Consider the following 144179-nt stretch of genomic DNA (forward strand, 5'->3'; position numbering starts at 1 on the left):
GGGTCAACATTTTGCAGGTTGCCAGAGAACTTGTTGCTACAATTGGATAATTGTGCAGGGGAAAACAAAAATCAATACTTATTTGCCTATTTGTCAATGCTTGTTGCAAGGGGTGTTTTCAAAACCATCCAGCTAGGATTTTTAATGGTTGGGCATACACATGAGGACATAGACGCCATGTTTAGTAGGTTTTCAGAGAAGTTGAGAGTTACACAAACCTATACTTTGCCACATTTGATGGATACATTACGAAACAACTCATCTTCATCTCCAGCTCCATTTTTTCTCACAAAGATCCCCGATTTCCAGCAATATTGTGATGGCTATCTTTGTGATGGACATTCCAAACCGCTTCAGTTCAGGTTCTTTATGCAGGATGAGACACCAATGATGCAATATAAGGGACATGTAGGTGTATCAAGTTGGACTGGAAGTATTCACCTTTGGAAAACAGACACAGAAGGCAAGCCAATGTTACCACACGGAGATCCACCTCTAGTACCGATGGCGGAGTATGTCAAGGCCCACGAAGAAGTCATTTTGGGGCTAAAGAACTATATAAAATTTTGGAAAAATTTAGCGAATGGTTCAAGTATTCCGCGATATTATAGACCCGTGATAGATTATTGGAGTAAGGTAATTGAAGAGATTGGAAAAGCAATCATATCAGAGGGAGTCTTGTGTGAAATGTTTTGGCCAAAAACTCAAGAATATTCTCACCTACAAAGCACTACAATGAATTTGCAACAAGGAGCATAAAGATTCCTAGGCCTTGAAGAGTTGAATGATCATTTTTATGGGCCTCAACCAGATAGGCCAAGGGAAGAGTTTGACCCTATGTCTGATGTGCACCAAGGTGACTTTCTTATGCTTGTTCCGAGTGACACAGAAATCTATCCAGTGTGGCTTGCAATGGCTTTATTTGACATTGATAATGAGCCTACATCACCAAACTATAGAAAACTCTTGATTCAATATTGGGCACCTTGCGCGAGAAAAAGTGGGATGACAGATACTCAAGCTTACAGTAATTGTTGGAAGGGTTATTGGGCTGTCAACTATAAGGACCCACAAGTGTGGGAAACTGTAGATGCAATTGTTTGGTCCTGGAGACCCAACAAAGAAGGACCATTTTCTAGAATAAAGATTCCAGAAAGGCATGCTCTAAAAGCCAAAGAAGGCCTCACTCGTGCACATCAACCACACTTGGATCAAAGTTTAGATATGGTATCAAATGTGGAGTAGAATTATGTGGAACTTCTATTGTGACTATACTAGTCAATTTTGTAAACAAAATCTTTTTTGTATCTTCCTTTGTTTTATGTAATTCGTAGTTTTTATTCAAATCCATGTGTTGTACATCCTCTTGACTTTTGGTGTTTATCAACACCACAATCCTATGAGATTTTCACTTTATTTACTAAACAGACACCTCAATTTTTCCCACTTTAAGTCGAAAATTCTCAAATTACATGAATTTAGTCGATTTGGAGATTCCCGTAATGTGAAATTTTTACCAAAATACCTAATATGGTCTTATTTCAACCTACTCCAATTTGGCATCAAACAAATAGTAAGTATTTGGTTTCTTTTAATGGCTTATCTCACGTGCACAGATTCATCAATTTAGGCAGTGTGTAAATGCTCATCGTGGTGTAGATTCATAGATTTAGGCAACACCAGTTACCCGTGCAGATCATCTGATTTAGGAAACATGAGTGCAGATTTGCTGATTTAGGTAGTACACCAACAAGGTGCATATTCACTATTCTAAACATAATTAAGTGCAGATTCGCCAGTTTAGGTAGCAAAAGTGTAGATTGGTCGATTTAGGCAACACGAAACTAAATGCAAATTCATCAGTTTAGGTAGCATTACTACAGATTTGTCAATTTAGGCAGCAGGTTGAAAGGGGGAGAAGGGAAAACACACACACACCTCTCTATAGCTCAAGAGGATTCACAACACCTCGATCCTCCTCTTGGAAAAACCACAACGAGTAACCAAAATCCACTACAATCACTCGTCTACACACACCCAAGCACACAATCACATGCTGAGGACATCCTTAGTGTTGGCTAGTGCTATGTCTCCAGATCAGCATGGATTTATTAAAGATAGATCAATCTACAACAACATCTTGGCGGCCATGATTGGTATGGAATATGCTAGGTTTAAGAAACAGGAATGTGTCCTTCTCCAATTGGACCTTGAAAAGGCTTATAATAGGTTAACCTGGTCTTTTGTGCAAGAAATTCTACAAACTTTGGGGTTTGGTCCACGAATATGTCAAGCTATTAATACTCTTGGGCGAAGAGAGCTCTTCTGAACTCCTTTTCAACTCAAGAATTTTTGGTGGCTTTGAGGTCAAGAGATCCATTCGTCAAGGTTGTCCCTTAGCTCCTCTTTGGTTTTCCGCATGCACTCATCCGCTTATTGCGATGTTGGAAGATGCAACAGCAAGAGGGAAGATTCAAGGGTTGCAAATCCAGGATGACAAACAGCTGATTGTCAAAATGTTCGCAGCGGATGACTTTCTACTCTTCCTACAAGAGGATGATAACAATGTTAGGCTAGCCTTGGACGTTGTACAGGTGTTTGCCACAGTGTCATGGTCTCAATGCAACATAGAGAAATCAAGGCTTGTTTCTTTGATGGAAGATGACAACTTTGATGTTGCTAATTGGGCTAGAGAAGTTGTGAAGAGAGGAAACATTTTTCGACACCTTGGGATACGAGTTGGTGAAGGAATTACTTACAAGACTGCCTTTGACTAGGTCTAGGAAAAAATAACAAAGAAAATGAAGCAGTGGGAATTCATCCTGATTCCTTTCCACTGTAGAGCTACGGTAATTAATACATTTTTCATCCCATATTTAACATACTCATCGCCACTCCTACAATTATCCCAAAAAAACTAGAGGTCTTTTTTTAAAACCAATAAAGGAATTATTATGGAGGAATAAGCTGACTAATGGTAGACCCTGGCAATGGGGTAAATGGACGGCTATTGCCAAACCGAAATCTCAAGGTGGACTGGACATAATTGACCAGTTACTCATGACTTAGCTCTGTGCTAAATTCTTATGCACCCTTGCCAATTATGGTGAGAGTTGGGCTATTATGGCAAGGGAAATTTGAATGGAAGCCCGCATGAAATCCAAAGGTGTCTTATGGTCCAGCCTTAGCCTCCAAAACAGACTTCTTCCCCGCTTTGGAGTGAAGGCTCAAGGAGGTGGCTTTACTCGAAAGTTTATTGAAAAATGTTGTAAAGCTTCCGTGGCACTCAAGTGGAAAGAGGAAATGAAACCTAGAAAGGGATGGCTATGTATTGGTCTCCATGGGGCCCAATTGTTTAAGATTTGAGCCTTGATAACCATTGTCTAGAAATTGCCAGGAATTTGAGTAATAAGGGCCTTGGCTCCTTGGATGCTCTATGGAATGAACAAAAAAGAGGATTGGCAAACCTTAGCACATCTAAAGATCTGTTGTAACCTAACACTCTAGGAGGAAGTCCTCGTCGGAAGGCTTTTAGAAAAAGCTTCAATCCTAATCCTTCCTCCCTGGCTTAACACTGTTGGATTGGAAAGAGTGGAAGTGGCTAGGAGAAAGATTGTTTAACTCGCCCAAGACTAAGACTATCTACAAAAATCTATGTTTTGCAAAGGAGTGGATTGATCACCTCAACACGATTTGGCTCTCCACTACTCTTTGCAATCGACAGTCTCTAAACCACGGGTGTGGCTGCTTGAGAGCTAATTTTCAAAGGTAAAGAAGAGTAGCAACTAAGGTTTTTGAGGGTACAAAAGCATAAAGTAGCACATACATAAATTTAGTTAGCATTGCTAACAATAATAAAGAGAGTAAAATGAGTATTAACAACATAAATCTTGCACATAAAGTTGCTACTGATGATGCCCCAATGTTTGTGAACTATCTTCTTACTAGGTTGCAACAAGCTATGGGCAACCCTGCCTTGCAAGTCAAAGTTACCCAACAACTTTGTGCTTATGGGATTTCCCTACCTCTCCAAGAAGAGAGAGAGCTTTGGAAGCCTCTTGTTGAGACTTCCAAAAGAAGAGACTCTCCGATAAGAGAAGAGGAGGAATCCAATGAACAAGAAAAAAGTGAATCTTTGAACTCTCTAAAGATGTGGCTCCACGAAGACGGCGGTCTCAATGATCCCCAACTCCTCCCAAGAGGAAAAGATCATCCTATAGTCATTCTCCTCGTCACTCCAAAAGGGAAGAGAGGAAACAAATGAAGAAAAAGGCGAGAAAGAGGTCACCCTCTTCTCCTTTTTCATCAACTTCCTCCTCTTTCGATGAAAGCAGCGGCTATTCTCCTAGAGAATACAAGAGGAGAGGACATCACAAATCCTATCCTCCTTGGAAAAGGTCCCACAAGCTTAAGAAGTTCAAAGAGGGAGGAAAGAGCATCTTGTTTCTCACCTATGATGGCACCTTTCGTGCTACTAACAAAGCATTGGCCTTCATCTAGAAATTTGATGTGGCCTTTAGAGATGAGGGCTTCATTGAATCCTCCAAGCTACGACATGTAGCTATAATACAAAGCCTTTTGGAGGGAAGACCGGCTCCACATGAACCCGGTCCTCAACTGTTGTCAAGTTCTCTAATTCTCTGTCTTGCAAAGTATTGGTCATGCCAAGCTAATTTAAGTATAATGGTTATGTTGCTACCTCTAATCAAGTTCTCTCTCTATTTTCTCGAAGTATTCTCATAAAAATGCTCACTACAGTTCTCTAAATTCTGCTAATCTCAATGTTCATAGTCCAATTCCATTACAAGCTTCCCCCTAGCTTATACTTTTATTTTTTGACCTCAATTGGTCCATTGACGGGACTGCAATCTTTGCGTAGTCCTTCACATATTGTCGGTAGAACCCCAACATAACAAGAAAATCCTATAGTTCCTCGAGATTCTTGGCGTTGGCCACCTGAGAATAGCTTCCACTTTCTCAGGTTCCCAATGTTCTAGAGGATTAACTATCTCTCTTGGGCTCATTGCCACTAGTGCTAGCTTTAAGCTTTGGACATTCAGCCTTGGTGTGCCCAACCTCATTGCAACTAAAGAAGCGATTTTCCTTTTGCACTTTAACATACCTCTCTTTTTTCTAGATTTTGGACTCTCTCTTCTTTTTGAATAATCGTAGTTTTTTATACCAACAATGACCTTGACTCTGATGGTCCGTCCTCTCCCCTTGATTATCACTACTTTAATTTTAAACTTTAACCCCTTTTTCTATTTATCAACGGCCCTACCTGCACCATCTCGTACACCACGACGTTTGATGACATCATAAATTTGTGCATATTTGATTGCCTCGGATAAGTCTTTTGATCGAAGAGGCTCAACGTACTCAAGATAATAATTCATGAGGCCTCTCTTGAAGCCCCAAAGCATCCGATCCCTTTCAACTTCAGTACTATCTCTCTATAGTGCAAGATGTACTAAGTTAGGGACTTGTTCTCCATCAAGCACTTGTCTCATAACTCTCAGTTTCTCTCTTCTTCATTGCCTGGCAAGAATTCCTTTCGAAACATCATTTCAAACTCCACCCAAGTGGTATGATGAGTAGTCAAACTCATCCGCCACTTGTATGCCTTGCCAATCAAAAAGAAGCTAGCCTCTATGGCTGCACATGACTAGGCTACTTTTGCAGTGCATGAATCTCCAACCACTTCACCTAAGAACATATTCATTGTTTCCGCTTTATTTCCTCACCTCCAAAGCTAGGAAACTAAAAATATTTGAGTAGGGAGAAGGTTATCTCTATAGACAGTCTCGTAGGCACATTGACCCTGGACTCCCCTGATTAATGGTGAGGCTATGCTCACTCGCATCATCGCGAGAGCTCTCCTACTAAGAGGAAGAGAAGAGCCTACCAAAGCCATTGTCAACACATCTAGCCATAAGCAGATGCTTTGTAACATCATGACTATGGCAGGTTGGACCTTCTCTAAGGTGGACAATTTTGCGTTAAAATATTTAAACATCCCATTGGAGAGCTCCATCTCTATCAAGACATTGGCAGGGTTTGCTAGGTCATACCTCGTCATCCAAGAGGTCCTCATCATCCCCCTCAGTGATGTCGCCATCCATAATGGCTGGGTTTCCAAGCCCTGGTTCAATAAAAACCATGGAAATGTGCTCGTATAGCATGCAGGCACAGCCTATTACCGATAGAGTTTAGCATGGTTTTTTGCATGGAAACTTTTATCTCATATGTCTAGAAGGTTTTTTGAGTTAATCGATATAGCATTGTCTTTTGTATTGTGTCTCGGTCTCTCTCTCTCTCTCTCTCTCTCTCTCTCTCTCTCTCTCTCTCTCTCTCTCTCCACGCCTAGAGCCTGCCATGGCAGCTCCTCGCCATCACCTACCCTAATAATTGCACCCAACTTGTGGTATCAGAGCTTTGGATTGAAGGCTTGTACTCGACAATTATCGCCGGAGCAGTCGCTTGTAGAGGAGAGAAGAGGGTCATCGACTTGTGAAAATTTGAGCAAAACCAAAATCAACATAGTCTCCTTGGCATGAGATCAAAATTTTGACACATGGTGATGTGCTAATACGCCCACTACAAGCAAATTTTTCATCGACGATGTTGGCCTGCAGCGTCTGCAACAAGTTCTCCATCAGATTTGATTTATTATTACACCCACTAAAGCTTTTGACCCTCTTTCAAACAAGAGGTGATTCTCACTCATGCGGTGTGCTACGGTAGAAAGAGAGTGGCAATCGATGTTTGATTGTTTGGAAAACTTGATTGAAGATGGAAATTCCAAGAACTTTTTTGTTCCTTTTTAGGAAATTGAGCTCTACATAAAATTAAGACATGTTCCCTCCATGGCACTTATATTGGATCAAAGGGTGTATGCAAGATAGAGCGTACCACCTTCCCACAGTCCACACCCAAGCGTGACCTCCGCAATGCGACCAACTTGTTGAGTTAACCTCGTGGCCAAAGCAGGAACTTGTGACACGTGGCATACTGCTAGAGCTCGATGAGTTACTCGTAAGAGGTTCCACGTAACTCGTCGAGTGACGAGGTCATGCCACAAAGGTGACAGGTTATTTCCACGTACATGCGCACGCAGCATTGCCACGTAACTCATTGAGTAATGTGGCAATGCCAACATAGGCACACCAGATAACTTGGCGAGTTACATGGCAAAGCCTACTAGATTTTCACATAGGTAGGCCACATAACTCGACGAGTTGTACGTGGTTGCCATCTTGGAAGAACTCTCGATAATGACATGGCATACATGTCAGATATCCATGTAGCTCAGCGAGTTACGTGGACACGTCCCTGATCGTTTGCATGCCACGCAACTCGACGAGTTATGTGGAACTCGGTGATACTTGCAGAGATGATTTTACATGGACCCACATCCGTGCATGGACTTTTTCGACGAGAATTTTATTAAGCGTCTAACTCAGAGAATGTCTGGATCAAATCTTTGTCACTGCTTGTCTCTATTGAGACTCTTTTTCCCTCTCTTCTCTCTCTCCTCATATAATGTGTATAAGAGTCCCTCCACCACATGATAAATATCATATCATTTTTTGTAAAATCATATACAAATTCATATCCAAAATTGCATCTATTTCCAACCTTCGGGGCCGTTGCCCCAAAACTCCCGCGCCTAGGGGGGACTAAATAGCCATCGCCGCCCCCCCTTGGATCCCCCTGGCGACACACACACACAGAGAGAGAGAGAGAGAGAGAGAGAGAGAGAGAGAGAGAGAGAGAGAGAGAGAGAGAGAGAGAGAGAGAATGTGAGATAAAGTAAGATTTTTCTTTTTAAATTTTAGTTCATGAAAAATCTAGTTGTCCATATAGACAATGAGCTAGTTATCTAAGTAGACACCAATTTGTTGACCATATATGTGACAGTAAAGATGATGATATAGAAAATAATCTAAAAGACCATATAGATAAAAATCTAGTTATAACCATACAAAGAACCATTTAAACGGGCTTGAATCGTATAAGCAACCATATAGAGGATCATACCACCAACCATATAGATGACCATATGTATGTCATAAAATCTAATATTTAATCAATATAAATGATTTTATCATATTAAACCAATCATTTAATGTGGGAGAATAAACGAGAACAAGGGTTAGAATATAGACATGTGCTGATGGATCTATCTCAACACGGGGCCAAAGTTAAAGGGGTCCAAATGAGAGATGGTATGTCAAAGAGCAATGCTAGCTAATGGAGCTTAAAGACCTTGGGGTTAGATTCATTAAACACCTCCAAAGGTTAGTGTTAAAAGTCCTTAGACCCTAAGCAAGCTAGGGTTGTGCTTGAGGTGGGAACCCGGTCCAAGATTGAGGTGCTTGTCGTGCTTGTTGACTAAGGTTCTTAATGTGCTTGATGACTAAGGTGCTAAGGTGCTCCATGACTAAGGTGCTTAAGGGGTTCAAGGTGTTCCCAAAAGTCAACAAGATCCCTACTCAAGGGGGGGCAAGCCCTCATTGTAGGAGCTAGAGAGAGAACACACACACCCTCACACAAGCCAAGCCTTGCCTAATGAAGCAACAAGGACACGTGTCAAGTTCCTCTCCATGTTGCCCTCATAAGGTGCCTAAAACCTATTGGTTGACCTCTCAAGGGGTCCAATGATAATTTAGCTAATTTAATTAATTGTTTATGCATTTATCAAATCCTCTCTCTCAAAGGGGAAAGGGGGACACTTGTCCCAAGGCTAGCATGGTTGCTTGATATGCACTCTGCATGTGTTTGGCTAGTCTTGAAGGGGTTCAATGAGCTTCGACCATGAGCTAGAAGAGGGGGTTGACCCAAGAAAGGAGGGGGCCTTCTTGCAAGGTATACTCTCCCACACACACACACACACACACACACACACACATACACATTGTGTGAAGTGCAAAATGCAAGAACTACATCTCCTTCTCCAAGCTTGTTGAGAAGTTGAGAGCCTACACCAACACTCTTGGCTATGGAATGCAAATCCAACCAAGAGCCATGCTCCAATGCTTAAGCTCGTCATCTTCTTCATCATTATTATGCTATTACGCTATGATATGCAATAAAAGTGGTGATAAGTGAGGAAATATCTCTTTCTTGTATGTTACTTCTTCTTCCTCTTCCCTACCCTCATTCCCCGCTAGCTCTCTCCACCTTTGAAGGTGTTTGAGGCCTTGGGACTGAGGCCACGGATGGTTAATTCTTTAACAAGATTATGTTATGTTCGTGATTGTATGAAGCTTTCCATCTTCATTGCATCACCTGGGTCACAAGGAACACAAAGATTGTGTTGTACCAAGTCTCTCTTGATGGGAGAATCTATAATACAAAAGACTATTGGAGGGGAGACTGGCTCCACATAAATCCGGTCCTCCATTGTTGTTAAGTTCTCTAACTCTCTCTCTTGCAAAAGTATTATTCATGCCAGGTTAATTACATATATGGTTATGCCATTGTAGAAGAAAAGTGTAGGCGTGAAAGTGGTGATGAAGGGCCTTCAAAAAGAGCTACAAGAAGTGGAGGGAGGAATGAGGAAGCACCTTTTCGAGCACCACCAACATGGGAAGCACCATCACCAAAAGTGACCATGGAGGAATCTACAACAGAAAAGAAGAAGGAGCCAACAAAAGGTAAGCCAAAAGGATCAGCTTACAAGCTACAATCTGATATTGAGCTTGCTACAGACTTGAAGAAAGTTCTAGAGGAGAGGATTTTGTATAGCAAGGTTGATTTTACTTTAGTGGAGGTGCTTGGCATAGCCAAACGTGAATTCCATGAAGAAATTATCGGCATCATCAAGAGAAAGAAGAAAACGCTTGGAGAGTCTATTCGCCCACAAGTTGAAGGCGATACTGTGAAGACACAAGGAGTATAGGGGCATGCTAAAGAAGGTGATGAAGCTATAGTGGGATGCTACTAATCTTCTTGGAATGTAAGGCAAGTGAAAATTGATGATGAGGGGGAATAATCTCAAAGTATTCCTAGGAGCCATTATTCTAGAAGCCATTGGGTACGGGCTACTATAGAGACATTGTTCACGGTAGGTGAGCTTGAAGAACCATTTTTTGCCTTAATTGACCATGTTTCTGAAATTTAAAAAATGTCAAAAAGTATTTACAACAAATGTAATTTCCAATGGACACAAAACATGGTTGGATGGTCAGACTGGCAAACAATTCATCAAGTTAATCGTATGCAACATGTCCAAGTGTAAAGGTGACAATAGCTGATGTAAAGGTCGAACAAAACTTCTTTATACAGGACACATCTTCATATCATCTTAACCTTGGACATCCCTACATTGTGGGAGTTCAAATGGAAACAAAGGTAATGGATGATGGTTCAGCTTATGCTAGGATACGAAGCAAAGACGGTAAACATGTTGTTCAATATCTCACAGCTTGTGTAAACCATGGAAGAAATCGTGACAACCTTAGAGATCATCCTCTACCAAAGGTGAGCAAAGAGTTTCATGACCATAGGGAAATGATGGGTTTTGGCCAAGTACCATTGTAAAGCGGGATTGTAGTGGTACAGAAAGAAAAAGGGTCTCGCCTGATCCAAACTTTCTCAATCGGCTCCTTGGTAACAAGGAACGGATCAATATGTTTCATGAAATTTACATGAGCAAGTTTCTTTTGTAGATACTATGGGTGAGCTTGATGCTATAAGGGAATCTAGTTTGTATCTCGAAAATGAAGTTGTGCAGTGTGCTCTATGGAAATGTATCAAGACATAGAAGCCGTTAAAGAAAACCAATGTTTTAAGCAAACAATTGGCCCAGAAGTCCATGTTGGAACTAAATACAAGAGTATAGCAAAGAAGGTGAAACCAATAGCATCACCCTTACCACCCAACAACAGGGAGAAGATTGAGCAGGCTTCTTTGCAACCAAGTTTGAGGAATCCTAAAAAGATTGGGCACACATTCACAAAGGAGTCTTTTCAAGAGTTGCAGATTGGTTGCAAGGAGTTTCTGACAAAGTGCTTTAAAGAAATGCTTTCGAGGCATGGTAAGGCTTTTGCATTTGAGCCACATGAGATGGGATTTGTTGATCCTTCTATTGTAGCTCCTATGGTAATTTTTACAATACCTCATGTGCCTTGTAATCTACAGCCTATTCTAGTTCCAAAGGTGCATTTGCCAAAGTTAGAAGAGCTATTGAATGAGAAGATCAAAATGGGGATTTTGGAGCCTTCTTATGCTCCATACTCAAACAGGTGGTTCACAGTTCCAAAGAAGAATGGTGCTCTACACTTCATCCAAGGTATGCAACCAGTGAACAAGGTGACAATTAGAAGGGTAGGTATAGGTCCAATTGTGGATGAGTTTGCAGAGGTGTTTGCAGGGAGCGCAATCTACTCAATGGGGGGTCTCTACTCAAGGTATGATCAATTTCAGCTTGCAATAGAAAGCAAAGACTTGACAACCATGAGGACACCTTTAGGTTTGGTAAGGATGTGTGCCTTGCCGCAACGAGCAACCAACTCGGTTGCACATATGATGAATGGGATGAATAAGGTCTTACATGACTTTATTCCTCAAATCACAATGCCTTTCATTGATGATTTGCCTATCAAAGGATGCGAAGAAGGTGGGAAAGATGAAGCTTTGAATATCAAGGGGTGTCGCAAGTTTGTGGAAAATCACATAAATGATTGTGATAAAACTCTATCTAGTTTAGAGGAAGTGAATCTTACTTTGTCAGGGAAAAAGTCTATGTTTGGTGTCAATGAAGTGCTTATTCTGGGGCACGTGTGTGGGCCATATGGTAGGAAACCTTGTCCAACAAAGGTAGATTCCATCCAAATAATGAAAGAAACATGCACTAGCATCACTGCGGTTATAAGGTTTTTGGGAGCATGTGTCTTTTATGCTATTTGGATTCCACATTATGGACATGTAGTTGATCCTCCTTATCGATTGCTTAGAAAGAAGCAAAAGTTTAAATGGACACAAGCACATGTAAAAGCCACGAAAAAGCTAAAGGAGTTTCTTGAGTCAGCATCAACTTTGAAAAAGGTAGACTATGAGTGTCCAATGCCAGTAATTGTGACAGTAGACACTAGTCCTACAAGAATTGGATGGGAAAATCCTCAAGATGACAAAGAAGGACACATGTCTGTGGTTAGATTTGGAGCAAAGGTACTAAGTGCTCGCCAAAGAAACTATCCACAGATAAAGAGAGAGTTATGGGATATGGTTATAGCTTTGAAAAATGGGTAAGAGTACCTAATTGGTGCATGTGTGGTTGTAGAAACAGATTGTCTACCACTTCTTGGGACGATTACAAGCTGCTCAATGTCAGACATTGTTATGTTGTGGTGGATTGCCTACATTCAGTCCTTAAATCCCGAGTTTAAGCACATTACAGGTAAAGACAATACAATGGAAGATATGCTATCAAGGGCAAGGTATAAAGATGAGTCACAAATGATTGATGAGGGAGATGATGCGGGCACAAAGTTCTATTCTATCTCTCGTGTCAAAGGTAACAATGTATGCATGACTAATCCACTTGAATTTTTCTTGAACTTGAAAGAGCTTTATGAAGGTGATTGACTTCTTATTGGAAGCTACTTGAGTACTCTAACAAAATAGGATGATTTATCTGAACAAGAATTCAGTAGGATACGTAGGAAAGCATAGGGGTACTTTTTGAGGGATGGTTACTTGTGGAAGAATCTTAAACAAAAGGGTGTTACACCCAAAGGGTTATATGTAAAAAAGAGACTCAAGTAAAGCTCATGCAAGAGTTTCATGAGAGTCTATGGGCTGGACACAGGGGTGTGTGGGCAACCTTCTCCAAGTTGAAAGAAAGATATTGGTGGAAGGGTATGTATAAAGATGTATCTCAATTTGTAGAGTCATGTGTAACTTGTCAAATGTATTCAAATGTCAGAAGTCGTGATGGATTGTACCCTACATATCCACTAGCCATGCACTATAAAATGGGGACATGTGATTGAGAGGTATTGCATGGGAAGAAGAAGCTCCAATTGATATGCAACGGGGGGAAGGATGGATTTTAGAAAGATCAAGGCACGTTTGACAATATGAGAGAAAATAGGGTGGGGAGGAGGGGTATCCGAAGCATAAATAGACGCCTCCCCCTACATCTCAAGATAGTGCATGCAGCTCAATGGCCACCTTAGACAGGTGGCAGTCCGTACCTCAAGGCACTCGAGAGTCGGCCTACAGTTCATGTCTGCTAGGTCACAAAATGCAGGGGCGGTTGATTGTTCATCGGTTCAAGTAGACGATTGAGAGAGAGGCTCAAGAGGGAGAGCAAACATGTGGGTATGGTTAAGTTCTCAAGGTTGGTTGTGGCCTCTACCTGCGAGCGGCCTCCATATGATACGTATCAAGCTGGTGGTTGTCGCTGCCAATCTCACTGCCATAGTTTTGACATTTGTGTTGTCGTCAACACAACTCTTTCTACTACTAATCGATGTAGTTCTTGTTTGCAGCTACAACGGTGGTAGCCCATTGTCGTGCTGTGACACGTACATAGTGGGAAAGAATGCTACAAGCTCTATCTTGCAACTTTTTAGATACATAAGTATATTTCCTATAATGTACATATATATATAAGTATAATAATAAGTTTTTTATCTCATCCTATTATTTATCTCAAGGGTAACATATTGTTAGTTTATTGTTAGAAAGTACTATGGGAAAAAACGTCAATAGCTCCATCGTATAACTTGGGGTAAAAAGCATTGGTTCTTTCTTTCTACTATCTCATTATCAGCTCACAACTAAGCTAGATCCTATATCTAGGGTAACTTTCAATATATATATATATATATATATATATATATATATATATATATATATATATATATATATATATATATATATATATATATATATATATGTTTTTCATATATTTTTTATATTTCTTCTTAATAGCTACTAGGAAGGAATCAAATTTTAGTGGGACACTATCTTGCATGATTTTCAAAGATACACTCATTTTAATGCATTATTAGGATGCTTATAAACCTTTGTCAAGGAGCAATGTCATGCTTTCATATTGCATGAGAAGTCCATTGGAATCAAGTGGAAGTTTAAGGTAAGGGGACAACAAGAAGACTTTTGCTACCAGAAAGATACCCTATTTTGGTGATTTTTTTACACAAAGTTCCATTCCGAATTGGAAAAAGTATATAAAATGGGAGTCTTAGCTCATGAGCTAAGTTTTTTGCTCTTATTATATTTTCTTTATTTGGAGCCACGGTTGAGGACTTATGAGCAAAATGGTGGACCCTAGGCTAGCCACATCATGTAGGGACAACTCATTTCAAACTTTGTCAGTTCCTGTTCACACTGGCTCTTCTCTTTCTTGTGTAACCCTTGGGGGTTCCCTTTACCTATAAAAGGGGACCTCTTCTTCATTGAAAACCATTCAAGAGGGAGTGAGAGGATTCATGCCAAATTAGACTTTAGCCCTACACTTGCCTTTGAGGAAGGCTAGCTAAACTTGAAAGCATCCTTGTAAACATCAATTCTAGTCGATCAAGGTCGAAGTCTTCTATCTCTTGCCATATTCATCAAACTGGAAAATACTTTCGAAGGGGTTGATAAGTAAGGTATTTTTTGCTTTGTTATTTTGTTGATTTTTTGTTTTACATCTCCAAGCCCAACCCATACCTCCATGTCTTCTACTATTTCTACATTTACTCCTATCTCCATCTCTCTTGTGTCCTAAATGGTTCTCTCTTGAAGGCATTCAAGCAACAACGCTCTATCAACAACCTTCTTGTGAAGAAATACTAGTTGTCATAAAATCTAATATCTAACCAACCTAGATGATTATCTCATATTAAAATGATCACTTAATGTGGGAGAATAAATGAGAACAAGGGTTAAGATACATATATAATTATAGATCTATTTCAACACAGGGCCAATGATAAATGGGTCCAAATGAGAGATGGTCTATCAAAGAGCAAGGTTAACCAATGGAGCAAAAGACCTTAGGGTTGGTTTCATTAAAGCCTCCAAAGGTAAGCGTCGAAAGCTTTAGGACATAGTCTTTAAATTTTAAACTTTAGTCAAGTAAAGTCCAAGCAGGCAACGGGGCAGCTTACTTAAGCAAGGGCTGTGCTTAAGCAGGGGGCCTGCCTGCTTACCAAGTTCAAATAACTTGCTACAAATAAGGGGGCGAACCCTACAAAGGAGGGATGTGTGTAGTAAGTATGCACCTCACCAAGGACCCATAATCTCATGAAATGAAAGGGGCCACATGTCAAGTGTAGAGGCACATTGCTCAAGCAGGCAAGGGTTGTGCTTAAGCTAGGGGGGTGCTAGCTTAGCCTCACAAAAGGGAAAGAAGAACACTTGTCAAGAGGCTACACACCTTGCCCCAAAGGGATCCAAGCTCTCATTGGCTAGAGGGCTACATGGCCCAATGAGCTTTAAGGAAAGCCTAGGGAAGGGGGTCGACCTAGCTCTCTCTCTCTCTCTCTCTCTCTCTCTCTCTCTCTCTCTCTCTCTCTCTCATTTGAACATGCATGAGCTCTCTCTCTCTCTCTCATTCTTTTCTTCACACACTCTTGTGAAGCAAGAACTCCATCTCCTTCTCCAAGCTTGAGAAGTTGAGTGCCTACTACCACAAGCTCTTGGCTATGGATGCAAATCCACACAAGAGAATGATTATGCTTGCTTATCAATCTCTATATTCTCCATTATCACTATGCTAAGCTATGCTACAAGAGATATGAGTGATTATGTGCAAGGGGTTATTGCTTTCTCGCAGAGCTACTTCTACTTCTCTCTTCTTCCTCACTCCCTGCCAGCTCTCCTCACCTTTCATGGTGTTTGAGGTCTTGGGATTGAGGCTGGGCATTCTTCAAGTTCATGCTAATCATGTTTATTGTTGCTACCATGCTAATGCTTGGTGAGTGAAGTTTACCATCTTCACTTCATCAATAAGATTTCAAGGAAACACAATAAGTTGTATTGTAAACAGGTCTTCCTTCATGGAAGAATCTATAGTACAAATGCCTATTGGAGGGGGGACGGCTCCAACTAATCCGGTCTTCTATTGGTGTCAATTTCTCTAAACTCTCACTCTCTTTTATAAGTATTGTTTGTGCCATGTTAATGAAGTAATGTGTTAGTGTTAATCTCTCCATCCAAGCACTTTCTTTCTCACTCTACATCTACACACAAAAGAATGCTCAAGGAAATGCCCAATATGTTATTCACTTTCCACTCCACCTCAAGTCAAAAAGCTAACTCCATTACATTGGTATCAGAGCATTTGGTTTCTCTTTTCTTGCTTAAGAAGAGAGGTACTTAAGTAGCTTATAATGGTTGATGTTGTTAATTATATTAGGGTAAGTGGAACTGTGATCTATTATCGGTTTTGTTGAGCCCACTATGTGCTGTATGGTGCACAACACCTCAGGAGCTTTGGACTTAATAATGGAGTCTTTTTAGACTTGCCTACGACTTTACCGTTATTGAGCCATAAGAAGTCCGAAAGGAGCTAGCCCTCGACAACTCTGCTATGTTAGACCTACTCCTCTACTTTGTATAATTAATCACTTCGAGCCGTGTGTTGGGGTATAAAGCCCAATGTGGTCGCCCAGGTAAGTGGGCGGGCCGCCGCGTATGTACACATATTCTTTTGTAAAAACCTAATAAGAACTCACTATGCTCTACACATTACAGTAGAGCGAGTTCACCATATCGTCGTGCTCTTCTTCTCGCACTCTCTCTCACGTCGCACTTCTGCTCGTACTCTTTCAACTGGTATCAGAGCTCAGATCGAGGCTCGGGGCAGCATTGCAGGAGGCTAGAGTCACCAGCTCAAATTGGAGTGAAATTCGACAGGCAAAGACACGGCCCCAAATCTCGTGGTTGTCAGAAATTCATTCTGAGGTTATCTCGGCCACCGTTCGGCTTCGACAAAGGTCTGCGCAGCCATTTTCGACTACGTGGTCTCAGCGGGTGCAGATCCGACTCTGCAAATTTGGGGTTTTCGGCCTACGACTGCAGGTGCTGAGGATATCGACACTCCCAGAGTGTTGATTTGTGGCTGTCTACACATTGAAGGACGGCTCACAGTTCTTGGAGGCGTGTCACATACGACACGGGCGCATCTACACACAGACTATAGGCGACATCCACTAGTTCATCAGGTAGCTTGTGTTTGCTGCTTGATATTCCAGATTTCATCCTGACATTGCAAGTACTTCCACATGGGATGTATTGTCAGAGATGATGTATGTCTGTTGAGGGTTTGCTGGCTGTGAGTCACGCAGCAAACAACCGCCGCAGCGGTTACAGCATACAGTGGGAAATTTGTGGATGTATGACTTTGTACTGTCAGATGTCTATGTACTGTCAGATTTACTGCATCCTTTGTTGAGGGTCGAGTGAGGTTTTATTGAGCTGGGGGATTCTCGAATGTTGAGATCCTTTCGGTGATACAGGTCTTGGAGCGATCCCTCGAGCACCCTTAGATAGGCAGCTAGGATGTATTGACTGTGAGTTAGACAGTTGGGATTGCATCTTTGCTTTACTGCCGTTGAGGCATTGTCGCAGTCTATGCTTACAGGATAGTGACAGGACAGTCAGAGACAGTACAGGTGCAGGACAGGTTTACCCACAGCTTACAGTGTCAGAGAGACAGTGTTTTTTGAGTTGTTTTTTGGTCTGTTTTTTAAGTACACCAAAGCCATTTTACAAAGGAGACTCTGCCAAAATTTATGCAGAATCTGAAGCTTTCTTGGTTCATTTGACAGGTTGATATTGGTTCAGAGGTCAGTTTACAGGGGAAACTCTGCCGAATTTTTCCCAGGAAAGTAAACTACTGTGAAGCGTAGCTATGGCTGGATCACAGGACACTGCTCTTTACAATATCAAGAAGCTGGATGGAACCAATTTCCCATTGTGGAAGAAGCAGATTTGGCACGTGTTGGTACAAAAGAAGCAGATAAAATCTATAAAGCTCAAGGGGATAAAACCAGAAGATATGGACGAAGATGAATGGAGCGAAATGGATGAATTGGCACTTTCTACCATTATGCTAACTTTGGCAGAAAGCGTTTACTTCAATGTAGCAGACGAGATGTCGGCTTATCAAGCATGGTTAAAGCTTAGTGATCTTTATGAGAAGCAGAGTGCAGCTTCACAGGTATACTGGCTTAAGAAGCTTGTTGACTTGAAGATGAAAGAAGGGACACCTATGTCCAATCATCTGAATGAATTCAACACAATCTATAGTCAGTTGTCAGCTCAAGGTGTCAAGTTTGATGAACCTGTTAGAGCTATGTTCCTGTTGATCACATTGCCGGAAAGTTGGGACACTTTTCGCACAGCTTTGAGTAATTCTGCACCTCCAGATGGTTTGAACATAGCAGGTGTAGAAGGAAGTCTGCTTAATGAAGAAACCAATAGAAAGACAATGGACAAAGGCAAAGGAACAGCCTTAGTTGTCAGGGAAAGGACCAAAGAAAAGTACAAAGGTGGAAAGAGGAATCAGTCTCGTAGCAAGTCCCGCAGTGCTAAAGGCAAGAGTGACATAGAATGCTACCATTGTGGCAAGAAGGGTCACATGAAAAGAGACTGCAGAGAATGGAAAGCAGAAAAAGGCAAAGAGAAAGCTGAAGACCATGGTGAGAAGAACAAGTCCTCAGTGAAGATTCAAGAAATAAATGTGACAAACACTGTTACAGAGGATGACAGTCTAGTGTCAGGAGACATCTACTTCTTGAAGAATACAATGGACTCAGCTCTTCTTACAGCATCTGATGGAAATGCACTGAGTGACTGGATTATAGACTCAGGGGCATCACTTCATGTGTCTCCAAACAAGGAGTGGTTTACCTCTTATGTGACCACTAAAGATCATGTTCGGCTAGGCAATGGTCAGACATGTGAGATCTTAGGTGTTGGAGATGTTCAATTGAAGTTTCAGAATGGCTCTTCTTTCACGTTGAAGAATGTGAGACATGTTCCCGCAATTACAAAGAGCTTGATCAGCACAGGTTTACTTGATGATGCTGGCTACGTCACCACTTTTGGACAGAACATGTGGAAGATTGTTAACCCTCACGGCACACGGACACCCTATGATCTATAAACGTTGTATTATGTAGAGTCAGGTACCGGGCTTGTCGGACCAATAGGAAAGGTAGAGTGATCGCTGATGACAGGCGCACTTTAACTTGGACATTCAAGGGATTAGTTGGTTAAGCATGGGCGCCCAAGTGTGAATGGGGTGAGCTCCTATAAAAGCCAACTAAACCTAATTTTTACTCATTCTCTCATTTGTGCAATAGAAGAGTGCTCTTGCTCCATCTCCATCTTCTTCTTCTTCTTCACCTCCTTGTGTGTGTGTGTGTGTGTGAGAGAGAGAGAGAGAGAGAGGGAGAGTGTGTGTGCAATCGAGCATTACGAAGGCACGATGGCGGCGAGGCGGTTGAGCGCGCCACGACTGCAGCTTCTTCTTCATCGCGGCGAGGAATCAACACGAAGGCGAGCGTAGAGCGGTGAGTGACACACCCTTTGTTCTCTTGAGCTTGCTAGTTTAGGCTTGTTGTGTGCTTGGAGCCGTTTGTGGCTCGCACACGGTGTATTGGCAAGTCCCTTGCTTCGACAGTGCGGCAAGGAGCGCACATTTTTGGCGCCGTTGCCGAGGATATGCCCTACACTAAGCTCGGTTAGCACTTTACGCTTCCTTGTGGTGCAACTTCTATCATAGGAAAGGCAGGGAAGGAGTGTGTGGAGATTTCTGTTTTTTGCGTTTTCTGCATTTTCTGTCAAGTTTCAATTTCTGCTATTGTCTGTGCTTTTTCAATTTTCTGCATTTCTGCATTTTCAATTTCGGCGTTTTCAATTTCTGCAATTTTTTGCGTTTCCTGTGTTAAATTTTCTGTCAAGTTCCAATTTTCTGCAATTTCTGCATTTTCTGTGCTTTTTCAATTTTCTGCAATTTCTGCAATTTCTGCATTTCAATTTCTGCAATTTCTGCGTTTTCTGCATTTCAATTTCTGCAATTTTTGTGCGTTTTCAATTTTTTGCAATTTCTGCGTTTTCTGCATTATTTTAAAAAAAATATTTATTTTTTTGAAAAAAAATCTGAAAAAAAAATTAAAAAAATTTTCGAAAAATAAAAACGCGAGTGAGCGGGCGGTGAAATTTTTCGAAAATAAAAAACGTGACTCTTAAAACGGACGGGTTGGTTTGTATAAAAGATAGATCGGGATCATTAGCCCAAGCCCAAGCCCAGGCCCAGGCCTCAGTCCTCAGTCTTATGATATATACTAGACTCACTCTTATATATATACCCTACTCCCTCAAGAGAGAATGAAAGGATGTGGGACAAGTCCTCCACTCTCCTCCTTTCTCTTCCCATTTGCACCCTTAGACTTTCTAGTTTGGGCCTAGTTCCCTACTGGAAATTGACAGTTTTAGGGATTCCGAGGGCATAGAGTGACCAAACGGAGGGCTGTAAAGCACGGCACGACCCTCTGACCGATACGCTCGTTTCGAGCTATCACACGGCCCATTCCACGACACGCTCTAAAAAATCTAGCAAAAAAACAAACAAAAAACACGCTAAAAACTAGTCACAAGGCCTCCTAGAGCAGCTTTTTGACACCTTAGGGTATCAAAAGCACATGCACTTACACTCTGGGCGGGTGCTAGAACACGAGCATATTGAGAGTGCCTCTGTTCATACGGACACCCATTACCCATCCACGATAAGCTCTAGACCCTCAGCGGGGACACAAGGTAGCACCACCCAAGACCCTAAAATAGCCGCTAGTGATTCCTCCTCCGACTCAGAAATCATGGAAGCATACCCTACCCAAAACACTGAGAGAGAAGGCCATGCACCTCCCGAAGCTCCACAGCCTAGTACTAGTATGTTTAGCCGTTTCATGGAAACATTAGGTAGAGCTACTCGCTCGGAACCTGGTGCAAATGAAGCACACGAAGGGGGTGGGGAAGTGGACTCTCCTTTCACATCGCACGTGGACCCCACACCCCCAAAGAGTGTCCATGTGGATATCCTGCCAACTTCTTACCAAGAAGGCCCTGTTGAGCTGCCTCCTTCAGAAGTTCCCTCTAGAGTACTGTTGGTGACAAGTAAAACCACGGGGAGCAACATTGCTTCTACCTCACAAGAAACTGTTAACACGTCGACTCTAGAAGGATTGTTCATTAATGACCATTGGACATACGACCTCCACACTGAGGTGTTGACTGATCTACACTCTGGCCACGCCTACCATGTAGGATGGATAGAGATTGTACAATCCACCTCTAGTGCCACGAGCATCGAAGATCAACAGAAAATGATCTGTAATGTTATCCATGGCATTATTCAATCAGAAAGGCAAAACCGAGGGGTAAATATACTCTCAACTGGCCCCATGAGATTTCTGGATACGAGCAAGGCTCAACAGCCTACTCTATCACAAATGGAGACTCCTCTAATGAGCCCCATGGACCCATCTTACGTCATTTCACCTGGGGTCTCTATGCAATCTGAGCCTCCGAGCGAAAACTTTAGCTTCCCTAACTTGGCTCAACCCTCTATTAAGGAAAACACAGTGCTCACTCCAGGGATAAGCCTGACAGAGAATGTACCGATGACATCTACGATTAGCGCAGTGCCACTACCTAGTGTCGTAGTACCTAATATGGGGCCTCGACCATATGTGCCTCTAGCCCCTTATGCACACATGGCCCCCACACCTCCAATTGTACCACTTGCTTATGCTCCTCGAGTGCCGCTCCCTAGCTCTTATCCGAGTGGACCTATGCCCGGTTATGTTCCATATCCTGCATCATCCACACATATGCCAAGACCGGCACCCGTCCCTCTCCCACATATGATTCCAAGAGTACCTCCACCGGCCCTGCCTCCTCACATAGGTGACTTGGCAGTGTTTGCTCAAACCATAGGTCGATCTATCGCGGAAAATATGCGTCATGCATCTGATAGAGAGCCTAGAAGTAAGGCAGTACAAATTGCCAAACTCACGCAAAAATTCAACGGGGACGAAGATGCTAGAAAACACATTGAAGTGTTTGAACAAGTATGTGATTCCTTAGGGGAACGCAACGAACTACATAAGTGCAATGCCTTAAGCTTGACATTAAGTGGGAAGGCTGGAGATTGGTATAGAACCCTAAGGGTGGACAAGAAAACAATCTACCCTACCCTTCGAAGGTTGTTTCTAAAGGAGTACATACGAGAAGGTGTGCTTTGGGGTATAGCATCTCAGCTACAGAAGGCCGAACGTAAGGAAGGAGAGTCAGTAAGGGACTTCATTAGTCATCTAAAGCACTTAAACTCTCGCTGCCCTGTAAATGAGCACTTCAACAATAACCAACTGCTTGATCGATTCATTCGAGGGTTGAGGAATGAAGGAATCTATAATGGACTAGTGATTAGAGGTATCACAACCTGGGAAGATGTCACTGCCAATGCAATCCAACTAGAGGACAACTTGATGATAGCAGGCATGAGGGTGTCTACTGACACGAGATCCACTAGCTCACAAGCCATTGAGTATGAACCCATGACTGCAAAGCCCATTGCCAATGAGCCAAAGGTATTTGAGACATTCTTGACAGACCTCACCAAGGCAATCCAAGAGTCTCTTAAGGATAATCGACCCCCTCAAAATAGTCACATGTATCCAAGAAGGGAGCAACAATGGTGTTCCATTTGCTTAGGTCCACATAGCACTAGTGAGTGCCCTACGTTTAGAGTAAAATTTAATGGAACTTGCAACGCATGTGGTAGGTATGGTCACCAAGCTAAGGATTGTTTAATGATCAAACGTATGATGGCAAATAGACCACCTGTAGCCTGGACGGATGCACCTCGAGCTCCTGTATTGATGCCTGCTCCACCTGTTGAGCAACTACCGCAACACATGGTCCCTAGATCTCAAAATGTTGTACAAGCTACACCGTTACCACCTCCTGTGCTAGGACCGCAGCCCCCGCATCCAAGAGTCGCCCCTATGAACCAAGTGGGTTGCGAGCCATCAAATGCTTATCCAGATAGCTGTGAGGAGGAAATAGACACTAGTATTGCCTACGGACTTGATACATTGGAAGAATGTCCTATATACTACATGGAAGATTGTTGGGGACAAGTCAAGCCGGTTTATCAAGCTGCTGCTCTCGCATCCAGAGGTCAAAATATCAACACCCAGGCTAGGAGGCCACCTCTTCAATGCTACGAGTGTGGTGGACCACATCGAGCAGCGGAGTGCCCTATTAGGCTGCAAAAGAATGCTGCACAGATGCAAATGAATCAAGGGAGCACGTCTGCAATGCCAATACTCACATGTAATCGTTGTGGCATAGATCACTTGATTGCCCAATGCCCCTATAACCCAAATGCGCCTAAAATCACACCCCTGAATTTGGTCGAAATTGCTAGTGTGACATCGCCAATACCACCCGTCGCACCCGCTTATGCGATTACACGGTCCATGCTTCAAGGGCCAGGCCATATCCTCGAAGAGAGAGATACCGCGTCAGTTATCCAAGCAAAGAAAAAGAAGACACGAAGGAAGAAGTCGCAGAATACGGAAAATTCAAAGCCAAGTTCCAAAACAAACATAGGAACAGGAGATGACCCCGTGTATATGAATGACCTCGAGGATGATTCAGATTCAGTCGAGACAATGGAGACTAGAACCAATACCACAAAGGGAAAGACCGACAAAGAAAACCGTAACATGGAACCAAATGAAAACCGAATAAGAGAAAATCATAAAGAGCCTCTGAAAACACCACAAGTGTTTCCAAATCCAATCCAAGACCCCCAAGATAAACCGCAGGGGCAAAAAGGGAAAAATCGTAAAAAGAAGATTGGGACGTACCCAAACCCAGTAGACGAGATTAAGCAGGTGAAACATCTAAGAGGTTTAGTGGAGGAGACTCAAAGGAAACTAGAACCAGAACCCATGCATGTCAAAATTCATGACATAGTGTTTCCCACGCAAGTTCATCCACCCCACATGAACCATAGACCGTTAGCCATATCTAGTATCATCCAAGAAGGGAGTGAGGACGGGACATCAGAAAGTGAGCATACACCCTTCTTGTTGGAAAGGATGTTTAAAGAAGGAATACCTGATCCCATTGAGGAATATCAGATTCCATCCTCACCAATTCCTAGTCAAGGACCTACACCCTGCAAAACGCCAATGAATGTTGCCAAACTAGTGGACTTCATGTCTTCTGAGGTCCGAACCACGATCATAGCAAAGCTGTATGGAGATCCTGAGTTATTCCTTGCACTTCGAGCATTCCTTAACGGAGAGCTACGAACGGGATTACCGCAGTTTACGCAACCAAATAGGCCTGACTCGATTATGATTGATGCGGAAAATCATGTGCAATCACTTGACTTAGATGGACACGAGTCTGTGATCGAGGTACCCATTAACGAATTAGGGCAGTATTTTGAAGGCGACGAGTCTAATGCGACCCTACCCATCACTACCAAGGGATTAACTATAAAGGGAATTCTTGATGGTGGTGCGGGAGTTAGCATCGTTACAAAAGATTGTTGGGAATCCATGGGAAAACCCCGCCTCCGTGTTACTAACATTGTGGTAAAGATGGCAAATGGTACCATAGCCAAACCTATGGGGATGCTCAAGGATCTTAAGATCAAAGTTCTAGGACACAAGGTACGACATACGTTCATTGTAATGGATTTCTCTAAACACCTTATGTCATATGAAATGATTTTAGGACGACCATTCATGAGGGAAGCACAAATGGTTCATGATTGGTCTAAAAATCATGTCTATTTGCAATTCCAAGACTCTGTCCTTAGAGTGGATTTGGTGACTGGTAAGGTACACCCCTTAGGGAGTAAAACCATTATTGATCATCGCTCTGACACCACAGTTCACTCGGCCCCACTACAATATTGTTACACTTGTAAGAAGGATACAGACATTGGCCAAGATTCTCCTTACATGGATGTGTTACCGGGTATGACGGAATCAGACAATGTTGATTGGGTCCACCTAGCATCAACCATAGACACTTGGGGAAATAGGGGGACGACCTGGGTAACACCTGAGGGGGATGAAATGCATGTACCCTTAAATATGCTACAAGCAATGCATATCGCTTCCGACAAGACTCATCCTAAGGTAGCGAAGAAAACATACAAGTGGGTCCCTAAAGCTTCTTTAGTGACCATAGCTAGTGCTAAAAAACAGAAGCCTTGTAAGAAACGTACCACTCGCTCCAAGAAAAGTAAGAAAATGTTGCGATGGCTACTATCAAGGAAATGATCAAATCTGGGTGCCAAAACGTAGATTGTGCTCTTACCTATCACCTGACCCATGTGAGCCCAATCCCATAGCTCCAAAACAAATTGAAAATCGTGGAAAGAAAAAAATCACAGAATGCTACACACCCGCTCCCAAGCTAGTTTGGGTACCAAAGAAAGAACGATTTGTTCCACCTAGCTCAGGAAGGGGGGAGTCCCATGAAGATTCTAGCTCATCATGTAATACATCCATAGACGTAAAAGCTTCTACACAGCCTCCATCTATAGTAGTGGACCTCCATGAAGCTACAAAAGAATCCACACCTCCCAGTGTTCAAGAATCACCTGATGAACCACTTCAAGTTCGATCCTCGGAGAGTACCTTACCACCCTTGCAACTTGACGAGGCACCTAGGGTAATAGAAAACTACTGGCAAAAATCCTCACCTATTACCAACTGGAACAATTGGTTTCAAAGGGTGACAAGCTCATTTCAAACGGTATGATCTACCCAAGGAAGGGGGGAGTGTTTGCTGACAGTCATCATTCATTTGTTTCCCTCTCAACCTTTTTCCCTGACCTCTTAATCTCCGATCTTAGGGAATGTACATATAAAGCTTTATACTCACAAAAAAACAAAAAAAAAAGGAGCAAGAGCAATTAGCAAACGAGTATGCACATTAAAAGTCAAAACATTGACTCAGACCTACACATGTCACATCTGGTACAGTGAAACAGAAACCTATGCCATAAAACACCTTTGATCCTCATCACTTGAGTGATGGAGGGTAGGTAAGATTAGTACGTTAGGAGTGTTTCTGTTTTAGAGTTGAGTGATTAGCAAAGTTCTCTTTTCCCACTGATGTGCCTCCTAGAGGTATTGTTTTTGTTTCATAGTGTGTACAGGAGCGTGTTGCTATTGATAGGATTTGGACCTTCATGGAACCTTTCTCTCGTTCACACTTCAAATCAAGCGCGACCACCAACACAAACAGGTGTTTCTTGTCCATTAGCATTGCCCTTATCTTTTTGCATCTATGATTGTCTGCTTTGATTGTGATTGGTAGCATAATATTCAGCGCATTGGCTTAGTATCAAACATTTAATTCAATGTAATGTTTTGTCATAATCAGCCGTTTAGGTGTAAAAATCAAGCAGTCCGACTAAGCTAGTTTGACCAAGCTAGATATTAGAAATCTTCTCTTAATACCATGGGGAATGCCTTCCTAATAAGCAATGGTTACTTAGGTTCTTAATCCGATTTAGGCAGCATTGTATGAAATGTACTAGGGCTTTCTAGTGGGCTTAACCCTATTGACCTTTAGCTTAAGTATTATAAAGGGAGTTTACTAATGTGATGAGCCTGGGGAGGGTAACAGTGTTATATGACCCCCCAAAGTTACAAAATTAAATGTTGAAAATGAACAAACAAAAAATCAAAGTGCCACAATGTAAAATCTTACACTGGAAGAGAAATCTCAGCTTGAATTGGTACTTCACTCACATGTATTGCCTATGGTACTAGAGCCCTAGAGGTTCCCAGCGTGGGCGCTTTTCCTTGAAAAGCAAAAAACCCAAGGCATACAAAATAAGCACACACATCATAATTGAATCAATGTGAAAAGACTTTGGGGGGTCAAAGAAAAAGTAATCAGTCAGGCGATGATTTCATGAGAAATTCCTTTTATGGTAGCTTAACTACAAGGTTTTCTAGATATAGCCTCTAGTCAGCCCTCGAACATCAATACTTGGCTCTCGCGATTAAACAACTTAATTGACCACTGAAAATTAAGAAGCTTACCCATGGTATTAATATTCGATCTCTAGTGCCTTTCGACCGTCAAATTAGCGACCCCAGACTTGTTTTATTTTCTACCTTTACATCTGTTTATGCATTTGATTACATTGCAATTTAATGTTCATTGCTAACAAATTGTTTGAAATTCTTTGACCGATCAATTTTTCTACCTAAAACTGCATATGCTTTTTAAGAGAATGCAATTACTGTGGCAATGTTGTTTGATTTTGCAGTGACTGAAGAAGGCTAAGGACATTCATCTCAAATGCTCTTCCACCTCGACGAACCAGCTTCAACTCAATAGCTTCAGAGGACGGAATCTACATCAGGAAGGGGGGCATGTTAACCCTCACTCCACACGGACACCCTATGATCTATAAACGTTGTATTATGTAGAGTCAGGTACCGGGCTTGTCGGACCAATAGGAAAGGTAGAGTGATCGCCGATGACAGGCGCACTTTAACTTGGACATTCAAGGGATTAGTTGGTTAAGCATGGGCGCCCAAGTGTAAATGGGGTGAGCTCCTATAAAAGCCAACTAAACCTAATTTTTACTCATTCTCTCATTTGTGCAATAGAAGAGTGCTCTTGCTCCATCTCCATCTTCTTCTTCTTCTTCACCTCCTTGTGTGTGTGTGTGTGAGAGAGAGAGAGAGGGAGGGAGAGTGTGTGTGCAATCGAGCATTACGAAGGCACGACGACGGCGAGGCAGTTGAGCACGGCATGACTGCAGCTTCTTCTTCATCGCGGCAAGGAATCCACCACGAAGGCGAGCGTAGAGCGGTGAGTGACACACCCTTTGTTCTCTTGAGCTTGCTAGTTTAGGCTTGTTGTGTGCTTGGAGCTGTTTGTGGCTCGCACACGGTGTATTGGCAAGTCCCTTGCTTCGACAGTGCGGCAAGGAGCGCACAAAGATATCCAAGGGTTCTATGACAGTAGCACATGGACTAAAGTCTGGAGGACTTTACATGATTTATGTATCAAATGTCTCTAAAAATGTAATCAATGTAACCGAGCAGCCGAACGTTTCTTTGTGGCATAGCCGATTAGGACATATGTCCAAGAAGGAAATGGAAATCTTGTCTCGTTCTGGTTATTTTCCTGGCTTTTCATTTAATGATTTTGAATTATGTGAACATTGTCTGTATGGTAAGCAAACACAGCAGCCACATAAGCATAGAAGCAGTAGAAGAGATACACAGTTGGCACTTGTTCATAGTGATTTGTGTGGACCTATGCCTAACCTATCTCTAGGGGGAGCTTCTTACTTTATGACATTTATAGATGATTACTCGAGGAAAGTATGGGTTTACTTTCTCAAGCACAAGGATGAAGCGTTTAGTGTTTTCAAAACGTTTGTGACACTTGTGGAGAATCAGAGTGGCAAGAAGCTTAAATGCTTACGCACTGACAATGGTGGAGAGTATGTTTCAAAGGCCTTTCAGGACTTTTGTGAGTCAAAAGGTATAAAACGTGAACTTACTGCTCCTTACAATCCTCCTCAAAATGGTGTTGCTAAGAGGATGAATAGGACCATACAAGAGAAGGTCAGAAGTATGTTGTCTAATGCACAGCTGCCAAATGGGTTTTGGGCTGAAGCTGTATCAACAGCTGTTCATCTTGTAAATAGATCTCCTAGCAAGGTTTTGCAGAAGGATTCAGTTCCAGAGATGGTATGGTCAGGCAAAATGCCCTCATACAAGCATCTCAAACTCTTTGGTTGTGAGGCATATACTCACGTTCCAAAGGAATTTAGGAACAAACTTGAGCCAAAGAGTAGAAAGTGCATCTTTCTAGGCTTTGGTAATTCTGGTGAGATGGGGTACAGACTTTGGGATCCCGAATCCAGAAAGGTTGTACGTAGCAATGATGTTCACTTTAATGAATCCAAATATCATTCTAAACCAGAGAGGGTTGAGGAGATTAGAAGAGTTGTCTTCCAAGAAGATGGACTTGCACGTGCAAGACAAAATGTCAGGGCTCAAGAGGAGCAAGGACAGGATAGAGTGGAACCACAGGTTGTGGCTGAGCCTGAGCCACCTATTGTGCGTAGATCTGGACGTGTCATGCGACCTCCTGATAGGTTTGTTCCATCTATGAACTATGTCATGTTGACTGATTGCAATGAGCCTTCATGTTACAATGAAGCAGTGCAAATGAAGGACTTCGGGAATTGGCAATTGTCCATGCAGTCAGAGATGACAACTCTGCATAAAAACAAGACATGGAAGCTAGTTAAATTACCACAGGGAAAAAAGGCTCTACCTTGTAAATGGGTTTACAGGTATAGGATCACCGCTCATGATAGTCAGCCAAAGTACAAAGCAAGGCTTGTTGCCAAGGGCTTTAAGCAAGAACAAGGCATTGACTTTGATGAAGTCTTCTCTCCGGTGGTCAAGATGACTACATTGAGATGCTTTCTTGCATTGGTTGCCATATTATATTTGGTGTTGCACCAAATGGATGTCAAGACAACGTTCTTGCATGGTGATTTAGATGTGGAAATTTACATGCAGCAGCCAGAAGGGTTTGTTGAGAAAGGCAAGGAAGATTGGGTATGCCAGTTGTTAAAGAGTCTTTATGGCTTAAAACAATCACCGAGGGCATGGTACCATAAATTCCACAAGTTTATGCTTTCTCAAGGCTACAAACGTAGTGAGTTCGATCATTGTCTATATACAAAGAAGGCTAAGGATGGTAGTTGGCTGATCCTTATTTTGTATGTGGATGACATGTTGATTGCTGGCAAGCACTTGGAAGAAATTTCAGCTTTGAAGTCAAAGATGGCAAAATCGTTTGACATGAAAGACATGGGTGAGGCAAGTCATATACTTGGTATGCGCATTGAGAGAGACAGATCAAAGAAGTTGATTTGGTTATCTCAAACAGAGTATATTGACAAGGTTTTGCAACGTTTCAATATGGAGAAGGGAAAGGCACTGAGTGTTCCATTGCCACCATATGTGAAACTTAGCAAACAAGATTGTCCTGTGTCTGAGGAAGAACAGGCTGAAATGGATAAGATTCCATATGCGTCTGCAGTGGGTAGTTTGATGTATCCAATGATTGCTACTCACCCAGACATTGCATTTGCAGTGGGAGTAGTAAGTCGATACATGTCAAACCCAGGCAAGAAACATTGGGAGGCAGTGAAAGGAATATTGAGATACCTGAAAGCTACAAAGAGTATGCGTATATGCTATGGGAGTCAGGAGCTAAGTGTAAAGGGTTTTACAGACTCAGATTATGCAGGTGACTTAGACAACCGAAGGTCTACGTCAGGGTATGTCTTTACATTGGCTGGTGGAGCAGTATCATGGCGTTCTAGATTACAAGATTGTGTTACTCAGTCTACTACAGAGGCTGAATATGTTGCAGCATCAGAGGCATGCAAAGAATCAATTTGGCTTAATCGACTAGTAACAGATTTGGGAATCAAAGAAGAGATGCCTGTGTTATATTGTGATAGTCAAAGTGCTATACAATTGGCTCGCAATCCAGTTTATCACTCAAAGACAAAGCATGTGGATGTGAAGTATCATTTCATCAGGGAAATGCTCGAGGATAAGCAACTTCAGCTTGTCAAAGTTCACACCACAGAAAATCCTGCTGATCTACTTACAAAAGGACTTCCCTCAGAGAGCTTTGCGCATTTTCGTAAGCAGTTAGGTGTAGGGTAGTACATCACTTCTCTACATCTCTTGTATATTAGCTTGTAAAGTAGCTTCTCTCACACTTAAAGTACCACATTGGACTTTAAGTGGGAGGTTGTTGGGGTATAAAGCCCAATGTGGTCGCCCAGGTAAGTGGGCGGGCCGCCGGGTATGTACACATTTTCTTTTGTAAAAACCTAATAAGAACTCACTATGCTCTACACATTACAGTAGAGCGAGTTCACCATATCGTCGTGCTCTTCTTCTCGCACTCTCTCTCGCGTCGCACTTCTGCTCGTACTCTTTCACCGTGGGTGGAGATACTTAAGAGCCGATTTTCAAAGGCTAGGAGGAGTGGAAACTAAGGTTTTGAATTGCCAAAGCATACACTAAGTACATACATAAATTTTATTAACATGGCTGACAATAATCAAGAGAGTAGATGAACTTGATAGCTTTGATTTTGCACATGAAGGTGCTAATGATGATGCTCCCATGTTTGTGAATTATCTCATCACTAGGTCGCAGCAAGCTATGGGCAACCCTGCTTTGTAAGCCGAAGTTACTCAACAACTTCATGCTTATGGAATTTCCCTTCCTCTCCGAGAGGAGAGAGAGCTTAGGAGGCCTATTGGGGAGACCCCCAAACGAAGTCTCTCTTCCATACGAGAGGAGGAATCCAAAGAGCAAGAAAGCAATGAAAATTTAAGTTTTTTTGAAGATGTGGTGCCGCGAAGACAGCGAGCGGTCTAGACGATCGCCTACTCCTCCCAAGAGGAAAAGATCAACACATAGTCCTTCTCCTCGTCACTCTGAAAGGGAAGAGAGGAAACAAAGGAAGAAAAGGGCTAGGAAGAGGCACCCTCTTCTCCTTCTTCTTCACCTTCCTCCTCTCGACGAAAGCTATGGCTATTCTCCTAGAGAATACAAGAGGGGAGGACATCGCAAATCATTGCCTGCATGGCGAAGGTCACAAAAGCTAAAGAAGTTCAAGGAGGGGGGAAAGAGTATCTCCTTTCTCACCTATGGCACATTTGGTGCTACCGACAAAGTGTTGGCCTTCATCCAGCAATTTGATGTGGCCTTTGGAGACGAGGGCTTTACGGAGTCCTCCAAGATACGCCATGTAGCTATGCACTTTCAAAAATCAGCTCATCAATGGTGGGCTAGTGTTCATGGCAACGGCAAAGCCACAAAGACATGGAAAACTCTACAAGTTTCCATCATAAAGCAATTCCTTGCAAGCGATGCAAAGGAAGAAGTGCTTACCGAATGGTGCAGTTTGAAGCTTCTCTCTCATGAGTCTATCCACAAGTATGTAGACCATTTTCGGGATTTACATCTCAAGGCTACTGTCTTTCAAAAGATAGACTTGCCGAGCAAAGACAGCAATTCTATGCGGAATTACCTGAAGAGATGGCCGAATACATCAACTCTCAATGGCCTGGTACTATTAGCAAAGTAATCCATCACACCATGGTTGCTTCACATATCAATTTCCATCAAGGGGCTGGACGTAATGTCAAATCCATGGACAACAAAGGCAAAAATGATGCAAAGGGGAAGACCAATGCTCAAAATTCTTCCCAAGGCACTTTCAACAACAACAACAACAACAACAATCGGTCCAAGGAGAAGGGAGTTTACAAAGGTAAAAACAAACTCTCTCCTGAAGAGCTTGAAGCTTTTCGTAAGGATCATAAGTGTTTCAAGTGTGGGGAGCAAGGACACGGCCATCGTTCTTGCCCCAAAAAGAATGCTTGCAATGAGACTCCTAGGGCTTCCACCATTGAAGCTCCAAAAGAGGACGCTCATTGCAAAGGATCATCACTTTTCTATGCTTGGGGAAAGGTAAGAGATATCTTCATCTTGTTTGACCCTGGCTCTACTCACAACTTCATATCAACGAAGTTGGCCACCAAGTTGGGCATTCAAGATTTCGAGATGGGAGATATGGTGATGGTTGATGCAGCTTTCAAGGGACAGCAAGCCTTCGTTACTCCCTTGATTGGGAAGTTGAGGCTTCATGTCCAAATCTATGTCAACAAAGAAGACTTCTTCATCTCTCCTCTCCAACATGAGGATGCTATCCTAGGGGCACCATGGCTTGATCGCATGGTTGCCAATATGAAGTTCCCTGAAAGGGGGAAAGAATATGTATATAGATGCTAGTTAGCATGGTCGCACTATTCCACTTGTAAATTCTCCTGCCTTTGATAAATCAATGAAGAGCTCAGTTTTTGCGCATATGATTTTTGTCAAAGAGTCTCTAAAAGATCCTAATGTTTCATCAAATGTAAATGGTAGGACTCAAGAAGAATTAGACTTGTCTAATTTTCTACAAGGATTCCAATATGTGTTTATCGATGATATCCCTATGGACTTACCTTCAAAACGAGGGGATGATGACCATCGTATTGAGCTCCTTCCAGGAAGCTCGCCGCCTAACAAGCCTCCTTATCGAGCCTCTCAAGCTTAACAAGAGGAGATCATGAGGCAATTACAAAAATTGATAGACAAAGGGATGGTGAGGCCTAGTTCCTCTCCCTTTTGTTCTCCAGTCCTTTTAGTGCAAAAGAAAGATGGGACATACCGTATGTGTGTGGACTATCGAGCACTAAACCATATCACTATCAAAATCAGATTTCCCATACCTCGGGTAGAAAATCTGTTTGATAAGCTACAAGGCTCTATCTGCTTCAGTAGGATTGACCTTAAGAGTGGCTATCATCAAACAAGGATAGTGAATGAAGATATCCTAAAGACCGTGTTTCACACAACGTTTGGTCTCTATGAATATTTAATCATGCCTTTTGGTTTGACTAATGCACCAGCTACATTCAATCGTCTAATGGAGACAATTTTAGACCTTACCGCAAATTCACTGGAGTGTTCTTTGATGATATCATTATCTACTCCAAGTCTTTGGAAGAACATAAGCAGCATCTCCAAGAGGTTTTTCAAGCATTGAGGGAGAATAAGCTTTTCTCAACCAAAAGAAAAGCGACTTTTTCCTTCAAGAGATTCAATACCTAGGTCATATTATCTCTCAAGATGGTATCCATATGGATCCATCAAAGTTAGAGGTAATAAAAGCATGGCTTAACCCAAAGAATCTACATGAGCTAAGAAGCTTTATTGGTATGTGCACATACTATAGATGTTTCATAGCAAAATTCTCTCAAATAGCAGGACCACTACATGACTTAACTGAGAAGAACATTAAGTATGTGTGGACTGCTAAAGAGCAAAATGCTTTTGATAAGCTCAAGGAGAAGCTTACCTCCCAACCAGTCCTCATGCTTCTGGATCTCTCAAATCCATTTGAGGTCCGATGTGATGCTTGTGGTGATTGCCTTGGAGCAGTTTTTCTTCAAGAAGGGCATGCCATAGCATATGAGAGCCGACAATTCAATATTGATGAACGAGTCTTGGGCATTTACTGGAAAGAGCTTTTAGTTGTTCTACATGCCCTAGACAAATGGAAGCACTACCTATTGGGGACTCCATTTATTCTACGAACCGACCACCAAAGTCTCAAGTATTTTATGACACAAACCAAGTTGTCTGACAAACAAATGAGGTGGGCAAATTTTCTTTCGCAATTTAATTTTCATATTGCTTACATTGCTGGTAAGCACAATCAAGTGGCTGATGCACTTTCACGACGACCAAAAGTTAATGCAGTGTCTATAGCTACTCACAATGACTTATCTTTTATGATAGACGAGTATGCTACTGACCTTGATTTTAGAGACAGAATGTCAACCCTTGCTCTGGGGAAGAAAGAGGAACCATTCACCTTGCAGGATGGTTATCTTCTCCACAGCAATAGGCTATGTGTTACCCATTCCCTTCGTAGAAAGTTATGTATGAATCCCATGCTCCTCCATATGCCGGGCATAGAGGTATTCAACCTACTCTTCAAGGAGTAGAAACGTATTTCTATTGGCCTACCATGAAAGTGGACATACAAGAGTATGTTTCAAAATGAGTAGTATGCCAAAAGACCAAATATGATAGAGGGAAGCAACCTGGATTACTCCAGCCATTGCCTATCCCAAATTCACCATGGGAGAGTATATCCATAAATTTCATCTTTGGATTACCCAAGTCTATCCATGGGAATACGGGAATATGGACAATAGTCGACAGGTTTAGCAAACAAGTACACTTTATTCTTGTCAAAAAGACTATTAAGGCACACCAAATGGCAACTCTCTTCATATCTCAGATTTCAAACACCATGGATTACCAACATCCATCGTGTCAGATAGAGATCCTAGAATGACTTGTAACTTTTGGAAAGGTCTCTTGAAAATCTAGGAACAAGATTGAATTTCTCTTCGGCCTATCACCCACAAACGGATGGCCGAAGTGAGATAGTCAATCTTACGATACTCGATCTACTCAAGACTTCTGTTACCGAAGTAGATCAACGCTCACAATTGAAAAAGTATTACCTGTTGTAGAGTATGCCTACAATAATAGTGTACATACTTCTATGGGAAAAGCACCTTTTGAGATTATTGAGGGAAGACCTAAAAGTCCCTTGCTACTGAAAGTACATGGGAAGATCTCCACCACCGATGAGTATAGCCGTGACCTACAAGAATCTTTTCAAAAGATTAAGGAGGCTATATCCATCTCTCAACAAAGGCAAAAAGCTGCTGCTGACAAGCACAGAAGGGCCTTAACGTTCAAAGAAAATAATTGGGTCTTACTCAAGTTTCCTAAGGCTCGATTAAGGCAAACGACGGGCAAAAATCCTACGGGCCATCAAAAGTATTATGCTAAACTAGCAAAAATATACTATAGTCCTTTCCAAATCTTAAAGGCCATTATTGAGACGGCCTATCAACTCAAGTTGCCCAACCATTGGCTCATACACAATGCTTTTCATGTGAGCCTACTCAAGCCCTACAAAGGAGAGCCACCAAGTGAACCAATTATTGAAGACTCTCCCGAAGTTGAAGACCAAGAAGAGGTGCTACAACGCGAAGCTATCCTTTGGCATGAAGACAAGGTACTACGCCATGGTAAGATTATCCGACGATATCTTATTAAATTCAAAAATTATTCTTTTGAAGATGCTAGATGGATGCAAGGAATACAACTTAAGGATAGTGTGAACCTTGTCAATGCTTACAATGCTACATTAGAATAAGCAAATGTACAAATTTCTTTAAAATGATCCATGTTTTTGTCTTATAAGACTAATTCTCTTTTTATTCTACACAAATTTAAATAGTATGCATGCTTAGAATCATGTTTGTGAGGACGACGTCTCTCAAACACCAAGTAGAATTTGTCACTCTACTTTGGGCGAATGAAATGGACTAAAGAACAGACATGCTTGCAGCAGCTATGTCTCCCAAGCACCGAATAGATTAGTCATCCATCTTGGAAAGATGTCGTAGGGTAAAAAGGGATCCTCTACCCGCTAAGTAAAATTGACTAATGACTATGACTTTATCTATTCTACCTCATAGTCGAGGATGACTATGATTTAAAGAGAGAGGTAATGTCATAAAATCTAATATCTAACCAACCCAAATGATTTTCTCATATTAAAATGATCACTTAATGTGGGAGAATAAATGGGAACAAGGGTTAAGATATAGATATGCTTATAGATCTATTTCAACACGGCGCCAATGGTAAAGGGGCCCAAATGAGAGATGGTCTATCAAAGAGAAAGGTTAACCAATGGAGCAAAAGACCTTAGGGTTGGCTTCATTAAAGCCTCCAAAGGTAAGTGTTGAAAGCCTTAGGACATAGTGTTTAAATTTTAAACTTTAGTCAAGTAAAGTCCAAGCAAGCAAGGAGGCAGCTTGCTTAAGCAGGGGCCTGCCTGCTTACCAAGTCCAAATAACTTGCTACAAAGAAGGGGGCGATCCCTACAAAGGAGGGATGTGCGTAGTAAGTATGCACCTCACCAAGGACCCATAATCTCATGAAAGGAAAGGGGCCACAAGTCAAGTGTAGAGGCACATTGCTCAAGCAGGCAAGGGCTGTGCTTAAGCAAGGGGGGTGCTAGCTTAGCCTCACAAAAGGGAAAGAAGAACACTTGTCAAGAGGCTACACACCTTGCCCCAAAGGGAGCCAAGCTCTCATTGGCTAGAGGGCTACATGGCCCAATGAGCTTCAAGGAAAGCTTAGGGAAGGGGGTTGACCTAGCTCTCTCTCTCTCTCTCTCTCTCTCTCTCTCTCTCTTCTCTTCACAAACTCTTGTGAAGCAAGAACTCCATCTCCTTCTCCAAGCTTGAGAAGTTGAGTGCACTCTCTTTTACAAGTATTGTTCATGCCATGTTAATGAAGTAATGTGTTAGTGTTACTCTCTCCATCCAAGCACTTTCTTTCTCACTCTACATCTACACACAAAGGAATGCTCAAGGAAATGCCCAATATGTTATTCACTTTTCGCTCCACCTCAAGTTAAAAGGCTAATTCCGCTACACTAGTGCACAACGTACATCTCTCCCCGCTACAAGTATATCTCTCCCCGAAGTATCCTTATTGCATACGGGCAAGAATAGGGCTTGGGAGAGAAACTTCTCTTCCCTTCACTTCTCTCATATCTACATTTTGCACATACTAGAGTTATCCTAGATGAATAATCACATGATGTGAATTTCTATTAACTCCACTCTCTGTGATCTATTACAATTAACATATGGATTAGCCATAAAATACATTTTCAACAACGTACAGCCTGTTTGTCCCAAAAAGGCTCAATGAAATACTTCTTTCACCAAATCCTATTATACTACCCCTTATATACTATAACTTTTCTTTTGACATAAGTGTAGTTATCTTGCTATGAACCAAGACAATTTGTACACACAATTAATCCCAATCACTAGACAAAACATATATGTTATGGTAAGCACAAAATTACAATTCCAAAGAACAATTTGTAGCTTGTTTGGTCGGCAAAGATTGAACGCCATTAATTCATCTATTCACCCTTTCATATTACCCATGATACGGTACAACCATAGCTTTGATGTTTTCATCTTTGTGTTGTTTTGATGTGCTCTTATGTGTGTGAGTGCAAGAGAGAAAGAGTGGAGATTATTTGATTGCACTTCCTTCCAAACCCAAGACTTTATGGCATCTATGGTATAACTCCTTCATATAGTTTTTGGAGAGCTCTCGCAAACTCTCACGGCCAAAAGCCCGGTGCTTTCCTGGCAAGACTGTAAACTTCTCGACACCGTGTTGTCATTTGGTCGCGTATGAGTCTATATGATCTACAATTTGCAAGTTTCCATTAAGAAGTTTGCATGTGCGCACCAATTGCCTTCTACTCACATTACTCCAAATTCTATCTTTTCCTCATCACTCTACACAAAACCTATAGGGATTGGATTGTTGGACGATACCCACAAACAACAACTTTTTCCAAACTCATGCCGAGGCATATTATATATTCTACTAGTCTACGATGGCAGTGTGCATTCTTGATCTCCAAGCCTGATGATTCTATTAGTCTCTAACGGCCCCTTGGTGCCTGTAGTATGCATTCTTGATCTCCAAGCCTGGTGATCCTTCGTCCCTTGAATATTATGTGTAGGTGGGGCCACTCGGTTTGCCGGACATGGGTGTCCTCATTCCTCCCATGAGAGAGAGAGAGAGAGAGAGAGAGAGAGAGAGAGAAAGAGAGGGATGTCAAGACCTACATCGATGCCTTCTAAGATTAATACTGCATCAGTAGTAACCCCGTCATCTAGTGCTAGACCTACCCCTACAGCCTCTTCACATGCGACAACACCAACTATTAAGGCCAATACTCCCATGAAAATGGCATCATCGCCCCCAAAGTAGCGCCTGCTCCCAAGTAGCATGGCTCTCCTTGTTCATCCCCTTCATCATCCAATTCAACTAAAAAAGGAAGGGAAGGCACAAAGATTCTCCTCTCGAGTTGTGGGAAGCCGATACGCCGACTCTCGAGTTGTGATGAGAAGCCAATACACAAACTCTCGAACTGCAGGAAGAAAGCTCTCGACTTGTGGGATAGAGCACTCATGGCCGGCATGGTTGCTGACGTGGCCCAAGCACTCTTAGGTCGGAAGTGGCTGAAAAGAGCTGGTGGAGGGGTTCTCAAAAGCGAGGGGAGGGGAAATTCTGTTAGATGGCATGCTTCTCCTTTCTCTTTTATATAGTATATGAGCTTGCACGACTCGTTACCATCGGTTTTGAATGGCCAATACGACACAACTTCTCAAGCTCACACATGAGCACACATAGAAATATTCACACTATATCTCTCTCATTTCACAATTCTCACTTTCAAGTGTCCTATGTATCTATGTATGTATATATATATATATATATGCATGTATACATATATGTATATGTAGATTGAAGGGTATGGAGGTATATATATATATATATATATATATATATATATATATATAGCAAAATGTGTGGCCTTTAAGACACATGTTTTGTGAGGGCCCTAACAACATATGTATTTATTCGCTCATCAACCATTGCTTGTGACCACTTCAATGCTTTGACAAAATCACATGTAGCTTGTGTCCATTCATCAATTCTAGCTTCGGTCCTTGCAGGTGAAACTTACACACTTCATTGCCATCGATGGGAATTCTCTCTCTCTCTCTCTCTCTCTCTCTATCTCTCTCTCTCTCTCTCTCTCTCTCTCTCTCTGCCCAAAATGAGCATCCATGAAGCTTTGAATCTCCCTCCCCCCTTAGCTATGAGCCCACAATTGTCAAGAACATGAGAGAAGGAAACAGGGTGAAATCTCTTCTGAGCCAGGCGGTTGAAGTAACCCATGGCAAGGAAGATAAACATGTACACCAGCAATCCCTTCAACATCAGCCTCCCTTCTCCTTCCAACTTATTCAATATTTCTACCTTGTAAGAAAGTGAAAAGATTCTTGATCCTAGGGTAGAAAAGGTAGAGATTTTAGCAAACAAAGCTAGCATCTTCTATAGTGCCACGTGCCTTCAAGGTGCAAGTCTACATGATTGCATTTGAAGAGAGAGAGAGATGCCCTCTCTCTCCATCTGTTGATAACAACTCTCTCTCTCCCCGACCCTAACCTTGTTGGACATATCCTACAATCAATTAAGTGCATGAGACAATGTTGCATCTGGAGAGACATCCTCACTTTGCATCTAATGAAAATAGCCCAGAACGTATGTAATTGCATTTGGAGAGACACCCTCGCTTCTTGGCTTTGCACAATCAGTGTGTTCCAAGAGACGACATCTAGACATAAAGCTCCTCAAGGACGTTTTGTGCTTTATGAAGTGCACCACATTTGGCATACATGTCGACCAAGGCAGCTCCAAGCACGAATTTTTCATTCAACAACCACTGACTAACAATATATTCGTGAAATTTTTTGCCCATATCATCATCTTGTGTAATACCACATGCCTTCAAGGTGGAAATGTACATGATTTCATTTGGAGAGATGCCCTCTCTTTGCATCTGTTGAAAACAGCTCTCTCTCTTCCTAGTCTAACCTTGTTGGACATAATCCTGCAATCAATGCACTCCTTGAGACAATGTTGCATCTAGAGAGACTTCCCCACTTTGAATCAATTGAAAATAGCCCATAGTGCATGTGATTGGATTGCATCTAGAGAGACACCCTTGCGCCACATCAGCTAAAAAATGGCCAGAGCCCCTTGGCCCTGCCCAAGTTGGGGTGGCATATGCAGTGCATTCCAAGAGATGACATCTTGGATAGGAAGCTCCTCAAGCACTTTTTGTGCTTTATGAAGTGCACCACATTTGGCATACATCTTGACCAAGGCAGTGCCAAGCACGATGTTTTCTTTCAACGACCCCTAACTAACAATGTCATTGTGACATTTTTTACCTATATCATCATCTTGTGTAATGCCACATGCCTTCAAGATGGGAGTGTATACGATTGCATTTGGAGAGATACCCTCTCTTTGCATTTGCTGAAAGAGTTCTCTTCCTAACCCTCACCCTATTGGACGAATACTGCAATCAATGCACTCCATGAGACAACATTCATTTCGGAGAGAGACCTTGAGAGACACTCTCGCTTTACATCCGCTGAAAATAGCCCATAGCTCCTTGACCCTGCCCAAGTTGGGCATATCCCGCAATCATTGCATTTTAAGAGATGAAAGCTAATATATGAATCTCCTTAAGCGCTTTTTGTGCTTTATGAAGTGCATCACATTTGGCATACATATCGACCAAGGCATCCAAGAGTGACAAACAATCTCCATTGCACTACCTGTGTAGCTACAAAAGGTGGGAGACAGGGGACGCTATTGGCATGGCATTGTTGCCACAAAGAGAGAGGAGAGAGGGAATGTTGCCAGCATGTGAATGTGCAAAGCACAATGAGCCCACCCCCCGTACATGGTGCATGCGAGACCCTCTCTGCTGCTCTAGAGCTCCTCAACTCTATCTCTCAATGACTCTCCCATTGAAAAATCACCAGTTCCATCCCCTCTCCACACACACACACCCTTGGTGCATCGCACATACCAGACATAAGTGCCATTCATCATGCACCTGACCACCACCATTAAGTGGGGCCTAGTTATTTCAGCCCTCTATGTAACTCCTAAAATGCACATACTGCAAAGGCCTTCCATATGTCTTGAAACATTCTTTCAGGCTTGAGGAACCGTTGCCAATCTCTTTGTGAAGTATCTGCTGTGAAGAACGCCCATATTGGTGGGACTAGGTTGAGGGCACCATTGGCCACCTTGTCAGACGGGTCGAGACTCAGCCCATGCCTTATTTGCATAATTACTTACTTGCAATGATGTATCGATGAACAACAGGATACCAATATACTAACATTGCCGATGAATGAGTTCAAATGGGGGTACCAATATGCTTGTTAAGCAAGTTTCTGGATTCATTTAACACAAATAGAACCAAAAAACTTTGTCCTTCCTCCTTGAAATCAGCTATAACCTTGCCTAGAAGGGGTGATGCATCATCTGTCCACTTCTCCCATGCGTCAGAGGGTTGTTTGTATTTAGGCGCTGCAGTCATTGGTAATTCATTGTATTTAGGAAGAAGTTCCATCATATTTTGTTGCACATGATCCCAAAACTACTTCGCATCTTCAAGGCATGTGGACAACATGGTAGAAAAATCTTGTTTTGTGAGCCCTTGTTCATATATCAACCTCTCTAGTCCTTCGAGGCATGCCACGAATTATGCCAAAATTGAAGGTTGTGCATTCCAATTGCCCTTGGCAGTGGCACTGGATATCCTAAAGCTTCTTTGATCAAAGGCTGGTTCCTAGAGAACGTGGGTAAATACCTCAGAAAACCCTTCACGCAAGGGGAAACGGTAAGTAGATGAGCCACACCTCAAGTCACCACAATCCACACACATTTATGCTCTTCCCCCATCCATTTGACTGGAAAATGCCTTTTGCTTGTGCATAAGACTCACATATGGCACATATGGATGAGAATACATTACAAAATGTGACAAAATTCTCCACATTCTGGAATTCATGTTGAAAGGCTCTTGCTGGGAAAGCAAAGTTCAAGGGATTACTCAATAACCCAAAGGGAAAGACAAACCTTCAGGCCTTGATTAATAGCTAGTCTGACCCTATAGATCGAGATGCACAACAACATCCCCACGTTGTAGTAGGCTCTTTAACCTAAGCTCTTGTCTCATCTATGTAGAGAGTGGAAAGACCAGAAACTGTTTTACCTAGGTTAAGATCGGGGAAATGTACATGAAAAGGCCCTGGTCCGAGATGTCTCCACGAAGTAGGTAGACCAAACCAAGTGAGCGTGCCCATTTTTCCAGAGGTGAGCACATCCGTGACCTCAAAGTCCAGGTCTGCAAGATCCATGAACCACTTATCAGAGAGATGCTTGACATGCTCCTCACCGCTCGCCTGCTTCTCTTCTTGGCTTGATACAATATTTTCTTCTAAGCACAGGCTTTTAGTCCAATCAAAAATGGAAAAACTCATCACTTTTGTCCCCCTCATTATGCTCGTCCTATTTATGCTTGACTTGCTTAGTGGATTAGCTAGGAGCCACATCCATGTATGCATCATGTCCAATTCTTGGTCTATTGTCTCGTATAACACCTATCTCATGTTTTATTTTTTCTGTCCTCCCAATGAAGGAGGGATGTTAAAATAAATGTAAGTAGGAGTACACTCAAGCTCACTTTACCTTAGGTATATGGATTTTTTCCCTCATCAACTATCTCCTAGATCAGTCTCGAACTACCTCCTCACCCATCAATTTTCTCCTAGATAAGTCCCAAACTACCTCCTCACCTCATCCCGATGTCTTTCTTGCAGGGCATCTATGAAGCAACCCGCTTCCATACCACTCTTTCTGAGGAAAGTTTGTCAAAGGAGCTCCCACAAATTGTCAAAGACCATGTTGTCCTTTCATTGATGCTGCCTTGATCTCTGATGAAGCCTCCACCTCGAATGATGTTATCCACGCTGAGCTTGCTGCCATGCATGAGTGTCACACATGGACCTTGTTTCCCCGACCTTCTCATTGGCTACAAGTGACTCTAAAAGGGCAAGTTGCAGCCCGATGGTTCAATGGAATGGTACAAAGCTTGACTTGTCACTCACCGCGTCACCGACACCTATTCGACTTTAATCGATATGTCATCTTTTTGCCTACTTGTGGATATTGTTGTGGCATTTGATCTCCCACTGGATCACTTTGACATCAAAATCACCTTTCTGCATGGAGACTTAGGGGGTGAAGTATACATGCATCAGTCCCCTTACTTCATTGATGACAATTACCTCCATCATGTGTGTCGTATGCTCAGTCCCATCAATGATTTCAATCAAAACCAACCAATTGGAAATGATATATCTCCATGCATAATCATCTCCAACCAATAATTGGATCCTCCTTTTTGTCGATCCCAAAATCTATGTCCTTCCTCATGCATTAGGTTTTGCCAAATTAGGTCTTCTTGTAGGTGATATGCTTGTGGTAGCTACCCATCTTGCAATTGTTGATGTTGTGCATGACATGCTTCCATCTGCTTTTCCATCAGGGACCTTTGAAATTCGTCTTGGGCATCCCGTGGCCCTAATGACCATACCGTCAAGCTCCCTTACTCTCATTATGTCAAGCATATTCTTGAGCAATTTGGCATGAACTTTGCAAATGGCCAACCCACCCCCCTTGCTGCCAATGCTAGACTTGCCCCAAAGTATTATCCCTACACTAAATCAACTACCTTGAGGATTTCAAATACCCCAAGCTTCTTGGTCATCTCAGCTATCTCATCGCATGTACATGCCCTGATCTTTGTGATGCATGATACATTCTCTATTGCGCACTGCAACTCCCTCGTCGCATTCCCTATGAAGCTATCCTTCACTGCCTTTGCTACCTCAGGCATACTATGCACTACTACCTAACTTAATAGATGGATCACTCATCTTTATAGGTCATGTTGATGCAGTTTGGTTTCTCAAAGCCATCTTCAGCATTCCGCCTCTGGCTATGTCTTCACAACCACTGGAGGAGCTATTGCTTGGACTACCAAGCACTAACTCACTATTGTACACTCTTCTACAGAGGTAGAGGATGTGGCTGCATCTCTTGCTTCTTACAAGATTCTTGGGATCTCCTAGCTAATCCGTGGGATGTGGCTCCCTATTCCAATTCCGCCTCCGACTATGTCTTCACGATCTCTAATGTGGCTCCCTATTCCAATTCTGCCTTAATCTATGTCTTCACGGTTGCTGGAGGAGCTATTGCTTGGACTACCGAGCGCTAACTCACTATTGCACACTCTTTTATTTTAGAGGCAGAGGATGTGGCGGCATCTCTTGCATCTTGCGAGATTTTTTGGATCTCCTAGCTAATCCATGGTATGTGGCTCCCTATTCCAATGCATATGGGCCCATCTCCCTCTACTACGAAAACCACTCAGCAAATACACTCGCTTCTACTCCTCAGCTCATACCAAGGATGCGACACCTCCATCTCCTCTCAAACCTTGAAGGAATTACTTGAGCATGGCTTTACTTAGCTAATCTAGACTCCTACAACTCATAAGTGGCCTGAGTGTCTCACTAAGCCTACTAATCAAGCCAAATTGTATGCAGAACTACCTCCTATATCTACTCCTAGATTTCTATATAAGTTCGATTTCCAACATCCAACACGCAAAAGCACACTGTTTTCAGAGATTCATCGAAGTTTAAAAATAAAACAATGACCAGCATCTTCTCATTGTATTACATGCAATCATGCAGTAAATATTTGTAAAGCGACACTTGTGCCGGGTGTTGAACCTCCATGGTAGGCTAGTTGAGGGCACATACCCAACTCATTAAAAAGCTCCATCAACCGCGTAAGAAGAATGGAAATATCCATAGTGGTTGCGGATTTCTTTCAACACTTTCAAAAAACTTTCTTTCACAAAAATGGCAAAGTTTGTGTGTGTGTGTGTGTGTGGGGCGGGGGGGGTGGAGAGAGAGAGAGAGAGAGAGAGAGAGAGAGAGAGAGAGAGAATACATGGTGCGTATCGAGCACACGTTCAACTGAGGGAGTAACGACGTAGCCGGTAGAAGATTTGAACACACATTCAAAACTTGCGAGTTCATGAATCTGAGTCTCCGCTATCTGTGTCAGGAGTTGTCCCAACTGTGCACACACACACAGACACACACACACAGGCTAAACAGTTGGCAGCTCAAGGTGCCGCTACTCTGCTCCGTTCGACCAACTAGGTGCATTGATGCTGCCTTGATCTCTAATGAAGCCTCCACCTCGAATGATGTTATCCACACTGAGCTTGCTAGCATGCATGAGTGTCACACATGGACCTTGTTTCCCCGACCTTCTCATTGGCTACAAGTGACTCTAAAAGGGCAAGTTGCAGCTCGATGGTTCAATGGAATGGTACAAAGCTTGACTTGTCACTCACCGCGTCACCGACACCTATTCGCCTTTAATCGATATGTCATCTTTTTACCTACTTGTGGATATTGCTGTGGCATTTGATCTCCCACTGGATCACTATGACATCAAAATCACCTTTTTTCATGGAGACTTAGGGGATGAAGTATACATGCATCAGTCCCCTTACTTCATTGATGACAATTACCTCCATTACGTGTGTCGTTTTCTCAGTCCCATCAATGATTTCAATCAAAACCAACCAATTGGAAATGATATATCTCCATTCATAATCATCTCCAACCAATGATTGGATCCTCCTTTTTGTCGATCCCAACATCTATGTCCTTCCTCATGCATTTGGTTTTGCCAAATTAGGTCTTCTTGTAGGTGATATGCTTGTGGTAGCTACCCATCTTGCAATTGTTGATGTTGTGCATGACATGCTTCCATCTGCTTTTCCATCAGGGACCTTTGAAATTCGTCTTGGGCATCTCATGGCCCTAATGACCATACCGTCAAGCTCCCTTACTCTCATTATGTCAAGCATATTCTTGAGCAATTTGGCATGAACTTTGCAAATGGCCAACCCACCCCCCTTGCTGCCAATGCTAGACTTGCCCCAAAGTATTATCCCTACACTAAATCAACTACCTTGAGGACTTCAAATACCCCAAGCTTCTTGGTCATCTCAGCTGTCTCATCGCATGTACATGCCCTGATCTTTGTGATGCATGACACATTCTCTATTGCGCACTGCAACTCCCTCGTCGCATTCCCTATGAAGCTATCCTTCACTGCCTTTGCTACCTCAAGCATACTATGCACTACTACCTAACTTAATAGATGGATCACTCATCTTTACAGGTCATGTTGATGCAGTTTGTTTTCTCAAAGCCATCTTTAGCATTCCGCCTCTGTCTATGTCTTCACAACCGCTGGAGGAGCTATTGCTTGGACTACCAAGCACTAACTCACTATTGTACACTCTTCTACAGAGGTAGAGGATGTGGCTGAATCTCTTGCTTCTTACAAGATTCTTGGGATCTCCTAGCTAATCCGTGGGATGTGGCTCCCTATTCCAATTCCACCTCCGGCTATGTCTTCACGATCTCTAATGTGGCTCCCTATTCCAATTCTGCCTTAATCTATGTCTTCACGGTTGCTGGAGGAGCTATTGCTTGGACTACCGAGCGCAAACTCACTATTGCACACTCTTTTATTTTAGAGGTAGAGGATGTGGCGGCATCTCTTGCATCTTGTGAGATTTTTTGGATCTCCTAGCTAATCCATGGTATGTGGCTCCCTATTCCAATGCATATGGGCCCATCTCCCTCTACTACAAAAACCACTCAGCAAATACGCTCGCTTCTACTCCTCAGCTCATACCAAGGATGCGACACCTCCATCTCCTCTCAAACCTTGAAGGAATTACTTGAGCATGGCTTTACTTAGCTAATCTAGACTCCTACAACTCATAAGTGGCCTGAGTGTCTCACTAAGCCTACTAATCAAGCCAAATTGTATGCATCATGTCAAATCCTTGGTCTATTGTCTCATATAACACTTATCTCAGGTTTTATTTTGTTGTCGCCTCCCACTAAAGGAGGGATGTTAAAATAAATGTAAGTAGGAGTACACTCAAGCTCAACTTTACCTTAGGTATTTGCTTTTTTCCCAATTATCTCCTAGATCATTCCCGAACTACCTCCCAGAACTCCCTCCTATATCTACTCCTAGATTTCTATATAAGTTCGATTTCCAACATCCAACACGCAAAAGCACACTGTCTTCGGAGATTCATCGAAGTTTAAAAATAAAACAATGACCAACATCTTCTCATTGTATTACATGCAATCATGCAGTAAATATTTGTAAAGCGACACTTGTGCCCGATGTTGACCCTCCATGGTAGGCTAGTTGAGAGCACATACCCAACTCATTAAAAAGCTCCATCAACCCCGTAAGAAGAATGGAAATATCCATAGTGGTTGCGGATTTCTTTCAACACTTTCAAAAAAACTTTCTTTCACAAAAATGGCAAAGTTCGTGTGTGTGTGTGTGTGTGTGTGTGTGAGAGAGAGAGAGAGAGAGAGAGAATACATGTTGCGTATCGAGCACACGTTCAACTGAGGGAGAAACGACGCATGCGGTAGAAGATTTGAACACGCATTCAAAACTTGCGAGTTCATGAATCTGAGGCTCCGCTATCTGTGTCAGGAGCTGTCCCAACTGTGCACACACACACACACACACAGAGAGAGAGAGAGAGAGAGAGAGAGAGAGAGAGAGAGAGAGGCTAAACACTTGGCAGCTGAAGGTGCCGCTACTCTGCTCCATTTGACCAAATAGGTGCTACGTCGACAGGTAGATGCAGGTGCCACTAGGTGCTCTGCTTCTTCCCACCTAGGTGCTCTCTATCCGATGAACAGAAGCTTGCCAGCAATAATGGACTCTCTCTCTCTCTCTCTCTCTCTCTCTCTCACACACACACACACTCGACTGCCCGTCAATAGGAATTGATCGCCATAGTTGGAATGGTCTCTCTCTCTTTCACACACAAACACATACACGGTTGCCCATCTCAACGGGAGCTGGTAGCCATAGCTGGAATGGAATCTCTCTCTCTCTCTCTCTCTCTCTCTCTCTCCCCCCACTCGGCTGACTGTTCGCCTTCCTCCAATCATTGCGGCACCCTCCTAACGTACTCCTGGTCTGGCCTGGTTGCTCATCACGTTGCTCCCCAACTCCTCCCACATGGAACGCCTGAAAAGGCTCTTCCATAATTTGGTACTATAGAAATATAGATAGATATAGATAGGCAATGCCAACAAACAACTGAGAATTTAATTTCTTACTTTTTTACTTGGTGAGCCAAAGGTCCTTTTTGGACTCTTTGAGCCCACAAGAGACCACGTGGCGCATCCCAAAAAAAGAAAAAACAACGCGATGAAAAGCAGCTATTTCAGGGTTGCGAAAATACTATGTAGGTCATCGGCGTATGAGCAATTCAATTCGTTGTCTAGATGCTCGACACAGCAGCGCCAAGAAAGCAGCAATATATTCTACGCAAGCAAACATATCTAGATGCAATCTCCTATGCTTGTATCTTGAAGGCATGTGGCATCATGCAAGATGCTGGAATGGGCAAAAGAATTCACGATGATAGTGTTAGTCAGGGACTGTTGGAAAAAAACTATGTACTTGGCACTGCCTTGGCATGTATGCAAAATGTGATACACTTGAGAAAGCGCAAAAAGTGCTTGAGGATCATATTGTTTGGAGTGATGTCTCTTGGAATGCATTGATTGCAGGATATGCACAACAGGAGCAGGGCTAGAAAGCTCTAGGTTGTGATCACCTATGCATGCATCTTGAAGGCATGTGGCTCTACCCAAGGTGCTGATATGGTTTCTTCCATGTTGTCTCTTGGAATGCTCTAATCACAGGATATGCCCAATAGTGGAAGGGCCAAAAAGCTCTGGGCTGTTTTCAACAGATGCAAAGAGAGGGAAACTCTCCAAATGCAATCATTTATGCTTCTATCTTGGAGGCATGTGGGATTATGCAAGATGCTGGAATGGGCAAAAGAATTCACGATGGCAGTTTTAGTCAGGGACTGTTGGAAAAAAACTACGTACTTGGCACTGCCTTGGCATGTATGCCAAATGTGGTGCACTTGAGAAAGTGCAAAAAGTGCTTGAGGAGATTACTGTTTGGAGCGACATCTCTTGGATTGCATTGATTTCAAGATATGCACAACAAGAGTAGGGCTAGAAAGCTCTAGGTTGTGAATTATCTATGCATGCATCTTGAAGCCATGTGGCTCTACCCAAGGTGCTGATATGGCTCTTCCATGTTTTCTCTTGCAATGCTCTCTGATCACGCGATATGCCCAACAGTGGAAGGGCCAGGAAGCTCTAGGCTGTTTTCAGCAGATGCAAAGAGAGGGCAGCTCTCCAAATGCAATCATCTACGCTTCTATTTTGGAGGCACGTGACATTATGCAAGAAGCTGATATGGGCAAAAGAATTCACGATGATATTGTTAGTGAGGGACCGTTGGAAAAAAACTACGTACTTGGCACTACCTTGGCATGTATGCCAAATGTGGTGCACTTGAGAAAGTGCTTGAGTAGCTTACTGTTCGGAGCGGCATTTCTTGGAATGCATTGATTGCAGGATATGCACAACAAGAGCAGGGCTAGAAAGCTCACCTATGCATGCATGTTGAAGGCATGTGGCTCTACCCAAGGTGCTAATATGGGCTCTTCCATGTCATCTCTTGGAATGCTCGGATCGTGGGATATGCCCAACAGTGGCAGGGCAAGAAGCTCTGGGCTGTTTTCAGCAGATGCAAAGAGAGGGCAGCTCTTTAAATGCAACCACCTACGCTTCTATCTTGAAGGCATGTGGCATTGAGCTCCCGATGCAATGACCTACATGTGCAGCTTGAAGGCATCAGGTATCCTGCAAGATGTTGGTATGGGCAAAGGAGTTTACAAGGGGCTGTGATTGACATAAAACGTCGTGCTTGGCACTCTCTTGGTTGACATGTAGGCCAAATGTGGTGTACTTAAAGACTGTGCTAAGCAGAAGGTTTTGTACCAAGGTTGTAGGGTTCATGTTGATATTCCGATAGTGGGTTACTTTAAAATAATGCATACTTAGGGAAAATGTTGGTCAATATGTATGTCAAATGCGGTGCACCTGTCAGTGTGCAACAAGTCAAAGAGTGCGCAACAAGTCTTTGACGAGCTTACTGTGTGGAATATCGTCTTGTGGAACGCACTGATTGCAGGATATGCCCAACAGAGACACAATCACCTATGCATGCATTTTGAGGATGCTTGTAGTGTTTTCAATCAACTCTCAGGTAAAGATGTTGTAATATGGGAATCATGATGACAGGCTATCTGGAGACTGGATTAAGCAAAGAAGTCTTAAACTTAATGCACGATTGACAAGATGGTGAAGTTGTTGAATTGAATCACATTATCATGATTTTTTCTTTCAAAGCATGGTCTATTCTAGTTGCACTGGATGAGGGGAGGTTGATCCACTGAACTGCATTGGAAACTGGTTGCAAGCTAGATGTGTATGTCGGAAGCGCATTAATCAACATGTATTCCAGATGTGGGAGCGTGCCTTGGAAGCAGAATGGGAAGGAGCACAGAGACTCAAATGGAGCGAGCTATATTGTGCTTGTACACCCGGTGTTAATGAGAGGGGATGGAAAGCCTCCACCATCAGAAAAACATGCCGAAAGCATTCAATGACATCATGAGGCAAAATATTGTCATACAAGCTCTGATCTGTAATGCCTTATTCAGAGGTAAAATTGCACCCATGATGTACATTTTCTATGGTCCGCGCGGAACAGGGAAAACCTCTGCACTCAGAATTTTGTAGCAACATTGTCAGTATGTATGTCAAGTGTGGTGTCTATCGGTGCGCAACAAGTCTTTGACGAGCTTACTGTGCGGGATGCTATCTTGTGGATTGCACTGATTGTAGGATATGTCCAACCAAGACAGGGCTAGGAAGCTATGGGCTATTTTCAGTAGATGTGTAGCGAGGGCCTATCTCTAGACACAATCACCTACACATGCATCTTAAAGCCATGTGCATTGTGGCTCCATGCAAGATGCTGATATGGACACAGAAATTCACAATGATATTTTTATTCTGAGGCTATTGAAAAGAGATGTCGTGCTCAACACTGCCTTGGTCGATGTGTATGACAAATGTGGTGCAGTGCTTGAGAAGCTTTGTGTTTGGAACAATGGCTCTTGGAATGCACTGCTATTGCAAAAAACTTATGTGATTTGCAACGCCTTGGTCGATATGTATGCCAAATGTGGTACATTTCGGAAAGCACAAAAAGTGCTTGAGGAGCTTTTTATCCGTAATGTCGCCTCTTGGAATAAATTGATTCCAGGATGCGTGTAACAAGAGCAGCCTAGAAAGGCTAGAAAGCTCAAAGCTATTTTCAGTGGATGCAAAGAGAGGGTCTCTCTCTAGATTCAAATCACATATGCGTGCATCTTGAAGGCATGTGGCTCTACGTAAGATGCTAATATGGGCATAAAAAGATCACGTTGATATTATTGGTTGTCGTGTTGTGATTGACAATGCCTTGGTTGGCTGTTTGCTAAACGTGGTGCACTTGAGAGAGAGAGAGAGAGAGAGAGAGAGAGAGAGAGAGAGAGAGAGAGAGAGAGAGAGCTACTAGTAGCGCCTACTTGATTACCGATGTAGAAGAGAGTGTTTGGCTGCTCCTATAATGTAATTGGAGTGCAGCTCTTTGTAACCTTCAAGCCTTGCCCTAAAGAGTGCAAGTTTGTGTGTGTTTTTGTGTGAGCCTAGATAATACGGTAGATTCAACCCACCCTGAGAGCAAGAACATCAAAAGTAATGCAGGTAGGCAAGCATGATAGTGAAAGTGAATGCAACAGTCGACATGTTGGCAGAAGTCACAGAAGGGACGACGATGGAAAAACACATACCAATGGCAAGGTGGTAGACATGAAGGGAAGGTTTCGGAGCCGAGCCGTCCAAGGTTGTACTTCGATGCATACAACCATTACCAACGGTACACTTATATTCTATATTTCCATTTTCCCTATGTGATCTCAAAAGTACTTCAAATAACAATTTCATCATATATGTATTTCTCTCTAATGTTTTTTGCAAAGGATTCTTGCTTCTCAATCTTTTGTGCGAGGACATGCTAACTCTACTACTTAGTACTACTTGGTTCTTGATCGTGTCACCAAGAAGCACTCAAGATTGAGCCAAGTGGCTTGAGATTGAGCCACTTGGTTCAATCTTGAGCATCGAATAAAAAAAATTATCCAATGGTGCAGAGCACCATCCTTACAGCGCTCCCCAATTAAAAAAAGCACCATTAGCCCAATTATTGTTGAAAAAAGGAAATACTGCTATCTTTCCCCTTTTGCAGGGTCTCGTCTCGTCTTCACAAGAGTTGTCATGGTGACTTACAAACTTTCATGGTGGAGCAAAGGCTCAACCGAACCCTATCTTTCTAAGTAGCTCTCGCAATTATGGGTTGTGAGGAGGCTGTCAAATTGAGTCTAGTGCACAGTTGTCTAGTGTGCAGTAGCGGTGTGCTGCCTTAAAGGAATATGACACTACCTTGGTTGACATGTATGTCTGAAATGTCGTCTCTTGAAATGCATTGATTCTGGGATATGCCCAACAAGGACATGGGCCACAAAACTTTGGCTCATTGGTTTTAGGATGCAATTTAGCACTACGTAGGAGTCCAATATGTCTATGATGTAGAACATAAATTTAGCTCTGCTTCTCTTTAAGTTTAATCTATATCCTACATCTTTTCTTTTTGTCTTAACGTGTGATTTGTGTCTGACAGGGAGGACATATATTCACAACACTAGACGTTTCAATTGCACAAGCGCGACTTCCACTCGACAACACTACAAGGTTCGTTATCTGTATCTAGCACCCCATGACTATGCGTTTGCTTGGCGCAACACATAAACGCTACGGGGCAGGGCACGGCTTCCGTTTTTTATAATTTTTGGAGAGACCACAATGCCAGCTCTCCACCATACTTTTGTATGGCACCTCTGCATGACATGCACTGTATACTTTGCAGTTTCAGTTTGTGACGTTTCATTGCAAGACGATATGTTTAACTATTCATATTGTTTTTTTGTAGCTTGACTCAAACATTGTCCGTCAGCTTGCACAATTGGATGACATTCGTACACGATTATCAAGTCCGTAGTGTAGTTTATTTTTTATAGTCTGCTTATGCTTTTTATATTTTTGAGTTCGTTAAAGTTCATTAAGTTTAATTTAGCCATATGTTTTCCTCACGAGCCTGTATCCTCAATTTCGATCATAGTATCTATATATTAAATAGACATGCATTTCTTTTCTCAGAGTTTGGTAATTCAACCTATAAATTGAAATAAAGGAAAATTGACTACGCTTGACTGAGAATAAGATGGGTGTCTCAAAGATGGTTACATGATTTATAGACTAAATGGTTCATATTACTAGGTTAAATGGTGCAATGTGCAAACAGCGAAGCAAACTGCGTTAAACAAAAATAGCGTGGATCCGGGGAAACGCAAACTGCATTAAAAAAAATAGCGCAAAAGCTCCATGGAGCCCTTTTTCAATGGCACCCTCCCACACAGCATGAAACAAGCTTGCAATCAAATGTCTTTCTTTCATCTTGGAACTTTGCACGCTGAGAGTGGTCGTGTGTGGTCATTAATGTGTCACACCGCAAGCCGTCAATCACAATTCTACCAGGAGTTCATTGCGAAATTTCTTTTGCTAGGTTCAAGAAGAGCGATACTTAACCATTGCACCCATTTCTTGTAGAAGCAGACTTGCTCCGATTCATGTGCTTACGATCATACCGATATTCTACTGCTCCAACGCTTCAATGCAAGAAGGAGGGCCACTGTTGTAACCCAAGTGGATGAAGTGCCGATAGTTGCTGGAGACAATCCACAGTGCTTCTTATGCGTATGTTGATCAGGTTACCTCATTGAAGGCCCGTGCAAATCAAAAGGATATCATCAAAAGCAAGTTACACATTGATATCATCAAAACGGGTTTGTTGGTATCAAATTCCCACCTTGGAAATACCTCGGTAAGTATGTATGTGAAGTGTGAGGAACTCGAGAAGGCATACCAATTAGTGTTGGATGAGCTTCCTATTCAAAATGTAGTCTCATGGAATGTAGAATATGCACAGCAAGGACATGGTGATGAAGCACTAAGCTCTTTTGACGAGCATAGTTTTTTTAGAGCGAGCCGACGAGCACTGGGATGAATAGTGAGCAATGAGCAGAGCTGGCAGCAGGGCAAGGAAATCTAACGCGAGTAAAGAATCTCAGGCTGCTTTAGAAAATAAGAGTTTTAAAGAAGTTTTTTGTGTGTCACTTGAAAAGATAACAAGGGTGAGTTCTCATGCCCAACATTGGACATGGTGACAATGCAGATGGGGCAGGAGAGGAGAGGCGTCCAGCTCACGAGTGGGGAGGCAGCTTGTCAGATCAGGAATCGGTTGAAGAAAGCTAGTGTGGGTGAGCTTTTGAGGTTTAGCGAGCATACAATTGGCTGCTTGGCGGCATGATCTAAACCATTGGACCCCAACCAATGTCAAACGACCAAGAATGACAATAAACAATGTGAAAAGCCTTATGTAATCTTAATATTATTGGACGGCCAAGAGTGACAAATATCGTGAAAAATCTCACATAATCTTAATATTAACAGACACGCAATTGTGATACTATTAGCACATTGACCTTTTGATCACCTACGATGACCTATATACAAAGGGCAAGAGATGGAAACTAACAACTAGTGAGAAACAGGAAAGGTTTGCTAGAAGCATGGCAATTATGATCACAAGATCGAAGCAAGAGTGATCGAGATGCAACCACGACTTCAATTCGACAATACTGCAAGGTCGATTATCTGCATCCAATTCCCCATGTCTATACGTTTGCTTGGCGCAACACATAAATGCTACGGGGCAGGGCACGGCTTCCATTTCTTATAATTTTTGGAGAGACCACAGTGCCAACTCTCCACCATACTTTTGTATGGCACTTTTGCATGAAGTGCACTGTATAATCTGCATTTTTACTTTTTCATGCTTCATTGCAAGACGAAATGTTTAACTATTTAAATTGGTTTTATGTAGCTTGACACAAACATTGTTCACTCGCTTGGGCAATTTGGACGATACCGGTACACGATTGTCAGGTCGGTAGTGCAATTTATTTTTTATAGTTTTTTGTTGCTTTTTGTATTTTTTGAGTTTGTCAATGCTTCCTTAAGTTTAGTTTAGCTACATATTTTTATCGCTGGTATATGTTCAATCTCTATCATCATATCTATATATCAAATAGATACACTCTTCTTTTCTCATAGTTGGGCAATTCAACTTATGTATTGCAGTACTCTTCAATGCGCGTTGTACATGTTTACTTTGTTCCTAGGTGGTTGATGTCAAACTACGTATGTACTTGTTTGCAATGCATTTTAGCCCAATGTTCTTCTCTACAAAACCATTCTTTAGCACGAGGATAACACTTTATCCCAACATTTTGCTCCTCGCACATGTTCTTCATGATTGACATCCAAGACGATACCTCTCTCTCTCTCTCTGAAATAAGGAAAAAATAAGTATGCTTGATTTACAGTATAATAGGTACCGATTAGAGACTAAATGGCCAATATTACTAATTTGAATGGCTACAAACAACTATCAAAGTAGATTAAGGAGAAGGGTTTAAGCAAAATCATTAAGATGTAACCCTTTGCTCGATTCAATCACCCCCTTTAGTAGCTCTTTGTTGTATAGTCGGCTCTATGGGACACAACTTGCTTCTTTCAAATGCTCATCAACTTAAACTGAGCTATTGTTATTGCCTATCAATTGGTTCTACTCATCCGCTCGTGTTCCACAACAAAAGTAGGGGCGATAACAATTACAACCAACTAAAGTGCGTAATCAAATGCGCTCCAAAATCTATCAAAGCACATACGACAAAGAGTAGTGCCTTGGTCTCGTTGCTCAAACAATTGTAGAGAAAGCCGTGAAATTGGACCATTTTACAGATAGATGTAGAGGTAACCAATCATCATACATGCAATTCTTTTTAAAAATTCACCAATGTACTTTGTACTTGTTTAGTTTAGTGGTAGATGCTTGATGTCAATCTGCGTATGTCCTTTAGTTTAGCCACATGTTTTCCTCACCATTTATGCTCAATCTCGATCATCGTATCTATATATCAAATAGACATGCATTTCATTTCTCACAGTTCGGCAATTCAACTTATATATCGAAATATTTAATGCACTCTATACATGTTTACTCTCTCTCTCTCATATTTTACGAGAAATAAAGGAAAAATGACTACGCTTGATTGAGAATAAGATGGGTGTCTCAAAGATGGGTCCATGGTCTAGAGACTAAATGGTCAATATTACTTGGCTTAATGGTGCAATCTGGAAACAACTACCAAAGTACATTAAAGAGTAGGTTAAGTTGCAACCCTTTTGATCGATTCAGTTACCCTCTTTAGTAACCCTTTGTTGTATCCGGAGTGCTATGGGATACAACTTACTTCTTCCCAATGCTCATCAAGTCCCAAGATGAGCAATTATTGGTGCCTATCAATTGGTTGTACTCATTTTTTCATATTCCACAACAAAATGCAAGGCGGAATCATGCAATCACAACCAACCAACCAAGTAACCAACTGTGCTCCACAATCTATCAGATTATGTACAACTCGATATCAGATTATCAGAGACTAAATGATCAATATTACAAGGTTGAATGGCAATCTGCAAACAACTACCAAAGTAGGTTAAGGTGCAAGACTTTTACTCGATTCAATTACCCTCTTTGGTAGTCCTCTGTTGTATAGGAAGCGCTATGGGACACAACTTGTTTCTTCCCAATGCTCATCAAGTCCCAAGCTGAGCTATTATTGGTGCCTATCAATGGTTTATACTCATCTTCTCGTGTTTCACAACAAAAGCCAAGGCAACAACAATCACAACCAACTAACAAAGCAACGAACTGCGCTCCAAAATCTATCACATACACAAAAAAGGCCCACAAAGCAAGACCAGTTCAGTTTTATGCCGCTAAACAAAAACGAAGTGACGACGACAACAAAATTGAAGTGAAGACGTTTATCCAGGCGAGGAATTGCCTGCTCAGTCCTGGGAGCCTTATATGGTAGCTCCGCCTCAAGTGTTACCGAAGCAGCGATCTAGGGTTTGCAGAGCAGAGGTAGAGGTTTCGCATTAATTGCTTTCTACTGTCAGAATGGTCCATTTCTGGTAATTTGACTTGCCTGTGAATAATTTCGTCACAGCATCTGAATCCTGTGTGTTTCCTAGCGCCGAGCTAGATTGGTTGTTCCGCCAGTGTAGGTGCAGATCTGAACTCTTGCTACGTATTAATGATGTCGCTGCTGCGTTTCTCTTGGCTTGTGTGTGTGTGCGCTTGTGTGGAATATCTTGAAGAGTATTGTATGGCTACCCTTGTTGCAAATAAGGAATCATCGGCCACCCTGCTCTTTGTACGGTTTTCTTATAACCACGTTGTGTGTATTTTGTGTGATCGAGGTGTCCATGTCAAGGGGTTGACAGAGGGTAGTTCCTTGCAGTTAAACCAGGCAGCGGGAGTTGCCAGCAGAAGACAAGCATGCGGGGTGCTCCGACCATGAAGCGGGCTACTCGTGGAGCTTGTCCTGCCACTTTTCCGCTGCCTTGCCTAGCAAATTTTCACAATGATATAATTATTTTCTGGAAATTGAAGGAAGGGGTTGGAATCTCTGAGCTTCTCCACAAAGGAATACACCTAGCCTCGACTTGCGGAACCAATAAATAGGTTTTACAATTATTGTCTTAGGGTTTTTAGTTCATTGTCCAGCTTCTTTTGGGAGCTCAAATCCTGAGGGTACAGGAGGCTTTTGTTATGGCCATTTGTTCCACTTGTCAACAGATCTCTGTGCCATTTATGATACCAGCCTTGTTAATGCAGAAGTTTCTTGATCTTCTGTGGGAGGAATAGAACTCTGTGGCACTTATGATACCAGCCTCTCATTTTTACGAAAGTTTCTTGATCTTCTGCACTTTTTTTGATGCAGATGGGATGCCTAGAGTTGTAGGTGTTCATGATGTCCATCATTAATGTTTGGATTTATCCTCACAACCTCGTCACATGTCCTCATAATACTTTTGAAGTTGTGTCAAGGTGCAGGCAGTCTGATTTAAATTAGTCTGGTACAATCTTGATTAAACCTGCGCCTACTTTGGGCACTGATGTCGTGCGTAGGGATTTTGTAGCCATGGCCGATGAAGGTGAAGATCTTTTTCTTCCTGCTTGTCCACGAGCAGTAAAGTCAACTTTGCATGTTGTTGGAGTGTAATGATTGTGTTTAACATGTCTGCTTCTTTCCCAAAGTCTAGTCTTTTCACTGTCTTGTCCTTACTGTGGACGACTTTAAAGTTGTGTTCTAGTTTTATCAAAGTAAGCTTCTCTCATTCGTTTCATCACTTTCTTTTGTCTGAGTCATTTCTGTTTATGAAAGAATTAGATGAATTTATTAGTGGTGCTTCTTTGTCTGCCATGAATTTGTGCTTTGAGCAACTGCTATGGCGCCCCTTTGTTGGTTTTGTAAGTTCAGACTTTCCTGACGTTATTATGGTAGATATGTCCCTGCATTGTGAAATTTCATGCAGTTTAAACATGCCCTATAATATGCCTCCGTGGTCAAGGAAATATTGTTGATTTACTGTACATTGAGGGTGTTTTTGGTGATTGGAATTTGGGTCTTGGTTTAGAGAAGTGAATTTTCAAATTGTAAATATGTCCTGAATTTTACAGGGGCATGGATTGATGGTGGACTCCATTTTCTGAGAGATGACTCTTAAGAAGCTTCTTGTTCTGGATGTGAACGGATTGTTGATAGACACATATTTTCACAAAGAACCACTTCCGGAAGAATCACCGGATGCTAGAGTTGGCAATTTTTATGGTGATTAGCTTGTAACATATCTCTGAATATTACATTTTTTCAAATCGTATGCCTTCAGCGACTGCATTTATGTGGTTTCCTTGCATTGGAGAGGATAGAAATATTAAATGCTGATACATTTTGGGATGCTCTTGTCAAGCAGTTTTTTGGTCGGCAATTTCTCTGGTTATATCAAGTGTTCATGATACACACATGTTATGCATGCATACAAAGGGCTGTTAAGTCTGACGTTACAGAGTGCAGCTGATTTGAAGCTTGTACTTCAGTTTTATCAGGCAATGACATCTCACTGATGGGATCTTTGTAATGCAGTTTATAAAAGACCTTTCTGTGAAGAATTTTTGCAATTCTGCTTGGAAAATTTTATTGTTGGCATATGGTCTTCAGCTCGGGAGTAAGCATCAATTTTGTAGAGATGTCCTCTTTTGGGTCCTTTTCTGCAGGAGTTACAAATTTTAGTTGGTACAAGTTGTCAAATTGTTGTCAACATGTTTTTGCAGGTATAATGTCAATAATCTGGTAGATTATGTCTTTGGGGATGCAAAGGAGAGGCTAGCTTTCTCTTGGGTACACACTTCTGAGATGCAGATTGCTTCAAACTTTTTGTTTATATAAGCTAGGCATTGTTTCTCATGGAGAAAACGGATTTCATCATATGCATGAGGTGTAGAAGTATGGCTGAATCGTGTCTGTTTGCATGTGTGTGCTCACTACCCACTACTCTGCCTCCACAGCTGTTACTGCATGGCCTTGACTGCTCACTTCTCACTCAGAATAGCCAATCAAGCTGCTTTTGCATGTTTGAAGCAACCCCAACACAGCTCACATTGTGTTGGTATGGGTAAGACATCTTTTCTTTTAGAAAGTGCAAATGGTGTGACTGTTGGTCTCAAAGCCCTGCCAGTGTGATATAGATGTGACCTTTTTTCCTAGAGAGCAGAAGTGGTGAGACCTTGGTCAGATGCATTAGTACCAACTTGATGTTTCACATCCATTAAGGTGTTTGAAGAGCTCTTTTGGTACATCATCACATAGCACAGGAAGTGCATGCTTGCTTGCGAACATAACCTGCATGCAACGTGTGTGTGAAGCATAATACGCATGCAACGTGTGAGTCTGGTTCATGGGGGTTTCTGACTTTTAAATCGACTAGTTTGCTCAAAGACCGACACAAAGCAACCATGGATCAATGTGGCAGATGCATTGGTACCACTCAACGTACCTGAATTTCTTGTAGGTCTTTTGTCAAGTGCGGTGGATGATAATCTGCGACACAAAATTAGTTCTGACCGTGACACAATACCGCTTCTTGATCGTTTGCTTAATTCCTTGGTCCTTTCTTACTTAAAGAATCTACATCGGGAGAGATAGTATGACATTCCTATAGCTGGGTGGTCGCCACGCTCGCACTCGGAGCTTAGGGGTCGTGACCTAGGCGAGAGCCGCCTCTTATTTATGATAAAGGTCAAGATGGCCAGGTGTCATTAAAAAAAAGGGACTTTCCCATGCAGATTGGTGGCGCCCTCACGAGGTCCAGGAGATAGGGGAGCGGCGGTAGCTCTGGGTGTGTGTATATGTGTGTGTAAGTTTTCCTATAGCGAGCCATGCTTTGCCAGAGCTTGCTTCGCCATAGCTTCATACTCCAGCTTGTTATACTGGTATCAGAGCATTGCTCGCTGACCCTCCTCGTTTTTTCGTTATCTTGCACGTGAGCTCAACTTCCCTTTGATTAGCTGCGCTGATAGGCTCTCTCTAGTGATGAGCCATTAACAACTCCTGCCTTCCCTGCTCGCTACATCTGAGCTGCCGCTTGTAGCGCTACAGCCCCTGCCTGTAAGGTGCAGCGGAATGGATGATGAACTTTGCTCAAGATGAGTGCTCCGAATTGTGCTCAAGGTTCCTTTTACTTATGGAAGGGAGAGCCTTCCGTTCTTAATGAGAGAGTGCAATGAACACAACAAAAGTGAATGGACCATAGTTACCGGGGAACGCCCCCTAGCCCCCGTTCCAGCGTTCCGGGGGGCAGTTCCCTTCCCGAACGTTCCGGAACGTCCCGGAATGTCTGACGTTCCGGGTGGCCAATGCAAACCGTAACGGCCGTTCCGGAACGTTCCGAAACGCCCCTGGACCGTTCCGGAATGCCCCTGGAACGGCCAACGGCTACAAACAAATTTGGCAAAAATTGAAAAAATTGAAGTAAATGTTTGGGCTTTGTTTGAAAGTGTGCAAGGCCTCAAGGACTTATAAAATGCACCCCCCTCCCCCTTTCTCTTCACAAGCTAATCCTCAAGGCTCAAGCTCTCTCCCTCTCACTCTCAAGATCTCTCCCTCTCAAGACTCACTCTCTCAAGGCTCAAGGCTTCAAGCCTTCAAGCTCTCTTCCTTTCCCTCTCTCTCTCTCTCTCTCTCTCTCTCACATCATCTAGTCATAGCAAGGTTGAATGGTCTTCAAAACGAATTTTTTGTGAGTATTAGAGTCAAAGCACTCTAATACTCCTTGTATTTTAACACAAGGAGCTAAAAATTGCACTATTTGGGTGTTTTTTATACCTCCCGTTCCGCGACGTTCCCGTTCCGGACCCCTAGCCGTTCCCCCGTTCCGCGGGGATCCCGTTGCCATTCCCGTTCCGCGTTCCGGGTAACTATGGAATGGACACTATGCGTGAAGGTGTATGAGACTGAGAGATAGAGAGAGAAGAGAATACGACACCAGAGACGTTGTAAAACCCTCCTCCGAAGGCCCCACTCTCGTTGGCGAGAGTGGTCTACTATTGATTGCACAAACTGGTACAAAGTGGATGAATGAGAACTGATGCAAGTTTAGGGCTATGTCGATGTCGACGACGTTGATGACGAGACCAACTCGATGGCCGAAAACTGATGTGCTTGCTCTGCTGTCCAAAAACGTTAATGGGCTGAAATCTGATGATGCAAAATGCTGGTTTTAGGCTGTCCAAAAACGCTGATCAAGCTGTGGGAAAAACGCTGATTTTGGCTGAGTTTCTGGTGCTTCAAACCGCTGAATTTCTGAGGCCTTATCGCTGAATTGCTGATGCTATGGCGCTGCTGAAAACGCTAGGGAAAGGGGCGATGAGGCTAATGCTGAAAAATGCGTCTATGCGATGATGGTCTTGTTGAAAAACGCCAGAGTGCTTGGGTCTATGGCGATGAGGCTATTGCTGAAAAACGCCAGAAAGAGGGTGGTCGCTTGCTGGCCTTGCTTGGAGGAAAATCGCCACCAAGGGGGAAGGGTCTTGCTTGAGAGAGAGAGGGGGAACCTACTGTCTTTGGCCCGTGTTCTCCTTGCTCTTCTGCCAAATAATGCTAGCTTAGGTTTGCTTATATATTATCTTACCCAATTTGCCCTACTTAGTTCCCAACAAAAGTCACTTAGATAATAAGTGAAAAATGTCAAAAATAGGGAAAATAGGTTTAATGCACTGGAAATGCTCCTGATGGATTCTGTTGGATTCTGATGGTACTGCTGATGATCATGCGGTGTGCAACCAGAGGATATGCATCTACTCTAACTTCTAAGTGCCTGGGCATGCACGGTCTGCGAACAGACTCACAAAAGTGCCAGAACACTTCCTAAGCTAGGCTGACTGGACTGACTTAACCCTTGTCATGCTGTAGCTTGTCCACGGACACATAGGGTTGGATGTGTCACGTGACATCCCCTCCTTTTTAAAGTGAGGTACTGGTACCGAGTTGCATGGCTTTCTTGTAGTCTGCCAACAACTCTAGATAATCCTTGAAAGACTGTTGACCCACACCGCTTCGTGGGTCCCTCGATCCTTGAACTTCAAAAAGTATTGTCTCACTTGCTTCTTCGAACCATGTCGAAACCGATGCAACAACACTTGCTCCGGCTCCATGAGTTTAGCTTCATCGATGATCTCCGGTTCTTCTTCTTCCGAAATGTCCTTTGGAGGCGTTCCCTGAAACACTTTCAACCAAGAAACATGGAAAACGTTGTGCATAGACCATGAGTTAGGCAACTGCAATTTCATTGAAACCTCATTTATCTTTTTAATGATTGGAAATGGACCATACATTCAAAAAGACAGCTTTGGACACTTCTTTCCAACTTGCTTAAGACGTTGCTTCATGATTCTTAAATACACCCAATCCTCTTCCTTGATCAAAACATCCTGACGATGCTTATTTGCGTGCCGTGAATAAGATTCTTGAGCCTTGCTTAGCCAAAGCTTCACACTCTCAGAGATCTCATCCAATGACTGACTTTCAGCATTGGCATCATGCATTTGATCGACCGAGCGAGTCAAAAGTGACTGGAATGGACGACCAAAAACTGCTTCATACGGAGTTCGACCAATGGCAGAAGAAAAAGAGTCATTCAAAATAGCCCGACCCAATGGGAGATAGAGCTCCCACTGAGATTGTTGATCATGCACATATGACTTTAAAACATCAAAAGCCAATTGATTGTAAATCTCTGTATGACCATCTGACTGTGGATGAAAAGCCGATGAAAAATTTAACTTAGTACCAAAATTTCAAAGAGTGCGCGCCAAAAATTGGACGTGAACTTAACATCCCTATCTGAAACAATTGATTTTGGCAAACCACAGAGGGGGTACCAATGCTTAATGATTAACCGTGCTACATCTTGTGCAGTGACTGTGGCTTTAGAAGGAATCAATATGCAAAACTTGCTGAAACGATCAACAATTGTTAAACATTGAGCGTTCCTTGAATGCAAACTTGGTGGAAGGTTAGTCACAAAATCCATGGAAATATCTTGAAAAGGTTCATCAGGAATAGGCAGCGGAAGCAAGAGGCCTTGCTGCTTACCCCGAGAAGCTTTTACCTTTTGACATATAGTGCACTGTGTGACATAACGAAACACATCCTTTCGCATTTTAGGCCAATAAAAGAATCTTTCTATTTTTTTTCAAAGTAGTGTTCATTCCCCTGTGCCCACCCGTGAGAGAATCATGTGCATCATGCAATATGGTTGGTTTGAGAGAGGGCAACACACATAAACGTTGATGAAAATACAACAAACAATCACGAATGAGATAGTTGCTTGGCCCTTGGGAAGCAAGAGCCTGCAACCAATGCTTACCAAATTTGGAATCTGCATATTGATTCTTCATGCTGTCGAAAGACACCTTGAATAGACAATGTGGACTTTGACTCGAGCCAAAATGTGTCCCTTGCGACTCAACGCATTTGCAAAACAGGGTTAGCTTTTCCAGGCACATACTCAATCAAACCTCCAAATTGTTCAAAAAATTGTGACCACCGTGCTTGGCAATCACTCCAATGTGCACTAGGCATAGACTGGAGCCACTTGAGGGCTTGATGATCTGTGCGGATTGTAAACTCTCTACCATAAAGAAAATGCTTCCAATGCTTAAGGGAGTGAATGACAGACAAAAGTTCTTTATCATAAACTGAATAATTCTTTTCCGCACGATTGAGCTTCCGGCTAAGAAAGCTACAGGACGACCATGCTGCTGAAGCACAGCGCCTATGGTGACATTGCTTACATCCGTCTATACCTCAAAGGGATCATTCCAAGAGGCAAGGATAAGACACGGTGCTTCTGTCATCGCAACCTTGAGAGTTGCGAAAGCCTCAATGGTTGCTTTGGGCAAGTCTACGCGCTGACGGCGAGTCTTTACCCCTCTCAAGACATCAGTCATAGGTGCAGCAATGCGTGCAAAATTCTCTATGTGTGAACTATATGCTTGACATAAACAAAGAAAAGAACGCACATCATATGCAGTTTTGGGCAAATCCCAATTACGAACCTGTTCCACCTTCGCGGGATCTAGCTTGACGCCTTCTGCAGAAATGATATAACCCAGATAAGTGACTTCAGTAAGAAAAAATTCAGACTTCTTAGCTGCAATGTATAACTGACACTCATCCAAACGGATTAGTACCCTTTCTACATCCCTTTCATGTTGTTCCCACAATGCAGAAAAAATGAGAATATCATCCAAAAAGATGAGCACACATACACCGATCATATCGCCGAAACGACTTAACATGAGACGATTAAATGTACCCACGGCACCTGTCAATCCAAAAGGCATAACAATATACTCCCATTGCCCTCGCTCTGTGCGAAAAGCGGTCTTGAAGATGTTGCCTTTGAATACCCATACCTAATGGTATCCACTCTTGAGATTGACCTTGCTGAAAACCTTTGCCCCATTGAGCCTATCAAGGATATACTCAATGCGAGGCATCGGCAACTTGTTCTTGACGGTCATCTTGTTCAATGCATTGCAATCAACACACAAACGAGACGAACCATCCTTCTTGCGGACGAACAAAATAGGAGAAGCAAAAGGACTTACACTAGGACGTATAAATCCTCTCGCCTCTAACTCTGTGAGTTGTCGCTCTAACTGTTCCTCCTATGTCTTGTTCAAACGATAGGGAGTCTTACTGATAGGCTGTGTCCCCTTCATAAGCTTGATGCGATGGTCCTCTGGCCGCTCGGGTGGGAGACGGGGTGGAAGATCGTTCTGCAAAAAGAGATGTTTAAACGTGGTAAACAAATCTGAATACTTAGCTCGAGCCTGAATGCTTTGGGAAACTGGAGCAGCATAAATGAATGCCGCTTGTGCTCCTCGTCGTAATTCACGCTTTACTTGTACATGAGAAATGAGAGGCAAAGAATGCAAACCCTCCTCAGCACGAATGATGAGGGGGGAGTCAGTTTTGGCATTTAATGTGAGAGTGTTAGCCTCCCAATCAATGAGAGGGTTATGCTCACGAAACCATCTTATACCCAAAAGTATATCACATCCTGAAAGAGGAGACACAAGAAATTTCCTGCGGAAAGCACCTTGTTGAATTGTAAACATCACTTCAAGGCACTCTTTCGTGATGAGAGAGTCCATACCAAGAGCGAAGCCAGAAACCTCGAGAGGAGATTCTTGACTAACCTCTAGGCGGGCTCTCTCAACAAGAGAGGCACTAATCACATCATGCATATTACCTCGATCAAACAATATGATAAAACGTTGACCCTTTACATGACCATAACACTTCATGAGAGACTCATCAATGTGTGTGTCAGAGACATGAGAAGATTCAGCTTGGTTCATTAAAGTTCTTGTGGTTGCTGTGGGTGTCTTTGGTTCTTTAGGTGGGGCTGTCTTAGGACAAGCCTTCTTAATGTGACCCTTGACGTGACATTGATAACATCAACCTTCCTTAGCATAAATCACTTGTTCTTCGGCCGTGATGTTTGTGCAGCTTTTTCTTCCGGGGTTAGCTTAGGTTTTGCAGGTGCTTTAGCTTTACCCTTAGATTCATTGTTAGAGTTCTTTTCCGAAGAATTAGAGGAAGATGGGCCATAAGAGTTACCATTCTTACCGTTCTTACCATTCTGTGTGTTCTGAGAATCCTGAGAGGTTCCTTGAGAAGTCTTATTTTCCTTAGGCTTTCCCTTATTGTGCTTCATCTCCTGTGCGAGAGCGATCGCTACCGCCTTGTTGAGATTGATTGGATCAAGCACCTCCACATCAAACTTTATATACTCGTCCAATCCATAAAGGAATGCCTTCTTGCGCTTGGCATCTGATTTGTGTAATTGAGTGCCAAGCTGCAAAACACGATTAGAGAAAGACATAACTGGCATACCATTTTGCTTGAGAGCGCGCCAACCATCCTTCAATCGTGCGAGGTACTGAGGTGGCATATACCACGCCTTGAGCTTGTCTTGGAAATCAGCCCAACTGAAGGAAAGGGGCGTGAATTCGTCGGCTTCCTCTAGGTGCCGGCCAACGGTGCCTCTTACCATGCGTGGTACCAATTTATGGCATCACCGGCAAGGTACATGGCTGCCGTCAAAACTTTGCTATTTCTTGTCTTCTTAGTTGTTGCAAAATAAGCATTAAATCGATGCAACCAAGAATGAATAACCATAGCAGCTACGGTACGGGATGGGACGTTTAGTACGTGGTATACAATACGCGTACTAGACGTATTTTTGAAAAGCAAAAATAGAATACGTCAACTTTTTTCTATATGATACTTTAATAAGGACAAATGAAGCGGTTCATGGACCTTCTCAATGACTCTTCAATATTTAATTATAAGCATACATAAACAAGCACCATGAAGCTCTAAAACACAATTGATCAACTAGGAAAAGACATACGTTTCGAGCAAAAAAACGTCAGAATAGAAAACTTTATGAGACGTATTGTGCATTTCAATACGGGACGTCGTGTATTCTAAATAAAATACGCGTATTTTAGCTGCTATGTGAATAACCGAAGCATCCATCTTACCATCATACTCAACTTCTCTGTGACTGGGTTGTTGGAGTCCGAATCGCGGCTTGCGTCACTTGAGGAACTACCAACATCTTTGGTTGGTTCGGACTTCGAGGCGAGAACCTGTCGAACCAATTCTTGAGTGCGTAGGTCTCTTTGAGCCTCACGATCGGCCTCAAAGGCCGCTCGTCTTGCTTCGGTGTCCTCCTTTCTTTGTGCTTTTCTTTCTTTTTGTGCATCGCGCTCGCGTTCCAAAGTAATGCGAGTCGTTTCTTGTTGTGCCAGCGCAACGCGATTCACTTCTTGTTGTTGTGCCATCATGTCCATCATTGATTTCACCAAAGCCTCCATAGGGTTTGGTGCAATCCCTGGCGTAGGTGGCGAAGGGGGAGGTTTAGGAAAACCTCCATGGTGAGGAAATTCTTCTTCACTACTTTCATGCCCATCACCTCCATGCGACGTATCCATTCCGCTTCGGGTGATGACCATGCACTGTGATCTTTGGTTCTTAAGTTCACGAGGAACTTGGATTCTTGTGGGTCTTGGGTTCTTGAGGTTCTTGGGTTCTTGAGGGTCTTCTTTCGCTTGCAATCTGTGTTACATAAGGATCTTCTCTTCACCCGAGTTCTGCTCTTTTCCGCGGGCGCACCCCTTGGCGGCCTTGCGCTCACACCAAGGTTCCACCTCACGTCGATTGGCCGGCCGCTAAGTGCACGGGCCGCTCTCAATGAGTGAAAAGAGGCACAAGGGGAGGCTGGACAAGCCCTTCTTTCCTGGGATTCCTGTCACTCTTCAAAAACACGATTAGAAATCGACACGCCCAAGTGAACTTTGGTTCGTGCGACCGCAACAAGCAAAAAAATTCTTGTGATTCTTGTGGTTCTTTCCTTGAGTGATACAGAACACTGCCAAAGCTCTGATACCAATGTAAGGTGCAGCGGAATGCTTTGCTCAAGATGAGTGCTCCGAATTGTGCTCAAGGTTCCTTTTACTTATGGAAGGGAGAGCCTTCCGTTCTTAATGAGAGAGTGCAATGAACACTACAAAAGTGAATGGACACTATGCGTGAAGGTGTATGAGCCTGAGAGATAGAGAGAGAAGAGAATACGACACCAAAGACGTTGTAAAACCCTCCTTTGAAGGCCCCACTCGTAAATTTTTTGTGATTCTTGTGGTTCTTTCCTTGAGTGATACAGAACACTGCCAAAGCTCTGATACCAATGTAAGGTGCAGCGGAATGCTTTGCTCAAGATGAGTGCTCCGAATTGTGCTCAAGGTTCCTTTTACTTATGGAAGGGAGAGCCTTCCGTTCTTAATGAGAGAGTGCAATGAACACTACAAAAGTGAATGGACACTATGCGTGAAGGTGTATGAGCCTGAGAGATAGAGAGAGAAGAGAATACGACACCAAAGACGTTGTAAAACCCTCCTTTGAAGGCCCCACTCGTTGGCGAGAGTGGTCTACTATTGATTGCGCAAACTGGTACAAAGTACATGAATGAGAACTGATGCAAGTCTAGGGCTATGTCGATGTCGATGACGTGGATGACGAGACCGACTCGATGGCTGAAAACTGATGTGCTTGCTCTGCTGCAAAAACGCTAATGGGCTGAAATCTGATGATGCAAAACGCTGGTTTTAGGCTGTCCAAAAACGTTGATCAAGCTGTGGGAAAAACGCTGATTTTGGAGTTTCTGGTGCTTCAAACCGCTGAATTTCTGAGGCCTCATCGCTGAATTGCTGATGCTATGGCGCTGCTGAAAACGCTAGGGAAAGGGGCGATGAGGCTAATGCTGAAAAATGCTAGGGTACTGGAGGTCTATGTGATGATGGCCTTGCTGAAAAACGCCAGAAACAGGGTGGTCGCTTGCTGGCCTTGATTGGAGGAAAATCGCCACCAAGGGGGAAGGGTCCGGCTTGAGAGAGAGAGGGGGAACCTACTACCTTTGGCCTGTGTTCTCCTTGCTCTTCTGCCAAATAGTGCTAACCTAGGTTGCTTATATATTATCTTACCCAATTTGCTCTGCCCTACTCAGTTCCCAACAAAAGTCACTTAAAATAATAAGTGAAAAATGTCAAAAATAGGGAAAATAGGTTTAATGCACTGGAAAATGCTCCTGATGGATTCTGTTGGATTTTGATGGTAATGCTGATGATCATGCAGTGTGCAACCAGAGGATATCCATCTACTCTAAGTGCCTCGGCATGCACACAGACTCACAAAAGTGCCAGAACACTTCCTAAGCTAGACTGACTGGACTGACTGAACCCTTGTCATGTTGTAGCTTGTCCACGGATACATAGGGTTGGATGTGTCACGTGACACTGCCTTTGCGAGGAGTTGGTAGCTTAACATAAGCTACCTTTTTCCATCCCATCGTAACGGTGTTTGGTATCGCCCTTAGTGCCGCATGCAACCTTTCAATTTCTTGAAGGGCAGCTGTGCACCAAGGTTAATTGAGGTGATTAATAGCACGGCTTTTCACACTGCGGAGGTTTCAGCCTTCAGGACGAGTAATTGAAGTAACCAAGGGTACTAAAGGAAGAGAAGCCAACCGTAAAGGGAAAGGGCTGCAAGTGTGATGACGGGATCAATTGTAAGAGTCTGTGGAGGTTAATGAGGATACGACGATATCGCTTATCTTCGACAACAACCTCATAAAGAATTGTTAGGGAAGTTTTGTACAACTGTGCATAGTTTGTATAGCTTACTTCGTGCCGTCTTTTTTACAAAGTTTTTAGGTGAGTTTTGCTTTTAAAACTCTCAAAATGGAAAAAGATCAAAACCGAAAACATATGAGACCAACACCAATCAAGACCAAAACATGTATGGAATTGAGGACATGGGGTAAGAGTGGGACGTGCCATCCCGTGAGCACGAGGTAGAGTAGAAAACATAGAATTACATTTACAAACTTTTCTTGCTGCCCTAGATGGTCTTAAAGACCAAATTGACTAAATATATGCAGAATGGTAAACAATTGACGACCCAACCTTTTGTACCACCTGATCCAAAAATGCCTTCTATTGCCAGGGACGGTGGAACCATATTTAAAGATGCCGCTTCCCCCCCTCTCGATACTCAGTGAAGACCTAGAGACAACCCTATTCTCAAAGATATGAAACCTCCCCAATTTAAGTGAAGAAAAAGATAGAAACAAAGATGCCATTTATACCTTCCTACAGAAATGGCAAGACTTACATAGGTTAAAAAACACCCCACCTGAGTACCAACCCCTTGAGGCTAGTCTATCATTGGGGTCAAAAGCCTACAAATGGTGGATGAGTCTTAAGGCATTAGGAAAGATTCACTGGATTGGACTCAATTTGAGAGTATTTTTGTGAACGAATTTGTCCATGAAAATGAACGAAATAGAAATTGGGAGGATTAGGACAAGGCTATGCAATGGGGTAGGCCTTTGCTTGCTTACATTGCAGAGTATAGAAAAATAGTCTTCAAGCTTGAGGAGATAGATGACTTTCACAAAACAAGAGGATTTATAGGGGGGTTAACCGTTATAGACATTTCAGGCGAGGTAAAAAGAAGTGCACCAAAAACTTTGGAAGAAGCAATTAAATTTGCATAAATTTATGAAGATAATACTCACTTGACATCCTCTAATTCCACTCAGGCCGAGCCCAGGTTCACAAAAATGGGGGTACCAATAATGAGGGTAAAGTACTGTTTAAAAAGAGGGTTGAACCAGGACCTAGACTGAACCAAGAGGACTTTGCAAAGGCTAAAAAGGAAAACTTATGCTTCACTTGTTTGTCACCGGACATTCTCAATGGAATTGTGCAAGGAACAAAAAGAAAAAAAGATGATGAAAAGGATAAGGGTCGTGACAAGAGTCATAAAGATAGGCAAATCCATGTTGTCCAAACACTTCCGATAAATGGTAATGAAAAGTATAAATTCATAGAATTGTTGTATGAGGACAAAGAGCATTATTGTTGTTTGTTAACAAGCATGTCGAAATCGAGTTTTGGCCCACATGAAGTGGTATAAATGCATGGATTTGTAAATGGGAAAAGGGTTAGGGTCATGATAGATGACTCTGCTACTTATAACTTCGTAAATTATGCTCTTGTCAAGAAACTAAAACTTTCTCAACAACCAAGTGCTCACCAATATGTTGTCTCCATGATGCATGACGAGGACAAGAAGATAAGGGATACTTTGGTATCCAATTTGGAAGCTGAGATACAAAGATACAAAGATCACTTGACTTCCAAATTAGGAATATGGATTGTGTTGACTTGGTTTTGAGAAGGGAATGGTTGTGGGGGCTACGACCTTCCTTAAAACGGAGTTACCAACAAAACTCACTTGAATTCGAAAAAGGAGGTAAGAAGTTTGTATACAGGGTGTGCACAAACTGCTGACGTGTCAAGTCACTGAAGAACGGAGCCAACCTTCAGATCTCGACCGAGGGGCTGAAACCTAAGTGAAGAAGCAGAAGTAGCATAAGAAGTTTTACCAACTTGCAAAGTCTTACCGAGAGGCCTGTTTTTTTAAAGAGAAGTTCCCGCCAACTTATGGGACCCCGTCCGATGGGGCACAACTGACCCAAAGACATTAAAGTAACACACTCAATTGCGGGGCGAGTTGATGACGTGGCAGTATGTCACGTGACACATCCCAACCCTATGTGTCCGTGGACAATCTACACCACAGCAAGGTTCAGTCAAGTCTAGATTAGCAGTGATCTGGCACTTTTGTGATCTATTCGTAGACCGTGCATGCCCAGTCACTTAGCATAGATGCATATCCTCCGGTTGCACACAACATGATCATCGGAATTCCCATCAGAATCCATTAGCATCAATTAGGGGAATTTTCCAGTGCATTTAGCCTATTTTCCTATTTATTGGTATTTTCACTTATTATTTTTAAGTGACTTTCCAATAAAAGTAGGTAGGGCAATTTTGCTAAGTTAATATATAAGCAAACCCAAGTTCACACTTTCTGGCAGAAGAGGCAGCAGGAGCTTCCCGCTCAACAGGCAACTTCTCAGCAGTACCCCCCCCCCCTCATGACCCCCCATCGCTATACCTCTCACCAATTGGCGTTTTTCATAGAACATCCTCGCCCTGAAGTTCTCCCCCTCTTCTGGCGACAGTCGCAGCAGCAAATCAGCTCAAAGGGATAGCGTTTTTGAACTCTTGCAGATCAGCCCCATCATAGCATCGCCATCACCCTTGTATGCTGGCGTTTCTGTCCCTGCATTCCAGCGTTTTTACCATCAGTCACTAACGCTAGTAGGACCCTTCATCAGAGTTTTTGATCAGCCTTGGACCCCCTTCAAAGATCAGCGATTTCAGCCTTATGAGACCTGCTGGGGCAGCGTTTTTCAGCCAGAACTTCACTGCTGTGGCAGCGTTTTCTCAGCCAAGGATCCTCCCCAAAAACGCAGCCTAAAGGTGCAGGAAATCCAGCGTTTTTCTAGCAGTCATAAACACCGCAAGGAATAGTCCATTTTCAGCCCTAAACAGTCCAAGGAATTCAGCATATAGAAGATTCACAGATTCAGCCCAAGTAGTCGTCGTCGTCGTCGTCATCACCGTCGTCGTCATCGGCATAGTCCCATTGCATCAGTCCATTGCATACGCATTGTACACCTTTGTGCAATCAAGTAGACCACTCTCGCTGACGAGAGTGGGGCCTTCGGAGGAGGGTTTTACAACCTCTCGGGTGTCGTATCTCTTCTCTCTCCTTCTCTCAGTCTCATTCACTTGCACGCACAATATCCACTCACTTTGTTCGTGACCACAACACTCTACAAGACGGAAAGCTCTCTCTTTCCCTAAAGAACTAAAAGGAACCTTGAGCAATAAAGATCACTAATCTTGAGAAAATACTACATTCATTCCGTTGCACCTTACACAGTAGTATGGAGTCCCGGATTTTGCACTCACAAAGCTGTACGGATTTTTCAGATTTTACGCTTACATGCTGACGTGGCAGACTTGTACGGATTTTCGCGTTTTACGCTCGTTGTTGACGTGGCAGAGCTGTACAGATTTCTGCTTTTGTTCTGGCAACTTTTGGGCATCCGCTTTTGGACCAGATGCTTTTGAGTTTATAGCTTTTCATGTAAACTGCTTTTCATAGGCGAAGGGCTCATTCTCTGGCATGCTCCACGTGAGGTGCAGAGGAGTACCGACGATGTACTAAGTTCAAGCAATATAAAGAAATACCCAAAGGGGCACCAAGGTTTAGGGCCAATGCTCTCTTGGGACGGAATTCCGTCACTCCACGTCTCATGTGTTGTGCACACTCTCTCTCTCTCTCTTTCATTTCAGTGTTATTTGAAGTGCTAAAAGTTGTTCAGTCTATTCTTTTCCGTTGGCACTTGGGACTTGTCTCGTGGTAGGGTGAGTATGATGTATAGAATAGTCCTTTGATATGTTCTCTCGAGTTGCAAAAGCTTGTAAATAAAGGGTCTTGTGATGTATATATGTTGTGGTGTCGATCTGTTGTAAATAAGGACTCTATTGTAGAAATGAAAAATCAGTTTTCCTACTCGTCTTTGTCTTCTCGTGATGGTTATGAAAGTGATTTAAATGTCTTGTTAGAAGAATTTAAAGATGTTTTTCCGATTGATTTGTCAAAAGGTTTGCCTCTTGAGAGAGGGGAAGTAGATCATGCTATTGATTTAATAAAAGATGCAAAGCCTGTCTGTAAATCACCTTATAGATTAGGCCAAGCACAACACTTAGAAGTAGAAAGACAATTAGAAGACTATATAGATAAAGGTTTCATTAAAACCAGCAATTCTCCATGGGCTTCGCCAATTATATTGGTGGAGAGGAAAGATGATTCTATGTGACTTTGTGTTGACCATAGAGCACTAAATAATCTCACAATCAAGAACAGGTTCCCTATGCCTATAATAAAAGATCTTTTTGATCAGTTAGAGGGAGCCAAGTACTTTACTAAGATCGACTTACGGTCTGGCTATCATCAAGTTAGAATAGGGGATGAAGATTTTGCAAAAACAGCCTTTAGGATTAGATATGGGCATTATGAGTTTTTGGTAATGCCTTTTGGGCTTACCAATGTATCAACTACCTTTATAAAGCTGATGAATAGTGTTCTACGACCCTATCTAGGCAAATTTGTAGTAGTCTTTCTTGATGATATCCTCATCTATAGTCGTACCGAGAAGAGCATTTAGAATACCTTAGAAAAGTGTGTCAATTGCTCAGAGAAAATTCTCTTTATGCAAAGGAATCCAAATGTGAATTCTTTGCTAAATAGGTGAAGTATCTTCTTCATCATTTTTGAAAATGGAATCAGGATGGATCGAAAGAAAGTTCAAGCTATTTGTCAATGGCCTGAACTTAAGAACATAGAAGAGTTGCAGATCATCTTAGGAATGTTTGGATTTTATCGTAGATTCATTAAAGATTATGCAAAGATAGCAGTCCCTATGATTGACTAACTCAAAGGAAAAGGAAAAACCTTTGAGTGGGGAGAAAATCAAAAGAAGAGAGTGCAAAAATTAAAGGTGGCAATAGCTACAGTCCCAATTTTGTACATAGTGGATCCCGATAAACCTTTTGTGGTTGAGACAGATGCAAGGTTGTTTCAAACCGTACGTACGGATCCGTTCTGTATCGTACGGCCGTACTGTATGATCCATACAATATGGACCGATCTGTACATGGCACTTTAAAAATAAATAAAATTGGAAGATAAGCATGACTGAGGGTTTTTTGATGCATTTTCACTGACTTCTGGGCGACCAAACAAGTTCTCATTTGAGCTTTGATATGTGTCACAAATTGTTGATGTGTCAAGTCACTGAAGAACGGAGCCAACCTTTAGATCCGGGTCGAGGGGCCTAAATCCTAAGAAGAAGCAACAGAAGAAACAAAAGCAGCAAAAGATGTTTTACCAACTAATAAAGTCTCGCTGAGTGGCCTATTTTTAAAGAAGAGTTTCCACCAAGTTCCGACCAATGGAATAAATCCCGGTCGAGGTGCCTAAAATGTAAGGTGCATTGGAATGAATGTTGTATTTTCTCAAGATTAGTGATCTTTATTGCTCAAGGTTCCTTTTAGTTCTTAGGGAAGGAGAGAGCCTTTCGTCTTGTGGGGAGTGCTATGATCACGAACAAAGTGAGTGGATATTGTGCGTGCAAGTGAATGAGACTGAGAGAAGGAGAGAAAAGAGATACGACACCCGAGAGGTTGTAAAACCCTCCTCCGAAGGCCCCACTCTCGTCGGCGAGAGTGGTCTACTTTGATTGCACAAATGTGTACAATGTGTATGCAATGGACTATGCCGATGACGACGACGACTTGATGGTTGAAATCTGTGATCTTCTAACTGCTGATTTTCGGGATTGTTCGGTGGCTGAAAATGACTGTTTTGGCTGCGTTTTTATGGCTGAAAATGAAGGTCCTTCTGCAACCAACTTGGGGCTGATCTGCTGCGGTACCATAACGCTATGTCTCTGCTGCAGATTGGGGCTGAATCTCAAAAACGTTGATGTGGCTGAGGTTTGCTGGCGTTTTTGCAAGGAAAAACGCTGGCTGAAGATGTAGCGTTTTTGCAAGGAAAACGCTGGGCTGAATGGTGCTGTGGGAAAAACGCCAGGCAATGCAACTTGATGGCGATGCTTTTGCTGTGGGAGGAAACGCCCAAGGGAGGGAAAGGATGGCGATGGAAATCTGCCGGGAATGCCCGCGAAGGTGGAGGTCCAAGGACGCTGGGGGTGCTGGGGGGTACTGCTGAGAAGTTGCCTGTTGAGCGGGAAGCTCGTGTTGCCTCTTCTGCCAGAAACTGCTAACTTGGGTTTGCTTATATATTAACTTTGCAAAATTGCCCTACCTACTTTTGTTGGAAAGTCACTTAAAAATAATAAGTGAAAAATAACCAAAAATAGGAAAATAGGCTAAATGCATTGGAAAATTTCCCTGATTGAATTTGGTGGATTCTGAAGGGAATACTGATGATCATGCTGTGTGCAACCGGAGGATATGCATCTACACTCAGTGACTGGCCATGCACGGTCTACGAATAGACTCACAAAAGTGCCAGATCACTGCTAATCTAAACTGACTGGATTGACTGAACCCTGTTGTGGTGTAGCTTGTTCACGGACACATAGGGTTGGGATGTGTCACGTGACATAAAATGAAACCGGCCTGTTCAATCCAAAAAGGGCGGTAGACTTTACTTTAAACCTTGATTTAGCTTTCACCCATTATGAGTCGTCTATTTTACCTGTACTTTCAAGACACAACAAAGGGGAGAGGGATACAGGCTGCTAGATTGCACCTGTATGAGTAGACAGACACCAGATTGGCCCCTAACTTAGGCGCCCCTTTCGGTATTTCTTTATTGTTCAAAAGAGGGAATAAACGTTGTGGTTCCTACAAGCTGCCCCGCACAAACTCGGCTGAATTTCCACTGTTCCAGCCCGATTTCGGCAGCATAACTGTACTAGAACCCTTCACGGTCAGTATTCCCACGCATTGACTGACTTTCCCGACGCATACGGGCACTTTGCAAAACCTGGCGAGAATCTGCAGCACGCTGAATTCTCTGTTTTCAGCCCTGAAAATGCGCCAGATCACCTGTACAGCGGTCCCCTTGCGTCCCCAAACCTCCTGGGGGTATTAGGGTCCGTTTAGGGCCAAAACCCTAAACCTGCAAAAATACACAGCAGGCTGTAATTCACTGTTTCGGGCTCCGTTTCGCGTGCCGGTCGCATCCCTAGCAAGTCCTCGAGCTCCCGCACCTGTAGGGCTACTTGCCCTTTGAATCGGACGAGATTTCTGGCGTGAAACCTCTCCGAATTCACCTGTACCTGCGGGGGGATTAGCCGCTAGCTAATCCAGTACCTGTGCAAGAGGCTCTTGCCTCGGCAATCGCGCATGAACCCACACAACTGTACATTGGTCAAATGAAGAGCCCACTAGAGGGGCATAACATACTGCCAAAGGGGAGAGAGAGGGCAGTGCGTAGCGTGCAGGGCATCACTCCTGGCACCGCACTGTGCATAAGAGGGAAAGCAAGCACTCCATAGCTCTTAACCTGTGACAAAAGCTGCAAATGAGCCTCTCCCAGCTTAAAATTCAGCGCCAACTCTCTCTTGCATTAGAAACTGCACCAGAATGTGCCACTTGGCACATTTACAGGCATTTTCCCGTTTCGGGATTGCCGCCTAAAAATATCCCAACCGGTGGCCCAGTTGACTTCACGGCAGAGTAAGAAAATGTTCCCTTTGTCATTCCGGAGGTAATGACGCCAACACATTTTCAGGTCCCAAAATAGCAGTTCCCTAAATTTTAGGAGATGCTGCCATTGTATCTTTCTAGGTCATCCGACCCTCTTTGTACACTGCGGCCACATCCAGAACTGAAATGTAGCCTCTGTAGCAAAGGATTCCACTTTGGCTAGTCAATGACCCCACTTGGCTAACCATAGTCCTTGTCCAACCTTAGTGCTCTCTTGCCCTCAGGCCTGGACTCCCTCTGGACAATTCCACACTAGCTATGCAATGCAGGGCAGTTAGATTTCCCGAGGGGTGTTTCCAAAAAGTGAAAGTAAATAGATAATAAGAAAGAAATCAACAAAAAGGATAGATAGTAGTCACACGCTGGTGACATACCCCCCTCTTGAAATCTCAAACGTCCTCGTTTGCATCTATGTCGTACATGCTTACTGTCAACACTGATGTATTCAACACCTGTCGACACATATACGACACATACATGCTCATTGTCAACCCTGGTGTATTCAACACCTCGTCGACTCATGTATTGCCTGCGTGTGAACCCTGTCCCAATGACATAGTGGTAGCTTCGCACTCTGCCATTGTTTTGAGTCACTAACTTTCCAATGACAAAATGGTAGCTGCACATTTTGCCACTGTCTTATAGTACACGTTGGATCCCGTAACACTTTCGAGCATACCCAAACCGACAGTTTAAGAATGCAGTTACACATGTACTCTTCAATAGAAGCAATCACTGTATCCTTGACAAACTGACAAGAAATACTCACTTCTATAGCACTAACCAAACTTTTGGACATTCCATAAGAGCAATTGCCAAACTGACAATCTGTACAGCTCTAACATTCATGTAACAGGTATTTGATTTGAGCTCACTTTAAATACCATGTACATCATTTGTTTCAGAAGCCATTGTCACACTGACAATCCATGTAGCTTTGAAACTCAAGGGGTCAAGGTAGGTTGCAAATCGAAGGCTTCCAGGTAAAGTGATAACACAGTTGGTGACTCTGCAAGTTCACCTTCTTCCATCCACTTAGCATCCATTGTTGGATAGTTTCTGAACTTTACCAAGTAACGCCTCGCAACCTTGCCTTTCACTTTCCTTTCTTTGTGTGCCAAAATCTGTTCAGGGAGCAAGATCTCGTCAAGTTCCTCGACTTCCGGCTGATCTTCAGCTGGCATATCTTCTGGCACATCACCCACATAGGGTCTGAGAAGACTCACATGAAACGCATTGTGAATCTTCCAACTGTCAGGCAATTTCAGCCTATATGCAACATCACTGATTATGTCGCACACTTGAAAAGGCCCATAGTAACGCATGCTGAGCTTTGGAAACAGTCTTTCCTTGCCCTTCATCTTCTTTAACCTTGCCTTTTCAAACCGTAGAAGCACCCAATCACCAAGTGAATATACCACTTCACGACGGTGACGATCAGCTGCTTTCTTTTGCTTTGCCTGAGTCCTTTCTAAGGCCACTTTGACCTTCTTGTACATTTCATCCATGTCTTGAACATACTTATCTGCTTCAAATATCTTGTCCTTTGTATGCAGTATGGGAGGAACTTTCGTGCCACCTTCAACTATCTCAAAAGGTGCCTTGCCAGTTGATGAATGCACTGTATTATTGTATGCATACTCCACCAATGGCAAATACTGCTCCCACTTTCCTTTATGCTCTGACACATAACACTTCAGCAGATCTAGGACAGTAGAATTTGCCTCTTCTGACTGCCCATCTGTTTGAGGATGAAATGACGAAGAGAATTTGAGAGTGGTACCCATATTCTCAAACAAGCCTCTCCAGAACAAACTAGTCATGCGTGGATCACGGTCGCTAATAATCGACTGTGGCATGCCATGATACTTGAAAATATTGCTCATAAACAAGCGTGCCATCTGATCTGGCTTTATCTTCTTCCTGACAGGAATAAAATGAGCCTGTTTGCTGAATCTGCAAATAATGGTCCAAATACCATCATTTCCTGTCTGCGTTCTTGGAAGATCAAAGATAAAATCCATAGCAATACTTTCCCATGGTTTATCTGGAATAGGTAGTGGTTGCAATAACCCTGGTGCCTTTTGCCTGTCAAACTTGACCTTTTGGCATATTAGGCATTCTCGCACAAAGGTATCCACATCCCTTCTCAATGTAGGCCAATAGAAGAATGTCTCAACCGCTTTAACTGTAGCATCGATACCACGATGCCCTGCATACGGTGGGACATGACTCTCTTCCATAACTTTGCGTCGCAATGGCTTTGTGACACACAATCTGCCATGCATCATCATGAACCCGTCTTTAAGAAGATAGTGTTCATGACGTTGTCCATCCATTAGTTGCTCGAAGACCCTTGCAAAATCTTCATCATTTGCATACTGTTCTCTCATATCATCAAGTTCATGATGATAAGGAATCGACACAGCTGAAATTTGTGGCTTTCTTGACAAGGCATCAGCCACAACGTTCTTCTTGCCTTCCACATGCACAATCTGAAAATGGAACATGGACAAGATATTTGCCCATCGCATATGCTTCTCAGATAACTTTGTCTGTGTCAAGAAGTATCGCAAGGTCTGATGATCCGTTTGGACAACGAAATCTGCACCTAGCAGGTAGTGTTTCCAACTTAAGAGCGCATGAATCACAGCCAGTAACTCTTTCTCATAGACCTGCATGGTCATCTCTGGCCCTTGCAAAATTCTGCTCTCATAGGCTACTACCCTGCCATCTTGCATTAGCACAGCACCAATGCTACTACCGCAGGCATCACATTGGACCACAAATGACTTCCTAAGATCTGGCAACACAATGACTGGATCCGAAGTCATCTTTTCCTTTAAGAGATTAAAAGCTGAAATCTCTTTTTGTGTCCATCTAAAGGTGACTGCCTTCTTTTGAAGAGCATGTAAAGGTGAAGCAATCTCAGCGAAATTTCGAATAAACCTTCTGTAATAGGAGCATAGTCCCAAAAAGCTTCGGACATCATGCACCGTCTTCAAATTTGGCCATGACTTGATCGCTTCGACTTTTTCAGGATCCATTCTGACACCGTCCTTTGAGACAATGTGTCCCAGAAAGTGAATCTCTTCCAGAAAAAACTCACTTTTCTTTGCATTGATGAGCAACCTATGACTGCGTAGCTCTTTGAACACAATGGCCAAGTGATGCCTATGCTCCTCTTCATTCTTTGAGTAGACTATCATGTCATCAAAGAATGTACCAACAAACTGCTGGTGTGGACGGAAAATTCTGTCCATCATCCTATTGAACGTAGCAGGAGCATTTGTGAGACCAAAGGGCATCACTAAAAATTCGTAAAGGCCAAACGTTGTTCTAAAAGCAGTCTTGTGCACATCCTCTGATCTAATGCGGATCTGATGGTACCCACTCTTTAGATCTATCCTGCTAAACATAGCTGCTCCTTCTAATTTGTCCATAATATCATCAATTCTAGGTATAGGGAACCTATTCTTGATGGTATTCTTGTTCAGTGCACGGTAGTCGATGCACATACGCCATGAGCCATCCTTTTTTTGCACCAACAATACTGGAGAACAAAATGGAGATGAACTGGGCTGAATCAGCCCTTTTTCTAACAGCTCCTGTACTTGGCCCATTATCTCTTTCTGCTGAGCCGCACTAACCCTGTACGGAGGCTTATTTGGTGGGCTACAGCCTGGCACCAAATCTATCGCATGGTCCTCGGGTCTCTCTGGCGGTAATTGAGACGGTAATGAATCGGAAAAACAGTCACTATACTGTTGTAAAAACATTGACCTTTCTTTATCTAGCACAGATAAATTTGATTCATCACAATCTGACACTTCACGTGCAAAAACCAAGTACGCAGAAAGATGCTTTTTCATTACAGAAGTAATAGCAGAAGCTGATACAGTAGGAATAGACTCCCCTTTAAGCTTTACATCCAGAATGTGAGTCTTTCCCCTGCTCTGTACAGTGATCTTTTTGTTGTAGGCATCCATGATTCCCTGTACACGAAATAACCAAGGAATACCTAACAACACATCACATCCGTCCAGTGGCATGATGTAAAATTCTTCAGCATCTACATAGGACTGGATATGTAGACGCAACTTTCCAATGATGGGTGTCACAGCCTCTGTATGGCCAGGACATGCCAAACCTGCCTCTGCTGTATACCCCATCTCTTCAGGTCTGATTCCCAACTTTGAAGCCAATTCTGGGGAAATGAAGTTGGCTTTGGCACCTGGATCAAAGAAGATAAGCACTGTTTGATCCCTAACCTTTCCCCATGCTCTGCAAAGCTCACTTGCATCTGAATTTGGCTTGTCGCCCACCATATCTGGCACTAGACCAGCCATGGGCTTCTTTCCCTTCCTGTCCTCCTTGTCTTCAGAATCAGCTGGCCTTTTCTTTGTAGGACAGTTGTAAGCAATGTGGCCAGGCTGCTCACATATAAAGCATTTGTTCTCTGTCCTCAGGACCTTCTTTTGCTCTTCTGACTTGCGAGGAAAACGTCTTTTCCATTTCTTTGCTGGTCCTTTTTCTGATTCAGCCGTAGCTTTGTCTTTCCCTGCGTTGGCTGACTCCTGAGTCCCTTTAGGAGCCTCATTGGGAACGTGCTTCTTGGCTGAATTTTTCTTGCCTGATCCTGCCTTGACGCCAGTGTTAAATTCACAATCTTCTCCCTTTCGCAAACCATTGCCAGTGTTTGCTACCTCGATGAGCTGCGTCAAAGTAGTGACTTTTGTCTTCGTGCAGTATTTTCTCAATCCTTTGGGTAGGCCACAACAGTATTTTTCAATCTGTTCTGTCAATGGCACAAACCTATAGGAAGTTACTGGAAGTAGAGCTTTCCAAAACTTCCGATTGTAATCATCCAGATTTCTGCAAGTGGCAGCATTAAGCTGGTGCCATTCTGTCATGACATCTGCTTCAAAGTCATCAGATAACCATGCTGCTGCAAAAATCTGCTTGAAGTAAATCCATGTGGACGGAGCTTGCCCTTGAAGCAATAAAGTTGTCCACCATTGTCCCGCATTCCCTGTCAAGAAAGTGGCTGCCTTGCGGACCTTTGAAGCCTCTGTAAAGTTTCCCCCTGCATAGGCCTTATCAAACTGCTGGAGGAATGAAAGAGCCTTCTTCCTGTCATCAAACCCTGTAAAGGTCGTGAATGACACACCTTTGCCACCTTCTTTGTACGGAGTTGGCCTCTCCAGCGGCGTTAAATTGTCATATGGAAGTGACTGAAACATGGGAACACTATTAGGGTTCATCTGTGTTCCTTGGCCGCTATTAACTTGACCTGGAAATGCCATATTTGGCTGCTGATTTGTAATTCCAGCCATACCAAAATTTGCTTGTGGCATCCCAAATTGGCCCTGAGTGCTTTGAAACCCTGGTTGCATACCCATGACACTGTACATGGGGTTAGGCATCATCGTTTGAGCACCCGCAAACACTGTTCCTGGCGTATAAAACTGATTTCCAGGTGCATGACCAGCCATGCTCTGGAATACCGATCCACCTCCAAAATAGCCAGGGTGTACTGAAGGTGGTGGGAAGACCTGTTGCATAGCCTGTAGGTTGCTTCCCTGCCCATTAGAACCAGCTATAGGCTGCTGAAAGATGGCGGGCTGAATTGGTACAGCTTGAAAGACTGGCATCTCAGCCACCTGTTCTTGCACCTTAGGCATAGGTTGTGGAGACTGCATGTTCTCCGTCAAGTGTACAGGTGTTTCCATTGACTGTGCGGTATTAATCACCTGTGCTCGAGCCTTAACAGGCTTTTGAATATGATCCAGTGACCCAACTTGCTGAGACGGAACCGAAGGTTGCAGAAAGGCTAAAAACCTCGGATTCTGCATTACTTGTGTGAACATAGCCACAGCAGTAGCCAACTGGGTCCTGAATATATCATCATCAGTCTGTGGTGGTCTTGAGGACTCACCCACTTCATGTGTCTGTTGACCCTGTGAAGAGGAAACCTCTTCAGTCACATCATCTGGTCTGTCAGCCATAGTTACAATTCCCTGTGTCTCGTCTATGATCCCCTGTGTCTTCAAGCCCAAAACTGACCAAGGCTCACTTCTATGGGAAAAAGTGATTTAATCCCGTCGATGGAACCATGAAACCGGCCTGTTCAATCCAAAAAGGGCGGTAGACTTTACTTTAAACCTTGATTTAGCTTTCACCCATTATGAGTCGTCTATTTTACCTGTACTTTCAAGACACAACAAAGGGGAGAGGGATACAGGCTGCTAGATTGCACCTGTATGAGTAGACAGACACCAGATTGGCCCCTAACTTAGGCGCCCCTTTCGGTATTTCTTTATTGTTCAAAAGAGGGAATAAACGTTGTGGTTCCTACAAGCTGCCCCGCACAAACTCGGCTGAATTTCCACTGTTCCAGCCCGATTTCGGCAGCATAACTGTACTAGAACCCTTCACGGTCAGTATTCCCACGCATTGACTGACTTTCCCGACGCATACGGGCACTTTGCAAAACCTGGCGAGAATCTGCAGCACGCTGAATTCTCTGTTTTCAGCCCTGAAAATGCGCCAGATCACCTGTACAACGGTCCCTTTGCGTCCCCGAACCTCCTGGGGGTATTAGGGTCCGTTTAGGGCCAAAACCCTCAACCTGCAAAAATACACAGCAGGCTGTAATTCACTGTTTCGGGCTCCGTTTCGCGTGCCGGTCGCATCCCTAGCAAGTCCTCGAGCTCCCGCACCTGTAGGGCTACTTGCCCTTTGAATCGGACGAGATTTCTGGCGTGAAACCTCTCCGAATTCACCTGTACCTGCGGGGGGATTAGCCGCTAGCTAATCCAGTACCTGTGCAAGAGGCTCTTGCCTCGGCAATCGCGCATGAACCCACACAACTGTACATTGGTCAAATGAAGAGCCCACTAGAGGGGCATAACATACTGCCAAAGGGGAGAGAGAGGGCAGTGCGTAGCGTGCAGGGCATCACTCCTGGCACCGCACTGTGCATAAGAGGGAAAGCAAGCACTCCATAGCTCTTAACCTGTGACAAAAGCTGCAAATGAGCCTCTCCCAGCTTAAAATTCAGCGCCAACTCTCTCTTGCATTAGAAACTGCACCAGAATGTGCCACTTGGCACATTTACAGGCATTTTCCCGTTTCGGGATTGCCGCCTAAAAATATCCCAACCGGTGGCCCAGTTGACTTCACGGCAGAGTAAGAAAATGTTCCCTTTGTCATTCCGGAGGTAATGACGCCAACACATTTTCACGTCCCAAAATAGCAGTTCCCTAAATTTTAGGAGATGCTGCCATTGTATCTTTCTAGGTCATCCGACCCTCTTTGTACACTGCGGCCACATCCAGAACTGAAATGTAGCCTCTGTAGCAAAGGATTCCACTTTGGCTAGTCAATGACCCCACTTGGCTAACCATAGTCCTTGTCCAACCTTAGTGCTCTCTTGCCCTCAGGCCTGGACTCCCTCTGGACAATTCCACACTAGCTATGCAATGCAGGGCAGTTAGATTTCCCGAGGGGTGTTTCCAAAAAGTGAAAGTAAATAGATAATAAGAAAGAAATCAACAAAAAGGATAGATAGTAGTCACACGCTGGTGACATAAAACCTAGAAGAAGAAGAATTAGAATGAATCCTTGACCAACTCACAGATCAGCGGCAGAGGGGCCTACCCTAAAAGTCAAGGAAAACTTGTTTAAAGCGTTCGAAAGTGGCTGAAACGGAGTCAAACAAGTTTATAACCTCAAAATATGATGATGTGGCACTTGTACGGACATCCCGGAATTTGCGGTGGATTTTTAGGAAAATCCCGAAATTTTAGGAAAGTGTTTTTTTTGAGGGCAGCTCTTCATATTTGATGCTTTTAGGCTTTGGGCCTTTAAATATGAGCTTTGGGGCCCTCTCTGACACTCTTCAGCGTGCAGATTGCAGAGGAGGTGCTTTCCGACTGTTGTACTTTGCAAATTAGCAATAATAAAGAAATACCGAAAGGGGCGCCAGCATTTTGGGGTGCCAGTGTTTGGGGCAAGTGCTCTCTTGGGGTGGAACTCCGTCCCTCCCCGTCTCGTGTGTCGTGCATCTCTTTCAGTTCAGTTGTTATTTGAAATGCTTAAAGTTGTTCAGTCTGTTCTTTTTCGTTGGCACGTGGTGCCCGTCTCTCTTGACAGTGGTATCAGAGCTTCAGGCGTGTGCTTTTTTGAAAGCGTACCTGTCCTACCAAAGAGCATACAGAGCAAGGTGACGCTTCCAAAAATTTTACAAAAGAATCTTCGTGTCCCGACCCCGGACTTCTTAGCTACTCCCACCCTTACTTCATCGTGCATCAAGCCGTTGCCGTCTTCATCGCTCTATCTTACAGGGCATAAGCCATAAAGATTACTTGCAAAGAGAAGGATCCAACATTTGTTTTGAGCTGTTGTTTTTCTCAGATTCAGTGCCATGCAGTGGTGGAAGTCTATAGCTACCAAGCCGCATGCTCCAAGGACTTGATAAGCTTTCAAGAAATTTTTTGCCCGAAGTTTTATGGTTTCCGACATCTTCCTTCAAAGTGCAACTTCTGGCAGAGTGGGGTATCCTGAAGTGCTTGGCATGGAAAGCCTAGCAGATTATAATTTGAAATTTCTCGACATCTTTCAACAAGTGTCTCTTCTCGAGTTGATAGCCTTGGAGGTTCAGTGTGATTGCTAAGTCTTGGGACTACCATCACCGCCACAGGAACATTGCTTGTCGAGACTTGTTTCGACTATTCAAGAGTTTGTGGACCATGCTATAGTCGGCTACAACCTTATGAAAGGAATCTAACCCTAATTTTTGGTGTAGGTTTCAGGTGAAAAGTCAGGTGACTTTTCGAGCTCGGCTAATGTCGAGATTGCTTTTTAAGTTTGAATCTGTTTAAGAACTTGTTTGGTGATCCTGTTTCGAATTTGTTTGAAATGGATGGTATTTGTTTTGAACCTGTCTTGGTGTCGATTTGAACTGTTTGACTTTGGTTTGAATACTGGTTTCAATCCTTTGTGATTTACTCCTGGGTGGAGTAGTGAGAAATGTTGTTTTGGTATTGTCTGAACCTCGGAACGACGCAGACAGGATATCTGGGGAGCGTTTCGTTGTATGCTTGAAACCCTCGGAACGACGCAGACGGGATGTTTGGGGAGCGTTTCGTTGTATGTTGGAAAACTCCGAACGACGCAGACGGGATGTCTAGCGAGTGTTTGGTTGTATGCTTGAAAGGCTACGGTCTGGGGAGGTTTGGTTGTACCAGTCCTGTGAACTCATGGGCCGGACCTTTTTGGGTTATTTGCGGGGGGAGTGACGAGGTAGTCGTTGAGTAGCTTCGTACTGCAGATTGTTTGTCTGGGGGAGTGCTCAGCGGCGCTGTTCGTTGTGTCTGTAACATGCATATGTGAGCATTTGTGTTGCATTGTGATGTGCCAACCACTGAATATTCCTTATTGGATGAGATACTTCTAAGAAGTCAACGACCCAGGCTATCAAGAGTTCCGATCTTGAATGAGACTCCTTATTGAATGACATTCTTATGAGAAGCCAACGACTCAAGAACTCAAGAGCTCCGATTTGGAATGAGAAAACTAGTTGTCCCTCGGAATGAGCCTCATAAATTTTTTAGCTAACTCCAGTTGTTTTGCAGATATGCTGTAATCACGGACGATTACTTTCTTTCAAGAAGGGGGGATGTCACAAACTGTTGACGTGTCAAGTCACTGAAGAACGAAGCTAACCTTTAGATCCCGGCCGAGGGGCCTAAACCCTAAGAAGAAGCAAAAGCAACAAAAGATGTTTTACCAACTTATAAAGGCTCGCCGAGTGGCCTATTTTTAAAGAAGAGTTCCCACCAAGTTCCGACCAATGGGATATATCCGGGTTGAGGGGCCTAAAACCTAGAAGAAAAAGAAGAAACAAAAGGAATCCCCGATCAATTCACAGCAACGGAGGGGCCTAACAACCCTAAAAGTCAAAGAAAACTTGTTTAAAACGCTCGAAAGTGGCTGAAACGAAGTCAAACAAGTTTATAACCTCAAAATACGATGATGTGGCACTTGTATGAACATCTTGAAATTTGCAGTGGATTTTTAGGGAAATCTCGAAATTTTAGGGAAGTGTTTCTTTTAGTCAGCTTTTCATGTTTGATGCTTTTAGGCTTTGGACCTTTAAATATGAGGCTTGGGGGCCCTCTCTGGCACTCTTCAGTGTGCAGATTGTAGAGGAGGTGATTTCTAGCTGTTGTACTTTGCGAATCAGTAATAATAGAGAAATGTCGAAAGGGGCGGCAACGTTTGGGGCTAGTGCTCTCTTGGGGTGGAACTCCGCCACTCCTCGTCTCATGTGTCGTGCATCTTTTTCAATTCAGTTGTTATTTGAAGTGCTTAAAGTTGTTTAGTATGTTCTTTTCCGTTGGCACGTGGTGCCTGTCTCTCGTGACAATATGCCTGTTCAATCATCAATGTCATATGAACTTTGAAGTCTCTTGCAGTAGTTACACAGAATGTGGTTGTCTTGTAAAACAAAATGTCTCTAAAAGTTGTTGCCCTCTCTTGTTTTTTATTGGAAATGTCATGGAAAGTTTGATAAATTGAGTTTCTTTAACAAGAGTACATATTTTATTTTTATGTACATAAAACTTTTTTATGTACGGAACAACGTATAGTACGTACATATACGTCATGCACAATACGTTGTGAACCCCTTGGACAGATGCTAGTAATTTTGTTATAAGTGCAATTCTAACCCAAGAGGGCCGACCAATATGCACAACAAAATTACTCCGTATATGAGAGGGAGTTGTATGCTATTGTACACGCATTGAAGAAATGGAAGCCCTATTTTTATGGTGCTAAGGTTATGATAGTGTTTGATAGGAGAGCATTAAGTGGCTTTCCAACTAAACAGAATTGAAGGGTCGTAAGGTTAGATGGACTGAACTCTTACTAGTGTTCGATTATGAGCTTAGGTATCGCAAAGGGAAATATAATGTGGTAGCAGATTCCCTTAGCAGGATGCCTATGATAAATAAATTGAGTTTTACTCGATTCAATAGTGATCTACTTCAATCAGGTTGATCCTACGTATTCCAGAATATGGGAAACCATTCAAAAAGGGGATCCAAAATAAGGGGTTTCCAATGAGAATGTGTAAGGTGCAGCGGAATGAATGTTGTATTTTCTCAAGATTAGTGATCTTTACTGCTCAAGGTTCCTTTTAGTTCTTAGGGAAAGAGAGAGCTTTCTGTCTTATAGAGTACTGTGATCACGAACAAAGTGAGTGGTTATTTTGCGTGCAAGTGAATGAGACTGAGAGAAGGAGAGAGAAAAGATACGACACCCGAGAGGTTGTAAAACCCTCCTCCAAAGGCCCCACTCTCGTTGGCGAGAGTGGTCTACTTGATTGCACAAAAGTGTACAATGCGAATGCAATGGACAGATGCAAGTTGGACTATGCCGATGACGACGACTGTGATGACGACGACGGCTTCGAGGCTGAAAACTGTGATTGTTTATGGGCTGAATTCGTGGCTGGAATTCCCTGCTTTTGCTGATGCTTTAAGGCTGAAATAAAACGCTGGTGTCTAGGGTTCTGCTGTGTTTTTGAAGAGGCTGCTGCCGGCTGAAAACGCTGAGGTTCTGCAGCGTTTTGAAGGGGCTGAAAAGAGGGTAAATCGCTGGTCTATTTGCAGGTTAAGGGCTGAATTCTATGCAGCGTTTTAATGCTGAAAACGCAAGTGATCTGCAATAGAAAAGCTAGCGTTAGTAACTTCCCCTTGCTGCTGCTAGTGGATAGCAAAAACGCCAGGCATGTGGGAGCATGGAGGGCGATAGCTGGCTCTGGAAAACGCTAATGGAGGTGTCCTTGTGGCGATGGATGAAAACGCTGTAGAAGGGGAGTGGCCTCGCCAAGGTTGGAAAGGGTCTTGCTGAGAGAGGGTTGGACACCTGTTGCTTGGGGAAGCCTGCTGCCAATTTGTGCTAACTTGGGTTTGCTTATATATTAACTTACCCAATTTGCCGTATTGAGTACCCAACAAAAGTCACTTAATAAATAAGTGAAAAATGTCAAAAATAGGGAAAAATGGGATAAAGTCATCTGAAAAATCCCCAAACTGACTCTGATGGAAATGCTTATGCTTATGCAAGGTGCAACCAGAGGATATGCATCTACACTGAGTGACTGGGCATGCACGGTCTACGAAAAGACTCACAAAAGTGCCATATCACTTCTAATCTAACTTGACTGGACTTGACGGAAACCCTGCTATGGTGTAGCTTGTCCACGGACACATAGGGTTGGGATGTGTCACGTGACAGAATGAAGCATTGATAGGTGCTTTAAAAGGATTCAAGTGGAAATTTTTTGCCATATATGATGGCTATTTACTCTACAAAGGTAGAGTATTTGTCCCAAAATATCAAGAGATTAGGCGCTAGATACTCTATGAGTCCAAGTGCGGGACACCCAAGTGTAAACAAGACTCGCAGCCTTGTTAAAAGGAAATTTTATTTGTCTGGAATGTATAAGAACGTCCTAGAATATCAAAGGGTTAAATTAGGTAGAGTAAGTTTGGAAGGTTGTTTCAAACCACCTTTTGTAAGTCTGTTAGATTTCCCTTGATTGGTGGCAAACTTCTAGTTTGTAATAAAGCCTATTTAAAGGCTCACTTGCTTTCAATAATATAGTAGTCGTGAGTACTTTTTGCTGTGAGTACTGAGCGCTGCAGCTTCCATGGCTATCACGTAGTGTGTGTGTGTGTGTGTGTGTGTGTGTGTGTGTAGCTTACTCTAATCCAAGATGGTATCAGAGCCAAGCGCAACCTGGTTACCTTATGTTTCTCTGTAAATCAGCAATGCATTTATCTTCTGCAAGCTTTGTCGAAGTCTCTGCCTAGAAGCTATTCTTCGACTTCTGCAGCAAGCATAAGCGTCGCTACTCTGTTCGCCAACCCTTGCAGCAAAGCTCTAGTACTCGGTCGACCCTCTCAACTTGATGCTCGGTAGCGGCAATGGGCAATCTCTGAACCGCAGCGCTGGCCCAAGGTGAGACATTGTTGACTTGCATCCCAGTCGAATCTAACTGTACAGATTCAGTGAGCAAGCTAAGGCGATTCTCACTATGTTCTTTGCTACAACGACAAGCTTATGCTGCCAAATTTCATACTAGACGGCAGTCGGCAGCCTTCATGGCTCGTTTTGTCTTTTGTGAAAAGGTCGTAAGCTTTTGAAACTGAATTTAATCAAGCCAATGCTCACACTTTCGTTGTAAAGCTCAAACACTTACTTCAGTTGTAAAGCTCAGTAAGCACACACAACTAAGGTAGCCATCTATAAACGAGTCTTTCATGTCTTCAAAAGGAAGCAATCACCACTGGACTCATAGCATCTCCTCCGACTCGTCTACCGCTTCAGTCACTTCACCGACAAACCCTCAAGCGAATGCTCAACAACCTGAAGTGACGTCTCCTCTGGTTCGTCAAGGTGTCCGTTTCAAAAGGATGGCAAGGAAGCGCATATTACTTAACAAGCGGCGGTGGATAATTGAGAAGCCAATCCACTAAATGTTGAATTGAAATTCAAAATGTATGCAAAATCTATTTGTTAGAAATTCAGTTTTGTCAAATTTTCATCACTCTTTGCTTAATTTGATTGCCACATTGTAAGACAGTAGACACCGCTCTAACAAGAGTAAGACTCTGTCATGGCATCTTTAGAAAAAAAGGAAAAATTTGATGGTACTAATTTTCACACATGGCAAACAAAAATTAGGTTTGAATTGATGAAAAAGGAGTGTGGAACATTGTAAAAGGCACTGAAACACACATAAGTACTAGAGAGGGTAGTGCACAATGGGAAGTAAAAAACGATAAAGCCTTGGGAATTATAGGAGAGAATGTTGATGTCACTTTAGTGCACTACACTGGCTCTTTATTTTATTCATGACTTTCTAAGATGCTCTTTGAGATTCCTTCTCTCTCCTCTCAAGTGAGGCTTCACTACCCTTACAAAAGGGTTAATCGGATTTGAACCTCCGCCAACCCAATAAACACCCTACTGATCCTCCCGTAACCACTTCAGCGTCCACGTGACCTTGCTTCCTAGAGCCTGATGTATAAATGAAAAAAACAAATCATGCCTTCGTTGACTCTGCTTGATGCGCCAGTATACGCTTCCCTTCTCTTTCCTTTGCATGCTGCAATTGAGATACGCTTCCCTTTTGCGTTGCAATCGTGACCTTTACGGTGCCACCTCTTGCTTCTCTGCGCATCAGCCAAGATTCGCTCTGATTTTCTTTTTTGAAAATCGTAGCACCTACTAGCTCTTGCACCACAACAAAGGAATCTTGGGATATATTGGATGCCTCTTTTGGAGCAGGTTGTAAACACTAAAAAATCAGCATACTTATTGATTTTTTTGCGCTGATTAAACAACCACAAACCTCAATGGCAAATCATCTAAGCAATTTCAAAACTCTACTTTCTCAGCTAATAGGAATCCAAGCTATAATTGAAGATAATGACATTAAGATAGCAGTACTTCTCAAGTGCATCACTGAAGTTGATTACTCTAGCCTCATCACCACTTTAAAGAATCTACCAACACCAAAACTTCGAGATATCGAGGCATCACTGCTCGAAGAAGGGCATAGGCTCAACAAGAAGATCGACCAAGTTACTGAAGGAGCTTTTTATACCAAAGGACGACCAACTGCTTCTCAGAAAACTAAGAAAAATTTCAAATGTACCTTTTGCGGCAAGGAGGGACACATAGAAGAATACTGTTTTGCAAAGAAGAAGGCAAAGAAAGCTTATTAAGCAGAATCAAACAATGAAGATCCAAACACTTCACAAGAAACTGCAAACTTTTGTGAAGTTGACGAAGATTGGGCTTTTTGAAGTCCACACTTTCTATGCATCTTATTTTTTCTCCAAATCATCCTTTTTTTAGGGGCAACATACCTAGTACTTTGATGGGCATTGTAAACAGAGATTGGTAAGCCTTTTTTTAGGCCATCTAGTTTTTGAGTTCTTACTATTGATGATCTATATTTTATAGACGTCTCTTTATGTAATGATTCACTCTGTCATCATAACCCAAAGCCTCTAGCATTGCTTGCCCTAGTTTGGATCAAAGGAGGGTTTGTTAGGTTATTGTCCTCCTAGGGCATATCAAAGGGTTAAATTAGGTAGAGTAAGTTTGGAATGTTGTTTCAAATTGCTTTTTGTAAGTAGGTTAGATTTCCCTTGATTGGGGGCTAACTTCTAGTTTGTAATAAAGCTTATTTAAAGGCTCACTTGCTTTCAATAATATAGTAGTCGTGAGTGCTTCTTGCTGTGAGTACTGAGCGCTGCAGCTTCCATGGCTATCACGTAGTGTGTGTGTGTAGCTTACTCTAATCCAACAAAAGTGAACTAGAAATACAATTTATAAAGAGTGTCTAGTTAAGTGGAAAGATTGTGCAGAAGAGAGTTTAACATGGGAGCGATCTCCCCGAAACAGATTCCCCAACTTTAGGATTGCCCCTTCCAATGAAATTTTCGAGGACAAAATTTTTTCTGAAGGGGGAAGGATTATGACATATCCTATAGTTGATTGGTCACCACGCTCGCACTCGGAGCTTAGAGGTCGTGACCTAGGTGAGAGCCGCCTCTTATTTATGGTAAGGGTCAAGATGTCCAGGTGTCATAAAAAAAGGACTGTACCATGCAGATTGGCGGCGCCCTCACGGGGTCCACGAGATAGGGGAGCGGCAGTAGCTCCGAGGCGGGTGTGCCTGTTTGTGTTTATGTTTCTTGTATCGAACCATGCTTTGCTAGAGCTTGCTTCGCCAAAGCTTCACACTCCAACTTGTTATAGATAGAGAATGAAGGTGAGAGATTGGTACCACGATGGGTTCTCCACCAACCCTCGTAGGGGCCTCTGTAATGGAATTAGCCTTTTAACTTGAGTTGGAGCGGAAAGTAAATAACATATTGAGCATTTCCTTGAGTATTCTTTAGTGTGTAGATGTATAGTGAGAAAGAAAGTGCTTGGATAGAGAAAGCAACACTTAACACATTACTTCATTAACATGGCATGATCAATACTTGTAAAAGAGAGTGAGAGTTTAGAGAAATTGACACCAATAGAGGACCGGGTTAGTTGGAGCCGGTCCCCCCTCTGTCACCAGCGTGTGACTACTATCTGTCCTTTTTGTTGATTTCTTTCTTATTATCTATTTACTTTCACTTTTTGGAAACATCCCTCGGGAAATCTAACTGCCCTGCATTGCATAGCTAGTGTGGAACTGTCCAGAGGGAGTCCAGGCCTGAGGGCAAGAGAGCACTAAGGTTGGACAAGGACTATGGTTAGCCAAGTGGGGTCATTGACTAGCCAAAGTGGAACCCTTTGCTACAGAGGCTACATTTCAGTTATGGATGTGGCCGCAGTGTACAAAGAGGGTCGGATGACCTAGACAGATACAATGGCAGCATCTCCTAAAATTTAGGGAACTGCTATTTTGGGACCTGAAAATGTGTTGACGTCATTACCTCCGGAATGACAAAGGGAACATTTTCTTGGTCTGCCGTGAAGTCAACTGGGCAACCGGTTGGGAGATTTTTAGGCGGCAACCCCGAAACGGGAAAATGCTTGTAAATGTGCACATTCTGGTGCACTTGCCTCATGCAACAAGAAGTGGCGCTGAATTTAGGAGTGGGAGAGCCTCATTTTCAGTTTTGTCACAGGTTAAGAGCTATGGAGTGCTTGCTTTCCCTCTTATGCACAGTGTGGTGCCAGGAGTGATGCCCTGCACGCTACGCACTGCCCTCTCTCTCCCCTTTGTCAGTATGTTATGCCCCTCTAGTGGGCTCTTCATTTGACCAATGTACAGTTGTGTGGGTTCATGCGCGATTGCCGAGGCAAGAGCCTCTTGCACAGGTACTGGATTAGCTAGCGGCTAATCCCCCCGCAGGTACAGGTGAATTCGGAGAGGTTTCACGCCAGAAATCTCGTCCGATTCAAAGGGCAAGTAGCCCCACAGGTGCAAGAGCTCGAGGACTTGCTACGGATGCGACCGGCACGCGAAACGGAGCCCGAAACAGTAAATTACAGCCTGCTGTGTATTTTTGCAGGTTTAGGGTTTTGGCCCTAAACGGACCCTAATACCCCCAGGAGGTTCGGGGACGCAAGGGGACCGCTGTACAGGTGATCTGGCGCATTTTCAGGGCTGAAAACAGAGAATTCAGCGTGCTGCAGATTCTCGCCAGGTTTTGCAAAGTGCCCGTATGCCAAAGTCAATGCGTGGGAATACTGTCTGTGAAGGGTCCTAGTACAGTTATGTTGCCGAAATCAGGCCGGATCAGTTGAAATTCAGCCAAGTTTGTGCGGGGCAGCTTGTAGGGATCCACATCATTTATTCCCTCTTTTAAACAATAAAGAAATACCGAAAGGGGCGCCTAAGTTAGGGGCCAATCTGGTGTCGGTCTTCTCATACAGGTGCATTCTAGCATCTGTATCCCATTCCCCTCTCTTGTGTCACTATAGCGCAGGTATAATAGACGACTAATAATGGGTGAAAGCTAAATCAAGATTTGAAGTAAAGTCTACCGCCCTTTTTGGATTGAACAGGCCGGTTTCATGGTTCCATCGACGGGATTAAATCACTTTTTCCCTTAGAAGTGAGCCTTGCTCAGATTGGGCTTGAAGACACAGGGGATCATAGACCAGACACAGGGAATTGCAATTATGGCTGACAGACCAGATGATGTGACTGAAGAGGTTTCCTCTTCACAGGGTCAACAGACACATGAAGTGGGTGAGTCCTCAAGACCACCACAGACAGATGATGATATATTCAGGACCCAGTTGGCTACTGCTGTGGCTATGTTCACACAAGTAATGCAGAATCCAAGGTTTTTAGCCTTTCTGCAGCCTCCTGTTCGGTCTCAGCAAGTTGGGTCACTGGATCATATTCAAAAGCCTGTTAAGGCTCGAGCACAGGTGATTCATACTGCACAGTCAATGGAAACACCTATACACTTGACGGAGAACATGCAGTCTCCACAACCTGTGCCTAAGGTGCAAGAACAGGTGGCTGAGATGCCAGTCTTTCAAGTTGTACCAGTTCAGCCCGCCACCTTCCAGCAGCCTATAGCTGGTTCTAATGGGCGGGGAAGCAACCTACAGGCTATGCAACAGGTCTTCCCACCACCTTCAGTACACCCTGGCTATTTTGGAGGTGGATCGGAATTCCAGAGCATGGCTGGTCATGCACCTGGAAATCAGTTTTACACACCAGGAACAGTGTTTGGGGGTGCTCAAACGATGATGCCTAACCCCATGTATAGTGTCATGGGTATGCAACCAGGGTTTCAGAGCACTCAGGGCCAATTTGGGATGCCACAAGCAAATTTTGGTATGGCCAAGGAACACAGATGAACCCTAATAGTGTTCCTATGTTTTAGTCACTTCCATATGACAATTTAACGCCGCTGGAGAGGCCAACTCCGTACAAAGAAGGTGGCAAAGGTGTGTCATTCACGACCTTTACAGGGTTTGATGACAGGAAGAAGGCTCTATCATTCCTCCAACAGTTTGACAAGGCCTATGCAGGGGGAAACTTTACAGAGGCTTCAAAGGTCCGCAAGGCAGCCACTTTCTTGACAGGGAATGCGGGACAATGGTGGACAACTTTATTGCTTCAAGGGCAAGCTTCGTCCACATGGATTTACTTCAAGCAGATTTTTGCAGCAGCATGGTTATCTGATGACTTTGAAGCAGATGTCATGACAGAATGGCACCAGCTAAATGCTGCCACTTGCAGAAATATGGATGATTACAATCGGAAGTTTTGGAAAGCTCTACTTCCAGTAACTTCCTATAGGTTTGTGCCATTGACAGAACATATTGAAAAATACTGTTGTGGCCTACCTAAAGGATTGAGAAAGTACTGTACGAAGACAAAAGTCACTACTTTGACGCAGCTCATCGAGGTAGCAAACACTGGCAATGGTTTGCTCAAGGGAGAAGATTGTGAATTTAACACTGGCGTCAAGGCAGGATCACGCAAGAAAAATTCAGCCAAGAAGCAAGAAGCACGTTCCCAATGAGGCTCCTAAAGGGACTCAGGAGTCGGCCAACGTAGGGAAAGATAAAACTACGGCTGAATCAGAAAAAGGACCAACGAAGAAATGTAAAAGACGTTTTCCTCGCAAGTCAGAAGAGCAAAAGAAGGTCCTGAGGACAGAGAACAAATGCTTTATATGTGAGCAGCCTGGCCACATTGCTTACAATTGTCCTACAAAGAAAAGGCCAGCTGATTCTGAAGACAAAGAGGACAGGAAAGGAAAGAAGCCCATGGTTGGTCTAGTGCCAGATATGGTGGGCGACAAGCCAAATTCAGATGCAAGTGAGCTTTGCAGAGCATGGGGAAAGGTCAGGGATCAAACAGTGCTTATCTTCTTTGATCCAGGTGCCAAAGCCAACTTCATTTCCCCAGAATTGGCTTCAAAGTTGGGAATCAGACCTGAAGAGATGGGGTATATAGCAGAGGCAGGTTTGGCATGTCCTGGCCATACAGAGGCTGTGACACCCATCATTGGAAAGTTGCGTCTACATATCGAGTCCTATGTAGATGCTGAAGAATTTTACATCATGCCACTGGACGGATGTGATGTGTTGTTAGGTATTCCTTGGTTATTTCGTGTACAGGGAATCATGGATGCCTACAACAAAAAGATCACTGTAAAGAGCAGGGGAAAGACTCACATTCTGGATGTAAAGCTTAAAGGGGAGTCTATTCCTACTGTATCAGCTTCTGCTATTACTTTTGTAATGAAAAAGCATCTTTCTGCGTACTTGGTTTTTGCATGTGAAGTGTCAGATTGTGATGAATCAAATTTATCTGTGCTAGATAAAGAAAGGTCAATGTTTTTACAACAGTATAGTGACTGTTTCTCCGATTCATTACCGTCTCAATTACCGCCAGAGAGACCTGAGGACCATGCGATAGATTTGGTTCCAGGCAGTAGCCCACCAAATAAGCTTCAGTACAGGGTTAGTGCGGCTCAGCAAAAAGAGATAATGGGCCAAGTACAGGAGCTGTTAGAAAAGGGGCTGATTCAGCCCAGTTCATCTCCATTCTGTTCTCCAGTGTTGTTGGTGCAGAAAAAGGATGGCTCATGGCGTATGTGCATAGACTACCGTGCACTGAACAAGAATACCATCAAGAATAGGTTCCCTATACCTAGAATTGATGATATTATGGACAAATTAGAAGGAGCAGCTATGTTTAGCAGGATAGATCTAAAGAGTGGGTACCATCAGATCCGCATTAGATCAGAGGATGTGCACAAGACTGCTTTTAGAACAACGTTTGGCCTTTACGAATTTTTAGTGATGCCCTTTGGTCTTACAAATGCTCTTGCTACGTTCAATAGGATGATGGACAGAATTTTCCGTCCACACCAGTAGTTTGTTGGTACATTCTTTGATGACATGATAGTCTACTCAAAGAATGAAGAGGAGCATAGGCATCACTTGGCCATTGTGTTCAGAGAGCTACGCAGTCATAGGTTGCTCATCAATGCAAAGAAAACTAAGTTTTTTCTGGAAGAGATTCACTTTCTGGGACACATTGTCTCCAAGGATGGTGTCAGAATGGATCCTGCCAAAGTTGAAGCGATCAAGTCATGGCCAGATTTGAAGATGGTGCACGATGTCCGAAGTTTCTTGGGATTATGCTCCCATTACATAAGGTTTATCCGAAATTTCGCTGAGATTGCTTCACCTTTACATGCTCTTCAAAAGAAGGCAGTCACTTTTAGATGGACACAGAAAGAGATTTCAGCTTTTAATCTCTTAAAGGAAAAGATGACTTCAGATCCAGTCATTGTGTTGCCAGATCTTAGGAAGTCATTTGTGGTCCAGTGTGATGCCTGCGGTAGTAGCATTGGTGCAGTGCTAATGCAGGATGGCAGGGTAGTAGCCTATGAGAGCAGAACTTTGCAAGGGCCAGAGATGACCATGCAGGTCTATGAGAAAGAGTTACTGGCTGTGATTCATGCGCTCTTAAGTGGAAACACTACCTGCTAGGTGCAGACTTTGTTGTCCAAATGGACCATCAGACCTTGCGATACTTCTTGACACAGATAAAGTTATCTGAGAAGCATATGTGATCGGCAAATATCTTGTCCATGTTCCATTTTCAGATTGTGCATGTGGAAGGCAAGAAGAACGTTGTGGCTGATGCCTTATCAAGGAAGCCACAAATTTCAGTTGTGTCAATTCCTTATCATCATGAACTTGATGATATGAGAGAACAGTATGCAAATGATGAAGATTTTGCAAGGGTCTTCGAGCAGCTAATGGATGGACAACGTCATGAACACTATCTTCTTAAAGACGGGTTCATGATGATGCATGGCAGATTGTGTGTCACAAAGCCATTGCGACGCAAAGTTATTGAAGAGAGTCATGTCCCACCGTATGCAGGGCATCGTGGTATTGATGCTACAGTTAAAGCGGTTGAGACATTCTTCTACTGGCCTACATTGAGAAGAGATGTGGATGCCTTTGTGCGAGAATGCCTAATATGCCAAAAGGTCAAGTTTGACAGGCAAAAGGCACCAGGGTTATTGCAACCACTACCTATTCAAGATAAACAATGGGAAAGTATTGCTATGGATTTTATCTTTGATCTTCTGAGAACGCAGACAGGAAACAATGGTATTTGGACCATTATTTGTAGATTCAGCAAACAGGCTCATTTTATTCCTGTGAGGAAGAAGATAAAGCCAGATCAGATGGCACGCTTGTTTATGAGCAATATTTTCAAGTATCATGGCATGCCACAGTCGATTGTTAGCGACCATGATCCACGCATGACAAGTTTGTTCTGGAGAGGCTTGTTTGAGAATATGGGCACCACGCTCAAATTCTCTTCGTCATTTCATCCTCAAACAGATGGGCAGTTAGAAGAGGCAAATTCTACTGTCCTAGATCTGCTGAAGTGCTATGTGTCAGAGCATAAAGGAAAGTGGGAGCAGTATTTGCCATTGGTGGAGTATGCATACAATAATACAGTGCATTCATCAACTGGCAAGGCACCTTTTGAGATAGTTGAAGGTGGCAAGAAAGTTCCTCCCATCCTGCATACAAAGGACAAGATATTTGAAGCAGATAAGTATGTTCAGGACATGGATGAAATGTACAAGAAGGTCAAAGTGGCCTTAGAAAGGACTCAGGCAAAGCAAAAGAAAGCAGCTGATCGTCACCGTCGTGAAGTGGTATATTCACTTGGTGATTGGGTGCTTTTACGCTTTGAAAAGGCAAGGTTAAAGAAGATGAAGGGCAAGGAAAGACTGTTTTCAAAGCTCAGCATGCGTTACTATGGGCCTTTTCAAGTATGCCACATAATCAGTGATGTTGCATATAGGCTGAAATTGCCTGACAGTTGGAAGATTCACAATGCGTTTCATGTGAGTCTTCTCAAATCCTATGTGGGTGATGTGCCAGAAGATATGCCAGCTGAAGATCAGCCGGAAGTCGAGAAACTTGACAAGATCTTGGTCCCTGAACAGATTTTGGCACATATAGAAAGAAAAGTGAAAGGCAAGGTTGCTAGGCGTTACTTGGTAAAGTTCAGAAACTATCCACCAATGGATGCTAAGTGGATGGAAGAAGGTGAACTTGCAGAGTCACCAACTGTGCTATCACTTTACCTTGAAGCCTTCGATTTGCAACCTACCTTGACCCCTTGAGTTTCACAGCTACATGGATTGTCATTGTGACAATGGCTTCTGAAACAAATGATGTACATGGTATTTAAAGTGAGCTCAAATCAAATACCTGTTACATGAATGTTAGAGCTGTACAGATTGTCAGTTTGGCAATTGCTCTTATGGAATGTCCAAAAATTTTGGTTAGTGCTATAGAAGTGAGTATTTCTTGTCAGTTTGTCAAGGATACAGTGATTGCTTCTATTGAATAGTACATGTGTAACTGCATTCTTAAACTGTCGGTTTGGGTATGCTCGAAAGTGTTACGGGATCCAACGTGTACTATAAGACAGTGGCAAAATGTGCAGCTACCATTTTGTCATTGGAAAGTTAGTGACTCAAAGCAATGGCACAGTGCGAAGCTACCACTATGTCATTGGGACAGGGTTCACACGCAGGCAATACATGAGTCGACGAGGTGTTGAATACACCAGGGTTGACAATGAGCATGTATGTGTCGTATATGTGTCGACAGGTGTTGAATACATCAGTGTTGACAGTAAGCATGTACGACATAGATACAAACGAGGACGTTTGAGATTTCAAGAGGGGGGTATGTCACCAGCGTGTGACTACTATCTAACCTTTTTGTTGATTTCTTTCTTATTATCTATTTACTTTCACGTTTTGGAAACACCCCTCGGGAAATCTAACTGCCCTGCATTGCATAGCTAGTGTGGAACTGTCCAGAGGGAGTCCAGGCCTGAGGGCAAGAGAGCACTAAGGTTGGACAAGGACTATGGTTAGCCAAGTGGGGTCATTGACTAGCCAAAGTGGAATCCTTTGCTACAGAGGCTACATTTCAGTTCTGGATGTGGCCGCAGTGTACAAAGAGGGTCGGATGACCTAGACAGATACAACGGCAGCATCTCCTAAAATTTAGGGAACTGCTATTTTGGGACGTGAAAATGTGTTGACGTCATTACTCCGGAATGACAAAGGGAACATTTTCTTGGTCTGCCGTGAAGTCAATTGGGCAACCGGTTGGGAGATTTTTAGGCGGCAACCCTGAAACGGGAAAATGCTTGTAAATGTGCACATTCTGGTGCACTTGCCTCATGCAACAAGAAGTGGCGCTGAATTTAGGAGTGGGAGAGCCTCATTTTCAGTTTTGTCACAGGTTAAGAGCTATGGAGTGCTTGCTTTCCCTCTTATGCACAGTGCGGTGCCAGGAGTGATGCCTTGCACGCTACGCACTGCCCTCTCTCTCCCCTTTGGCAGTATGTTATGCCCCTCTAGTGGGCTCTTCATTTGACCAATGTACGGTTGTGTGGGTTCATGCGCGATTGCCGAGGCAAGAGCCTCTTGCACAGGTACTGGATTAGCTAGCGGCTAATCCCCCCGCAGGTACAGGTGAATTCGGAGAGGTTTCACGCCAGAAATCTCGTCCGATTCAAAGGGCAAGTAGCCCCACAGGTGCAGGAGCTCGAGGACTTGCTACGGATGCGACCGGCACGCGAAACGGAGCCCGAAACAGTAAATTACAGCCTGCTGTGTATTTTTGCAGGTTTAGGGTTTTGGCCCTAAATGGACTCTAATACCCCCAGGAGGTTCGGGGACGCAAGGGGACCGCTGTACAGGTGATCTGGCGCATTTTCAGGGCTGAAAACAGAGAATTCAGCGTGCTGCAGATTCTCGCCAGGTTTTGCAAAGTGCCCGTATGCGTCGGGAAAGTCAGTCAATGCGTGGGAATACTGTCTGTGAAGGGTCCTAGTACAGTTATGCTGCCGAAATCAGGCCGGAACAGTTGAAATTCAGCCAAGTTTGTGCGGGGCAGCTTGTAGGGATCCACAACATTTATTCCCTCTTTTAAACAATAAAGAAATACCGAAAGGGGCGCCTTAGTTAGGGGCCAATCTGGTGTCGGTCTTCTCATACAGGTGCATTCTAGCATCTGTATCCCATTCCCCTCTCTTGTGTCACTATAGCGCAGGTATAATAGACGACTAATAATGGGTGAAAGCTAAATCAAGGTTTGAAGTAAAGTCTACCGCCCTTTTTGGATTGAACAGGCCGGTCTCACCCTCCAATAGGCATTTGTATTATAGATTCTTCCATCACGGAAGACTTGTTTACAATACAACTGTTTGTATTCCTTGAGACCTTCTTGACTAGATGAAGATGGTAAGCTTCACTCACCAAGCATTAGCATAACTACAACAATAAACATGATCAGCATGAACTTGGAAAATGTCCAGCCTCAATCCCAAGACCTCAAACACCATGAAAGGTGAGGAGAGCTAGCAGGGAGTGAGGAAGAAGAGAGAAGTAGAAGTAGCTCTACTAGAAAGAAATAACCCCTTGCACATAATCACTCATAGCTCTTGTAGCATAACTTAGCATAGAGTTAATGGAGATTAGAGAGATTGATAAGCAAGCATAAGCATTCTCTTGTGTGGATTTGTATATATAGCCAAGAGCTTGTGGTAGTAGGCACTCAACTTCTCAGGCTTGGAGAAGGAGATGGAATCCTTGCTTCACCAGAGTGTGTGAAGGGAAGAATGAAGGAGAGAGAGCTCGTGGGAGGCTCAAATGAGAGAGAGAGAGAGCTAGCTAGGTTGACCCCCTTTCCTAGGGTTCCTTTGAAGCTGATTGGGCCATGTAGCCCTCTAGCCAATGAGAGCTGGGCTCCCTTTGGGGCAAGGTGTGTAGCCTCTTGACAAGTGTCCTTTCCCTTTGTGAGGCTAAGCTAGCACCCCCTTTGCTTAAGCACAGCCCCTGCTTAAGCACAACCCCTACTTGCTTGAGTAGTGTGTCTCTACACTTGACAAGTGGCCCCTTTCTTTTCATAAGGGTATGGGTCCTTGGTGAGGTGCTCACTTACTATCTACCTCCCCCCTTTGTAGGGCTCGCCCCCTCTTTAGTAGCAAGTACTTTGAACTTGGTAAGCAGGCAGTCCCCCCTGCTTAAGCACAGCCCTAGCTTAAGCAAGTTGCCCCTTTGCCTGCTTGGACTTTAGTGACTAAAGAGTAAAATTTTAAAGACTATGTCTTAAAGCTTTTAACACTTACCTTTGGAGGCTTTAATGAAGACAACCCTAAGGTCTTTTGCTCCATTGGTTAACCTTTCTCTTTGATAGACCTTTTCTCATTTGGGCGTCTTTACCATTGGCCCCGTGCTTAAATAGATCTATAAGCACATCTATATCTTAACCCTTGTTCCCGTTTATTCTCCCAGATTAAATGATCAGTTTAATATGAGAAAATCGTTTGGGTTGGTCAGTTATTAGATTTTATGACATTACCTCTCTCTTGAAATCATAGTCGTCCTCGACTATGAGGTAGAGGAGATAAAGCCTTAGTCATTAGTCAATTTTACTTGGCGGGTAGAGGATCCCTTTTTACCCTACTACATCTTTCCAAGATGGATGACTAATCCATTTGGTGCTTGGGAGACGTAGCTGCCGCAAGCATGTCTGCTCTTTAGTCCATTTCATTCTCCTAAAGTAGAGTGACAAATTCTACTTGGTGTTTGAGAGACGTCGTCATCACAAACATGATTCTAAGCATGCATACTAGTTAATTTTGTGCACAATTAAAAAGAGGACTAGTCTTATAAGACAAAAACATGAGTCATTTAAAAGAAATTTGTACATTTGCTTACTCTAATGTAGCATTGTAAGCATTGACAAGGTTCATACCATAGTTACCCGGAACGCGGAACGGGAATGGCAACGGGATCCCCGCGGAACGGGGGAACGGCTAGGGGTCCGGAACGGGAACGTCGCGGAACGGGAGGTATAAAAAACACCCAAATAGTGCAATTTTTAGCTCCTTGTGTTAAAATACAAGGAGTATTAGAGTGCTTTGACTCTAATACTCACAAAAAATTCGTTTTGAAGACCATTCAACCTTGCTATGACTAGATGATGTGAGAGAGAGAGAGAGAGAGAGAGAGAGGGAAAGGAAGAGAGCTTGAAGGCTTGAAGCCTTGAGCCTTGAGAGAGTGAGTCTTGAGAGGGAGAGATCTTGAGAGTGAGAGGGAGAGAGCTTGAGCCTTGAGGATTAGCTTGTGAAGAGAAAGGGGGAGGGGGGTGCATTTTATAAGTCCTTGAGGCCTTGCACACTTTCAAACAAAGCCCAAACATTTACTTCAATTTTTTCAATTTTTGCTAAATTTGTTTGTAGCCGTTGGCCGTTCCAGGGGCATTCCGGAACGGTCCAGGGGCGTTTCGGAACGTTCCGGAACGGCCGTTACGGTTTGCATTGGCCACCCGGAACGTCAGACATTCCGGGACGTTCCGGAACGTTCGGGAAGGGAACTGCCCCCCGGAACGCTGGAACGGGGGCTAGGGGGCGTTCCCCGGTAACTATGGTTCATACTATCCTTAAGCTGTATTCCTTGCATCCATCTAGCATCTTCAAAAGGATAATTTTTGAACTTAATAAGATACCGTCGGATAATCTTACCATGTCGAAGTGCCTTATCTTCATGCCGAAGGACAGCTTCGGGTTGTAGCACCTCTTCTTGGTCTTCAACTTTGGGAGGGTCTTCAATAATTGGTTCGGTTGGTGGCTCTCCTTTGTAGGGCTTAAGTAGGCTTACATGTAAGGCATTGTGTATGAGCCAATGGTTGGGCAATTTGAGTTGATAAGCCGTCTCATTGATGGGCTTCAAAATTTGGAAAGGACCATAGTATCTTTTTGCTAGTTTAGCATAATACTTTTGATGGCCCGTAGGATTTTTGCCCGTCGTTTGCCTTAATCGAGCCTTAGGAAACTTGAGTAAGACCCAATCATTTTCTTTGAACATTAAGGCTCTTCTGTGCTTATCAGTAGCAGCTTTTTGCCTTTGTTGAGAAATGGATATAGCCTCCTTAATCTTTTGAAAAGATTCTTGTAGGTTACGGCTATACTCATCGGCGGCGAAGATCTTCCCATGTACTTTGAGTAGCAAGGGACTTTTAGGTCTTCCCTCAATGATCTCAAAAGGTGCTTTTCCTGTAGAAGTATGTACAGTATTATTGTAGGCATACTCTACAAGAGGTAAGTACTTTTCCCATTGTGAGCGTTGATCTACTTCTGTAACATAAGTCTTTAGTAGATCGAGTATCGTAAGATTGGCTATCTCACTTTGGCCGTCCGTTTGTGGGTGATAGGCCGAAGAGAAATTCAATCTCGTTCCTAGATTTTCAAAGAGACCTTTCCAAAAATTACTGGTCATTCTAGGATCTCTATCTGACACGATGGATGTGGGTAATCCATGGTGCTTGAAAATCTGAGATATGAAGAGAGTTGCCATTTGACAGGAATAAAATGTGCTTGCTTGCTAAACCTGTCAACTATTGTCCATATTCCTGTATTCCCATGGATAGACTTGGGTAATCCAAAGATGAAATCCATGGATATACTCTCCCATGGTGAATTTGGAATAGGCAGTGGTTGGAGTAATCCAGGTTGCTTCCCTCTATCATACTTGGTCTCTTGGCATACTACACATTTTGAAACATACTCTTGTATGTCCACTTTCATGGTAGGCCAATAGAAGTACGTTTCTACTCCTCGGAGAGTAGGTTGAATACCTCTATGCCACGCGTATGGAGGAGCATGGGATTCATACATAACTTTCTCTCGAAGGGAATGGGTAACACATAGCCTATTGCCGTGGAGAAGATAACAATTCTGCAAGGTGAATGGTTCCTCTTTCTTTCCCAAAGCAAGGGCTGACATTATGTCTCTAAAGTCAGGGTCAGTAGCATACTCATCTATCATAGTGGATAGATCATTGTGAGTAGCTATAGACACCGCATTAACTTTGGGTCGTTGTGAAAGTGCATCGGCCACTTGATTGTGCTTACCAGCTATGTGAGCAATATGGAAATTAAATTGCGAAAGAAAATTTGTCCACCTCATTTGTTTGTCGGTAAGCTTGGTTTGCGTCATGAAATACTTGAGACGTTGGTGGTCGGTTCGTAGGATAAATGGAGTCCCCAATAGGGAGTGCTTCCATGTGTCTAGGGCATGTAGAACAGCTAAAAGCTCTTTCTCATAAATGCCCAAGACTCGTTCATCAATATTGAGCCTTCGGCTCTCATATGCTATGGCATGCCCTTCTTGAAGTAAAACAGCTCCAAGGCAATCACCACAAGCATCACATTGGACCTCAAATGGCTTTGAGAGATCCGGAAGCACGAGGACTAGTTGGGAAGTAAGCTTCTCTTTGAGATTTTCAAAAGCATTTTGCTCCTTAGCAGTCCATACAAACTTAACGTTCTTCTTAGTTAAGTCGTGTAGTGGTCCTGCTACTTGAGAGAATTTTGCTATGAAGCGTCTATAGTATGCACACATACCAACAAAGCTTCTTAGCTCATGTAGATTTCTTGGGTTAGGCCATGCTTTTATTACCTCTAACTTTGATGGATCCATTTGGATACCATCTTTAGAGATAATATGACATAGGTATTGAATCTCTTGAAGGAAGAATTCGCTTTTCTTTTGGTTGAGAAAAAGCTTGTTCTCCCTCAATGCTTGAAAAATCACTTCGAGATGTTGCTTATGTTCCTCCAAAGACTTGGAGTAGATGATGATATCATCAAAGAACACTCCAGTGAATTTGCGGTATGGTCTAAAAAATTTCTCCATCAAACGATTGAACGTAGCTGGTGCATTAGTCAAGCCAAAAGGCATGACTAGACCAAACGTTGTGCGAAAAGCGGTCTTTAAGATATCTTCATCCACTATCCTTATTTGATGATAGCCACTCTTAAGGTCAATCCTACTGAAGTAGGTAGAGCCTTGTAGCTTATCAAACAGATCTTCTACCCGAGGTACGGGAAATCTGTTTTTGATAGTGATATGGTTTAGTGCTCGATAGTCCACACACATACGGTATGTACCATCTTTCTTTTGTACTAAAAGGATTGGAGAACAAAAGGGAGAGGAACTAGGCCTCACCATCCCTTTGTCTACCAGCTCTTGTACTTGCCTCATGATCTCCTCTTGTTGAGCTTGTGAGACTCGATAAGGAGGCTTGTTAGGTGGTGAGCTTCCAGGAAGGAGCTCAATGCGATGATCATCATCCCCTCGTTTTGGAGGTAAGTCCATAGGGATATCATCGATGAACACATCTTGGAATCCTTTTAGAAAATTAAACAAGTCTAACTCTTCTTGATTCCTACCATTTACATTTTATGAAACATTAGTATCTTTTAGAGACTCTTTGACAAAAATCATGTACGCAGAAACTGAGCTCTTCATTGACTTATCAAAAGCAAGAGGATTTACAAGTGGAATAGTGCGACCACGCTCACTAGCATCTATATACATGTTCTTCCCCTGTAGGTGAAGTAGATTTTCCTTTCAGGGAACTTCATGTTGGCAGCCATGCGATCAAACCATGGTGCCCCTAGGATAACATCCTCATGTTGGAGAGGAGAGATGAAGAAATCTTCTTTGTCGACATAGCTTTGGACATGAAGCCTCAACTTCCCAATCAGGGGAGTAACGGAGGCTTGTTGTCCCTTGAAAGCTGCATGAGCCACTACTATATCTCCCATCTCAAAAGCTTGAATGCCCAACTTGGTGGCCAACTCCATTGATATGAAGTTGAGAGTAGAGCCAGGGTCAAACAAGATGAAGGCATCATGCTCTCTTACCTTTCCCCAAGCATAGGAAAGTAATGATCCTTTGCAATGAGCATCCTCTTTTGGAGCTTCGATGGTGGAAGCCCTTGGAGTCTCATTGCGAGTATTCTTCTTGGGGCAAGAACGATAGCCATGTCCTTGCTCCCCACACTTGAAACACTTATGGTCCTTGCGAAAAGCTTCAAGCTCTTCAGGAGAGAGTTTGTTTTTACCTTTGTAAACTCCCTTCTCCTTGGACCGATAGTTGTTGTTGTTGGAATTGACTTGGGAAGTATTTTGAACATTGGTTTTCTCCTTTGCATCATTTTTGTCTTTGTTTTCCATGGGCTTGACATTACGTCTAGCCCCTTGATGGAAATTGATGCGTGAAGCAACCATGGTGTGATGGATTATTTCGCTAATAGTACCAGGCCGTTGAGAGTTGATGTATTCGGCCATCTCTTCAGGTAATCCCGCACAAAATTGCTGCCTTTGCTCGGCAAAGTCTATCTTTTGAAAGACAGTAGCCTTGAGATGTAAATCCCAAAACTTGTCTACATATTTGTGGATAGACTCATGGGAGAGGAGCTTCAAGCTGCGCCATTCGGTAAGCACTTTGTCCTTTGCATCGCTTGCAAGGAATTGCTTCATGATGGAAACTCGTAGAGTTTTCCATGTCTTTGGGGCTTCACCATTGCCACGAAGGCTAGCCCACCATTGACGAGCTGATTTTTGGAAGTGCATAGCTACATGGCGTAGCTTGGAGGACTCTGTGAAGCCCTCATCTCCAAAGGCCGCATCAAATTGTTGGATGAAGGCCAACACTTCGTCGGTAGTACCGAAGGTGCCATCATAGGCGAGAAAAGAGATACTCTTTCCTCCCTCCTTGAACTTCTTTAGCTTTTGTGACCTTCGCCATGCAGGAAATGATTTGCGATGTCCTTCCCTCTTGTATTCTCTAGGAGAATAACCATAACTTTCGTCAGAAGAGGAGGAAGGTGAAGAAGAAGGAGAAGAGGGTGACCTCTTCCTAACCCTTTTCTTCCTTTGTTTCCTCTCTTGCCCTTCAGAGTGATGAGGAGAAGGAGTATGTGTTGATCTTTTCCTCTTGGGAGGAGTGGGCGATCGTTTAGACCGCCGTCTTCGTGGAGCCACATCTTCAGAGGAACTTAAACTTTCATTGCTTTCTTGCTCTTTGGATTCCTCCTCTCTAATGGGAGAGAGTCTTCTTTTGGGGGTCTCTTCAAGAGGCCTCCTAAGCTCTCTCTCCTCTTGGAGAGGAAGGGAAATTCCATAAGCACGAAGTTGTTGAGTAACTTCGGCTTGCAAAGCAGGGTTGCCCATAGCTTGCTGTAACCTACTGACGAGATAATTCACAAACATGGGAGCGCACCTTCATGTGCAAAATCAAAGCTATCAATGTTCATTCTACTCTCTTGATTATTGTCAGCCATGTTAACAAAATTTATGTATGTACTTAGCGTATGCTTTGGCAATTCAAAACCTTAGTTGCCACTCCTCTTAGCCTTTGAAAATTGGCTCTTAAGTATCTACACCCACGACTCGAAGAGGTTAATTATAGAGAGTAGAGGAGTAGGTCTAACATAGCAGAGTTGCCAAGGGCTAGCTCCTTTCGGACTTCTTATGGCTCAATAATGGTAAAGCCGTAGGCAAGTCTAAAAAGACTCCATTATTAAGTCCAAAGCTCCCGGGGTGTGCACCATCCCCCACATAGTGGGCTCAACAACGATAATAGATCTTAGTTCCACTTACCCTAATATAATTAACAACATCAACCATTTATAGGCTACTTAAGGACCTCTCTTCTTAAGCAAGAAAAGAGAAATCAAATGCTTTGATACCAATGTAATGGAATTAGCCTTTTAACTTGAGTTGGAGCGGAAAGTAGATAACATATTGAGCATTTCCTTGAGTATTCTTTAGTGTGTAGATGTATAGTGAGAAAGAAAGTGCTTGGATAGAGAAAGCAACACTTAACACATTACTTCATTAACATGGCATGATCAATACTTGTAAAAGAGAGTGAGAGTTTAGAGAAATTGACACCAATAGAGGACCGGATTAGTTGGAGCCTGTCCCCCCTCCAACAGGCATTTGTATTATAGATTCTTCCATCACGGAAGACTTGTTTACAATCAAACTGTTTGTGTTCCTTGAGACCTTCTTGATGAGATGAAGATGGTAAGCTTCACTCACCAAGCATTAGCATAACTACAACAATAAACATGATTAGCATGAACTTGGAAAATGCCCAGCCTCAATCCCAAGACCTCAAACACCATGAAAGGTGAGGAGAGCTAGCAGGGAATGAGGAAAAAGAGAGAAGTAGAAGTAGCTCTACTAGAAAGAAATAACCCCTTGCACATAATCACTCATAGCTCTTGTAGCATAACTTAGCATAGAGTTAATGGAGATTAGAGAGATTGATAAGCAAGCATAAGCATTCTCTTGTGTGGATTTGCATCCATAGCCAAGAGCTTGTGGTAGTAGGCACTCAACTTCTCAGGCTTGGAGAAGGAGATGGAATCCTTGCTTCACTAGAGTGTGTGAAGGGAAGAATGAAGGAGAGAGAGCTCGTGGGAGGCTCAAATGAGAGAGAGAGAGAGAGAGCTAGCTAGGTCGACTCCCTTTCCTAGGGTTCCTTTGAAGCTGATTGGGCCATGTAGCCCTCTAGCCAATGAGAGCTGGGCTCCCTTTGGGGCAAGGTGTGTAGCCTCTTGACAAGTGTCCTTTCCCTTTGTGAGGCTAAGCTAGCACCCCCTTTGCTTAAGCATAGCCCCTGCTTAAGCACAACCCCTACTTGCTTGAGTAGTGTGTCTCTACACTTGACAAGTGGCCCCTTTCTTTTCATAAGGGTATGGGTCCTTGGTGAGGTGCTCACTTACTATCTACCTCCCCCCTTTGTAGGGCTCGCCCCCTCTTTAGTAGCAAGTACTTTGAACTTGGTAAGCAGGCAGTCCCCCCTGCTTAAGCACAGCCCTAGCTTAAGCAAGCTGCCCCCTTGCCTGCTTGGACTTTAGTGACTAAAGAGTAAAATTTTAAAGACTATGTTTTAAAGCTTTTAACACTTACCTTTGGAGGCTTTAATGAAGACAACCCTAAGGTCTTTTGCTCCATTGGTTAACCTTTCTCTTTGATAGACCTTTTCTCATTTGGGCCCCTTTACCATTGGCCCCGTGCTTAAATAGATCTATAAGCACATCTATATCTTAACCCTTGTTCCCGTTTATTCTCCCACATTAAATGATCAGTTTAATATGAGAAAATCATTTGGGTTGGTCAGATATTAGATTTTATGACAGGCCTCTCACCTGGTTAGTGGAGTCGATTTGCTTCATAATTGGACAATTGATTGTGTGGTCTCTACCTTGATGATAACTCATTGGATGTACCTCCAACCGTTAGTTGACTTGGCAACCCACTGTCCATTCTCTCGGATGTCCAAACTGCTCCAATGAGAGATCTCTTAGGCTCATGGAAATGAAGATGTTGGGCTTGGATCCAATGTTTACTTGGCTGAAAGTAGCCTCTAATTGGCTGAAATGGATTAAGGGCTACTATTCGGCTACTTTGGAGTGCCACTGGATTAGATTGATGTGCTGAAAAGAACCATTACGTTTCTCAATAATATCTGTAAAAAATTTGAAACACAAGGAATCTCCTCCTGTTGGGGGTTTCTATGAAGGCCTATTGGTGGCTGGATACCAGAATTGTCAGATCCGAGAGTCCAAATCTGGCAGCAGGAATGCTGACACACCAGGGATGGGAGAGGTGTGGAAGCAGATTGGGGTACCAAATACGGGCTGTTGTTTCTTCTGCTAAAACGTGAAGGTACTCTAGGTACCCTCATTTATTTTGTCTTTATATTCCCCAGACATTGTACTAGAGTCACACATGGATGTAACCTTTTGGTCGTATAGGTCATTTTGGCCTTTTGAAGACGTTAATATAACATTTAATTTTTCTCTCTCTCTCTGGCCACAGATATGTGAGCTTAGACCCATTGTATTAACAAAAGGTAAAATGCCAGTTACAAAATATAGCCGTAGCCAGCAGGCCTCTTCTCTTCTTCCCCCCCCCCCCCCCCCCCCCCCCCCCCCCGCCCCCTTCTTCCCCTTCTCCTTTCATGAGCAACCTGGCTGTGCGTCCTGAGTCCTGACAACTTCATTTCTTCTTTCTCTCTTCTACGGGGTGTTTTGATTCTCGTTCTTTTGTTTGTGCAAGTTATTGCTTTTATTGCTGGCGAGTTTTCCCTTTCGTGCGTGCTCTGTGTGTGAGTGGTTGTGTGTTTTGGTTGCTTTGCTTGGCTGCCTGTTCTGCTATATGTTTAATTTTGTTTCTGCTCAATTCCTCTGTTTGGTGGTCTTGTTGGAAGTGCTGGATGGTTGTGATGTGTGTGGTGGGATGAAACCGGCCTGTAGCCTCACTAAAGTGCAGTAACTTTTATGACACAGAGTACCTTCATGAATAAACCACTTCACAACAGTTTACGACTTGGTAGCTAGAATGCTCCCAAGAAAATAGTGACACCCTATTGGCCCCAAAGGTTGGTGCCCCTTTCGGTATTTCTTTATTCGAGTTAAACTTGGAGAAAAACCTGTAATTTTCTACGACTCTAGCCCAATTTCGGCAGCATAACGACAATAGAAGGCTGATACAAACAAAATCCCCATGTAATAGGTGACTTTCCATGCGCATTAGAGCACTTTTACAAACCTGGCGAGAAAATACAGCATGCTGAATTCTCTGTTTTTAGCCTCTAAAATGCACTAGAACACCTGTTTGGCAGTTCCCTAGCTTCCACGAAGCTCCTGGGACCTTTAGGCATCAAAAAGGGTCAAAACCCTAAATCTGCAAGAAATTACAGCAAGCTGTAATTCTCTGTTTTGGGCTCGGTCTTGTGTGCCGAACGCACTTGTAGGTAGCCCTTGAGTCACTGCACTTGTAGGGTTATTTGATTTAAACGAGATTTCTTGTGTGAAATCTCTCTAAATTAACCTGTACATGCTTGGGATCAGCAATTAGCTAATCTGGTACCTGTGCAAGAGGCTCTTGCCTTGGCAATCGAGTATAATTTCCCACCACTGTACATACAGATGAAAAGCCCTCGAGTTGGGCATCACGATTCTGTATTCAAAAGGGGAGAGAGGCGCACGAGAGCCGAATCATCGTGCTACATAAGATAAGAGGGGAAGACAAGCTTTCCATTAAAGGTGTGAACCTACACCCACTACTCACACACACTGTAGGTACACAATGAGTTGAAAATCAGCCCCTAGCAGTCCCAATCGATTTGGGCGCCCCCTCCTTGCCGAGGTGTTTTGTAGATGGCTCCAGAGCTGCCAAGTGTCCACTTTGCTCATTTGGTCTAAATTCCTAGTACCCACTAAATTATGAAGTCTTGCTGAGGGACCTAAATGACTTTAACTGAGCCTAGCCACCCTTTTACTAGTCAGATTTCAATGCCGATTTTCCCAACCATCTTGTCGCTGTTTTGCCTTCACTTCTGCGGGTGAACTCTCGGCCGTCGTCCGCTTCACACTAGCCATGCAATGTCCGGGCATTTGTGATTTTAAAAAGAGGGTCCCAAAAATCTAATAAAAATCAAGGGAAGGAAACCAATGAAGGAGAATATTGTTTGTCACAGTCTCGTGACATGGGAGGTGGCTGGTTTGTACTATGGTCTTGTCCTTTTGGGTTGAAGATTTTTATTTAAGTTTTGTGACTCCTTTTCTCTTGAGTTCCTCGGTCCACTTGTGACTTGTCTTGCGGTTATAAAGATGCTTTTGCAAGCTGGGATCTTTTGGCGCTATTTCTTCTCTGTTTTCAAGACCTTCAATATCGTCTGTGCTTCTTGATGCGGATGGTTGTACAACATTTTACTGCCTTGGTGGTGTGTGCCTCTGACAGGTCAGGGAAGTTACAAAGCATGATGCCTTGGCAGTGTTGTATCGCCTAGGTCTGTACTTTGTAGGAGACAAAATATCAAAAACTACTTAAATAATTCGAAAGAATGTCTATGTCCTTAGGACGCTGTCTTCATTAATGTGCTCATGCTAGTTACTGTTGTGCTTGCACTTAGGAATATTCCCACGACAATGCTCTGGATAAATTTTAACACATCCAGAATACCCGCCTGTTGAACTCCACTGTGGATTCAAAATTATTTTGATGATTCTGATGTGAACAAAAATAAGTGTTATGTTTCTAAAGGCTAGCTACAAAAGAAGAGCCAAAATAGTTACACCCTTTACTGGTCACTGATGACATTAACGGGCATGTCGTAGTATCTAGTCAATACTATGCATGATGGAGCTATGCTTATACTGTTTTGTGCCAAGGATTACCACGAGTCTGCAACGTGTAGTTTCCTTTGAAGGTGAATTAGATTTTTCCAATGGATTTGATGTCTCAACTCTCAGGAGTCAGAGGAATGTGAGGTGGTGGTGATATTTGGGTCTGTACTATGCTTGATGGTTTTGTACGTTACCACCATAATATTATAGCTTGCACCATCTTTAAGGTGAGTCTGAATGTGCTCCTGCATTCAATTTGTTCATCTCTATCCATGTTAGTGAAAGTATGGATTTAATATGTTGAGTTTTTTTTAGCTTGCTATATGGAAAAAAATGATGGGGTCCCTTGATATTGCGGTGCAGTTGCTTTTTTGACTAAATGCATTTCTCACAGCAAAGATGGGCTTCACATTTTGCAGCATCAGTCAGATTGCACAGACGTGGGCTTGAAAGCACCTGACAATGAATGGAAGCCCCTCTTTATGAAGGATTTATCAAAGCTATGGAAAAGAGAAAAACTGAACTTACCTTGGAGTGAAGGGGACTATGGCCCTTCAAACACTCTGCTGGTGGATGATACTCCTTATAAAGCCGTCCTGAATCCTGTAAGAGTCTTACTGTTGGTTTATTGTTTATTGTGTAGAATGGTGCTAATTCAGTCACTTTGACCTACACAGCCAAATACTGCAATATTTCCTCGTACTTACACTGCTCGAGAACATGGAGATGATTTCTTAGGTCAGAACCCCTTGTTTCTTTCATAGGAGATTGATATTTTGTCAAGGTTGTACTTTGAGAAAAAGTCTTGGTAATCTTTTGACTTGATCTTTCTGCAGGTGGCCCTCTGCGAAGCTACTTAGAAGGTATTCGCAATGCAGCAAGTGTGCAGACATATGTTGAAAATAATCCGTTTGGAGAACCGAGTATTACTCCTGAGAGCCCGTTGTGGAGCCATGTAAGCAAGGTCTTGCTCAAGGTTCAAAGTGTCTTGAACAAAGTGAGTGATGAAATTGCTCCAGTCTTGCCAGTTGAAGCTGTTAGTAATGATATGTTTGGTAGAGGCAGACGCAAGAGGTGGAGGCACAGAAAATGGAATGACTATTCGGGTCCTCTGCAGCTAACGAATGATGATGCTCGGCTGTTTAATGATTTTCCTTCTGAGGCAGTAGAGCTGCAATCTAGTGAGAACAGTACGGGGCTGTCTAAGGAGTTTCATGATTCAGCTGTGGTGGAGCAAGCTTACAAGCCAGGCCAGAGTAGAAATGAGAGGGATGTATTTTTAGGTCTTCAGAAGGCAGATGAAGAGCAGTCCAAGGATGAACAGCCTAGGCTTGAAAGGTTACACATGGACTCCGATAAGAAGGATGGAGACAGAAAAATGAACAGAGAAACAGGCTCTTCTCTGCAGCAGGAAGTTCGAGGAGCTTTTGAGGGTGCTGCGGAGGGGCCTCAAGATAGTGTGGGGCTGTCTGAGTTTCATGATTCAGCTGTGGTGGAGCAAGCTTACAAACCAGGCCAGAGTGGAAATGAGAGTGATGTATATTCAGGGCTTCAAAAGGCAGATGAAGATCAGTGTAAAGATGAACAGCCTAGGCTTGAAAGTTTACACACAGACTCTGGTAAGAAGGATGGAGATGGCAAAAGGAACAGAAAATTAAGTTCAATTCTGCAGCAAGAAGTTCGAGGAGCTTTTGAGGGTGCTGCGGAGGGGCCTATTGAAAGAGGACATTGCGAGGAGCAGGATGATGAGATTGATGGTCCTGGAAATGAAAATGGACAAAAGGGATGTGGTGACTCTGGTTTCAATCCATCAAAGTCTGACTGCATGCAGGTAGAGGATAACGGTGAATGCCTCGATGAAAAGCAGGAGTTGATTATACGAAGGGACAATAGCTTTGCATGCACATCCAACATTAACGAGGGATTGCACGACAATTTGTTTCATTCTGACTGCAGTAGGGATGGGTACGGAAGGTTTCAAGGAGAGCCTATTGCTTCTTACAATAAGAAAAGATATCACAGCAGAGACAGCATTGGTCATCACCACAATCGGAAGCGACAAAGAGGGTGCTATTCAAATGGCAGCGAACGTGACCGTGATTGTGGTAATTACTGGGATGGAGAAAGGTGTTATCAGGATAGGAGCAGGGATAGCATGAGTCGTGGCAAGGATCAGAAGAGAGGAGGGCGCCATCATGGAGTCACAACTAGTATGTCTGGTCAAAGAAGACATATAAACAACATTCGACGCACTACTCATGAAGCAGATCAGGGTTATGTAAACAGAGACACTTCATTCAATCGGTATGCCAGACGTTCTCAGCAAAGACATGACAATATTCGAGTAAACAATCCTGTGGAAGATCATTGGGGCAATACCAGCGCCCTGCGGAAGGCAGTGATTGACAGCAACTTTTCTTCTCAGCCTTACAAAAGCAATGGTATTCTTGGTCAAGTTCCAGGTGGGTTCCGATCAAGCCACCAAGGGCATAATGGGTTTGAGCCAAGGGCAGTTTACAAGAGTTCCAATGCTTGTCCAGGGAGAATGGAGGATAGGAATTCGCAGGGATGGCTCCGGGACATGGCAGAGAATCGTCCTCAAAGAACGGAAGATAGGAATCCGCGAGGGTGGCACCTTGACTCAGGAAAGAATCATTCACAAAGAACGGAAGACTGGAATGTGCAACAGTGGCACCGTGACTCGGCAGAGAATCGCACACGCACACAAAAAACAGAAGATTGGCATCTGGAAGGGTGGCCCCTTGATTTGGCAAAGAGAGACAGTGGAGATCTAAGCAAGCCTTACAGAAGCTCGAAAGCCTATAGCCAGTCGCACAGTGGAGCTCCAAGGTGGCCATCTCAGAAGAGCAATGGAGCTTCATTAGAGTGGCATCACAGTAATGGTGATGGACAGAGAAAAGAAAGGGGCTTCTACAGGAGTAGGCAAAGTTAGTCGTTAACTTTTCCACTTTTCCTTTGTATACCATTGCTGGCATTGGCCTTATTTTTGTCAAGCATTTTATATTGTACATCAAATTATATATTGGTACTGGCTTCACTCATATGTTGTGTTATGTTGTGTTCGTTCCAAACTCTTACATATTGAAAGGCCCTTTTTTGTAAGGGCAGATAAACTTGTCGGTATGCATTCCGACGCCAAATTGGTTCTTATGGTTTAGAGTGTCTATAGGTGGAAATATGTGATTTGCTATGTCCTTTTTGGCCTACATAAGGCCTTAGTAGACGATGGAACTCTTTGGAGCAATTGATATCTTATGTATTTCTTTACATTGACATGGCATGCTATCTATGACATTAGTCATCACAAAGGAGTATCTGTACAGAATTCTCAGATGGCATGTGTTTTGAGGAAGAAAAGTAGAAGAGGACATTTAATGTCACAGGAATACTCCCAAGAGATCTTAGAGACCTATTTGATGAGGCTTGGACCTCTTGCGTAAGAGGGAAATGGGATAACCAATCTACTGCACTTGGAATTTTTTGCGTTTTCCTACACACACGCCCGCGCACGAGAAGTAAACTTTATATTATTCTTTTCAAATTATGGTACTTTTGGTCAATAATGCAAGAAAAATGTAAGAAAAAAAATCTGTTAAGAATACCTGAATTATTTGATCAGTTGAATATAACTATTATTGATTTGAATACCAGATCATCATATATTTATTCAATCAAATACTATGTTATCAAGACATCCGTTTGATTCCACACACACACCTCTCATTTATGGAGAGACATGGGTACACCTCCTTGCTGTTTTCCTATCATGTTCCTCATCTCTTGACAATAAGGATAGCGTTGCTTTGGATGTGAAAATTGGGCTGATGGGCCTAGTATGGTCTTCTTTTTTGAAATTTGGGTCTTCCTATGCTAGCCAAACCTAGCCTCTGATGTTAGATGAGAGATCCTTCTCGTATACACAGTCCCAATGAAAAGAAAGCGTAGTTAAACGTAGCATTTCAACACAAATTGGCAGACTTAGAGTTTCCATTGGGACTTGTGTGGCATGATCATACTGTAAATATAGTTCCTCAAGAAGTCTAGTCAATTGTCATAGTATTGTGAGGGATCCCTATTTGTTTGACTTTCTTTTTATACCAATTATCTATGTAAGTAGTTGTTGATTTGTAAATGTTTCACATGTCACCTCCATGAATCTAAAAGTGATATATCTATTTCCTTCAATTCAATGGCTAAAGTTGGCCAAAAGGTCATTTGCCTAAAAAAAGAGTGCCATGTAATGGTGAAATTTAGCATGAATCACATCCTTGTGATGGTCGATGACTAGTTGACAAGAGCATTTGATCCCTCTCACAAAGATCTCACCAACCTCACATCACATGGAGAGAGTTGACATCAACTAGGGAAGCTCTAATAGTTGAGTTACAATAGGTTACACGGCCTCATGTCTGCAAAACAAGTGCACCAAAGTGCTCTGAGAGCTTACTTCTACATGCACGACACATGGCCTTAATTGTACGAGGGAATGCAAAGCTAACGAGGATGATGTTATTAGCTTCGATCTTAACAAAAAGCAAGGCTTGTACTTGGTCAGTCATAGAGCCTCCCATAACAGCTGATGTTGGCATAGACACAACCAAAATATAATGACTTGTAGCAAGTGTTGGTGCCGCATCAACTCGTGGCAAACCACTTTTGGCCTTGCTTGACAAGGAGAAGGTCCAATTTACAAAGAAGACTCTCCTTGGAAGTGGAAGCTTTGCCTCAATAAGCATGGTCAATTCTATTCAAGAACTTTATACAAGAAACTTACATGGCCAAGCAGATAATCATGGTAAGGGTAGGTGGTGCAGTCATTACTTGCTAGTCTTTATGTTACACATGTCAAGATGGACTAACATGTCAAAGATTTACTCATGCCTAGATTGAGTTATAGCCAATACATCTAGAGTGTGCACAATATGACACTTCACCTATAGGGATGTACAAGCCAAGTGCACATTGTAATTGCTCTCATATTTGATGTTAATCATAGTTTTGAAGTTATTTCCAAATCTATAATTTATGCATTTTTGGTGGTATGAGATACCGAACATGTATTGATTGATTTGTTGCAGATGCAAGTTGATTACAATATTATTTGCTTGTAGTTCTTTGGAGAGAGTGAGACACCAAAATACTACATTAACATTTTTTAATGTAGTTTCCTATGCGAGATACTATCACAATTTATAGTGTTTCCACATCGGACACATGGTATGCTAAATGTGAATTGTGTGATTAGTGGAAAGATTGGTAGCACATTGTTATGTCCAAACAAACCACTTTGCAAGGATGAAATTTGTAAATGATTTTTTGGGTGAATATAATTAAAGAGTTAAAAGCATGACTTGAATTTGTCTCTCCATTTTTCACAAAGTTATCACATCAAATTGTGATGCATGAAGTGAAGTATACTAGGAGCCATACCCAATCTTATGTTTGGATTGAGTGTTGTACTTCGCAACGAAACACTAAGTTTAGTAGATCGACAATATTTCCAAAAGAACTATCTAGATTTTCTTCAGCTACCGCACTTGGATATCAGATTACAAAATATTGAGCATAAGCAAGGCTTGACAATACTTTGAAATTACTTGGGGCATCTAAAAGAAACTGTAAGCTATGAGTCCCCAAGCTATGTATGAGGCTAGATAGTTTTGAGCATAAGCAAGACTTGGAAATATTGTGGCAAAACCTCGGTTAGATGTAAGAAGTAGTAAGCTACAAGGGTAGTGATTTTTTCAGTGTATAGTTTGGCTAGAGATATGAAACGCTCTTTTTATGACGAGTAATGTAGCATCTCCTTAAGTCCAAGGTAAGCATGATGAACCATACTCTTAAGCTACTAGTCCCCAAGCTATGTATGAGGCTAGGTAGTTATGAGCATAAGCAAGGCTTGGAAATATTGTGGCAAAACCTCCATTAGATGAAAGAAGTAGTAAGCTACAAGGGTAGTGATTCTTTCAGTGTATAGCTTGGATAGAGATATGAAATGCTCTTTTCATGATGAGTAATGTAGCATCTCCTTAAGGCCAAGGTAAGCATGATGAACCACACTCTTAAGAGTGTAGAGTCTAGATGTACGAAGGATCCTTCTTGGTTTGTAGAGCAAGTGCTTTTAGATGCTTTAGATATAATTTCATGCTTTGGTGTGATTATTGAACCGATCCCATGCATATTAATTCATAGTGCATAATTTATATGTGGAGAATCTCAAGGACTAGGCACATGGTGCCACCATTTTTTGTGTCAGATGGTCCAATGTGCTGGTCATTCTCTTTAAGAGTCTTTTACATGCACCATGATGAAAATTCTAATGTTGGGATTACAGACACCATTAAGCATGACACCTATTGAAAGCACAAGCACCCTAAGAAGCTACCGTTCAGTCCATATATGATTCTCTCAAGTGGAGAACTACATTCACTATGGATTGAAGGTACCCTTTAGTCCATATATGATTTCTCTCAAGTGGAGAACTACATGCACTATGGACCGAGGGTATCCTTCAGTCCATATACAATCATCCCAAGTGGAGAACTAAATGCATTATGGACTTAATCAAGTGCAGGTAGTGAACGAGGTGTCACTCTACACATTTTAGCCTTGTGATCTATGTCATGGCTATGTTCAAAATTCAATCCTAAGGCAATCCTTATGATTTTAGGAGCAGCAGAGTAGGAGGAATATTGGGCTCAATCATGATACATTACAGACAAGTGAGTGAAAGTATCAAGGTTGGATCTATATGTACATACAAATCCATATCGTATCATACAGGGATCCGTACATAGGATTGATCCATACAAGCCGTTTTTTAAAAAAACAAATTTTTTGGGTTGTGGCCAATTGTTGGGGTAAAATATCCACATAAGGGTTAGACATGAATGATTTGGCTTACAAGCCCCAAATTGGCTACCCTTGAAGAAAACTGAGAGAAAAAAATTGGAGTTGAAGTTGCACAAAGCTAGTATAGAGTGCCATACAAGCTATGCAGTACATGTGTAGCAAATCTTCATGTAAATTGGAAATGAAAAATGACTATACGTCTTCATTTAAGGTTGATTCAAACTGAAATGTACAATGTTCTATGGAATATGCTGATTGTGTATGGTTGATGGCACAATACTCCTAGTCTCTTATGTCTCTTGATGAGATAGGAATATATATGTTCTCTACATAAGAGTTTCCAATAGACAACCTTGTATGTCTTTTTCTTTTCATGTGTCCTATTCTATACTTACTATTTGTGTACAATGGTATGTATTTTTACGTACCTTAAAACCCAAACCATATAGTACACTGTACTATACAGACGAATTTTTATGGTACATTATGTACAAGTCCACTTTGGAAAGTATGCATTCTATACTCAAGTAGTTAGTTCTCCACACTGGGCTACACAAGTTTTAGTCCATCTACATGCTTGGTTACTTTCAAGGAAGTTTCAATAACTTTATTTCTCTCTAAGATAATGAACACCTACAGGCGGTAGTAGGGTATGACCTATTTATGGCCATCTCTATACATGACGACTATGTTATTTCATCCAAGATACTCCATAGTATTAAGCTTAATTTCCATGTAGGATACGACGCCTTACCATTAAATGAACATTGTTTACAGTCAACAAACAACTTGAAAAAGTGTAAAAACATGAGTGTTAATTAAGTGAGGTCTTTCACTCTTGTTTTACTGGAAAAAACTCTTCCTTAATGTGCGAGTAATCTCAAGACAAGGGTCCTACCCCAAGGTAAGCTAGCAGTTCAAGGGCTCTATATATATAAGATGGCAAATGGTGATTTGCAAAACTCTAGCCTATGGGGTTTAGGGTCATGGGCTCATGGTAGAAGTTTGGAGGACTTAGTTATAGAGAGTTACCTAGCCAATGTCCCACAAAGCATGGGTGGAAAAAGCCTTCCTAGCTCTTAGCATAAGAACAATATAAGAAAAGATGCACTGCCTATTGTCATGATGGTACAATCACAACTAGCCCAACCCTTCTCTTATTTGAGTCTAGGAAAGAATCCTTGAGCATTAGGTTGGTAAAGATATTTTTGTCGAGATCTAGGGAAATGAGCAACCATATTGTCAAATATCACTTCTAGAATCTCATGTCCTTGGGAAAGTCATATTTTAGAATTCCTATTTAGAATTCTTAGGAGTCATACGAATTGAAACAAAATAACGAATACTCAATAAGATACTCTACACAACACAAAATTAATCATTGAGAAAGCCATAACAAGTTATTTTTAAAACATGATATGGAATGTGTGCAAGCCCTCCTCTCTTCCTAGTCTAAAACTTTGGGTCTTCCTATGAGCCAAACCTTAGGATCTGATATTAGATTAGAGATCCTCTCAGTATGGCCTATACAAAATTATATATTCATAACTATGTTTTAAATAAGACAACTCATAGACTTTGCACTGCTTATAGGACTTAAGCGTCTACAAACTAGAAAAGGGGCCTTCGTGCCCACTTGAAACCAAGTAGATTGCCTAACTTTAATGGATATCACCCCCTAAATAAGTCAATCTTTGATTAGTTCCACTAAAAGACGAGCGTAGATAAACATTGAAGAAAGCTCGAGAATATGTGAGGGTATCTCTTTTGTTGTAGGGAGACCCAAACAGACATGTTGACCCATTCATGCTCCCTCTACAAGTGGGATATCACTTCACTTAGAGTGAGTATAGCTTTAACCCAACATGGTGCAAAGAGGTTGCCCCACCTTTTTCCATGAGTTCAAACATTGAAAGGGTCCCAAGTATCAGCGATAGTAGGAGTCGGCAACCATTGATGAGTTTAGTCATTTGTGCCTCTTCAAAGATCAACCACACATGGAACACACCATTGAATAGATTCCTTCACATGTCTAAGGTTACTAGCTAGATAATGATGAACCACCTAAGGGGGGGGATGTTGCATGAACAAAACAAGCTAGTACATCCATGGCTTAAACCAAAACCAAAACCATGTATAAATTTATCAAGCATGTGCTTAATCACCTTGATGGTACACACTTTGAGAAGTATTCCTCGTAGTCTACCAAATTGTAGATAGGCAACTGATAGCCCTTCCTTGTACCAACCCCTCACTGCTAGAGCTTCATTGAACACATGTTGCTATAGAAAGCAAGTTCCAATGATACGTAGAGACCAATGAAGATGCAAATCAATTCTATGTTTAGAAGTCAAGGATGATGAAATTGATCTCTAGTTCCCTATATGGATAGCCAAAGTTCTTGTTTATGCTCATAAAATCAAGAAGAAGTTAATAATCTCTAGCTTCTTGAATCCAATGATGAAGAAAATTCTTCATAAGCACACCAAGGTGCACTTCCATAGATACTAGATTTTGTCCATCCTGTTGAGAGCTTCCTTCCTTTTTGTATGTTGCAAGAAATCTCCCTTCTTACCTCTTGTCCTTGCCTAGGGCAAGAAGTTTCTTCTTCCCTCCTCTACACACGGACAATTTCCAATCCTCCAATATATCTCCTCTCTTCCTTTTTCAAAAACTCTCTCCAAAAATGGCATTTTTCTAATCCTTAACAAAACCAAAAAAATTGTATTATTTTTTGCGGCATTGATCCACTTGTCCATGCAACCATGCCTCCAAGTCAAGCTATTAACTCCCATGCAGGAGTGTGGGTCATAATCATAGTGTCATGATTTCCCCCCCCCTCCCCCCCCCCCCCAATTAGGGGAGGTGGTCACCAAATGGACAACCAATGGTATGAAACTTGCAATAGCCCGTGGGCTCTCAGCAACAAAAACAAGCGACGACGGCAGTATCGGCAACAACTACCGTCATCACCAACCACAAGATCCATGCAGGTGAGTGCACCTCCACACCCAACTTCCAAACAAGCAACCATAGCCACAAGCTCAAGAGCTCCTTGAGAGAGGTTATTGAATGGGAATGGCCTATGAACTTTGAGAATAGCGGATTTGGGAGAATTAAAGAGACATTTTTGTGTGACTACTTTGAGAAAATAGAGGGTGAACTTATTTAGTGGTAGCAACTTAATCATAATACTTAATTAACTAGGCATGAACAATACTTTTGCAAGAGAGAGTGTTTAGAGAACTTGACAACAATTGAGGACCGGATTTATATGGAGCCAGTACCCCCTCCAATAGGCTTTTGTATTATAGATTCTCCCATCAAGAGAGACGTGGTACAATACGATCTTTGTGTTCCTTGTGACCTAGGTGATGCAATGAAGATGGAAAGCTTCATGCATCACGAACAAAAAATAGACTTTGTAAAAAACATTAACCATTCCCAGCCTCAGTCCCAAGGCCTCAAACACCTTCAAAGGTGGCGAGAGCTAGGGAGGAATGAGGGTAGGGAAGAGGAAGAAGAAACATTCATAGGAGAAAGAGATAGTTCCTCACTTATCATCACTCTTCTTGCTAGCATACATAATAGCATAGTAACAAGGATGGAGAAGATGGAAAGATTAAGCATTGAAGCATGGATCTTGGTTGGATTTTCATTCCATAGCCAAGAGTGTCGGTGTAGGCTCTCAACTTCCCTACTAGCTTGGAGAAGGAGAAGGAGCTCTTGCACTTGCAACCCACGCAATGACTGTCTGTGTGTGTGTGTGTGTGTGGGGGGGGGGGGGGGGGGGGGGGGGGGGGGGGGAGGGAACAGTATACCCCCCAAGCTAGTCCCCTCCTTGCTTTGGTCGACCCCCTCTTCTAGCACTATCTAGCACTTGATTGGACCTCCTCAAGCCTAGCCAATCACATGATTAGTGCATATCAAGCAACAAGAGTAACCTTGGGGCAAGTGTCCCCCTTTCCCCTTTGAGAGAGAGGACTTGATAAATGCATAGAAAATTAATTAAGTCAACTAAATTGTCATTGGACCCCTTGGGAGGCTAACCAATAGGCTTTAGGCACACCATGAGGTCAGCATGAAGAGGAACTTGACAAGTGTCCTATTTTCTTTCTTTGTACCAAGATTTCCTTGTGTGAGGGTGTGTGTGTTATCTCTCTAGCCCCTACAATGAGGGCTTGCCCCCCCTTGAGTAGGGATCATGTTGACTTTGTGGAACACCTTACCCCCCTCAAGCACCTTAGTCATGGAGCACCTTAGCACCTTAGTCATTAAGCAACTCAAGCACATTAGTCAACAAGCACAACAAGCACCTCAAGCACCTTAGCCAGCAAGCATGACAAGCACCTTAGTCAGCAAGCACGACAAGCACCTCAAGCTTGGACCGGGTTCCCACCTCAAGCACAACCCTAGCTTGCCTAAGGTCAAAGGACTTTTAACACTAACCATTGGAGGTCTTTAATGAAGCTAACCCTAAGGTATTTAAGCTCCATTAGCTAACCTTGCTCTTTGATAGGTCATCTCATTTGGACCCCTTTACCATTGGCCCCGTGTTGAGATAGACCTGTAAGCACATGTCGATATTTTAACCCTTGTTCCCAATTATTCTCCCACATTAAATGATCAGTTTAATATGAGAAAATTGTTTGGGTTGGTTAGATATTAGATTTTATGATAGGTTCCCTCTCTCTTTGATACCATTTGAGGTAGCCCACGCCTTACACTTATAGCCTACCTTCTCCATCCACTCCATCCCACGTGGGTTTTATGTGTTGCCACATGGCAGTCTGCCATGAGCTCCTTAATCCAAACTCATAAAACTCAGATTTTGGTATCAAAATTGACATCAAAAGAGGCTTGAACATTGGCAACTTGGCATCCATGATGCAAGTTAAATCATAAATCCCTCATTAGTCACTTTTTGAGCATTCATCACATTAGGCATACATATCAACCAAATTACCACCAAGAGCTTGATTAAACTCAACCAAGCGCCAAATTTGACATACATAATGACCAAAATCCCACCAATTCAGAACCAAGTCTTCATGTAATTGTTCTAAATACTTGTGAGCTCTCTTCAAAGCAATAACCTTGTAGGGATTGTTAGCTATCTTGTGACATTCATAGATGACTCTAACAGTTCTTCTAGCTCATCTGACTCGAGCGAAGAGGACAGAAAAGGCAAAAAGCAAAGAAAAAAGCAATGCTTTGGAAAGGGCAAGAAAAAGGCAAAGAAGCCTAAATCTCGCCCCGTGATTCACAGTACTACAGAAGACTCGTATACAGACAGTTCAGACTCTGATGAGGGTAACTTTTATGCAAAGAAGAAGAATTTTTACAAAAGCCAACCAATATGACTTTCTGGAAGACAAAAGCAAGAAAGTTCGAGAGTTTAAGGAAGGTAGACAGTCAATTAAATTTGACACGTTTTCTGGTTATAGAGATGCTTCGAAGGCTTTGTCTTTTGTACAGCAGTTTGATACTAGGAAGGTCTGGGTATCTCCTTGAAACATAAGGATGAGTCTTCTCTATATTTTAGAAGTTTCTCCCATTAGTCAAAAATCAATCAGGAAATATCAAGATTTTATGGATTGACAAGGAGGGAGAATATGTCCCCAAAGAGTTTGCAGACACCTGTGCTAGAAGAGGAATTCAGTGGCAGTCTATCATGCCTTACACACATGCCCAAAATGGATTAGCTGAAAGAACAAATCACACAATTTAGGAAAGGGTCATTGCTATGCTTTCTATGGAAAACTTGACTCAAGGCTTTTGGGCCAATGCTATTGACATTGGTTTACATTAAAAATAGATCACCTAGTATGCCACCAAATTACAAGAGTCCAAAGGAGTTGTGAAGCAAGAAACCATATTTTGATTATTTACGTGTTTTTGGTTGCGAGGCATATGTACATGTGCAAAAAGAGCTTAGATGAAAGCTTGAACCAAAGTCACACAAATGTTTCTTCATTGGTTATGGTGCAGATAGAGAGATGGGCTATCATCTCTAGCACCCAAAATCTTGTAAGATCATCAAAAGTTTGGATGTCATATTCATTAGTCTAAGATGCATAAGAAACCTATTAGATACATGATATACATAAGAGTTGCATTTGAGGATGTTGCCTTAGATTTGATAAAAACTCATAAGTCTAGGAGGAGCATTCCACTAGCAACGCTCCAAAGAGAGTCAAAGGTAGTAGTCAAGGATTGAGACACTCTAGTCGAGCCTCAAATCTACTTGAGCATTTGCAACCAAGTCTATATTCTATTATGTTGATTGAGTGTGGGAAACCATCTTGTTTCCAAGAAGCCATGCAAATGAATGATAAGGACAAGTGGGAGCAAGCGATGCAATCAACTATAGAATCGATTGAGCAAAATAGGACCTAGGAGCCAGTTATATTATTTGCAAGCAAGACAATGTTACCTTGGGGTAAAGGGACGACGTGATCGTAACCCCAACCACACACTCATCATCCTAACTTGCTGACGTGACTCACCTTATTCTATTGGATAATATATAACAATAAGAAGTGAGCAAGGGTTACCTCACTCTGTAGCTCCATTAAACACGTGTCTTGTCTCCTGTCTTCACATTGTTCTCACACGCACGCATCCATACATCTTCACTAGGGGAGGCAAAGATATGGCATGTTGAAGTGATTAGCTTTTGGTTTGATTTATTGATTATGATCTTTTGTTCCTTGGTATACTTTGATAAAAAAAAATAGGAACTGATTGACCTCAGGTTAGATAGCTAGGCTGAGAAAAACGGCTTGATGAGAATCTCACATACTTGGATGACAACCTATACAACCTGGTGAAAATAGTTCTTCAAAAGTAAAATCTTGGAATCTCCTTAAAATATTGGGATCAAGCATGATGAGTTCTTACTTTTTGGTTTATATATGACTTGCCTTAAGTAAAAGCATGCCATGCTTCATATGGAGTAAAAGACTGCAAAGCTTTCGTAGGACACATGTTAAGTACATAAGTGGCACACATGATAGCCTCAAAACAAAAAGAATGCGGCATACATCGTGCCATTTCTGTAAGTGACTTGTTTTTTCTCTCAAAAACACCACTTTGCTTAGGCGTATAAGGCACTGTATGACTAGCCCAAAATGCATTAAATTCATGAGACATATACTCCCCCCTTGGATCGGAACGGATGGGCACTGTGGAGTCAGAATCCAATTATGACAACTGCCAAAAATCTAGCTTTTCTACTTGGGACCTCCTCGACCCTTGCCGAATGGTCAATTGTTGATATAGAAGTGTTCTATTATGTTGGAGCATGCTACAGTTCAAGTCTCATCTGATTTGGTTGAGCTGACACGCCGCTACGGTTGATTTTTGGCCGTAGGTCTTCATGCACTGCTCGGATTCTAGGGTTTTTTCTAAGGGTTTGGACTAGTTACCGATCGTACATAATGGATCATTGATAAGTATAGAACTTAGCCCTCATGTCTTATGTGAGACAGCGCTGAAAACAGGCAACTGTGAACTCCAAAAAATGCGCGCGAAGAAGGTCGAAGAGCTCTCTTTCTAAAGGCAACAAGTGGAAATGAGGTGATTTTTGTTGGAATCAGGGTTGCAGAGAAACGCACACAGCTTGGAGACGACGAAGGAAGCTCAAGGCACACAATAGAGAGTGTGTTCCTTACTATGCAATGGAAAGATAGATAGCCCTAGAGTGATGGGCATATATACAATGCACGGGGGAAAAAACCTCCTAAAGAGGGAAAAAATGCCCCGGCGGTCCTAGTGTGTTCACACACATCACTACCACATGTATATGGTAACAAATCCCCCTTGGAGTGATGCGGTGAACGAGAGCTGGCACATGAGTAAAGGGAAGTGCCATGCCCTGAGGACAGTATCAGTCCACAAAGGGGAGTAAGCCCAAAGCTTTGTGGAAAGCTTCAAGCTTCTCACGAGACAATGACTTTGTAAAAAGATCTGCAAGGTTGTCCTGTGTTGGCACATAAGCCAAGCTGATCTCTCCTACTGAGAGCCTCTCCCTGACATAGTGGTAATGCACCTCAATGTGCTTTGTATGAGCATGAAAAATTGGGTTCCTCGCAACTGCCAATGCGCTCTGACTGTCAGTGTAGAGTGTTGGCAGTGTCCTGTCCAACACCCAAATCAGCCATAAGGCGTCTGAGCCATACACACTCAACCGTAGCTGTGAAGACTGCCCTATACTCAGCCTCACAACTCGAAGTGGCCACAGTAGGTTGCTTCTTGCTCAACCATGATATACATGAACTGCAAAGCATGAAACAAAAACCACTTGTCGACACTCGCGTGCCAAAACAACCAGCCCAATCTGAGTCCGAAAAAGCATGTAAGTGTGGCGGCAATGATCCCCCCTTGGGATAAAACAAGCCAAGATGCAAAGTGCCACTAAGGTAGCGGAAAATCCTCTTGACAGCTTGCCAATGCTTAGACCCTGGGCTATGCATAAATCTGTTGACCTGTGAGACTGCAAACTGAATATCCGACCTCGTGTTGCATACATAAATGAGGCAGCCAACAGCAGTTTGGTAAAGAGTGACATCAGCAAGATCGCCAGCATCATGTAGACTCAACTTCAAACCTGTTTCCATGGGACTTGCAATAGGTTTGCAATCCTCAAGTCCAAACTTACATAGCAATGTCTCTATGTAACTTTTCTGACACAAGGCAATACCACCATCACACTGCTTAAACTGTATACCCAAGTAATGATGCAACAGCCCCAAATCTTTCATCTTGAAAGTAGCATTCAAATCAGCCTTAAATTCAACAATATGTCTCTCATTTGGTCCAGTGATCATCAAATCATCAACATAAAGAACCACAATGAGAAGTACATCACCCTCACGCTTTACATAAAATGTGCTTTCCGACTATTACAAAAGCCTCGTTTAACATCATCTGTGAAGCGCACTATTATTTTTCACATTTGCTCAATAAAAGAGGCTTAGTATACCGTGGTTGGTCTTTATGCAAGTCTCAATGAGGCAAAAATTGCATTATTGTGTAAAGAGCTAGAGGTGAAGATTATGCAAGAGGAAGATGAAATGGACACTTTTCTTGATAGTATCAAGGATATCACTCAAAAAGTTATTTTTTTGCAAGTGAAGTTATTTCTAGCGATTTACTTGTGCAGATTGGTCTCAATGCATTTCCAAACTCTTACCAAACTTTTGCTAGTTCTTGGAGACATTTGACCCAAGGAAACCCTCAAGCTATCAAGTTTGATGCATCATGCACATTGCATTTACAAGAGTCACTTTCAAGAAAGAACAGGGCTAAACAACATGCAATTGAATAGGCTTTTATGATTGCTCAAAGAAAAGGTGGTAAGAGCAATGCAACCACTTCTCATGGTTCTTCTAGAGTAACTTGTCTAGGAATTCTGGTGAAAAAGGCAAGAAGAAGATGCGTTGCCATTATTGCAAAGGTAATGATCGCGATAAAGCAATGTCCTAAGTTGAAGTCAGAATAAGCCAAGAAGAAAGAGGTTGGATCTACCACCAATGCAGCTATTGTAGAATCTTCTGTTAATGGAGATCGTGATGTTGATTTAGATGCAGAGTGTGCATATAATGCAAAGTGTACTTATGATCCTTTTTTCAATGATGCATGTATGTTAGTTGCTGCATAGTCACATGTTTGGTACTTTGATAGTGGTGCTACAAAACACATTACTTTGCAGGTCACTTGTGTTCCAACAATGCATCTTATTTGGTCGAGGGAGTTTGAAAGATTGTGTAACTGCTAAGAATGGCAACTATTTCACACTTGTTGATGCACTTTATATGCTAGAGATAGAAAAAGAACCTTTTGTCTATATCTGCATTTGCAAGACTTGGTCTTGTTGTCAAATTTGTGAATGATAGATGTACACTTCATGATCTCAGCTTTGATGATGAGATTGTTCCATCTTGCATTTTGTGTCGTGGGCTGTATGAGCTCACTTTGTATGACAAGTATGCACAAACTTTTGCAAATGCACTTGTGGATTCAAAGGCAATTTCAATGCCAAACTCTGGCATGCACTTTTTTGGACATTTGAATTTTGCGAGTTTGCTATGTTTGTAGAAATATGATATGGTTGCTTCTTTGCCACCTCTTGAAGAACCTTCCAAGCATGTTTGTCAATGTTGTATTTTGGGTAAGATGCAATGTTCAAAGTTTTTAAAGGATGGTTTAGTAAGGACTACATGCAAGTTGCAACTTGTGCATAGTGATGTTTGTGGGCCTATGCAAACTCCATCCTTGGGTAACTACCTATACTCTTTGGCTTTCATTGATGATTACTCTAGGCATGCATGGGTGTATCCACCTAAAGCTAAGTCCAAAGTGTTCATGTGTCTCAACAAGTAATTTTTTATTAGGACTAAAAATGTCTATAAATGTCCTATGGGCACCCTCCATTTAGATCGAGGGCGGGAATACATGTCTCATGAGTTTAATGCATTTATAGCTAGTCATGGGATAAAACACCAACATACAAGTCCATATATACCAGGAGTAACACGTGCTATGTAGCACAAACCAAAGAGGACTATAAGAAAATTGTTCTGCAAAAATCCACTAAATTCTGCACAAAAGGATGAAATTGCTTGCTTAGTACTGCTTGTAGTGGAAACGAAGGCCAAAATGAGCCCAAATCAAAATGCTAAGCACATTGAGCTCTACAAGGACTCCCAAAGTATTATACAACCTATTGACACTCACCAAAGCTCACCCAAATTAGAGAGAGTGAGCAGGGAGTGTTGGCAATGCTGGCGATTGAAAGAATGCAACCTGCTCAGACACAATTGTTGGAATTACACACACAACTTGGAGAAAATGAAGAAGCTCAAGGCACACAATAGATAATGTGATACTTAGTGCACAAATAGAAAGATAAGTTAGCCTTAGAGTGATGGGGGTATATACAATGCATGGGAGAAAAACCCTCGACGGTCCTAAGTGTGTTCACACACATCACTACCACATATATGATGGTAACACTTGTGTGACTTTGGGTCTAGCTTTTTTCGAAGCTCTTTGAGCACATGGGCATATGCCTCACATCCAAAGACATGCAAATGATCATAATGTGGCTTCTTTTTTAACCATAACTCCTCCGGAATCCGATAATTCAATGGGACATTAAGTGACCTATTAATGATGTATATTGTTGTCAGTACTACCCCTACCCAAAAACCTTCGGTCAGATTCACCAAGGAAAGCATGGACGTGATTCGCTCGTGAATCATTCGATTCATCATTTCTACAACTCCTTTTATTAGGTTTCCAATGGTGCGTCATATTGAAGCTTTGTCATCCATAACTTTTGCTCAACCATTTCAATGTACATTGGTGCCCGTTTGAAATCCATACATAGTGATAACTTATCTTCCCTTTGACTGAGATTATCATGCTTAGTTGCTTCTCCACATGCAAGGTCAATACATAAGGTCCGATGGTCTGATTCCAAGGTCCATTGGCCAAACATAAAACTCTTTATGCAATACGTGATGGCTTCGGAGAGTAGCATATAGTCAATCACACTATTCCCATTATGTTTTATACATGTAAATCCATTGGTTCCACTCCACAAAGATACACCATTGGCAATGATCATACCCGTGATATTACACATGTGTAAAAGTAACTCTCCATATTGATCCGGCTCTTTCTCATCCATTGAAGTACGATCATACAAGTGAACTTCCTCCAACTCCCTTTAAATGTATGGCATATCAAATTGTTGAGTATCATGTTGCAATGTTTTTGTGAGGGCATTTATATCCCCAAATACAATAACATCACCTTCGCCTTTGAAATAAGCAATGTCCTCTTCTAAATCAAAAAATGATTGATCTCTATCCATCCAAGCATAAAAGGGGGAATCATGATGAGGAATGTAGCAACCGACTACAAAAAATGGGTGCTCTTTTTGGTATCATAATTTTCAGCCATACATAACGTTTGTACTTTATCTTTCACAATTGATACAAAATCTTTCAATCCTTTCTTAACCATACATGCTACCCCTCCTTACTGATGAAGCAGGATCTGTGAAGGAGAAGCTGTGGGCAGGGAGAAAGAGCACACAGACACACGTATGGAAGGGGGTGAGCCAAAGATTAAGGCCCCCAATTATAATGTACACATATATTGAAGAGTGGCTCAAGTGTACTATACACTTGGGTTAGTAGCAGTTAGATGGGCGGCCAGACATGGCCAGCATAAACCCAACAATCTCCCACTCATGGCCAGACATGCTGGCCAGCATGTCTGGCCAACATGTTGGGTTTATGCTGGCTAGACATGGCCAACATAAACCCAACAATCTCCCACTTGATGGCCAATGTGAGAGGCCAAAAGAGAGAATGAATGAGTAAGTCTCTATCTTACCCAATGCCCATCAACTCACGACAATGTTGAAACTGATGGTTGGAGAGACTCTTGGTGAGTGCATCCGCTGTGTTTTCTGACATAGGATTTTTCACTAAGTCAAGGCTTTTGTTTGCCAGGCATTCACGACTGAAGTGATAACGCACATCAATGTGTTTCGTTTTGGAATGAAACACTGGACTTTTAGCCAAGGCAATAGCACTTTGACTATCACAGTGAAGAACTGGTAAGCACTGCTTCAATCCAAGATCCTGCATTAGGCGAGCAAGCCAAATAGCTTCTTTGCGTGCTTCACTCAATGCAACATACTCTGCCTCTGTAGTGGAAATGGATGTACAATCTTGAAGAGCTGATCTCCAAGAAATGGCAAAACCAGCAAATGTGTAAATCCACCCTGTAGTTGATTTACGACTGTCCACACAGCCAGCATAATCACTTTCTACATATCCCTTAATGGATAACTCTCCATGACCATAGCATAACTCTCTATCTGTAGTGCCACTCAAGTATCTGAGAATCGACTTGACAGCATCCCAATGCTTTTTACCAGGGTTAGACATAAATCTGCTGACAACTCCCACTGCATGTGCAATGTCAGGTCTTGTAGCCACCATGGCATACATAAGACTACCACAAGCTGAAGCATAAGGAACCTTAGCCATCGCAGCTTTTTCCTCAGCAGATTTGGGACAGTCTTTCTTGCTAAGTTTCAAGTATGCAGGCAATGGAGTACTCAAAGCCTTCCCCTTCTGCATGTTGAAACGATCAAGAACCTTGTGCACATACTCTTTTTGAGAAAGGTACAACAAACTCTTCTTACGATCACGAGTAATGCGCATACCCAAAATGTGATTGGCTTCACCCAAACCTTTCATGTCGAATTGACTTTTCAGCTTGGTTTTCAAGTCAGCAATGTCCTTCTTAGAATGACCAGCAATAAGCATTTCATCTACATAAAGGATAAGCATAATAAGTTGTCCATTTGGTTGTCTTTTCACGTAAAGACATGGATCCTCATTACTGCGCTTATAGCCTAGGGAACGCATAAATGCATCAAACTGTTGATACCATTGTCTCGATGATTGCTTCAAGCCATAGAGACTTTTCAAAAGCTTACAGACCAAATGTTCCTTGCCCTTTAGCACAAACCCTTCAAGTTGTTGCATATAAAATCTCTTCCTCGAGATCACCATGTAAGAAAGCTGTAATGACATCCATTTGATCAAGCTCCATATCTTCAATGGCAACCAAAGCAAGCAACATTCTTAGGGTCGTCATCTTGACCACTAGAGAAAAGATTTCCTGGAAATCTACACCATATTCTTGATTGAAACCTTTAAACGAGCTTTGTAATTCTCAACATTGGATGCAATCTTCTTCTTGTAAACCCATTTACAAGGCAAAGCTTTCCTACCTTTTGGCAATGGAACAAGTTCCCATGTTTTGTTCTTTGCAATACTAGATAGCTCCCTCTTCATAGCATGTTCCCATTGAACCTTATCATTGGCTAGCATAGCCTCTTTGTAACAAGGAGGCTCACCACTATCTGTCAGCAACACAAAGTGCACGCCTAGAACAAACCGTTCTGGCAGATGTGAGACGTCTTTGAGATCTCCTCGGCTGATCAGAGCTTATACTAGCCTGTGTAGTAATTGGCTCTGGAGCTATTTGTACAGGAGGTGATACATCGGAAAACGTCACTTTCCGGAATTCAACATCACTGCTACGGATTACAGATTACGTCTCATTGAAGACAACATCACTGCTACGAATTACTGATCGACTTTTCAGATCCCATAAACGATAGCCAAATTGACCATCTACACCATAGCCATTTCCTGGACTTAGGGTCAAGCTTAGCACGCAACTCCTTGGGTACATGTGCATAAGCTTCGCAGCCAAATGTACGGAGTTTTTCATAAGACAACTTATGTTCTGACCATAACTCCAAAGGTACACGAAACTGTAATGAAGCATGTGGTGATCTATTGATCAAATACACAGCAATGTATAATGCTTCAGCCCAAAACGCTTGCGGTAAATTAGCATGTGATAGCATAGACATAATCCTCTCTTGGATGGTCCTATTCATTCATTCGGCAACACCATTTTGTGCAGGGGTATAAGGAGCTGTAAACTTGCGTTTAACTCCCCTACTTGAACAAAAGTCTGCAAACTCTTTGGAGACATATTCTCCACCATTGTTTGAGCGTAAAGCTTTCAACTTATGTTCAGACTGAGTTTCCACACTAGATAAGAACTTTTTGAAACAAGAAAAAGTCTCATCTTTAGACTTCATGGCATAAACCCAAACATGTCGTGTTGCATCGTCAATGAATGTAACATAATAAGACGCACCACCATGGGATTTAGAATCATAGGCCCACATAAATCACTATGCACAAGCTCTAAGGGCTTTCTTTCTTTGTCAAAAGACTGTGTACGGTGTGCTCGTGTTTGCTTACCATATTGACAGTGTTCACAAAAGGGAAAATCAGAAAATGATAAAGACGGTAAGTAGCCCAAACGAGAAAGAGTTTCCATTCCCTTCTTTGACATATGACCTAACCGGCTATGCCACAAAGCACCAGTTGGCAGCTCGGTTACAGAAAGAACAGTGTTCTTGTCAGATACATAAAGAGGATAAAGTGTACCAACTTTAGAACCATGGGCTAAAATAAGATGACCTTTTGCAATACGCCAAGACTGCTGATGAAAAATGACTTTGTAACCCAAGTCATCAAGACGTCCAACCGAAATCAAATTTCGTGTCAAAGCTGGAACATGACGCACATTATGTATGGTAAACCTCACCCCATTTTCCATAACCATAGCAATATCACCTATGCCCACAATGTCACAAGAGTAGTTGTCACCTAGCGTAACAGTGCCAATGGTTTCCTCATATGTAGTAAACCAATGCCTATGAGGTGTGACATGCAACGAAGCACCCGAATCAAGAATCCATGTATGGGACACTTCACCACTAACAAGTAGCTCTGCTGGCATAGAACTCTGCAAAGATAGAGTTTCTTGTGCATCATAAAATACATCATTATTTTCAGTCAACATATTGATGTCTTGTGCATCACAATCATCTTGCACTATGTTTAGTTCTTCAATCTTAACCGAACTCTTTGGTTTCTCCTCTTTATCATCATTGTCTTTGCCTTTGCCTTTGCCTTTACCTTTGTCACGCTTCCAAGCATAACAATCCTTCTTTATGTGACCAAACTTATCACAATAATGGCATTGAACATTGCGACGACCAGGAGACTTTGATCTACCCTTTGAAGCATCTCTATTGCCCTCTTTCTTGGATTCACGATTCCAAGAACGACCTTTACGCTGTTTTCCATCCTTTTGCACATAATAAGCTTCGCCATGATGTGAGCTATCCATAGCCTTGTGGCGCATTTCCTCTGACAAAAGAGAACTAGTGACATCAATGTACACTAGCGTACCATTAGGAGCAGAGTTACTCACAGCTGTGCAAAAGATATCCCATGAGGGTGGCAACGAACAAAGTAAGAAGATTGCTTTCATCTCGTCATCAATATTGATCCGTTGTGCACGAATCTGGGCAAATAGAGAATCAAAGTCATTAATATGACTGGCAACACTGGCTGACTCCTTCATGCGAAGGTTAAACAGTTTTCGCATCATGAAAACCTTATTACTTGCCGTATCCTTTTCGTAAGTGTTGCATAACTTTTTCCATAAAGCATAGGCAGATTCACATTCTAGCACTGAAAAGTACACTGACTCAACGAGGTGCAATCTAATAGTAGATCTGCATAGCTTATCAAGCTCCTCCCACTGAAACAGAGTCAAATTCATCTCTTCAGTCCGTGTCGCATAAATAATAGGCAATTTTTGTTTCTTTTGGACAAGCACATCTTGCATCTGATTCTTCCAAAGCTGAAAATTAGTGCCATCAAACTTCTTTATGCCATAAATGTCACGGTCTTTGCTAGTAGACATGGTGACAAAACTACCAAAAGATTCTGGGAAAATTTTGACAGAGTCTCCTTTGTATTTGGAACTATGTCAACCAAAATACGAGACAAAATGACCAAGTATGTCACTCACAAAGCATAGAAGAGAGCGATGCCTCTCAAAATCACACTGTGTAGAGACCAACTGAGGCGCATAAACAGTCAAACTGACCATAGACCGCCAACTCGGCGTCAAAAGCACCTATACCACTCTATACATATCCTATGGCGAGGCCTCGTAAGGGATGCTCCAACTACCTCTAACACCGAAGGTATCTCCACATTTGAGAATACCCCAGCTCAATGAAAACCTCAGGCTATCGACCCTCAACAACGTAGGTTATGCAGCAAAAAACGTATAGCCAAGTCTCATAAATGGCTATCTTCCGGACCAAGTCTCAGAAATGTCCGGGACTGCCATACTAACCAAAAGATGGCTCCACAAAAGACGTACACTGGCAGTATCCACAAAGACGTACAAGGCTGTCACTGCGCACAAACAGGCGCCAAAAGCATATGCATGCCAAAAAGTCCCTGCAGGGAGGTAAATTGCTCTCCAAAGAGCTCAAACACTGTAAAAAGTGTCAAAATATGCATGTACGCATATAAACTGCTCCCACTGGAACCAAAACTGACATAAATGCTGCAACCTGTACTCTGTGTGTGGATGCTGTTGTCAAAACGCAATCCAATGCCGGAAACCTGTGTAGAGTAGGGATCTAGGACTTGAAATGAAAGAGCTATGGAAGCCCTCACACAAGAGGCAAAACACCTGTAGAATGCATATCTGCAAGAAACATGATGTTGTATGCATACAATCTCCTAATCAAACGTATCTTCCAAACAGTGAGGAATTAACAGATGCGCGTGAGTGGCAAAAAGTTGCGAAACGCTGTTTTCGGTAGCCCTCGAATAGAATTTTGAAAAACGGCTTCTGTCAGAAATTCTCTTAATGAACACTAAAACGGGCTGAAAATTACAGCACACACACACTCCAGTACACAACCATCTGCAAGCACATTACTCTCTTGCAATGTCTCAGATATGATGTGCAACCCTCTCTCTTCTCCTCCTCCAAGCTTGAGCTTCAACTCCGCTCAAGCTCCGAGCTCAAGCTATGGCTGAACTCTCTGCTCCCACCTGTCGCTCTAATACTAATTGATGAAGCAGGATCTCTGAAGGAGAAGTTGTGGGCAGAGAGAAAGAGCACACAGACACACGTATGGAAGGGGGTGAGCCAAAGATTAAGGCCCCCAATTATAATGTACACATATATTGAAGAGTGGCTCAAGTGTACTATACACTTGGGTTAGTAGCAGTTAGATGGGCGGCCGGACATGGCCAGCATAAACCCAACACTTACCCTCTTTGTTGCTTGAGGCTTTGACCACATCCCAATGAATGTACATTGTAATCCTCCAAGCTGTTAATCCTTTGTGTATCATGCTCCCAAGTTTCAACAAGAAGTACAACATTGGCTTTGCTTGTTAGTTCGTCAATGCCAACCCCCACATTCCATGTGTATCCATTGCAATTCCAAAAGCATGTTTTCAATTGTAACTCGGCCTCATAGGTCGCCCATCCCTATTTGCTTGAGGAACTTGCCTCCTTCTTGGACACATTTTCTTCGTGAGAGATATCCTTGTTTTTCTTATTCTTTTCCTCATATGCCTTGCGATGCATATTTTGTTGCTTAATAGTGCAATCTTCACATACAAAACATTTTGTATCCCTCAAATAGATCCAACTATTATCAAAGATAATCTTTTGTTTGGTCTCATCCGGCATGGTGCATACAATTGGTCGTTCTCCCGAGTGAGGAGCTCCTTGCTTACCCACTCTATGTGCTCCATAGACCATAACTCCGGACATGCCAAAGTGGGTTTTGAGCAAATCTTCGATAACAATGGCAAGAGAAGGAGGTGTCTCTAACTTCTCTTTGGGATTCCACGAATAACAATGTTCTTGGAACGTCGCTCCCGTTCCTTCAACTGCTCCACATCCACATTCTCAACATCCTTTGTTTGAGCCATAGCTTGCATGAGTGAGGAATTGGGAACCACATTCTTACCACATACATCAGCCCAAGACTTGTTTGTGCATACATTTTTCATGTCGCATACATCCCGGCTCATGGTGTCAAATTTATCCTCTTTCAATACATGGTCATGCTTTACTTTGCTCATGCGCTCCTTCAAAGTATTCAAGTCCACAAGAGAGCATTTACATTCCTTGACTTCCTCTTCAAGTTGCATCAAACATGTTGTTTGCATCTCAAGTGTCCTCTTGAGATTCTCATTCTCAACCACAAGTACCCTTAGCGTGCCATTCTCCATTGCAAGTGCTCGTAAGTCTTTGCCTTGTTTGTTTATGGTCTCTTGCAATGATACCAAGTATGCCATAATCATAGTTTTTGATGTCGTTGGTTGAGTGGTTGTGTTGCTATATCCATACTTAGGAGATTTTGGATCATTTTTCACAATGGTTGTGGACCTTGTTGAAGAAGAGGACCCTTGCGAGTGTTCGAAGACATTGTATATAAAATAAGAGATGAGAGTCAACTTTCCTAAACCAGGTACTTCCGAAATGCTACTATAGAAACACCTTCCATAACTTTGTTTTTTTTTTTTTTTCTTTACATCGATGCGTAGAGGGAGTTTTGCTCTTTGATTGACGCTATAGATCACCCAAATCGGAGTTCAGATGAAGAAGTTATGATCAAAAGAGTGAATTGTTGTCTACTAGGTCAAAAAAGGAGAGAGAGAGAGAGAGAGAGAGAGAGAGAGAGAGAGAGTAGAGGATTGGAGAGAGCTTTTTAGGGAGCTTTTTTCTTGATTTTTACTTGCAGTAGCAAAAATTTAAAAAAGCTCCGTCAGGAGGTCTCTCCATGAGAGAGCTTTAGAGGGAGATTTCTCCCTCCTCTCTCTCTCTCTCCGTCTATCTATCTTACTTTCTCTCTATACCCCTCTCTCTCTCTCACACACACACACATGTATTTATGTATGTATGTATGCATAGATAAAGGGTGGGATGTACACACACACACACACATATGTGGATGTATGTATGCGTAGATAAACGGTGGGATGTATATATATATACACGCGCACACACACACATATATATACATATATCACACACATATGTATTTATGTATGTATGTATGCATAGATAAGGGGAGGGATGTGACAATACACACACACACACACACACACACACATATATATATATATATATATATATATATATATATAATATTTCCCTCTCCCCCCCCCCCCCCCTCTCTCTCTCTCGCTCACTTGTGAGCATGGTGAGGAGGGAGAGAGAGAGAGAGAGAGAGGGAGAGAGAGAAAGAGAGAGGGGAGGGAGGGAAATAGTATATATATATATATATATATATATTTCACACACACACATATATATATAACACCGATATGTATTTATTTATGTATGTATGCCTAGATAAGGGGAGTGATGTGACAATATACACATACATACATACATACATACATACATACATACATATATATATATATATAGTATTTCCCTCCCCCTCTCCCTCCCCCCCCCCCCCCCCCCTCTCTCTCTCTCTCTCTCTCTCTCTCTCTCTCTCTCTCTCTCTCTCTCTCCCCACCATGCTCACAAGTGAGCGCTCACTTGTGAGCATGGTGGGGAGAGAGAGAGGGGGAGGGAGGGAGGGAAATAAGAGGAATGTATATATATATATATATATATATATATATATGAGAGGGGGGAGATAGACGGGAAGAGAGAGAGAGAGAGAGAGAGAGAGAGAGAGACAAGGGAGAAAGCTCCCTCCTAAAGCTCTCTCCACGAGGGACCTTTTTGAGGGGGGGTTTTTTCATTTTTGCTACTGCAAGTATTAAAAAAACAAGCTCCCTAAAAAGCTTCCTCAAAAATCTCTCTCAATTCCCATCCCCAAAGAGAAAGAGAGAAAGAGATAGAGAGGTTGATGGAGAGCAAGGACAAGAGAGGGTTGGAGACAGAGAGAAATAGAGAGAGAGAGAGAGAGAGAGATAGTGAGAGGAAGGAAGAGAGAGAGAGAGAGAGAGAGAGAGAGAGTTTAGTGGTTGGAATTTTAGGTTGAATATATAATAGCTATGAAGATAGAGACGAAAGGGTGAGAGAGATAAGGGATTTAATTTATAATACGATTATAGTAGAGAGATGGAGATAGAGAGAAATATGGCAGAGTGAGAGAGCGGGAGCGAGGAAGGGAGGGAGAAAGAGTTAGATGTTATGAGGTAAGGAGAGAGGAGAGAAATTCAAGGGCAATGAAGAAAAGAAATAGTGATACTAATATAACCTACGTTTCTTTTTTACAGATTAAATATTTGTGCTTGGCTTTTAGTTCTCTCTTAAGATGGCCAAGAAATTTAATATTGGTGCCAGTGTTGAGTTCATTTATAGTGGAGAAGCGATTGGCATAGGTCGAATAGAGAAGACTTCAAATTTGGCAAAGTTACATGGAAGAAAATTGCCTTCAGGTTGCTTTTTTGCTGTTGTATTGGAAGTATATGATGGCAATGATGCTCCTCTACCTCGTGTTCCTTCAACGAGCGAAGAGATGAATATGTTGGAATAGTTGCAGGGAAACACACACAGCTTTGAGAAGACAAAGAAAGCTCAAGGCACACAACAGAGAGTGTATTACTTAGTGTGCAATGGAAAAGATTGATAGCCCTAGAATGAATGGGCGTATATACAATGCACGGGGAAAAAACCTCCTAAAGACGGAAAAAACGCCCCGACGGTCCTAAGTGTGTTCACACACAATACTACCACATGTATATGGTAACAAATCCCCCCTGGAGTGATGTAGTGAACGAGAGCTAGCACATGAATAAGGGAAGTGCCATGGCCTGAGGACTTGATCAGTCCACAAAGGGGAGTAAGCCCAAAGCTTTACGGAAATCTTTGAGCTTCTCACGAGACAATGCCTTTGTGAAAAGATCTGCAAGGTTGTGCTGTGTTGGCACATAATCCAAGATGATCTCTCCTGCTAAGAGCCTCTCCCTGACATAGTGGTAATGCACCTTAGTGTGCTTTGTGCGAGCATGAAAAATTGGGTTCCTCGCAACTGTCAATGCGCTCTGACTATCAGTGTAGATAGTGTTGGCAGTGTCCTGTCCAACACCCAAATCAGCCAAAAGGCGTCTGAGCCATACACAATCAACTGTAGCTATGAAGACTGCCATGTACTCAGCCTCACAACTCGAAGTGGCCACAGTAGGTTGCTTCTTGCTCAATATACATGAATTGCCAAGCATGAAACAAAAACCACTTGTGAACACTCGTGTGTCAAAACAACCACTTGTGGACACTCGTGTGTCAAAACAACCAGCCCAGTCTGAGTCTGAAAAAGCATGCAAGTATGGCGGAAATGATCCCCCCTTGGGATAAAACAAACCAAGGTGTAAAGTGCCACTTAAGTAGCGGAAATCCTCTTGACAACCTGCCAATGCTTAAACCCTAGGCTATGCATAAATCTACTCACCTATGAGACTACAAATTGAATATCCGATCTTGTGTTGCATACATAAATGAGGCATCCAACGACAATTTGGTAAAGACTGATATCAGCAGGATCACCATAATCATGTAGACTCAACTTCAAACCTGTTTCCATGGGAGTGGCAATAGGTTTGTGATCCTCAAGTCCAAACTTACATAGCAATGTCTCTATGTAACTTTTCTGACACACAAGGCAATACCACCATCACACTGCTTAAACTGTATGCTCAAATAATGATGCAACATCCCCAAATCTTTCATCTTGACAGTAGCATTCAAATTAGCCTTAAATTCAGCAATATGTGCCTCATTGGAACCAGTGATCAACAAATCATCCACATAAAGAACAACAATGAGAACTACATCGCCCTCATGCTTGACATACAATGTGCTTTTTGTTGGACTATTACGAAAGCCTTGTTTGACTAAATGAGTGTCAGCTTTCTCATACCAAGCACGAGGAGATTGCTTCAACCCATACAAAGCCTTCTTACATTTGCACACTTTGTCCTCTTGTCATTTCTTGACAAAACCGCGAGGCTGCGTTACATAAACTTCCTCAAATATGTCACCATTCAAGAAAGCAGTAACAATGTCTGATTGATGTACATCCCAACCAAAATGAGCTGCCAATGCACATAGAAAACAAACAGTAGTCATACAACACGTGGGATCAAAATCTTCTTCATAATCTATGCCTTTTTGCTGTGCATAGCCTTTTGCAACAAGTTGAGCCTTATGGCAATCAACCTCACCATCCGGCTTGTGTTTCAACTTGTCGGCCCACTTTGTACCAATGGACTTTTTGCCAGGAGGCAAATCACATAAATTCCATGTGTCATTTTCTATATGTGCATCATATTCTGATTGCTTGGCAGCAATCCAATTTTTTGAATTTTGTGCTTCATCAAAAGACAGAGGTTCCTCAACATCATGTAAGCTAGACACAACCAAAGCAT

General features: G+C 42.7%; 1 protein-coding gene across 7 annotated transcripts; it reads left to right on the forward strand.

Moving 5' to 3' along the window:
* Positions 1-57324: 57324 nt before the first annotated feature.
* Positions 57325-117672, forward strand: LOC147418296 (uncharacterized). 7 transcript variants are annotated; one of them, XM_086507480.1, is made up of 8 exons: positions 57325-57547; positions 57877-58573; positions 59100-59250; positions 59563-59644; positions 59751-59817; positions 114823-115008; positions 115081-115141; positions 115240-117672. In XM_086507480.1, the coding sequence occupies exons 3-8, from the start codon at positions 59136-59138 to the stop codon at positions 117354-117356; spliced, it is 2628 nt and encodes an 875-aa protein (XP_086363606.1). In that variant the 5' UTR covers positions 57325-57547; positions 57877-58573; positions 59100-59135; the 3' UTR covers positions 117357-117672. The 7 variants fall into 7 exon arrangements, with proteins under 7 accessions (XP_086363606.1, XP_086363604.1, XP_086363605.1 ...); XM_086507478.1 differs by having other exon boundaries at positions 57325-57497; XM_086507479.1 differs by having other exon boundaries at positions 57325-57497; positions 57877-58100.
* The last annotated feature ends 26507 nt before the right edge of the window (positions 117673-144179 follow it).

The sequence above is a fragment of the Adiantum capillus-veneris genome, chromosome 30 (genome assembly GCF_014529385.1).
Source record: "Adiantum capillus-veneris isolate H3 chromosome 30, ASM1452938v2, whole genome shotgun sequence".
Taxonomy (NCBI): Eukaryota; Viridiplantae; Streptophyta; class Polypodiopsida; order Polypodiales; family Pteridaceae; genus Adiantum; species Adiantum capillus-veneris.

What these genes read in the sequence shown, in the direction of transcription:
- LOC147418296 (XM_086507480.1), top strand. Translation starts at nt 59,136, where the DNA reads ATGACTCTTAAGAAGCTTCTTGTTCTGGATGTGAACGGATTGTTGATA. An exon ending in ATATGGTCTTCAGCTCGGGA is followed by an intron (nt 59,645 to 59,750) that starts GTAAGCATCAAT and finishes ATGTTTTTGCAG; the next exon opens with GTATAATGTCAATAATCTGG. An exon ending in ATAAAGCCGTCCTGAATCCT is followed by an intron (nt 115,009 to 115,080) that starts GTAAGAGTCTTA and finishes TGACCTACACAG; the next exon opens with CCAAATACTGCAATATTTCC.